Consider the following 110,228-nt stretch of genomic DNA (forward strand, 5'->3'; position numbering starts at 1 on the left):
AGTCTGTATATCTTTGTGGTGCTCTTCCTGGATCCTTCATCGGCTGACCATGTTTCAAATAAAAGTCGCATTATATCAGTTTCAGGTTTCACCCTGTTCTCAACAGTTGGTCTAATCACTTTTCAATTAGCATCAGTACCACAGAATATAACATCAGGTCGTCGATCTTATGACTTAGCTGGCTTTAAGCAACTATTGCTTCGTTCTTTTAAAACTGGATTTGCTTTGGGAAAAGATATAAATTTCACATGTATTTGCGTAATATTTCTATTCACCGGACTAAGTCAGAGCTTTATGACTGGAGTTTATAACACAAGTATTGCACACACTCTGGCTTTTAATGGCAATAAAGTTGACTCTAAAGCCATGGTGGGTCTTTCTGGCGTTGCTCTAGGATGCGGAGAAGTTTTATCTGGACTGTTTAAAGTGTTTCTTTTATCAAATAGCTCCAATATCTCCCGTAGAATGCGACTATGCGTGGCTGCGTTTATTACTTTCAATGTTTCGCATTTGTTAATTTTATTGAATCTTCCCGATGAAACTCCCTATCAAGATTCATACGGAGAAGGGTATATTGCTTCTTCGCCAAACCCTTATATAGCGGTCATATGTTCTTTTCTAATTGGTCTGGCTGACTTTGTATATCAGTCAGAATTGTTTGCAACTATTGGTGAAATCGGAGGCTCAAACGAGGCGATCACTGGAACGGCTACCGTGTTTTATAGTTTTCTTCAGGGTATAGGTGGCATGTCTGCTTTTCTGTATGCCGGATCCACTGGACTGCTTTTCCAAATCTCAATCTTAGCAGCTCTGAATTTCGTTAGTGTTTTAATATTTCTCTTCAGGGACAAGTCAAGTCAGTACCCAGATCAAGGTTCAACTTCTCAATTGCTCAGTGAATCTGAAAGTGAGCAGGAATAAATTAAAAACGCCAAAAATTTCAATTTCAAAAGCTATCATGGTGCTATATTAAAACTTTTAAATGTCAATGAACGTAATGAAGACTTCTATAGGCCGTGTTCATTTTTTTCAGGAAAAACCTCAAGAACTTGCGCAAATTTGACATTTGGTTGTATGAGTTTTGATTTTGTAAAAAATTTAGTTCAAATTCATTTGCTAAAAGGAAGGCAAATTGATTTTATTAGCTAGGACAGTGAAAATGAAGCGTAAAACGTGAATTTTAATTCTTCGCCGTTTGACTTTTGGTTTCTTTTCAAGCTCGGTTCATTTCCTTTGTTGAAAAGAAGACAAACTCCACTAATTAATTAAATTTAAAAAGTAGTGGCTTTCAGAAATTTATCTTAAAATTCGAAGAAATTTAAGGACATATATGTTCTTTGAAATTCGAAAGTTGAAGTTTTTGTTTCAAAAAGCAAGTCGAGTCTCTTTTTCTAGCGTTCATTGACACTTTTCCAACTCTATGTTGGCTATGTACTTTCAGAAGCAGTATAATCTTGCTAGTTAACTTGACGTTGTCCAGAAATAATTTTATATAAGTTTAAAATCGAGCTATATAACGGAAGATGATTTGTTTAAAGTTTTCTTTTGTATATTTTGTCTATTGGATGAGATTTTGCTAATAAAAGTCGCGTTGTTTAAAAATATATTTTAAGTAGTTTAAAATTCATGTCAAATCAATTAAGACAGTCAGAAACAGAATGTTGTGTACATATTTACATAACTTCAAATTTGGTCCAGAAAATTCGGGTTTTGTTTTCGGACTGAGGCAAGGCTTCGGTTGTTCCGACTATCCTTTAAATTGTTTTTTTTTAAATAATGTTTGGTTACAAGTTTCGATACATTATTTGAAAAATGAAAAAAGAAAAACGTTAATTTTGATGCTTTTAGCAATACTTCTTTTTCCATTTTCAGACCCCATAACTTCACGAAAAATAATCACAGGTGAAGTATATATTTTTTTGTATATATAGTCTCAGAAAAATGCTATCTTTTAAATGAACCAAAAAATTGAACCAGATTAAGTTAATTCGAAATTTTTTCAGAAATATTTCAATTCGAAAGTTAATTCGATAATGAAGAGTAAGTTAATTCGAAATTAACCACGCCGAGCTTTAATAGAAGTTGTCTTTGAAAGTCAGAACAGTAAAATTACTCGCTGTGTACTCCTAATTTTACTCACAATTTGAACTTTATAGAACTTTATACAATTGCAACCCATTCCGGCTACTCAAGAAAACGGCAAAAATGAAAAACCTGAAAATTTTTTTGACATTTGACCTTGGTTGGAGCATTATGTGCTATTGCACAGCTACTGATTTTTCCTGTTAGTTTTGTTTTCAGGTCAAAATGTTCGGAGGCAAAGTTCCTAAAAATACTTTCATAATATCCTTGGGTTTTTTCTTCATGTACAGTGCGTTTGACCCTATGTCAGATTTAGAAGAAAGTATTGTCGAAGGTTTCAAAAATGACGGAAACTCATTCTATGGATCGGGCTATCTTGTTTTATCCGTTTTCATGTTTTCGTTCGGCCTCTGTGCTATTTTCACGCCTATTTTGATGGATCTCCTAAGATTCAAAGGAGGTTTATTCTTTTGCTCAACAATATTTACGCTGTTCGTGGCTTCAAATTTCTACCCAATTCCAGTTGTTGTGTATTCATTAGCATTTTTACTGGGTGTATGCACCAGTTTATTGTGGTCAACAGGGTTTGCTCTTTTGTCGTTGTCATGTGAGCCAGATCATATAGCATTGAATGCAACAGTTTTCTGGCTGGCATCCCAAATGAGTTATGGCTTGGGCAGCCTTTATATTTTCATTGTACTTTCTGAAACGCCATCTTCAGCTGAGTATATTACGAGCAACAGTAGGATTATTTCAGTCGCAGGTTTGACTGTATTCTCAATTCTGGGTGTGATATCTTTTCAGTTAGTTTCAGTTCCAGTCGATAGTATGTCAACGTCAATTCAGAGCCACTCATTCGGTTTTCAATATTTAAAAGATAGTTTGAAGCGTTCTATCGGCACCGCTTTTGGTCTTGTAAAAGATGTAAACTTCTCATGTCTCTGCTTTATATTTCTATTCACGGGGTTAAGCCAAAGTTTTATGTCTGTTTATAACACGAGTATCGCGCATACATTGGCTTTCAACAATTACAAAGTTGACTCAAAGGCCATGGTAGGTCTATCTGGTCTCGCATTTGGCGCTGGCGAAGTTATATCCGGTTTATTTAAACTATTTCTTCTATCCAACGGCTCAAGCATGTCTCGCAGAATGCGATTATGTTTAGTTGCGTTTCTTTTATTCAATACTTCTCATTTTTTGATCATTCTGAATCTTCCAGATGCAACCCCTACGAGGATTCGTACAATCGGGGCTATATAAACACGTCTCCTAACCCCTACATAGCATTGACATGCTCGTTTCTTATTGGCGCTTCCGACTCTATTTATCAGTCGGAATTGTTCGCCATCATTGGCGAAATTGGTGGGTTAAATGAAAATATAACTGGAATGGCGACGGTGTTTTATAATTTTCTCCAGGGCATTGGGGGAATGGCAAACTATTTGTACGCCGGGTCAACAGGATTGCTGTTTCAATTATCTATTTTAGTAGCATTGAATTTTTTGAGCATATTGATATTTCTTTTTAGAAATAAATCTAGACAGGTTGATGAGAATTTGAACTCTCAAATTTTCATTGAGCCTGAAAACGAAACAGCATAATTATAATTCCTTTGTAAAAAACTTTTATTCTTATATAATATCAAGGTTTTTTTTAGTCATATCTTCAAGCTTTATGATTAAGCTCCTCCTTTGTAGTCCTAAAAATACATTCTTACAAAACTTTTGTGATTTTGTGATTTTTTTCGAGTTGGAATTGAATTATTATTTTTTTCTGAAATATTATATATTCGAATGCCTTTTCTCCTCATGCTAAACCAGATGTTGTTTGTTACACTTAAGTAGTTTTGTATCCCTTCGAGATTAACTTAAAACCGAAATATGGTATGTTGCTATAGCAGGCAAGGGGCCTAGGAAATTAGACGATAAGCATATTAGACGGATGCTACAAAAACGAAATTAGGTGGAATTTTTTTTACAGGTCTGGCAGTTTAGACGTCGCTGCTATAAAAAGGAAAGGGCCAACAAAATGTTTTTTTTTAAAGTCAAGTTTCACAAATACGAAAAAAATAAACTGATAATATTCTCCTCATAATTGTTTTTCAATCGCTGGATTTTGGCATTGAGCAAACGCCACTTTTTTTGTGGTGGTGGAGGTTCACCTTTCGAAATTTTTGAGTATACATTTTTTGTGATTTTTTCGTTTTTGTTCAATTCTTCCACAACTATTCATAAAGATGGGTGGTTTCTTCCAATTTGTCTGTTCCAGGAATCATGCCATGATTCGCAGGCGTTTGTTGTTCGGAGATTTTGTGGTCTATCATAAACGTTCCACATAAAAACTCCAGGATTAAAGTTTTTTCGACATAATTGACCAAATCTTCAATTTTTGGGAAGAAAATTTTCAGTCTTCGGCATAAGCCAGATTGTTTTAAATTGTCAAAATTTGTAATCACATGGTCGATTGGCAAAAATCCTAGGCTGAAAATTTTCCGACAAAGTAACTGAAATGGACGATTATTCCTGTAGGCAATAATAAGACCAATATTTTGAATTTTCCGGAAAACTGCTTGATTATAATGAAAATAACAGCCCAAATGATCGACTTGTGGCATCAATTTTTCACGGTGGCGATGAAACCCGTCTCGTAATCGGATATAACAATACTTGGTTCAAAATTTTACGACAAAAAATTTGACATTTTTCGTCAATTTTTTCCAACAAATTTTGATAAGCTTCCTCTGTTTTTTCGGACATCAGAGCCCAAAGTGAAGGAATTTTGCGATCGTGCACTACACTGAATATTGTGTAAATTTGACGAAACAGTTTTGGTGCAGTCTTGAAGGTTCCGTCAACAAAATTTTTCGGCTTTTTTGCAAAAATTGCAGGTTTTTTATCGAACAAAAAATCACTAATCCAACATCTTGATGCAACACAAAATCTTGATTGTCGCTCGTTTTACTCCTCATACCATCTATTTTCTCATTCTGTAAATTTATCGGATTTTTTTGGCAAAATTCGATTTCGTTTTTCTAGTATCCCGCTGCTAATTTTGTGATACTCCGGTGGATTTTCGATTTCCGAATTCAGTTTAACTTGCTCGTCGTAAATCATTTTGACCGGTTTTGTCGGATCATTTTGGATTTCAGTCAGAATTTTCTGGCGAAAATTTTCTTCCTCGTTGTACAAGGTCGGGTTCGTGGCTGTGGTTGCCTGATTTTCGAATAGTTTTTGTAATTTTCAAATTTGTCATTGTGAGATTGTAAACAATAAACCGCATGTACAAATCAAACCCACCAAGGTTCATGCAAAAAGCTATGCAGCTTATCGAGGCATGACCCTGAGAAAACCTATGACAGAAGTTGCGAGATAATATCCGACTTGATTATTTAAAAAAATAAATCTATAAGATCTCCATTGTATTTAAGAAACAATGAAGACAAGTTTTTTAAATACCCATTTAGTTGAAGCTCAGTTAATTGGTTTAGATTATCTGGTATCAGTTTGTTTGATTTCAAAAAATTATAACATTTAAGAGCCACATTTTTCCATGAACGCTGCATAATTTGAGTTCTAGTTTTCATGCTTGGCAAAGTTTTTCCCACAGAGGCCCGAGTAACCGGACGATTATTCAGAGATTCCAAATTAAAAGTTTCAAGGTGAGTTTTACCTTGAAGTTGATTAAAAGTTTCTTTGAATATTTGTCTGAAATATAAGTCAAAAACGGTTTCAATCTCAAACGAATGTAGGATATATGAGGCATGATCAAATTTTCTCTTGAAACAAATAGTTTTAAAAATACGTTTTTGCATCACAAATGTTTTTTCTAATAGGTTTTTTGATGTTGCACCAAATGCATTTAAACCGTACGAAATGATTGGCTTTGCATAGCAGTTAAAAAATTTAACTAGCACATTTTTCGAGAAATAGTTTCTACCCTTGAATAGTAAACCGTTAAATTTAACTAATTTACCACAAACATTATTAATATGACTTTCAAATTTGAATCTGTTGTCCACTTGAATTCCTAAATACCTAAAATCAGAAACCTCGGCGAGTACATTATTCCCAAAAGAAAATTTTTCGTTTAAGTTGTCCCGTCCAAACTTCATTATTTTGCACTTCTTTTGATTAATCAGCAGTTTGTTATTGTTGCACCAATTACAAATTTTACTTAATTCTGTCTGGAATTTCGTTTTAAATGAAAATTTTTGAGCATACACCACCGTTGTATCATCTGCAAATAAGGTTAAATTAACGTTGCTGGCCGACGGCTTATCATTTATGTATAAAAGGAACAGAAATGGCCTCAAAACTGAACCTTGAGGAACACCTTTTGTACATTCTCGCATATCCGATACCGATTGATTCGAATAAACATATTGATTTCTCCCTGTAAGATAGTTTGTCATTAACTTGTGAATTTTCCCTCTGAACCCATACTGATAAAGTTTGTCAAGCAAAGTTTTCCGATCAACTGTATCAAATGCTTTTTTCAAATCAATAAAGCAGGAGTAACCAAATTTTTTATTAACAATTGATTCGCAAAAAAAGTCAGTAATGGACGAAATGGCATAGTACAGGAATGATAGCTTCGAAAACCAAACTGATGCTTATCAATCAAGCTGTTTTTAGCGGCAAAATTGGATATGCGCTTGAAAATTAGTTTTTCAAAAAGTTTACTTGTACAAGAAGACAACAAACTAATTGGACGGTAGTTATCGGGTTCAGTTTTGTCGCCATTTTCATGCAACTGTAGAATTTTTGCACTTTTGAGAAAATTAGGAAAACACTCTTTTTTGAAGCAGATATTGAAAAAATGCGCTGAATGGTCAGCCAGCACAGTAGCGGAAAGTTTTACCATTTTACTACATATCCCATCATGACCAGTAGACTTTTTATTGTTCAAGTTTTTAATTTCCTTCAGTATCTCATATCGATTGGTATCATATATCATTGGTGTCATTAATCTTCAGAAGCAATTGGAGATAACTTAGCGATAATGACAACCAAATTTGGTTTTGCTATCTTTTTTAAAATCTATAACCTTCATCGGTAATAAGATTTTGTCCACCTCGATATTTCGACGGAACTATTTTGAAATTTTGCATTTTTGGCTACCGAAAATCAACTGTCTGCAAACGACATTATTTTTCTCACGCAGTTTGTCTGCAAACAATTTTAATCTCTCTCACTTTCGTCTATTTTCTCACAATTGCAGTTTTACGAAACCGTACAATTTCGTTTTAAGTGCCTCCGTCTAATTTGCTTGTCGTCTAATTTCTCAACCCCCAGCAGGCAAGCATACAGGCTCAAAAGATACCACACATCTCTCCTTGTCATTGAAACCTTTAAAAAATGCGAAATTGGAGCTAGGTGACATTGTGTAACGATGAGAGGAAACAAAATTGCTCGTTTTCTTCCTGTTTTTGACCCTAAGTTGTTTTTCGCAATCTACGCAGCATCTTTTATATCAGCTTAGCTGAAGCGTATTCAATGCATAAGTTAATTTCCTAGTAAAGCAAGCGTACAATTTTTATTCAATAAGCAATAATGCTATTCTGGTAAAAAGAATAGTGGCCTTGAATCACTTATTTTAAATTCCAGAGCCATCTCACAGTAGCCTAGCTTTTCAAGGTTTAAAAACCAGGTTTTTTCTGAAGGTTCTTGAATGGCGGATATTTTTGATGCAAATTCAAAAAAATTTTTTAAGAAGCTCAAAAGCTCGATAATTTCAAAAAGCTCTGTAAGAGGTTTCTGCAAATTTTGCTAGTTTTTTTTTCAGTTTTGGACCTCAAATTGTTTTTGTTTCTAAGCAGCAGCTGTTATATAGGTTTATCTGAAGTGCTTTAAAGAAAGCCTTAAATTATTTTACTAGTAAAGCTTGCGTAAAGTTGTTATTAAGTAAGAAATAATGCTATTCTGGTTAAAAAAAGAATAGTGTCCTTGAGTCACTTCATTCATATTGCACAGTCATATCACAGTAGCTTCGTTTTTCAAGATTTAAAAACTAGCTTGTTTTGCGGAAGGTTTTTGAATGGAGGAAAACTAGATGCAAGTTCAGAAGAAGTTCTTTGGTAGTTCAGCAACTCGATAATTCCATTAGACGTCGCTTTTCTGTGCTTTCATTTTTCTTGAGGTTAACAGCTTGTCTTACAGAATCACTGAGTCCTTTGATGTCACAATGAGTAGCTTATTCTGCGCATTTAGCGCAATGTTGATGCATATGCCTGGGTGTGATATAGTGTCCCTTCGGATGGCTGTGGACAGCTATATCGTCGTTTATTGATAATGTTGTAAGCTGTTCGAATATTAATTAGCGCTACTGGCTATCAATTGTTATTGATTGTTTCCATAATTTATATGTCTCGAGCGGTTAAGACTTATCTTGCTTTTAAGTACGCAGGATTCGGTTCTTAACTTCTGGAATATCGCTAGTCGATCGGCGCAAGTTAGAGCATGATTCTAATATTTTATTCTCTTCAAGTCTACCCAATTGATTAGTAGCTCGGTATAAATCTCCAATGATTGGTCTTAATTACCATCAATGTTTACATAGTTAAGTAAATATATGATGCAGCTCTATTTTAACATCAAGGTGAATTATGTAATCTATTAAGTTAGAATGGCTAATATAGAATGAATGACATCATGAAGGGATGTCACACTGGGTTTTAAAAGGTCAAGGGTTCGAACCCGACCAGGACCTGGTTTTACAAGCTTTGAATTTTCTGTTTGAAAAAAAAATTATAGTTTGCCTGCGTATCATCTGATAACTCATTTGCCCGCAAATGGTTTTTTATTGACCCAGCCTGGAAACTCTTATTCAAAATCGTTTGACAATTTCTGTAATAATGCAGGCAATTAAGTTATTGTGAAATTTGGTATTTTTTGAAAAAAAAAATTGACAAGATTTTCAGGTTTTGAAACTTAATTTTTTTTTTTCGTTGTCATCCTAATTAGAAGAAAACGTCTTAAATTTTTGAGTTTATGATTTTATCTGATGGCAAAATTTGAAAAAATCCGATATTTCCCATGTGAAAAAAAAGGATTACTTCGCCTGGTTTGATTTTGTCAAATGAGGATTTATCAACCATAATGTGTTGACGAATGGCTTAGTCTGCACTTGGAAAAGAATGGAAAAATTTTTTGAAAATAAATGAGCTATATCGCAGTTTGCCAATTCATTGCAAATTTTGCTAAACGGAATGCAAGTTTTGCTGTAATACTAGAAAAATAAGACACTAAAAAGACTTTCAACTTGTTTGCTCATTTTAAAATGCTTGAATTTAATATGTATAGTCTAGTGTTTTAATTGTAAATAATTTTTACCGAAAGTAGTTAGAAATCTCACAAATATAGATTATCAATATTTGTTTCAGCTGAATTGAATTCACAGTTTAAAATTTGCTGTTTTCCATATAGTTCAAGCTCTGCTATTGTGTTTTACAGTTTCTAATTAACTCCACTTTTTTTAACGGGGCGTATGGAACAAAAAGATGTCTTCTTGGATGGAAAAAGAAGGTCTCTTTAAACCGTGCTCTAATCTACCACTCTCTTTGTTACCATCAAATTGATGCCATCGGCCATGAAAGAGAGATTAAATTAAATTCGCCCCACAATGGAAACTTAAGTCAAAGCGAAAGAGACTTTCATTAGTGCTCCATGAATTGAGTGGTTACGCTTGACAGAAAGGATTGAGGGCAAAATTCTGGAAAAGCCCTTCAATTAAATTATCCAGTGCACTGTATTTCTGGCCCTCTTGGGGACATTTTGATAAAAATTTACCAAAATTTCCGGCGCTTTTTTCAGCGCATAAAGAGTTTATTGGTACCATTGGAAAACCGTAGATATATTGCAGCTTTTTATACAGATTATATCTTGAAAATATAATTCAACAGAAGTAGTTGCTTCAGAAGTATTTGCATCAGAAGTATTATTAAATAGACAAATTTGGAATGTCTTAAGGCCCTTCAAACGCGTTTTAATCATCCAACGACCTTCACATATAGAACTTACAAAATCACTGATAAAACTCGACCTTGGAGTACTGTCAGATTATCACTACATGGTCGATTTATAAGTCATACAGATACGGTGTTACTTACTGAGTTGACAATATCTCTCTAAAACCTTATTTGATTTTGACAATTTAAGCGCGATAACCACAAAAGTCTTCGTCAATGAACTAGATAAACTTACTGATTCACTTAAGAGCATTTAAGTTTATTCACGCCTGTCGACTGTTGTGTTCTGATACAAAAGAGTCGAAATTTGACGTTCAATTTCAGAGGTTCAAAATGTCGGCAAAAGCGATTTCCGAGGTAACTGGGAAGGACATTTTGGCGCGTAACATCCAAAGTGACACGCTACACAAGGGTGTCGCGGCGGCTGTCTACAAATCAACAGACCTCGATAGTTTGCCCATAGAACACCCGTGGCTGTTAACCGACCAGCTGGTTGTCAAACCAGATCAGCTGATCAAACGACGAGGAAAACTGGGTTTGCTACTCGTCAACAGAAATTATGGAGAAGTCAAAAAATGGATTTCAGAGAAACGAGGAAAAGCTGTGACTGCGGGAAAAACAACAGGAGTAATCACGAATTTTATAATAGAACCATTCTTGCCACATAAACAGGAGGAGGAGTTTTACCTGTGTATCCACTCGTCACGTGACAAAGACACCATTCTGTTTTTCCACGAGGGCGGAATAGATATCGGAGATGTCGACTCCAAAGCGCAGAAGCTGGATGTACACATCAGTTATCCAGAGTCTACGGTACCCGATGTGTCTAAACTAGTAGCAAAAGCACCTGCTAAAATACAATCCATTTTAACCCAGTTTATTTTGAATCTTTACGAAGTTTATCGAAAACTTTGCTTCACATATTTGGAAATCAACCCTTTAGTAATTACAAACGGAAACGTGTTTATTCTGGATCTTGCCGCGAAATTAGACCAAACCGCAGAGTTTTTGTGTAAAGTGCAATGGGGTGATGTTATTTTCCCGCCTCCTTTTGGCCGCGAAGCTTCTCCAGAAGAAAACTACATTGCAGAGTTGGACGCTAAAAGTGGAGCTTCTCTGAAACTGACAGTCCTAAATGAGAAGGGACGTATTTGGACTATGGTTGCGGGCGGCGGTGCTTCGGTCATTTATAGCGACACAATTTGTGATTTGGGCGGAGCTAGTGAACTTGCGAATTACGGAGAATACTCAGGAGCACCGACCGAAGGTCAGACTTACGAATATGCCAAAACGGTCTTGTCACTAATGACTAAACATCACCACGAAGAAGGAAAAGTGTTGATTATCGGAGGAGGAATTGCGAATTTCACCAACGTGGCGGCGACGTTCAAAGGAATCATTAAAGCGTTAACAGAGTACAAAGAAAAGCTAACAGAACATAAAATAGCCATTTTTGTCAGACGTGGGGGTCCGAATTACCAGGAAGGTCTGAGGGTGATGCGTGATGTTGGGAATGACCTTGGAATTGACATGCACGTGTTTGGAACTGAGACGCACATGACGGCTATTGTAGCGATGGCTCTGAAAAAGAAGCCGGTGCCTAAGAAGCCTACGCAGGACACGGCAACTGCCAGTTTCTTACTAGGTTCAGCGTCCCAGTCGGCCACCATGTCTAAGAAGAGAAGCAAAAGCGTCACCAGTGGAACCGGAAGTGCAAGTGAGTTCTGATAATTTCTGATGAATTCGTAAAAAATTTGTAAAATTAGTCAAAAAGAGTTCTAAAATAACTGAACTGAAAAAATGTAATTGAAGTCACTTTTTTTTTACAGTCAATTCAATTAGCATACAGAATATGAAGCAGAAGCTATATTTATTACTCGAATCAAGATCCGGCTCAAACAGCCATTTGATAAAAGCTCTCATTTTATCAATTAGTCACTTAGTTTAGACCCGTGACGCGTGTTCTACTAATTTACCCAAATTTTGGCAGAGATCAGTTTTAATTGTAACTTAACCAATTTGTAATTTCGTTTCCCTTCCTACTCAAGATGGACTACTTTTTTGTTTGTGCTGCCGAACTTCTTTTGCATTATCTACAGTTTGGCTTTGTTTCTGCGTTTTCTTAATTTGGATACTAATAGTTTCACAATAAAGAAAGATATTATAGAGGCGCTAACAGCCTTGAAGGGCGAAAACTAAATGGAAAAACTGTGGATACTTTATTTGAAAGTGAACGCGTATTTTAATCACAGTTGTTTAATACGCTGAAGAAAGTGTGGAGACAGTTATAGTAGTTGTGTCAGAAAATGTTGATGGGCTGAACCCTTCGTTCATACGGCCATGCTTGTTTTTTGTGTGGACCCATTTGTACCAAAGTGTGACACTTATTAGCCTTTTGTAGGGTCCCATCTGTCATACTTGTAGCAGAGTGTGACACTTATTAATCTCTGTATTGATTGTTATTTTCAAGGTGGATCAAGAAACAATAGCATCATTGGTAAGGAAACTCCACTCATAAACTTGCTGTTCTGTCTTATTGTCGTGTATCGATTCTTAACTGCAACATCAATCACAATTATCAGATTCAATATTCAAAGTTCTGTGTTGTCATACATTTTCGCAAATTGCCAATAATGTGCTCACTTGTGATGCTACTTTACCGGTTGGGTTTATAATCAGAGCCCTTCAATTGGGTTCCGAAAAATTAGGTTACCGTTTTTGAATATTTTTGTTGACTTTTATGTCCTCAAAGTTTATAATGGACTGTTTTTATTTCTCGTCAACTAAATCGTTTTAATTAAATGTTCGATCTGTGTGCGACATGACATGTATGGTTGATTTATTGTGTTGGCAGATGACACGCTTCTGGAGTCGAGACGTCGCGATGACATTCCAGCCCACACTCTGTTTGACGAAAAGAGCACCTCTATCATTTGGGGCATGCAGCCGAAGGCAGTGCAGGTAAGTCAGATCTATAGAGCGTTGTCAAAAATTCTAGCAGACAGAAATAATTAAAAAGAGAAATCTGCAAATTTTGAGCAATTTTCGGTCTTTAGGTGACTGTGAGACATTCTTTTTGTCTGAAAAATTAGTTTTTGCTAGCAAAAACTGTCAGAAAAAGGGCATTGCTCTTTTTAATTATATATGTCTGCCCGAACTTTTTGCTTGTAATTATATTCTATAATTAATGCAAAATTGTCAGCAAATTCCTCTCCGGTCTAGTAGTTTTCTTTGGTTTAGTCAAAATTGAGAAAGAAAATGTAGCTTATACTTGGTAAAGTGATTGGAATGAAAAGGGCGAAAAAGGCAATTGCTTTGCATTTTTTTCCTCCAGATGGTTTGAAGTCATCATCTACTTGTTATTATTGGCAAAAACTGTCAGATTGTAATTGGGCCTTTTCTAAATTTTATCAAAAAGTAGTTAAAAATCAGGCAGTTATTACACATGCGAGCGTAGTGATATACAACGAATCAAACTTTATTCTAACCCAACTGACATTTTAATGGCTAATTTAAACATTCCATGGCTCAGATTAGAGGACATGTGAATCTGAATCTCGAGGCTAGGGGTTTGATTCCGGCACATAACAGAAGTTTTATTTTACTAGGCTTTTTTACCTTTTTCTTTTCTTATTTCTTTATGTTACCTTTTTAGAGTTTACTTTTGTCGGTTATGTTTACGAAGTGCAGCTTGTACAGAATCAGAATATTTTTGTCCCTTAAAAAGCTTGTCTTACAAAAGCTTTTTCTCATTTTCTTGATGTTAGAAGCTCCTCTTTGTTTTTCCTTGTTTGTCTTTACTTCGTGCAGCTTTGGTATAAAGTTTTTTTGTGTCAAACATGCGAGTCAAATGTTTAGTTCCCGATTACAGGACACTTGCTTTTTAAGACATTTTTTTAAAATTGAATAGTTAATAGTTTGACTCATTTAAAAATTATTTTAAAAAGCAAGTGTCCTGTAATCGGGAACTAGAGTGTTTTTCCCCGTAATTTTTTTTAGAAATTGACTTGGCTTTACCTGTGAACCTATATTGATTCCAGTATCCTTTCCACTTGGTCTGGAGGTAATGCAGTTGCTTTGGCGTCTTATGGTCTGGGGTTCGAGTCCTGGCCGTAACTGGGGTTCAGTTCCCGGAAAAAATTGCATTGTCGGCATATTGGTTGCCTGCTTAATTTGTCGACTTATTTGACACATAACGGATATTTTTTGTGCTGAAAGCACTTTGCTCTGTAATTGCAACTATTGCTGAGTTTCTATTGCAATTAAAAAATTTACTAGCACTGTTTTTTTTGTTTTTTTTCTTCTACTTGAAAGTTTCATGCGTCCTTCATGGCTTTGGCGTAATGATGTTACGACTTAGTCAACTTATTTTGTTTCGGTTGTAGGGCAAAAATTATTTTTATTTCATTTAGGTCGGTTGTGGTGCAAAAAAATCTAAGTTGTTTATGACAATAACCTTCGTGTTTCGGCTTTTTTTTTATTCGACTCAGCGGTCGTCTACCCACTTTTTGACGGTATAGTGGCCGCTCGATAAATGGTAAAAGCGTATTAAATGCTGGTATTTGAGTTGCTGGCTGTTTTTGAAATTAATTTTTTCATTTTCAAAAAAAAAATTTTGTTTGGACAATTTTTTTTCGATCTTGTTGTTTCCGTTTCTGTTTGCTAGCATGCATTGCTATGCTTGCATTGTATCGAAATTGATGCGAATCTTCGCTTTGCCTCTGTGATAGATTTAAGTTTTCTCAAACGGTAGATAAAAAGAGCTTTAATTTGAATTAAAAACTTCTTGTTAGCGAAGCGAGCTTAGCTATTTCGTAAGCTTGTTTAATGTAATTTTATGTATCCAGCCATATAACCCAGCCCATGAAGTAATCTGGTAAGTGCTGATCAATAAGAAGTCAATTTTGTTAATTTCTAGAGTTTCACTTTCCCTCTCAATCACAAAAATATCTTCTATTCCGGCCGGTTGAAAATCTTTTTTCTTGAAAAAATTTAATTAGCTGATGAATCGTTTTTCCTCCTGAATTTAATTCTAAAGCATGGAATTAGCGTATGATTTTTAAAATAATTGTTTAGGTTTTGCTCGATAGATTTTATTCGAATACTACTATAACATTTGCAGTTGTGTTTCTTGAAATGTTCTTCATCAAATTGTGCTTCATTCGAGAAAAATAGCTTTTTATTTTCATTGTTTTTCGAAGTGGCTCTCGTCTAGCTGATTTTATTTTTGAGGTTGTGTAACACAACCTTAAAAATGAAATCAGCTAGACGAGAGCCACTTTGAAAAAAAAAAAATTTTTTTTTCTCGAATGAAGTTACAGTTTGATGGAACTAGCGCGCAGCTCCACTTCGTCCTTGTGTCTAGTTATTTGTTTGTGAGACCAGCGGAGCTGGTAACGTGATTTAATTCTACCGTTTTTCAATACAAATTTTTTTTTCTGTGTTAATTTACTGTTTTCAGTTACAAAGTAAAGAAGGTTACTTCATATTAATAACTTAGCTTATATGTTTCATTTTTGATAATTAGGTCTTCTGTCAATTATCATTTCAAGTGGACAACAGAGGTGTCAATTATATGCGGCGCATATTCCGCATATTCGATCATTTATTAATTTTCCCGCATTATTGAAATCATGTTTATCCAAGATATACACACAAAAAACGTATTTTATGTAATTTGACCTTTCTTGCATAAATCAGGATAATTTTATCGCCGCATGAAAATCATGTTTTTCCTGTATCTAATTGACAGCTCTAGTGGACAACATTTATTCTTTTATTCTTGTAACTTTTCATGTGATCAGGAGTGGCGAAAAAAGGCTATTGGTTTGAGAAGCGTTGTTTGCTTCTGCATTTTAATCATTATTTAAATAGCTTGTTTGTTCGTCAGGGAATGTTAGACTTCGACTACATCTGTTCGCGAAGCAGTGCCTCAGTGGCGGCGATGACCTACCCGTTCAGTGGAGACCACAAACAGAAGTTCTACTTTGGCCACGAGGAGATCCTCATGCCTCTGTACAAAAACATGGCAGATGCGATGAGGAAACACCCCGAGGCAGACACACTCATCAGCTTCGCCTCTCTTAGGTTACAAGCAAGAATTACACGTATTTTTTTGCCTATGTTTTTTTTAAATTGAACTGAACATCTTTTGTAGCTTTTAGTACACATGTTTACACATTCGAGGTAGCGAGCGTATTGTTATACTGAGCGTCATTTTTTTCCAGTGCAACTCGCAAATAAATGTGCTCATTTGGTGGATCTTTTGTTACATAGTATTGGCAATTTAAAAGTTTCTGCTTTATTGAGTTATCATTTGGGTGTCTACTGACTCTCAAGACCCCATTCAATAATTTACGGGGCTCTAGGAGACACAGTTAGTAGAAGCAGTAACCGCTATGTGAGCAAGTTCATGTTTTTGTAATGAAACCGATCAAAGGTGCCTACAACTAGCGGGTTTCGAAATTTTTTTTTCAGCAAAAGAAATAGTTTTTGTACATTGTAACTCCATTTTGTTATACTACAATAAAGCTAATGTCCTTCAAATCGAACCACCTATTGTTCAATAGGTGCTTAACTTGTTTAGATGTTGCCACATACACTTTTGGTGTATTTTTTTTGGCATTGGCAAGATTTTTTTCGTCAGCTGTTGCATTTAGGCTTGACTATTTATGTATCTAAGTGATCTTATCTGTTGTATCTAAATTGATTTCAAAGAAAATCAGGGCAGCAGTTGGAAAAGCTTATGAGTTCGTTAGCTGTTCGCTCTTTGTTACTGATGTATTTAGAGTTAATTTATCGGATTTTAAAAATAAGTTACATCGAGGAATTAATTCTTCTTCTTATTGGTGGATAGTGTTTGTCTATTGTGAATCGATTATAGTTAAGATGAGGACGCGCGACCACTGATAGTCTGCAGGTCGGCGGTGCGAATTCAGCTTAGTACAAAAGTTTTTTTTTACTTTTTCATGCCTTTTTTCACGTTTTTAAATTTTATGCTGTTAAGCTACTTTATACCGTTTTTTTGCTAATGTTTGAAAATTGCAGCTTCGCCTCTTTGTTGAAGTTGATGTTATAATTGATGATTGGTTTTTTGTTTATGTGCTCTGGTTTTCCTTCCGGTGAAATACACATGTTACACGTTTCATAAAAAATGCTGATTTTTTAACAATTTCTTATTTTTGGGAAAGTTTGTGTCTAACTAGGATAACAGTTTAGGTTTCTTCAATAAAAAAGACTTAAAGCAGGCTTCCATTTTTAAAAATCTATAGATAATGTAGATCTTTACCCTTGCAATAAGCAAGGGTATTGCAATCGGGTAGTAGACTTTTTTTCCCGTAAACAACTTTGTCCACTGGACTCATGGTACCTTGGTTCATTATGAATTCAAATTTCTTTTTGTCCCCAGCACACTTAGTCTGAAGGCAAGGAATACGCTTGGGACGCAAAAGGTCTCGAGTTTGAATCTGACTATGACCTGTTTTTTTTTTTTAAAAAAACGGTAAATGTTCCTGTTCAAAAAAAATTGGCCTATTATTTGTTGGCTTGTTTTGTCGGCTTAGTTGCCAGATTCAAGAATCGTTTTTTTTGCTCTAAAAAGTTTTCACTGTAATTGCCTTAAGTGTTTGTACCAACTCGATTTGTCAATTTTTTTTTTCATTGTCACTTTTATCGGGTTAATAAGTTTCGGCTTAATTTATATCGAGGTAGTGGCCTCTTATTGATTCGTTCGGGGATCGAAAAAAGTTTTGTGTGCGTGCATGTGCTCTGTGGGGAATAGGGACATACGGTTTTTTTATTAGTTAATTTTTTTTCGGCATGAAAGTTTTCTGCTCAGGTATTTTCGGGTTTGTTACCACATGGTAACTTTAAATTCAAAGTCAAGCCACCATCTGGTGCACTTGGGGGTAGAGGTGACACAACTGCTTAAGACCGATTTTTTTGACAATTTTTTTTATTTACAAAAACGATTTAGTTATTTTTAAAAAAATTCCCGCTTGATTTTAGTCAAATTTGTATAGCAAGTAGTGCGAAGCTCAGCTTCGCCTCTGTGTTTACGTTTCCTATTTTCAAAAGTTTTAGGTTTCATTCTAGATTTACTGGTGATGAAATTCACAAATTTCGTAAAATTAATATTTGCCTGCATCTTTTGTTCTATAAGTCTCTTTGGTAGTTTGCTATTGCTTTATATCGCATATGTGGAGACATTTGAGTTTCATTGCTTGATCTAAGATCAAATTTTTACGGAGAGATGTGTGCTTTGCCTTAAAGCATTATATGGCCTAAGTCTGCTGTTCTGAAATACCCTATAAGATCATTTTGGACAAACTGTGCATGCTTATCATTCAGATTTTGGTTATCTTTGGCATAAAGAAAGAAAGTTTAAACTGTTGCGGACCATAGTTTCATAACAGGTTTTAATGATCAAAAAGCTTTTTTTCTCGAATGTAGTTCGTGTTAGAGGGCTGATTCTCTTTTTTTAAGTTGATTTTTTGAGCTATGCTCTAAACCTTTCATGGAATGTTTCAAACCTTGAAAAGCTAGATTACGGGTTTTATTATTATTCTTTTAAAAATTGTAGGTCTGCGTACGACAGTGCAGTGGAGGCCATGAGTTTCCCCCAGATTAGGACAGTGGCCATCATCGCAGAGGGCATCCCGGAGAACCAGACGAGGAAACTGATCAAACTTGCCCAGCTCAAGGGAGTCCGCATCATCGGCCCAGCCACCGTCGGCGGAATCAAACCTGGATGCTTCAAGGTCAGTCCCGAATCCTTTTTAATAAAGTTTTTGTAAAGATAAACTGATGTTAAAACAAGCAAAGTACACTTATTTCTGTAGTATTCAATTTTTTTACACAGTAGCATAATAGGAGTGAACCAAATTCTTGATTTTTTTCACCGAAAATTGCCCAGTTTTGTCTAGTAAAATCATATATTTCAATGCACAGTGTGTGCGAAGTTTTTACGTTATATGAACAGCATGAGCTATAGCAATATCCACTTAATTAAAGCGCATTCACATTTTAAAGAAGTTGATTTTAAAGACCATTTCCTGATGTTTACCGATATAATGTATGAGCGTTATTAAGTTTATACAATTAGCACGAGTGAAAGTACTGTCAGTCGAGCTGTTTAGATTTTCGCGGTGAACCGCTATTGTACTCCCCCTTCTCTCTCTCTCTCTCTCTCTCTCTCTCTCTCTCTCTCTCTCTCTCCGTAGTCTTACCACAGGTAAGCCAACCACCATAGAAAAAAATATCAGCCACAATGTGAACGTAAAACAAACACTCAAAAAACCTTCCCTTCCTTAATTACAATATTTCACTTGACAGACGGGTATATATATTTTTATATAACACCAATGGGGTCTACGAGGGAGTGGCAATCGGAGGCGACAGGTGAGAGATACTATTCTTGAGAGGCCGTGGCCTAGTGGGTAAGGCGTGCGGCTCTTAATCTGGGGGTCGTGAGTTCGAATCCCATTTCGGTCACGGTCGGAGGGATCCTAAAAAAAGCTGTGTTTGAAAAGTTTTAAAGAGAATAGGCTTCATTTAAGCGTCGTGTTCGTTTAAGAGTTGAAAGAATCCAGTTTGACTTCATCATGATCTGGTCTGCCTTGTATTTTAGCTAAGCAGGTTGTTATCAATAAAGCACTTAAGTCAACAGTCCACGAAAAATTATTCTAAATTCAACCAATCATTTTGATTCAATTTAAGCATCTGGGTGATCACGAGAGCCTAGCATGGCAGGGTATGACAGCTCAAACCGGTCGATGACTCATTTTCTCACATAATAACAAGGGGTTTTTCTAATGGCCGAATAGTCGAAATTCTTACTAAATAACCTGCTTTAAATTTGAGAACAGTTACTGGTTTTCAAGCTAATTTCTGTTTTTGAATACAGAGTTCTGATTGGATGACGTAATCTTCGGGCATTTAGTCATGCATGAGGGATACCCCAATAACAGCACCAATGATTTTGAATCATATATAAGGTTTTATTTGTGTTGGGATTTGAAGATGAATTGTCTGTCCACTTCTACAGATTCGACCATATTTAACTGAAGATTAACACGATATTAAACATTTCTTAATCTATATCTGAGTTGATTGAAGTCTTAAAGCATTAAGCAATATGGTTCGATTTTCAAAATTACCGAAAATTGCCCAGTTTTGTCTAGTAAAATCATATATTTCAATGCACAGTGTGTGCGAAGTTTTTACGTTATATGAACAGCATGAGCTATAGCAATATCCACTTAATTAAAGCGCATTCACATTTTAAAGAAGTTGATTTTAAAGACCATTTCCTGATGTTTACCGATATAATGTATGAGCGTTATTAAGTTTATACAATTAGCACGAGTGAAAGTACTGTCAGTCGAGCTGTTTAGATTTTCGCGGTGAACCGCTATTGTACTCCCCCTTCTCTCTCTCTCTCTCTCTCTCTCTCTCTCTCTCTCTCTCTCTCTCTCTCTCTCTCTCTCCGTAGTCTTACCACAGGTAAGCCAACCACCATAGAAAAAAATATCAGCCACAATGTGAACGTAAAACAAACACTCAAAAAACCTTCCCTTCCTTAATTACAATATTTCACTTGACAGACGGGTATATATATTTTTATATAACACCAATGGGGTCTACGAGGGAGTGGCAATCGGAGGCGACAGGTGAGAGATACTATTCTTGAGAGGCCGTGGCCTAGTGGGTAAGGCGTGCGGCTCTTAATCTGGGGGTCGTGAGTTCGAATCCCATTTCGGTCACGGTCGGAGGGATCCTAAAAAAAGCTGTGTTTGAAAAGTTTTAAAGAGAATAGGCTTCATTTAAGCGTCGTGTTCGTTTAAGAGTTGAAAGAATCCAGTTTGACTTCATCATGATCTGGTCTGCCTTGTATTTTAGCTAAGCAGGTTGTTATCAATAAAGCACTTAAGTCAACAGTCCACGAAAAATTATTCTAAATTCAACCAATCATTTTGATTCAATTTAAGCATCTGGGTGATCACGAGAGCCTAGCATGGCAGGGTATGACAGCTCAAACCGGTCGATGACTCATTTTCTCACATAATAACAAGGGGTTTTTCTAATGGCCGAATAGTCGAAATTCTTACTAAATAACCTGCTTTAAATTTGAGAACAGTTACTGGTTTTCAAGCTAATTTCTGTTTTTGAATACAGAGTTCTGATTGGATGACGTAATCTTCGGGCATTTAGTCATGCATGAGGGATACCCCAATAACAGCACCAATGATTTTGAATCATATATAAGGTTTTATTTGTGTTGGGATTTGAAGATGAATTGTCTGTCCACTTCTACAGATTCGACCATATTTAACTGAAGATTAACACGATATTAAACATTTCTTAATCTATATCTGAGTTGATTGAAGTCTTAAAGCATTAAGCAATATGGTTCGATTTTCAAAATTACCGAAAATTGCCCAGTTTTGTCTAGTAAAATCATATATTTCAATGCACAGTGTGTGCGAAGTTTTTACGTTATATGAACAGCATGAGCTATAGCAATATCCACTTAATTAAAGCGCATTCACATTTTAAAGAAGTTGATTTTAAAGACCATTTCCTGATGTTTACCGATATAATGTATGAGCGTTATTAAGTTTATACAATTAGCACGAGTGAAAGTACTGTCAGTCGAGCTGTTTAGATTTTCGCGGTGAACCGCTATTGTACTCCCCCTTCTCTCTCTCTCTCTCTCTCTCTCTCTCTCTCTCTCTCTCTCTCTCTCTCTCTCTCTCTCTCTCTCTCTCCGTAGTCTTACCACAGGTAAGCCAACCACCATAGAAAAAAATATCAGCCACAATGTGAACGTAAAACAAACACTCAAAAAACCTTCCCTTCCTTAATTACAATATTTCACTTGACAGACGGGTATATATTTTTTGGCTATAACTCAAGCTCGTTGCAGTTGGGAAATCTGGGAATACTTTTTATCATAAAACCGAAACAATCTCGTTGTCGATGTTATATGAAGTTTCTAATAGACCAGTGACAATTAGAGGAATAAATTGTTGTTGAATATTATTAAGAGTCAATGAACGTAGTGAAGACTCTTAGATAGGTCGTGATGATTTTTTTTACGAAAAGTCATCAAATTTGTTCAGGCTCAAATTTTATTTCCTGCAGTTTAAATTTTGATTTCTTTTTAAGTTCACTTCATTTCCTCTGTTGAAAGGAAGGCAAACTCTACTATCGAACTGCAAAAGTGTAAAAGTCAAGAAAAAAAAAAGAAAAGTTAACAATGTTTTTCAGATTGGGCATACTGGAGGCATGATTGACAACGTGGTCGCCTCCAAACTCTACCGGGCAGGCAGTGTGGCTTACGTGTCTAGGAGTGGGGGCATGTCCAATGAGCTGAACAACATCATCTGCAAGAACACCAATGGGGTCTACGAGGGAGTGGCAATCGGAGGCGACAGGTGAGAGATACTATTCTTGAGAGGCCGTGGCCTAGTGGGTAAGGCGTGCGGCTCTTAATCTGGGGGTCGTGAGTTCGAATCCCATTTCGGTCACGGTCGGAGGGATCCTAAAAAAAGCTGTGTTTGAAAAGTTTTAAAGAGAATAGGCTTCATTTAAGCGTCGTGTTCGTTTAAGAGTTGAAAGAATCCAGTTTGACTTCATCATGATCTGGTCTGCCTTGTATTTTAGCTAAGCAGGTTGTTATCAATAAAGCACTTAAGTCAACAGTCCACGAAAAATTATTCTAAATTCAACCAATCATTTTGATTCAATTTAAGCATCTGGGTGATCACGAGAGCCTAGCATGGCAGGGTATGACAGCTCAAACCGGTGGATGACTCATTTTCTAACATAATAACAAGGGGCTTTTCTAATGGCCGAATAGCCGAATTACTTAATAAATAACCTGCTTTAAATTTGAGAACAGTTACTGGATTTCAAGCTAATTTCTGTTGAGTTTTTGAATAGTGAGTTCTGATTGGATGACGTAATCTTCGGGCATTTGGTCATGCATGAGGGATACCCCAATAACAGCACTTATGATTTTAAATCATACAAATGATTTTATTTGTATTGGGATTTGAAGATGAAGTGTCCACTTCTACAGATTTGACCAGTTCTGAAGGTTGACACGATATTAAACATTTCTTAATCTATATCTGAGTTGATTGAAGTCTTAAAGCATTAAGCAATATGGTTCGATTTTCAAAATTGCATCCTTGAAGGGGCTGTTTGTCTCAGATATATCGGTCAATGGACTGAAGGATCTGCGACAAAATACTTTCTGCTTAGAAGTCATAATACTCTAAATGTATTTAAACAGTTTGCCTGGCCTTTTAGTTTAGGGGTTTGATGATGCTGACCTTGACTTATACAAACCAAAAGGGCGAAGCTTGATGCTTCAAAGCCAAAGGAAAGTTTGTCATGTAATTTCACGAGAAATTGTTGAAAAATCAAATACCAGATGTATTTGGACGAAACATGAATTTTATGCTGACCGATATCTTCTTTGCTTATTTTTCATGCTTTTAAATTGTGATCTGAACTGTGGATGAATCAATTCGTCAGCGGGGTGTGCAATACGCACGATGATTTTAGCCAATAAAATGCTTTCGCGACCATCGTCTGATCGCTTGCAGTCTTGCATGCACTTCTCAATATGAAGTAAATGGTATTTTGAGAAGAAAAATTTATTGCAGTTTTCTGTTTGAGAATCCGTGTTTCTGTTTGAGAATCATCAACATTAAAACGAAAGAAAAAACTTCAGTTTAATTAGAACACATTTGAACAAGGCGCTTGCCGTTGAATTTTAAAATCTTATTCAAGTTTTTTTTAAGTTTGAGAACGAGCATCTCTTTAGCTGGTCTAAAACAACAATAGCATGGGATGAAAATTTATGATTTTATTATGAAAAAAATTAGTTTTAATAAATGGTTGCAAGTTGAGCCTCATTACGAACGCATTATGAACTCCCTTCAAATCATTAGGGTTTGTCAGATCGTACTAACATTTATTTGGCTATTTACTTTTTTCAGTTCCATTGTTAAATGCCAGTGAACGAGTGAAGTACCTGTTTAGGCTGTGTTGATGTTTTTTTCTGGGAAAAGCCATAAAATTTATCATAAAAAGTCGTGTCAATGAGGCTCAAAGTTGATATTTTTTTGTTTGACTTCTAATTTCTTTGTTAGGTTCAACTCAAATTTATTTGCTATGACAAAGAGGCAAATAACGCTCATTAATTACAAAAGTGCAAATGGCGAGAAGAAACGTGAATGACTTGTAGTTTCGAAAGTGGATTTAATTTCTATGTTTCCCCAGTGGAATAAAGTAAATAACCTTGATCCAGTTTGTTAAAATAGGGTTAGTTTATGACAAAAATGAATTATTCTTGAAGTTTAAAGAGCTTTAAGGCTTGTATTTTTCTCATTTCAGAATTCATTGCTATTTTTGCAACTGTTTATTAGATATTCACTGTATGTTGTTTCAGGTACCCTGGAACGACGTTTCTGGACCACATCTTGCGGTACGAGCAGAATCCAGACATCAAGATCATAGTGATGTTGGGAGAGGTGGGCGGTGTGGAGGAATACGTGGTGGGTAATTTGGTGAAGGAGGGGAAGATCTCGAAGCCAATTGTGGCCTGGTGTATTGGTACTTGTGCCTCCATGTTCAACTCAGATGTTCAGTTTGGACACGCAGGTTAGTTTCTTTGTTTCAGTGTCAAATTTAATGGGCGGACTATGTTTTATTAGTAAAAATATGTTTGCGTACTTTATTTTATTACGCGTATTAGTTTTTTTTTGTTAATTAAGGGCTTCAATTTTGAAATAAGGAAATCGGAAATGGTGCAAAAAATTATGTTTATTTAATGCAAAAGCCGAACTTAATTTTTATATCTCAAGCTGACAAAAAAAATTGGTTCGATTTTGTTTAACCAAAATTTTAACTCATTTCTTTAATTGATAAGTTTATTTGATTTAAAACCAATAGAGAATGGATTACCCTTGCGATAGCAACGGTATTGCAATCGGTTACTAGACTTTTTCGCGTAAACAACTTTGTCCACAGATTTCAGCATGCAGTATGTGTGTCGTATATTTGTGCTTATTAGTCTGTTACTGTCACTGTGCGTCCTTATTAGTGTTTTTCCAATAAATTCGCAGTTCAATTTTTTTACATGATATTTCTTAAGTATTTTTTGAATTTTCGATTTCATCGCTTGCGGTTTACTTTTTGTCGGCTTAGTTTTCGCTTTGTTTTTTTTTCATCCGGTTAAATCTGTTATTTGAATTATAGAATATATTTACAATATTATTGCTTTTAGTATTCTGATTTACCTCAGCTGTTTCTTTGTAATTTTTTAAACCTTGTCATCGTATATATTTCTTTTTCTTTTGTTTTTTATTAAAAACTTTGTTCTGCCCAAATGATTTCGGCCTATATTTTGTCGGCTTAGTGACGTAATTTCGAGTTGTTTCAGTGGAAACATATTTTTTATGCTCATCTGTGGATTGAACAAAATGGTACTAAACATAATAGAAACTATAATTCAAAATTTTGATAACAATTTTTTCATCGCTTTTTCTTTTTTTCGGCTAAATAGGTTTCGGCCTATAATATATCGGCCTCATATTGCATTCTTCGACGAGCGAAAAAAGTATGTGTGTCTGTGTGTTGAGGGCGAGGGGGGATTAATAACTTCTTATTAGTCTTTTTTTTTTTTAAATTTTTTTTCTTTTAGGCTTCGTAGGTTTCGGACTATATTATATCGACTTAGTTGTCTCATATTGTTTCATTTGAAGAGCAAATAATGTGTTTTGAGTGTTACGAGGGCGACGGGGACTTTTTATAAGTCTTAAATCTTGTTGATTTTTTTTCGGCTTTAAAGGTTTCTGCCAAGGTATTTGATACCGCTTGGTAAATTACCTTCTGATGCTAATTTCACATTCTTTTGTCTCGGCATGGTTTTGTTTCAAAACTTGGCTTATTCATTATGATAGATTTAGTTTTTTCGACATTTTTGATTATATAAGAGTTATGAACGTAGTGAAGACTCTTATATAGGTCTTGCTGATTTTTTTGTTTTTTTTTTCTCAGAAAAAGTTCTTGATGCACTTAGGTATATATGCACTTTAATATATAAGCTCCCATGTATGCACGTATATAAGCTTCCGTGGCTGAGTTTTGGTGTGCGAGTCTCTTAATCTCTAGGTCGCTGGTCTGAATCTCGGAGGGTGCGTATTTTTTTTTTACTTATTCGAGGCTTATTTCTAATTTTTATTATTGCACTTTATAGAGCTGTTTTTGTCGTGTTCTCGCAAGTGTTTGCGAAGCGAAGCTTCGGCTCTGTGTAAATGTTTCTATAACTGAAATCATAGAACATTTGATAACAAAATGCATTAATTAACTACTTTAAAGTGCAGCTCTGTTCATATCACCGGATCTTGTGTTGTTTTACGGCCTGTGAACGGAGCTTGGACAAATTTTCAACTACTTTTTAATGCTGTTTTGGCTAAATGCGTGCTTCTTTCTTGGAAAATATGAACAGCAAATGTGTGATGCAAAATCTCACTACAATAGAAATAGGTAAACTAGTTGTTCAAAGTTAAAATTTAATTATGGGGATGTTCAAATTGTTCCTCTTGTTGTTTTTTTCAGGCGCCTCTGCACACAATGACAGTGAGACGGCGATGGCCAAGAACAAGTTCTTGAAGGAGACTGGCTGTAGAGTACCCGATAGCTTCGACTCACTCGGAGATGAACTCAAGGCTGTCTATGACGAGTTTGTGGAAAGCGGCCAAATTAAGGTATGTCTTACTTGTCTTCGTAAGAGTAATCTTGTAATTTTTCCTTCACTTATTTCTGATAAATTAGGTCGGCTTCTATTTTTTATTGTTTTTATCATCACACTAGCGAGCTTGCTAGGGTTAGTGTATTAGTACAAACCTTCTTCTTTTCTAATCTAACTCGCACATAAAAAGTGTTCACTTATATGGAAATTTCACCGTACAATTGAAAATTACATAGCATCTGTTTTCTGCTTTATTTGTGGCCAGTCTGTGTCATTTATTAAGCGTCCGTGGCTGATTAGTTAGTTCGTGTGACTCATAATCTCTAGGTCGCAGTAGGTTTGAACCCGAAACCCCAGAATTGTTTTTTTTTACTAATTCGAGGCTTATTTCTACTTTCCCTCTTGTACGTTTCGTGATCTCGCTAGTGTTTGCGAAGCGCAAAATACCAATTGATGCATCTTTAGGAGGCATGTTTTGATAAGAACCGAAGAAAAAATGAAGTAAAATTTGATAAAATTGTCACTCAGAAAATCAATTCTGTGAAGCTGCTTTTAGATTTTCTTTCGCTTAGTTTAGACTCTGTGTTTACCTGAATTAAAGATTTCAATTTGCCGTGGTATTTTGTGCTTGTCTGTTGTCTTCCGTGCTTTAGTTTTTGCGTGCTTTGTAGGTGTTGCCCGAGATGCCTCCCCCGACAGTGCCGATGGACTACTCGTGGGCGAGGGAGTTGGGTCTGATCCGGAAGCCAGCCAGCTTCATGAGTTCCATCTGTGACGAGAGGGGAGACGAGCTCATGTACGCCGGAATGCCCATCAGGTAAGGAGATGATGTTCGTATCTATATGTAATCCCAAATTATTGGTTCTGTCTTTTTCGTTTAACCAATCTGAATCAAAGAATTTAACCGAAGACTGCTCGTCTTGACATGGGAAGTAAAGCTATTGGTACTCATCTTCACAAGTAAAACAGTGTGAAAGTGTCTAATTAATTTACAAAGAACTGTTTTTCGATCGAGTAAGTTGCTGAGGGTCACAGATATTGCCAATCATTAAAAGAAATTTGTATCATAGCGATTGATATCGATGATATCCTGGATTATGATGATAAACGCGGCTTTTGATGATAAAGAGATGATAAGTTCATTGAGAAATATATATTTATTCTGTATAGTATGAAACATGTTTTTGATATAGATCAGCCGTTTTCATAACCTGCATTATTTACCGTGGAATGTTTTGATTTAGTTCGATCATCGACGAGAACCTCGGTATCGGAGGTGTACTGGGACTCCTTTGGTTCCAGAGACGGCTGCCGGAATACGCTTTCAAGTACCTGGAAATATGTCTGATGGTGACTGCCGACCATGCAGTCTCTGGAGCTCATAACACTATTGTGTGTAGTAGAGCGGGAAAAGATCTGGTATCTTCTTTGACCAGTGGCTTGTTGACTATCGGAGAGAGATTCGGAGGTGCTCTGGATTTGGCTGCCAAGCAGTTCACAGAAGCTTATGACTCGGTACGCAGAATTTAATTGTTACGTCGCGTCGCGTCGCTTGCGATCGAGTTTAGCTGCCCGTGATTGATTTTAAAATTTTCTCTATTTTTTTTTCTTTCTTAGACCGGATGACTTTGTAATGCTCATAGATATTTTGAGCTTATAGTCATTTTTTTATTAACCCCCGAGCAGCTCCCACCTTTCAACCTTGGACCTTTCATATTCCAGGGGGGGTGTCATCCATTTTGCCGCAGCCGGTCCCACCTTGAGGAGGCGGATGACACTAAAACGCATCCAACCATGACCGAAGTGATTCGAACACACGATCTTTTTTGTAAAGGCCTCGCGTCTTACCCACCCGGCCGATCGATTTGAGATTTTAGAAATTCTGTGATCGATTTGAGATAATGGTAGTGCAAAAAAAATTCGATCTTTGGAAATTGAAATGGTTTTGTTTCAGGGTCAACACCCAAACGATTTTGTGAACAACATGCGAAAGAAAGGTCAGCTCATCATGGGCATAGGACACAGGGTCAAATCATTGAACAACCCTGACAAGAGAACTGAAATTATAAAAGAGTATGTCAAGGCTCATTTCCCCTCTACGCCTCTGTTGGAGTACGCTCTGAAGGTGGAAAAAATCACGACTTCCAAGAAACCGAACTTGATTTTGAACGTGGATGGGGTCATAGCAGTGACCTTTGTTGACCTGATGCGATTCTGTGGCTGTTTCACGAGGGAAGAAGCTCAGGAGTTCATTGATATTGGAGTGTTAAATGGGCTTTTTGTTTTGGGCCGAAGTGTGGGCTTCATCGGACACTTCCTAGACCAGAAGAGGCTGAAGCAAGGGTTGTACAGACACCCTTGGGACGATATCACTTATGTATTACCAGAACACACAGAATATGAAGAACGATGAAGACACTGAAAAGAACATTCCACACTTTGTGACTGACTTGATTTGATTGGCGCCTCAGTTTTGTAACTCAATGTGATATATTTTCATGTCTCAAAAGAAGTGTTTGATATTTGAAGGGTCATTTGTAGTCTCATTTTGGTATAAAAGCCACTTCATTTGGCAAATTTGGAGTTTTCTGAGCACTTTGGAATTATGGATTGGAAATTTCATCAAGTTTGAAGGTGTCGTTAGTAATTTTGAGGTAATGTGAATTGTATTCTAGTGCGAAAAAGTTCAATTATGTAAATCGTTTTTCCAGGAGCAATAAAATTGATTTAAGCTATTCAGTGATGGCAATTCACCTTCGGTTTAGATCACTAAAAATTTTATCAAAAGGTATTTTCTGAAGTATTTGTATTTCTGTATGACACAAAATTGTTGACAAAATGTATGGTTGTAAATTATCCACAATTTATTATTTCCCAGTATCTTTTGATTAAGTTCGATTGATTTATTACACCTCCCAAATTTGAAAACAGCCGAAGATTTTAGAAAAAATGGTTCAATCGAATGATTACATACTCAGTATTTTCAATGATTCAGTAGCAAAGAGAGAAGTCCCTTTTGAAGCGATAGAAACTTTAAAAAGCAAAATCTTACAAGTTGAAGATAGGTCAAATCTAAGTCAAGCAGCGGAATATATTTGCAACGAGATGCTTCAAGATCTAGTCGAAACAAAATGTTATTTTCTCACTTTCCATTGGCTGAAGTTCCTCTATGAAACTTTCGGAGATGTGATTTCAAAAATGAACCTAAAAAAGGCGCTGAATAGATTGTTGTTGGTGCACCGAACACTGTTCGCCGGCGATGAGTTGATGAAAAAATTGGCCTTCGACTTGTGGAGTATTGTCATTGATATCGTGCATCGGTTTCCAGGAACGAGTTAGTATTTTGAACTGCATTTTTTTTCCGTATTTAATAATGAACACAAAGGTTTTTGTTTATAATTAATGCTCGTTGTAAAAAATTGATCAAGCGAGCCTCGTTTCCAAGAAAAGCCAGAACTTCGAGGGTCTGTTTTGCATTCTGTTTGAAACTAATTTTCTTTTCATAGTAATCGAGGATAATATGATCCAATTTCTAAAATATGAATTCACTTTTTGCCTATAGAAAAGACTTTTGACCAGAATTTCTGTTTCTCACATAACACTAAACCCAAGTAGTGAAAATCAAATTTGGTTTTTCAAATTTCCTGTTTTTCATGTAACTTGATACCTGAAGCCTTTTTGAATCGATGAACATAACCAATGTAAAACGTATCACGCTCAAATTGAAATTTTGAAAATGTGCTTTGTGTCGAGAAAAACCAGTTTGAATTTTTAATTTAAAATAATTCGAGCTTATAAGGTGAGCGTGCAGGCTCACAATAGCTTATTTACGCTTAAATTAAGTCGTGAAAACTTAGTTTTACTCGAGTAAAATTAGTGTTTGGAGTATTTTAGCGACATTTTGCCAAGCAGAAATTCAATAAATGTCTACAAAAATACTATTTACAAAGTGTTTCGAAGATTTTTAAATTTGTTTTAATGATTTTTCTCTGGCCATTTTTCTTCAAAACTGTTTTCCAATTCGCTTAGTTCACTATGACTGTCGGATTTGTCTAATTTCTATTTTTTAGTTTTCAGATTTTTTTATCACACCACTGAAAAAAAAAACACATTTATTTGAAAAAATTTTTGAACATTTTTTAAGACTACGGTCAGAACACTCTCTGCTACTTGCACAGCAACAGGCTATCCTTGTTTTACCTCGTGTGTTTTGTTCGACCCGCAAACGAAAAGGAATTCCGGTGTGTTTAGTTTTCTTATAGTTTTTTCACAAAAAATCTGGTAGCATAAATCAACCTAGTGCCGGTCGCTTGATATATCTTTGAAAGCTCCCTGATGTGTTTCGATCGTTATTAAAAAAACTATTTAGTGTCCAGAAAAATTGCTTGGAAAGTTTTGCTTCGTAGAGGATATTACAGAAACTTGATATTGATCCATTCAATTCCAAAGTTTTTTTCATCATTGTTTATTCGTTCTCGAAACCGTAGTCCGTATTTTCTGATCTAGAACAATAACGAAACGGAAATAAGCCAAATGGAGCTGTAATTAGAACCGTCTGTTCCTAACGCTACCTCCAGGGGATTTTCTTTGTTTTTTGTATAGACTCTCCAATTGATTTCACACCGAATATTTGATTTTTCGTGACCTGACTTTCGGTTTGTTTTCAAGTCCAATTTGAATTCATATGCTAATTGAATATCTTACTACGCTCTTCATTAACAAAAATGCAAAAAGAAGAGAAAAAATCGTTCAAATTAACTTTTATTGTGTAGATTTTTCAGCAAAATGGAAGTGTTCTAGGTTTTTTAATTTCAATCAAAAATGGCTATATTTATCAGTAATGAGTAAATCATAGAAGATAATTGAAATCTAACAATTCTTAGAGGATTTTGTTTTGTTCGACAAAATTTTTTTAGTTTTCCTAACTCACACTTTTCAAGAGTCTATGAACCCAGTTCAGACTCTTATATAGGTCTTGATGATTTTTTTCTCAGGAAGAAGTTTCAGATTTACAACAGCAAAGTAAAAAAAATTCGATTGAGACTATTTTTTAAAATTGGTTTAATTTTTATCAGAAAAAGGTCAAAAAGGAATTGTTCTTGTACTTCGACGAGCTGTAAGGCTATGTATTTTTTTTGATATTTGAACTTGAACATTATACAAAAAAATGAAGAGCTTTTCTAATTCCTAGCGTTTATGATTTTTTGTCGACTTTTTGTCTTCTATATTTCAATTGTCTGCCATCCTTTTTTCGTTTTCTGTCACTATCTGCCAAAATTTGAGAAAATTTACTTCGATACATTTTAAAAACTTGAGAAAAATCAACAGTAAATTTGAATTCAAACACGTGTACCCGTCGGTGCATGCTAACGGATTGTGTAGTTTAGGGTTATGATTCACACGCCAAAATTCACCGTACAGAGGCCCGTAGTTTAGTAGATATGGAAAATTATACGAATCTTTCGAACAGTTTTTAAAAACATAGAAAAAAAATCAAACCTATTTTTTATTACAATTTAGGATGAAAATTTTGTACCCGGGTGTGAATGGGGTTTGAAGTTAAGGCTGTAATTCCAACGCCAGAATTCCACCTTTCAGAAGCTGAAAGTTGAGAAGATATAAGTTGAGAAGTATAGACGATGTTTTGAACTTTGCATATTATTCTTAAACTCAAAATTATTTTTAAGTCAGTTTTGTGGCCGTACTTGCATGCTAGCCTAGTTGTAATTTCGACTTGCAATTTTTATGATTCAACTTGGCCTTTCTGAAGCTTTTACTTTAGGGGACTTAGACCATTTATGAATTTTTCAAAAAATTTTTTAATAAAATGAAAAACAAAAATTCGTAGCCGTGGTTGAATGCGACGGGGATGTAGTGATTGGTTGTGAATAATGCCAAAACTTCACTCAAATTTTAGAAGATATGATAAACTTTAAGAATATTAGAAAAAAATTTAAAAGCAGAAAAAAAAACGCCAACCGATTCACTCTGTGAAAAGAATTGAAATTATTTGAAGTTTCATCGCTTGAATACTTAGCTCAGAATAAACTTAGTTTCTTGCGAACGAATTCGTTTTTTGTAATAATTCAAACTTTATTGGCTTGAACAGTTTGCTTACAAAATTAATTTTTTTGCATACCAACTCGCTCTATAGAATTACTTGAAAAGTTTCAAAAAACACATCGCTTTAATAATTTGAATGAAAAATTTCATGTTTCTGCAAATGAATTCGTTCTATGAAAGGGCCTGAACTATTTCAAAGTTTTTTCACTTGAATAGCTAATTAAAACATTTTTGCAAACCGACTCCCACTATGACATATTCTAAAATCTTCAAAGTTTCATCGATTGAATATCTTGTTTAGAAAATTTTTAGTGTTTTCAAACCGATTTGCTTAATGATATAACACGAAATAATTTGAGGTTGAATAAGTAACATGAAATATTTTGAGGTTGAACCAATTGAATAGCTTGCTTTGGAAAACTTGCTTTGAATAGCTTGCATTGAAAAACTTTTTTGAGAACCGATTCTGCATTGAAATGACGGGAAAGCTTTCAGTTTATTTGTTTGAATAACTTGCTGAAACAAATCAACTTCTCACGAATCGGTGTGCTCTTAGAAAAAGCTTGACCCATATCAACGCTGCATTGCTTCATTAGGTTGTTTTAGAAAATCTAAAAACTTGATTTAAGTTGAAGTTCAGTTTCACTGCTTGATTAGCTTGCTTAGGAAAAACCTTAACTTTTGGCGAATCGATTTAGTCTATGGAAATATTTGAAATTTTTTACTGCTTCAATGCTTGCTGATAAAAAACCATAATTTGCGATTGGAACTAAAATGTTAAACAACAAACGGTGTTTCTTCGCTTGACTGCTTGTGTCTGAAAAACTATTGCGAACCAGTTTAAGTTATTCAATTGTTTCAATTTCTAAAAGCTTGTCTGAAATCATTTTATTAGTGGCGCTCATGCTAGTATTATTTAACGAAGTTGGTTGAAGTTTATAAAAGTTCATAAAGGTCACTTTTTTAATAGGTTTTGAAAACTGCTAATAAAGTATCGCAAAGCTAAACTGTCACAATTCATGAATGTATCAAGTTAACACATTACTCTGTCTTAAATAGTTAAAAACTTTTAGAACCCTAGCTGAAAGCGATCATTGTTTAGATTTATGCTCTCAGTTCGTAAACGCAATTATTCCCTGGCTCCTGGTACAATTGGCAGATTTAACTTGTGATTCGGTGCTTCTGTCACGAGGCAGTTTATGCGTTTTTTTTTCAAAATTCAACCTGTCACATATCAACAAACCGAGTTATCTACAAGCTAAAAGAAATCAACGTCATAAGTGTTATTCTTGACAGAGATGCGTCAATTAAAATGGAGAAGTCCATTCTGTAGTTCGTGCTGATTTTTTTTTGTTTTTAATTCAGAAAAAAGACATATAAAGCTCCTATAAGTACAGATGTGGCAATAACTCATTATCAGGCATTTATGACTGCAACTATTCCGATATCGACAAATTAAGTTCAGCTTGAATTCATTTGCTAATAGCAAGGCAGTTTACTCGCTTTCCTATGAAAAAGGAAACGGAGCGATAAAACTACTTCTAGCTTCGAAAAAGGATTTTTATTTTCAGAATTCACAGCATAATATAAAACTATCCATCGATTCGGTTCTCTCTAATTAGGATAGTTTCATGAAATGAGTGCCAATTTTAGAAAGAGTCTGGTTTGTTGACCTAACTCTTTTCCTTCATTTGTGCTTAATTTCTATCGGTGTTTTTATTGTAGAGTACAACTTGGAAGAGAGGTTGAATTACTTAAATTGTGTTGGTTGGTTGCTCGTGGTCATCTTCAGAATCGTCTTTCCCATCGCTGTGATGCTCATTTTCTGTGTGATGTTTTCGGCTGCGCTCTCTTTTCAACAAGGTTGTCAGTTTTTAAAAAAAAAGGATGATAATACGACTTACTAGTTCAAAGTATGAAACAGTGTTTTTTGGAGCTCTGCTGAAAATCCAGAATAACCATAATATTGGCAAAAATTATGACGATTTTTTTGTAAATAATCACGGTTTAGAGCTCTTTGTTTGCGTCCAAGGCGCCTTTTTTGAGAATCTATTCTGCTTTGAAATGACGGGAAAGCTTTCAGTTTATTTGTTTGAATAACTTGCTGAAACAAATCAACTTTTTACGAATCGGTGTGCTCTTAGAAAAAGACCCATATCAACGCTTCATTGCTTCAGTAGCTTGTTTTAAAAAATCTAAATTTTCGCGAACGTTTTTGCTCCTTCAAAAATTTGATTTAAGTTCAGTTTCATTGCTTGATTAGCTTGCTTAGGAAAAACCTTAACTTTTGGCGAATCGATTTGGTCTATGGATTTTTTTGACTTTTTTTTTGTTTCCTTGCTTGCTGATAAAAAACAATAATTTGCCGTTGAAACTAAAATGTTAAACAAGAAACGGTGTTTCTTCGCTTGACTGCTTGCGTCTAAAAAATTATTGCGAACCAGTTTAAGTTATTCAATTGTTTCATTTTCTAATAGCTTGTCTGAAATCATTTTATTAGGGGCGCTCTTGCTAGTATTGTTTAACGAATTTGGTTGAAATTTTTAAAAATTCATAGAGGTCCCTTTTTTTAAATAGGTTTTGAAAAACTGCTAATAAAGTATCGCAAAGCTAAACTGTCACAATTCATGAATGTATCAAGGTAACACATTATTCTGTTTTAAATAGTTTAAAAGTTTTAGAACCCTAGCTGAAAGCGATCATTGTTTAGATGTATGCTCTCAATTCGTAAACGCAATTATTTCTTGGCTCCTGGTACGATTGGCTGAGTTAATTTGTGATTCGGTGCTTCTATCACGAAGCAGTTAAAGCGTTTTTTTTTTCAAAATTCAACCAGTCACCATATCAACAAACCGAGTTATCTACAAGCTAAAAGAAATCAACGTCATAAGTGTTATTCTTGATAGAGGTGCGTCAATTAAAATACAGAAGTCCATTCTGTTTTTCGTGCTGATTTTTTTTGTTTTTCGTTCAGAAAAAAGACATAATAAGCTCCTATAAGTACAGATGTGGCAATAACTCATTATAATGCATTTATGACTGCAACTATTCCGATATCGAAAATTTAAGTTCTGTTCGAATTCATTTGCTAATAGCAAGGCAATTTACGCGCTTTCCTATGAAAAAGGAAACGGAGCGATAAAACTACTTCTAGCTTCGAAAAGGGATTTTTATTTTTTAGAATTCACAGCATAATAAAAAACTACCCATCGATTCGGTTTTCTCTAATTAGGATAGTTTCATGAAATGAGTGCCAATTTTAGATGGCTTGTTGACGTATCTCTTTTCCTTCATTTGTGCTTAATTTCTATCGGTGTTTTTATTGTAGAGTACAACTCGGAAGAGAGGTCGAATTACTTAAACTATGTTGGTTGGTTGCTCGTGGTCATCTTCAGAACCGTCCTTTCCATCGCTGTGATGCTCATTTTCTTTGTGATGTTTTCGACTGCGCTCTCTTTTCAACAAGGTTGTCAGTTTTTCAAAAAACAGGATGATAATACGACTTACTAGTTCAAAGTATGAAACTGTGTTTTTTCGAGCTCTGCTGAAAATCCAGAATAACCATAATATTGGCAAAAATTATGGCGATTTTTTTTTGTAATTAATCGCGTTTTAGAGCTCTTTTTAGGGTTTTGTGTCCAAGGCGCCTCTAGAATAATGTCAAGTTTGGCCGCGGTCTCAAAAAATGTCTATATTTTTTCAAACCCATTTTGGTTTTTTGAGCACTGCTGAATTTGTAGAATGATCTTATTTTGCTGTAAGTTTCTGCGTCTTTTTTGCATTTGTATGTATTTTATGTTTCGATTATTCAAATTGACCACGCCTGTGCCTTTTGCGTTTCTTCCTTTTCAGGCTCCCGACTTTTTTGACTGGGATCCGGACCTTGAGCCCCTGTGAGTGCCCCCCGAGGTGGAGGTGCGGTCCCTCCCCTCTCCCCGGTTGCCACTGGTGCTGCGTCTGCTCTCCCCGCCACTCGTCTGCCCCCCACCCGAACCCTTGGTACAAAAAAGTTGTTTTTAAGTGAGGTAGTTATACTGTTGTTTTTAAAAACCGTTGTTTTTAAAAACCGTTGTTTTTAAAAACCGTTGTTTTTAAAAACCGTTGTTTTTAAGTGAGGTAATTATACAAACTTCGATTCTTTGAAAAACTGAAGTTTAACTTTTGCGTTGAAAATTTCATTTAAAAACATCATTGTATATAAAATGCATAATTTTTCTTGCCTGTTAAAAAGTTAGGATAACACTCGTAGTTGATTAAGAGTGGTAACTTAAACTAAGACTAGATTAAGACTAAGGTTGGTTAAGATTCCTACGATAAGACTAAATAAAAGACGGGGATGCTATCTAAAGTAAGAGAGGTTAAAAAGATTAAATTGGTTTCGGTTGATTTGTTGCATATCACTAAAGATAGTGCGCAAATTCCAAGTCTACCAAAAGCCGTTGCGCTTTTGGCAGGTGTATATAAATTAACAACGTAAAGGTCAACGATCAGTATAGAGGTTAAATGATCAAACATTAATACATTTTACATTCCCCGCGAAAATTTATCTAAACCCTATTACTTTCGCCTCGCAAAAAAAAGGAAGTATTTAAGCGCTAGGATGAATGAACAAGTGGGCTCGTTGGCCAAGACCCCCAAAAGTGGATCTGAATTGCTAGAGACATAATCTTGATAAAGCACCGAGGGCCAAGAAAGCGTATTTCATACTAAACAAAAATTTAATGCACGGTTACCAGGTCGAAGGAACGGGTGTACGGTTCGGGAAGGACCGTGCGAACGGGCCCGATGGGCCGGAAGACGTTTTCTTCAAGTAATAACACAAAAGAACAAAAACAAAGCACCTTAGATCAAATAGCATGTTTTCGTCAAGTGAAATTAAATGTAGACCAGTTACTATGGACGAGCAAGGAACTGGAATAGCACTGGGGTGATTGAGGCAGTAAGGTAGGCAGGGAGATATCCCCGAAGGCAGGCCAAAATAAGAGGGCGGTACTAAGATGGATAGATCTAATGGTTATCCAGTGGTAGCACCCAATGGGTGAAAGAGAACTTTAACGACATTCAAGCGAGGTTATGGGGCTCAAATAAAGCTTTAAGTGTTACCAAAAGTAATCTAAATTTTTGGCGTATTATGCCAGCACTGGAAGTTTATATGACTCTAAAGGCGATGGAATGTTAAATAGCATTCAACAATAAACAGGGTACTAGAGTACTAAGAGTTTTTAATGGAGTTTTTGAGAGATTATGAAAGTTTATGATAGCATCTAGACTGAAACTCCTACTTCTAATTCGTTTCCCGATTTGCCGCTTTGTTAATTGTCCATCTCCTTAACTCCTCCAGCGTCATTGGCCGTCCTAGGAGTTCTATCGCCGAAATGATAGAGGAAGTGTTCAGCCAGTCTGGGTCAGGTACAATGGGAGCAGATGTTGAAGATGAGGTTTCGGAGGGTAGGCCCGATGGGTTGAATTGAGTGGTACAGACCTCAGGACTAAATTTGACCTTCTTGCGAGGAGTATGTTGGTCATCTGCTACCGAGGGCTTTGGATCACTTGGGTACGCAGAGCTTTCTTCCCGCAAGTGAACTATAGTTGGACGCGAAGATGAGGGTGGTGTTAAGGTTGTCAGGTCTACTAAGTCGACTTGGTGGCTTTCCATTTCTACGGTAGTTGCTTCTATCGTTGTGTGAGCTGGGGCAGAACTAGGTGAAATAAATGATGGGCCGTCCTGATCTTCATTTGTTAAACCAACTACACTGGTAAACACTCTCTCACCTAGCATCTTGGGAGGCTGTCTAATTCGCATAGGTCTGGTGTTCTGTCGTGTAAAGATTTCTGACAATTTCTTCGAGGGTGGTGATTTCATTGGAGATGACGCTTTCCTCTTAGCGGTACCGGACAGTTTCGGTTTTTTAGTGGCAAGGCAGAGTATAGTTGATTATATTCCGCCTCCGCCATGGCGATTGGTTCTACACTAATCTTGGTAAATTCCCCTCCAGGATTCTCCGGAAGAAACGGCTTTTCTTGAATCGGTTGATTGGCCTCCTCAATAGTGTCCAAGAGAACCAACTGTGGGGTCACTTGTAGGTCCCTTTCATTATCACCAGAATCCAAGTCGATCAGGGGAATCTTATCTAACTCGACCTTCTGTTCAACATGGTCCGGTATTTCTGGCTTACGATCTGTTCGATCGGAGATAAGGTGTTCATCCGATTTTGTAGCTTCGAGTAATGTTTTATCCTTGAGGTCTTTTAGCGAAATTAGGTCTGAAATTATCGTCTGAAATCTCTTCATGTGGTTCGATCATCAATCCAGGTTCATTTACGCAACTTTTTCGAAGGTCGGGTTTACCCGACGGGCTTGATTCTTGGTCACTTTCAAGGCCTATTGGGATTCTCAATCTCTTCCTCTGTTCTTCTTCCTCTCTGAGAAGAGTTTCTCTAAAGCTGTTCATGGCCGCGTTTCGCCTCGCGATATCACGCTCTTCGAATTTCCACTGGAGGTTTCTTTTCTTTTGCGTCGTTCTTGAGCTTTTAAATCCGACATTTCTCGGAGGTTTTGCCGTTTTCCTCAGTCCTTTACTCGCATAGAACCTAACTAGTTGATCTCGTTTTCTCGGGCTGGGTTTCTTCTGGGTGCATTGTCTTTTAATGGCTAAATCAGATTTACGTATTATTTTACCATTTTTAAGGTAACTGTGTGGTCTGACTCCCTTACAATTTCATCCTTGAGTACTCTATAGAATGGTTCACTTTTCGATCTATCTTGGACTTTTCGATAAATAGTGGTCTTACCCGGCGGGTTATTCAGTATTGAGTCCTTTATGCCCAAGGCATCTCTCTTTTCTGCCCGAAAAAGCACTTTTACTGGGGATTCAGTACTGGTTGGTACGTATCTCACTGCATTTGAGATATCCTCCGAGGACGTTGAGTTTTCGTCAACATCTCCATCTTCTATATCATCGGGGGCGTCCCAGTCGTGTCTTCGCTCTCGGCTCATTAGTTTTTTGCCCTTATCTACGCATAACAAAGTTTTATTCCAATCAAGGTTATTTGAAGAGGGTGATTTGACCAAATTATGCCAGATGGTGTTTGGGGATCTACCAAAATGTGCTTCGAAGGGAGAGCAGTTAAGCGACTGTTGAGTTACCGTTCTTAAACATTTTATTATTTTCAAAAGTGCAGATTCTAGCGAAGGTTTTGGACGTTCTTGTGCCATAACCAAGAGTCTTTCCTTAATGGTTCTGATTAGACGTTCCACTAGTCCGGTAGCTCTATGATCACCCACTGGGCTAAATATCACCTTTATATTGTGATCGTGGCAGAATTCTCTGACTTCCTTGGAGATAAAACCAGATCATTGATCTGTTCTAATGGTTCTAGGTATCCCGTGTAAAGCAATGTATTTACTAAGGAAGTTTATGATAGATTTTGCCGATGTGCTGGATGTTATTTGAGCTGATGGGAATTTTGAAAATCTGTCCACACACACTAATATGTATTTTTTTGTTCCCCATACTAAAGGTAACGAAACGGCGAAATCTAATTCCATTTCATGGTTTGGCTCTTCGACCGTTGGGAGTTTCCCTAGAGTATTGTGTTTTATAAGAGGTTTCAAGTTTTTACCTGCTTTCACGCACTCAATACAGTTTTCGCCGTGGACTTGGATTTCGCGGTAAATTTTCGGCCACCAGATGTATTGAGTTGCCAGACTTTTCATTGCGAACTGGCCAGGGTGAGCTTCGTGTAGTCGGTTGAGCATTGTCGATCTTAGGCATGCTGGAATAACTAACCGATTGTCCAGATAAAGACATCCTCCGCTGACATGTAAATTATTTAGGTACGATTTATAGTAGTTTCCCAGTTGTAGAATATCTTGTTTGCGGTCTTCCTCAATTGCTTTAATTATCTTTTTCAGAACTAGATCTTGTTTTGATAAGAGGGACATAAATTTTGAATCAAATATTTCTGGCCAAGAAAAAGGGAATATGTTGACTGTTTTCTTTTTACTAGGTGATCTTTTCACGGGGTTATCCGACGGGTTACTGGTACTTGCTGTTAAAGAGTCCATGTTTTCATTAGTAGTAAGTTCTTTCTGTTGGTTAAATTCAATTTGTTCTGCCTTTTCTTTCAGGATGTTAAAATTCGTAAAAAAGTCGTTTATTTTGCAAGATGAGTCACACTGTTCTGTACGCGAGTGAGAATTTTGGCACACTGAAATGTTGGAATAGTTAGCTATCGCTTGGAACGTTTCAGCGGCATTAGCAATTCGTTTCTCACGTTCTATTTCTTGACTGGTCATATGATCTGTTGACTGGCCAATCGTGTTGCAGGAAGTGACGTCATGTGCTAAGAAATGTTGAGAGAATTTATTTCTTATTTGCGACCACGAGTTTTTCGGCATTAGATGATCAAAACCTAGGAGCGTACTAATCTGATTTACTGAAGCGATAACAAATTTTTCGTCATCCAGAGAAACTGGTACGGGTTCACCCGATGGGTGTCGGGATATATAATCAACGAATCCCATATCTTTACCGGGTAAATGTTCGACGGTAAAGTCGAACGGTAGTATTTTGTCCGCCCAACGGGTGAGACGTGATTGAGCCGTTTTAGTATATTTATCGTCTTTCAGTGCTCCTATTAAGGCTTTGTGGTCTGTTAAAATTGAGAATTGTTTGCCCAGTAGGTAATTTTTGAAATGGTCTAGTGCCCACACTAATCCCAGTAGTTCGAGTTCATTAGTGCTGTATTTTAATTCGGCAATATTCAAAAATCTGCTAGCGAACGCTACGGTCTTTCAATTCCCCCGATGGTCCTGTTCGATGGACGCGCCCAATCCTAAATGTGAAGCATCGCATTTCACTCGAGTGTTCAGTTTTACATCGAAATGATGGTTCGTCACCGTATTGCAAATTTCTTTCTTGATTTTTTCAAACGCTTCCGTGTGTACTGTGGACCACTTAAATAGTTTATTTTTTTTTGCATAAGTTCTCTAAACGGTGTTGATAGGGACGGTAAGTTTGGTATGAATTTATTAAATTGATTAATCGATCCCATTAATGATCTGATATTTTTGATACAGTTTGGTTCTTTCAGATTTCTGATTGCGTCAAATTTATGTATTAGTGGTGTCGTCCCTTTTGCGTCAATTTTAAATCCCAACCATTCTATGTTGTGAATTGAGAATGTGCATTTTTCCCATTTTATGGCTAGTCCCTCGTCATCTAGTGTTTTTAACACGTTAATGACTAGCTTTTTATGTTCCTCCTCGCTACCGACGGTGGCGATTAGGATGTCGTCGAGATAACAATGGGTATTTGGTAATTTTTCCGTCAAACGGTTCATTATGCGTTGAAATTCATTAGGCATATCGCCTAGTCCGTAAAATCCGGTTTTAAAACGGTAGGAACCCGTTACTTCTCCCCCACGATGTTAAAATTACACTGATTACTTGCCTTTTTAGAAAGCGGTATTTGACTGTAGGCGTATTTTAGATGAATCGATGAAAACCAGATGTTTCTATCATCGTGGCCGCTAATCGTAACTGCTACGTTGTCAATTAGTTCGAATAGGTTCGGCATTTGATATCTATTACGAAATATCTGTTTGTTTAATATTTTTGAGTTCAATGCTAGTTTGATTGATCCGTCCCTTTTTGCTGTAATCACGACGGGGGAGATAAAACAATCTTCAGAGCATCTAGATAATTTTTCGATGTGTCCGTCTCTTAGTAATTGGTCAATACATAATTTGACTTTAGGGAGAAGATGGACCGGGATACGTTTCCCTTTCACCTGTATCGGTTTTAACGGTTCGTTAAAATAAGTATTAACTACGTAGTTCTTTGATCTACCAGTTCTTTTTATGAGACCTGAAAAGTGTTTTGATATGTATGTTTTAAACTCACTTTGAGATGGTGTCTCTTGGCTTTGATCCTGTTTGTTATCCGATGCGAATTTTATTTGGTTGACGTTTGTCCCAATGGGTGATACTTTCTGGTCTTTCCATGACTTTGGCCCATTGGGTGGGGGTTGTTTCTGAAATACTACGATTCCCAGATTCGGTAAGATGTCGTTTCCCAGTAGATATCTTTCAGCCCCTTCGGTGATGAAAAGTTTTTGGTCGTTAGCCTCCCATCCCTTCGATCGGATTCTCACTCGAACTCTTCCAATAATGTTGATTGTACTCCCGAAGCCCTGGTATGCTTTCTTTGTTATTTCGTCCACAGGTTCTAGCTTTAAAAATCTATCTCGTATCTTCAATTCTTGTAGTAGATCTTTTTTCATGAAAGAAACTGGACTTGCTGAGTCAATTTGAATTTCGGTAAAGTAAGGGTTGAAATTTCCCAGAGATACCTTTAGTGTCTTTTTCAGTTCTAGTCCTTCGTGATTGAATACTGTTCTCACTCCGCGCTCTATTTTCTCTTCTACAGCATTTATTTGGCTATCTGTGTCTACAGCTAGAACTAAGAAATCGTCTAAGTTGACCTCAAATTCGGGATTTTCCTGCGGGTTGGCCCGGATATTTTCGTTTTCTTGAGGTACTCGATTCTGTTCGACGATGTTTGTTTGTGTTCTTGCTGAACTCCTGCAATGTTTAGCAAAATGTCCTTTGCGTCCGCACGTATTGCAGTTTCTATCTCTGGCAGGGCATGTGGTTAAATGTCCTTTCTTGAATTGCTGACCACAGTTGCGGCATTTGTTATTTTCAACGATTTTTAGGGTTGGTTCATTCTTTACGTATTGTGGTCTTGGTACTGCGTTATAAGTTGGGAATTTTAGGTACTGTTGATGGATTTTAGTACCTTTTTCGTGAACTAATACGTAAGATAGTACGTTTTCTGGGGTCAAGTATTCTATACATAGTTTCTTTTGGATCTCGACATTTCTCATGTTTGTGATGAAAATGTCTCTTACTAATTCTGACTCGAGTTCCCCCAGTTTACAATTTTTTGCTAGCTCAGAAAGTATTTCGTGGAATTTTTCTAAGGACTCATGTTCTTTCTGTCTTCGGCCAAAAAATTTAAATCTTTCGTATGTTAAGTTTGTAGTGATCGTGAAGGTAGTTTTTAGTAGTTCCCAAAATTCTGCGAAATTGATATCCAGAATTCTTTTACCAGGATTTTTATGAGAGAAGCATTTCTGTCCTTTTTTTCCGAGTGCTAGGTATAACTGTGATTTTAGCTTCTTGTCAATATCTCCGATTTGGAGTCCGTTAATTTTTGCGTTATCTTCCGCCCTTCTCCTTCTCACTTCTTTGTTATAATTTTGTACTGCTATTCTGTGGTGTTCTTCTTTTTCGGCCCGACGGGCTTGATCATCGGACGGGTCCGGTGGTTCTGCCGTAGGGTAAGTTAGTTCGTTTCTTATCGGTGGGTTAATTACATCTTCGATGTCTACGGAGTCTTTCGCGATAATTGTCAATTGAAACTTTTCCGACCACCTTTCCCAGTCGTGTTGATTTTCGTTTGATGAGTTGTTCCAAAAAAACTCGTAGATAGTGCTCGTAGATTCGATTCGTTAGACTGCGCCATGTTAAAAAACTAGGATAACACTCGTAGTTGATTAAGAGTGGTAACTTAAACTAAAACTAGATTAAGACTAAGGTTGGTTAAGATTCCTACGATAAAATGTAGGCTTTTATTTAAGATTAAATAAAAGACGGGGATGCTATCTAAAGTAAGAGAGGTTAAAAAGATTAAATTGGTTTCAGTTGATTTGTTGCATATCATTAAAGATAGTGCGCAAATTCCAAGTCTACCAAAAGCCGTTGCGCTTTTGGCAGGTGTATATAAATTAACAACGTAAAGGTCAACGATCAGTATAGAGGTTAAATGATCAAACATTAATACATTTTACATTGCCCTTACCTGATTGCCTCCACTTGAGTGGTGACCTCCTCCTTTGTTCGATTGACCCTGAGAGTTCTGACCTCCCCCTCCCGACTTCCCTTTATGGTCATTCCCGTGTCCCCCACCCTTGTGACCCTTGTCGTGACCTAAACTGCCCCTGTGGGGCTTCTGTTTCTCACTTTCTTTTGCCTTCTCAATCACTTCTTCATATTTGCTCTGGTTAATATCCATTAGAGCTTTCATAACTTGAGTTATAAGTTTAGCAATTTGAGGATTCCAATGATTTTTTGAAGCGTGATACAACGGCACTGCCACAATTTCCATCAAATCGTTGCTGTTTTGCTCAAAAAAGTGAATAAAAACTTCATTATTCCACAAAATCAGAGCTTTTTCCGCCACCTGAAAATTAGTACTGCAGCAACTTCTGGCCATCTGCTGAAAAAGAGGTTTCATGATCTTTTTGAAGATCTCTTGGCGTTGCTGTTCGTTCTCGAAATCGCGGACTCCTAGCTTTTCAATTAGTTCTTCCATTTCACTGAGCATAGACACTTCTTTCTGACTATTGATCTTTGGCCAGATGTGAATGAGACCTTTGACAATGTCAGGGGTGAGTTCGGGGTCTTTTTCGATGTACTGTTCGATGCATGTGGTGAGGTTGTCCAGGTAGAGATTGAGGTAGAAACTGCGATGTAAGGGAATCAGGACTCGTTTCAAGAAATCAACGTGTTCCTAGGGGGGCTCTTTTTTACCAGAATTTGAGCGAGCATAATTTTAATGATAACATAAATAACAATTTAAGACAGGGGCGGATCTAGGATTTTCTCGAGGGGGGGGGGGGGGCGGATTTTCGAAAATTTTTCGAAAACTGACGATTTTTTTTGGTCGACCAAATTGATTTTACGAGCTCTCCTAACGCACTTAAAGGACGCTTATTTTGGGCACAGTTTCTGCGCCGCAGGCAAGTTTTTGAAAAAAAAAAACAGGTCAAAACAGGTTTTTTGGCGCGCGCTCCCCCTCAAAGTATATATTGGCGCCCAAGGTGCCTTTAGAAACATTTTAGGGTCGGTCGGCCAAAAATGGATTTCTTAATAAGTACCGAAAGGGGACCATTTGGGTCGGCAGGGGGTCGAACCCCTGATCCCTGAAGAGGAACGTCCGCACCCCCCCCCCCTCTTCCCAAAATCCGCCACTGATTTAAGATACATAGTCGTAATTTCTTTATAATTCAACGGAAAAAAAAATCGGCTTTTTTCCAGTCCCCCCTTTGATTTTTTACTGAAATCCATGATGTGAAAATCTAGTTAAAATGGCTTTTCATGTTATAAACTGCATTAAAACGTGGCAGCGTGAACAGGTGAACAAATTGCTACAAAATTTCTAATATGCAATATGCCATGTGAAAAATTTTTGAACTGTTTTGTTTTGTAATTTTACGAGAGAGGTGGGAAACTGGAAAAGAGCCAAAAACTCAAGAAATTTTTTTTAACCATTTGTTTAAATCGAAAAGAAAGTATGTCCAAAAAATTTTTTAGTTTCAATGCTGAAACATTCAAAAAATTATTGCAGTTTTTTCATATGATAACCAAAGTTAGCTGGTAAAAATGATCCATTCCTGTTTCAATGGCAGAGCGAATCCGTTGATGATGCTGCTGAGAATCTCGAGGAGTTCCGAGATCCCGCGGTAGATGAGGTTTTCGAATGTGAATGCAAGAAAAGTATGGGCTATGGCTTTTCGAATGAAGGCACGGTGTCCCAGGAATCTTCCGTAGATTCGATGAAGGATAGTCTTGATGATTTCACGTTCGCGGGCGTCTGTGGAATTCAGAACTCGAAGTAGTTCCTGAAATAAACTTGGTTCAAATAATGCATACAGATATCCAATATTTTGATATGCAAACAATCCCATTTCAAATTTCTGTTTTTATACACTAGCGGACAAAATTCAGCGCTAATTCAGGATTTTCCGCTCTAAATTGCCTGTTTTAAATGTCCATTTTAGAGAAAACTTTCTTCGAAGTTCAGTAAATTTTTTACATAGACCAAGAGCAAATGATCAGAATTGCCCTCTATGAATTTATCAATATGTGACTTCAATGAATTACTAATGTAATCTGGGTCTGAAGATGCCAGATTTACTTATCTACACTAATTTTTTGACTTCGCGTGAAAAGTTCAGGCACAACCGAGTTTAAAAAAGTTTTATCACTGATTATTTCATTTTTCTTGGATCTGGAAATTTCAGACCCGGATTACATTATTAAGTCATTGAAACCAAATGTTGGTTCATAGAGAGTAGTTTTGATCATTTGCTCTCGCTTGGTCTATATAAAAATTCTACTGAATTTCGAAAGAATTTTTGTCCAAAATGGACATTGAAAACAGTCATTTTAGGGATTAAAACCTTGAACTTGTGCTCAGTTTTGTCCACTTAAGTAGTTGTTTCATCTGCTACACTAGTTAACAAAATTGAGCGCTAACTCAGGTTCTTGTTTTCCAAAATGACTGTAGTTAAGGATGATTTTGGACAGCGTAAACTTGGAATTCCAACTGAAATTTTACAAGGAGCCAGAGCAAATAATCAGGGCAACCCGCAAGGAAATTATAAAAATTGGGTTTCAAGGACATGCCAGTTTTTTTGTTCGTATCTGCATAAGTTTTGAAAACGCGTGAAATTTTTATGAAACAGAGTGAAATTTTAGGAAAATTTAAGAGCTTAGTAAAGTTGTCACACTGAACAATTCTTTTTTTTCTCGCTTAGAATGTATTCTTGACATGAATTGTCTCACATGAATTAAAGAAAAATGCGGTAAAATCTTTTAATAATAGCATGATTTGTTCCGAATTAATGAGTAATAAATTTGACTTCAACAAAGTGACCTTTAAGACATGTTCATCAAATTGTCTTAAGTATCTGGCGACCACAGAGGGACTGTTGATAAAGGAGGAGCTTAGCTTTTTCTAGGTCTTCCATAGTGGTAGAACGTTTACCGTTTCCCTTAAGTGTATCGACAAAAACTATAACCCGAGCTGTGACCCGAACTAATCGAAACCAATCTGAAAACCTGGAAGAATCGATTAAGGGTGTAGTTGAGGGGCTAACCGTTGTAGGATTACTTTGTTCCATTATTTCGTTGGTCCCCCAATTAGGCTCATTGTTGAGTAGAATTTGTGGTGCATCCAACCAGAGCTTTGCTACGTCTTTATGTTCAATTCCGCGTGTAGCACTGTCTGCTGGGTTGAGTCTAACAGGGATGTGTTTCCATTGGTCGGCTTTGCATAAAGTAAGTATTTCACCAACTCTGTTTGCGCAGTAAGTTTTCAGTTTACCAGGTGAAGCGATCCAGGACAAAACAGTAGTGCTATCCGTCCAAAAGTGAGTGGAGTGGGGCTTTAATCGCATTTCATCAGAAGCGAACTTGCATAGCCGAGCACCCATAAGGGCGGCTTGTAATTCCAGTTTAGGAATGCTCTCTTGGTTCAGTGGTGCTACCTTTGTTCTGCCAATCAAGAAAGTAGCGTGTATGCCAGAGCTACAAGCAGTTCGGAAGTAGATGCACGTAGCCATTGCGTCTTGCGACGCGTCGCAGAAAACATGAAGCTGTATATCACGCAGGAAGAACACTGCGTGCTGCACGATCTCGATTATGCTACACTCAAAGATTTGACGCAGTACCTCATTAACTACTCGCGAGCATGCGAGAACCTGGACATAGAGCCGTCGACTCCACACCAAGCGGGACGAAATCGCCAACCTATGAAGCAACAACAACCCGACAGCCGACCCAACCAACTTACTTCTATGTCCAGGCAAAACTACGACAAATCTTCAGGCATATCAGCAAGACCAACAACTTTAACATGTCCAATAGATAACCAAGTTCACTACGTTGGAAAATGTCCGGACTTTTTGAAACTTCCCGTAGATCAACGGGCAGAGCTGGTGAAGCAACATAAGCTGTGCTTCAACTGCTTAGGCCAAAACAGATTTAGTGAATGCACATCGTCTAAGCGATGTTTCATCAACAACTGCGGAGGGAAACACCATTCAACTCTACACATCGACAAAAAACCGTTTCAAACGGACAACTAAAAATCAAATAACATGCAGCTTGGCACTACAGTAACCAAGCCCTCGGAACAAGCTGAGGATCCAATCCAAAATATGAACAACATCAGAAATCAGTTACAATTTATGCCGGTAACACTGTTTAACAATGGCATCAAACTAGATTGCTACGCCATACTCGACAACTGCAGCAGCTGCTCATATATCCTCAGCAAAACAGCTGAAACACTTCAGTGCAAACCAAGCCAACAACTACAGCTTAGCGTACGAGGTGCTTTCAGTATGGACAAAGTGTCTTCCTCGCTGGTCCGGCTTAGTATCGGACCACATAACGCTACAAAACCTACTTTCACCCTACAATCAGTCTATTCAATTGAAGCTCTGAGTTTTGACGCTATCGACGCAAACAACCTTAACAAAACGTGCTCACTCTACAATCATCTTCGACATGTCAACTTTCCTGAACTAGGCGACAACACAGTTCAAGTTTTGCTTGGCGTAGATGATTTCTGGAATATTGCGGAGCGCGATATTAGAAAAATTCCTACATGCACCCCCTACGCTGTAAAAAACCTACTAGGTTGGACGATCACTGGCCCACTCAACCAGAAATCTAATAATTCCGGATCAAATTCACACTCAACTAACTTCATTGACTTAAATGATCAAGAAGACGCTAATCTCACTGAATTAGTGGAAAGTTTCTGGAAAGTAGAAGGATCAGGCATCCAGGAACATAACAAAGCTACATACTCTGATAAAAGCAAACGACAACTAAGATTTATGGAAAAAAGTATTGAGCACGATGGAGATCGCTACAAAATAAATCTACTCTGGAAAAACGAAATAAAATTGCCAAACAATTATCCGGTAGCTAAAGCTCAACTGCTATCGCTACAAAAGCGGCTCAGAAACGACCCTGAAACCATACAACTCTATGAGAAATCGCTTACTACCGACCTGGAAAATAACTACGTCAAGCCCGTTACTTTCCAATACCCACAACCTGAATTACTTTGGTACCTCCCACATCACCCTGTAACTAATCCAAATAAGATCTCCCTCCCCCGAGGATATTCATGACATGAATTGTCTCACATGAATTAAAGAAAAATGCGGTAAAATCTTTTAATAATAGCATTTGTTCCGAACTAATGAGTAATAAATTTGACTTCAACAAAGTGACCTTTAAGACATGTTCATCAAATTGTCTTAAATAGAATGTTTCAATTCACTTGAAGAAAATGCGTTCTCTGCTTATTTGAGAGAGATTTCACTCCGATTTAAAATTTGAGGTCGTTAGTAAAAACGGGCGTTTTTAGACCCGGAAAAACTGGTAAAACCTTGAAACCAGTTTTAAATTGTTTCATAGAGGGTAGCCCTGAGCAGCTGCTCTTGCTCAATGTAAATTTTTGCTTTGAGTTTCCAGTGAATGTCTGAAATCATTCTTAAAAACAGAAATTTTAGACAAAAAACTGAATTTGCTCTTAAATTTGTCTACTAGTGTATTATGGCTAAACGCGTTGTAAAGTATAAATAGCAATTCAGTTCATAATAACTTTTTTTATTCATCATTCAAAATTCCATTTGTATGAACCCGTAAATTGATTTCAAACTGGAAATTTAAAGAAGAAAAACCAAAAAAACTCGCCTCTAGTTTTTTCGATTTTTCGGAACACCCCAAAAGCTATTTATCTTTTGGATGCCTTTTTGTTCCTTAAAGGTTTTTGATCCTTACATTTTAAAATCACGCATTAGCAAACCAACTGAGAAAATTGAAAACTTGAAATTTGACAATGAAATTGGAAAAGAGCCAATTTTTAATGCCCCGTTAATGACCTGGCGCAGTTTTCAGTTCTCATCGGGTTTAACAAGGGATGATGGTGCTGTAGACACCTCTCACAGCCGGTTGGTTTTCGTGGACCGTGCGGTTGTTTTTAAATTATTCTTAGTCAACCCTGAATAACTTGATGCTCCTTGACTACCACTGTAATTGCGATTGGAAATTCCAAAAAATCTGTGTTGATGAAACTCATTGCAGATTTAAATTTGTTCTTTCTAAACTTTGATTTCCGGTTCAGTAGCTGAATTGGACAAAGCAATCACTAGAATTGGAAGAAGCCACCTTATGACCGTCAATTGCCAAAACCAAGAGCGATTTTTTTCTTTATTTATAAGTTGATGGCCGATTTTCCTTAAACTGGCCCTGTCTTATGTTTTTTGAACTTATCTTGCTCAATCAATCTTCAAAGCTTAAAAGAATAACAATTTTTTTCTCTTTTTCGCAATAAAAGTCAGCCTATACGTTAAAATTTCGTCCATTTTCCATATGAATAGTGTTCAAAAACGCATTCGCCTTGCTTGCGATTTTTCATGTTTGTGGTACGGCGTAGTTTAGAGATCATTATGTTATTATAATTGTGCTAGCTATCCGTGCTAAACTCGCCTTTGTCTATCAAGGTCGTGACCGACCTGCCAATCCGTTCTAGCTTTAACACATGTGTTCTCATTCACTCTGCTGCAACTTATGAAAGATTTGAGTTGTGTTTAATTCGTTGTCATGACATTATCTAAATACTAAACTGTCTATATTATTTACACTATTATAAACATAAGCAAGGAGAATTAATTCTTGTTTTACAACTGTCTTTTATCACTTCACATGGCGCAGCCAGCAGTTTCGACCTCAGAGGATCGAACTGACCTGTTAGGCGTAACCGTATTCTGGCATAAACCAACTGCGGACCCACCCTGTAGCTGGGATTTGTGAATAGGACAATTCAATTTGGCAATCACTCTGAGAGAGAGATGTGATCCACGCGAATTATTAAAACCTCCGGGTGTAGTACATGACGATCCTGTTCCAAAACCAGAAGTTGTGGGGGTGGACGAAGATGCTGCAGCAATCGCAAATCGTATTGCACGAAAAGACGCGGCGGTCCGAAGAGTCACGGAAATGAATGAAGAGCACCGGGCGAAAGGTCCCAGAGTTGCACCAGGAGTGTATTATTACGAGGTTGAACAACGTGTTAAACCTCGTTTATTTTTCTCGCTCGGCTCAGAAGGGAGGAAAAGATTCCTCCAAAGTTATCCACATGCGGATCTGAGCGCATTATCATTTCGGGATTTCCACGAATTCTGTGTTCTATTGTTCAGAAAGGAGAAAAATTACATCATCGAACGTATGCAAATATACAACGCGGTACATTCAGACCGAGAAAGTTTGGAGTCATTTTATTTAAGTTTGACGGGACAAGCCGCCCTGTGTGGGTGGACAATCGACCAGGAAAAAGAAGTCGTAAGAGATATCTTCATTGCCAAGATGAGATATAAGGATATTCAGAGAGAATTATGTATTCATCCAGGTGCTACTCCAGAGGACTCTCTGAAATCAGCGTTACTTCAAGAAAAAGGAGCACAAACGGCCACCGATTTGCAAAGGCAACTTGGGAGTTCGTCTTCGATGGGCAATTCCTCCCAGTCAGGTGCCACCTTGGGTCAAAATTCCCGGATAAAACAGGAACCTACCTTCTCTGTCCAGGGTAAGAAACTTTCTGACAGGATTAGTCGGGCACAGAATAGTAAGCAAAAGGGGATCAACGAGAAATCGAGGTCGTGTTATTTTTGTGGTAACAGGTTTTCAGCAAATCACAAGCAGAGTTGTCCAGCCAGAAATGTAATTTGCAGGAACTGTAACAAAAAGGGCCACTTTGCCAAGTGCTGTAATTCTAAGAACGTAGCGAACGTAGAAGCTGAGTCAGATGAGACAGTGGAAGAAAATTGCAATTTCATCACGTCCGATAGTGAGTCGGAATTCGCTGTTTTATCTGTAGCAGCAGGGAAACCAAGTCTTCCAATTAGGTCAGTGAAAAAGTTGGAGGTGGTTAATGCCGCCACGGGCAAGTTACGTTCCATCCAGATCACACTACGTTGTGGAAAGACGTTCTTCAAGGCAACAGTGGATACAGGGAGCCCAGCTTCTTTCGTGAATGAGAAGACGGCAGACTATATCCTGAAAACTGTCCCTTCAGTCAAGATCCTTACAGTCCAAGAAAGTCCAATCGATACAGTATACGTTGACTAAAATAGGAAGAGAATTGAATTGATGGGTACGTTAATTATGGATGTATCATCTTTGGGCTGGCATATCAAGTCTGCGAAATTCCTTATTTCAGAAAACCGTACACGTTGTTTACTGGGTTTAGATTTGCAACCCCATTTGGGGGTAAGAACAACGCAAGTTAGACCAGATCGACCTTTGGTGGGAGAAGTCACCCAATCAAACCTGAATGTAACGTCTGATTCCTGGAAATCTCACTTCCACCAAAAATTTCATCGTGTATTTAATAGAGTAGGCACAGCCAAAAATCACAAAGTATTCTCTACATTCAAGTCTCCACTCGTTCCAATTCAAGAAAAGGGAAGGAGAGTACCGGTGCACATTCAAGATAAAGTTGGTCAGGAAATCCAAAAACTAATTCACGAAGGACACGTGGTTAGACTTAATAAATGTACAAGCGAGCATTTCATCTCTCCGATCGTTATTACGGCTAAGAAAGATGGCTCTGTGAAATTAGCTATGGATGCTAAACCTATGAATGATCAAATTCATAAGAATCATTACCAAATGCCGAATTTGTTGGAACTGTTGGACTCGGCAGCCCAGATAATCACATCGGACACTCCTGGTGATGTTTGGTTTACGTCATTAGATTTAAAATACGTTTTCAGTCAGATTCCGCTCAGTGAGGAAGTTAGTCGTCATTGCAATTTTAATATCGTCTGTGGAGAACAAACTGGCACGTATCGGTTCAAAACGGGGTTTTATTGATTAACGGACATGCCAAAAGAATTCCCAAAAGCGATGGACAATACCCTCCAGGGTTTGTCAGGAGTATTTTGTTTCCTGGACGATATTCTGATAGTATCGAAGGGTTCAGTCGTGGATCACAACATTCTTGTAGATAAGGTGATAAACCGTCTGGATGAAGAAGGTTTCGCTCTGAAACTTTCGAAATGCGACTTTTCTCTGAATCAATTATCTTGGCTAGGTTATGATATCGATTCAGAAGGATACAGACCGAAACGTTCTAAGATAGAGGCAGTACTAGCTCTGGAACCACCAAGGACGCTTAAGCAACTCCGTTCGTTCATGGGCATACTCAACCACCTACAACGATTTTTGCCGAATCTTCAGGTATATTCAGACCAATTACGCCCGTCCTTGAAAGCAAGTAATAAAAGTAAATTCGTGTGGGGGGAATGCCAACAAACCGCGTTTAGTAACATCTTACAATTGATAGCGAATATTAGAAAAATGTATAATTATGACCAAAGTCGGAACTCGCGGGTGAAATGTGATGCTAGTCATAGTGTTCTGGGTGCTGGATTAGAACAGAAAATCGAAAAGGATGTTTGGGTCCCAATTGCTTTTGCGTCACGCTTTCTAAATGATCAGGAGAAGAAATACAGTACTAATGAATTAGAACTGCTAGCAATTGTATGGTCGTGTGAACATTTTCGAACTTATTTGCTGGGAAATCATTTTGTGATTTTAACTGACCACAAAGCAATTATATCCGCGCTAAAGACTAACCGAGGTAATAAAACTCATCAATCGCGCTTAACCAGATGGGTTGATAGGTTATTACCTTTCGATTTTGATATCTTCCATATCTCCGGTGGTAAATTAGGAATAGTGGATTATTTATCCCGTTGCCCAACATTTGAAGCACCGCGGCCAAGTAATTTTGACGAACAATATGTGGTCAAATGTATTAGTCGATTTTTTGATGCGTGCGATTTCTTGGACGAGTGGGCCAAATCTCATTCTTCAACAAAAGAATTACCTAATATCACGAAAATCAGCCAAAATTCTGTCGTATCCGACAAAATTAATCTAATTGAGTCATTGGATATCAGTCAGTCTCGGGTCAATCGTACCGAGTTAGACAATTCAATTGTCGCATATAACAAGTTTGGAAACCTATCGGCAGAGGGCGCCTTAACCCAAAACACTCCATCTACTTCGCAAAGAATCAAATCGATAGAGGGCGACAAAATTTCAGACAGTAAACAAATTGAATTATCTTATCAATTAAATAATTCAATCCTTTATCCACTAGAGGGCGTCCAAATTGTTGGTTCAAATTCTAGCCAATCAGCGTTGAGAGAAATCATGCTGGCTTTTGGCACTTTCTCAGCATGGTTTACATTTTATCTGCCAGTTCTAATTTCCTTGTGGATTTTTACTTTGGCCGTTAGTAATTGTGATCTGTTGTCGCCACTAATAGATTATTTCGCCTTGGTTTCACCGTATAGGATTTGTTGGATGGATTGCAACTGGATTATTGGGTGCTTTTCTTTTTCAGACTGCGATGAATCCTAACACTAGTACCAACAACTCGAATGACAGCTTCGAGCAGTTGCTAAATCAGTATCTACCAGTCCATCAACATTGGTTCTCTTCCGATAGAGCTCGGCCGCGGTTTCGCGCGGGGGCTGTACGTCCCAGAAGGTCGTCAACTGTTCAACGAGGAGTGGAGTTGAGGAGCCAATATGCCCGTATTTTAGCAAACTTCAGAACCAAAAGGGCCAGGAAAACTACAATAACAAAACATCAAAATCAGTCAGTACATAGTCTAGAAATCCTAAAGGCACCAGTGGTCGCTAAGGACCAGAAATCGATAACCGGGTTGGTGGGCATTCTGGATTCCGATGTACTATCGGAACTCACGGACGACGATGCCAGTCTATACCTCATGAAACGAGCAATAGTTAATCGGGACTACGAAGGATTCTGCCGTATCGATCCCTATATCAAATCCTTTTGGCATTGTGCAGCGGTGGTTGATGGCTGTGTTGTTGTGGATAATAGGATCGCTATACCCATGTGTTTACAAAAACCATTATTGTCTCGACTCCATCGGTCACATGCGGGCCAGTTAGCCATGGTTGATGCGGCGCAATACATCTGGTGGCCCCAAATGCATCGCGATATCGTCTAACTTTGCAAAGATTGTCCCCAGTGTACAAAGTTTGGTAAGAATTTGAAAGCGAACGCTTCATTTAACTCTTCCAAACCTTTACCCCTTTTATCTGGTCCTAACGAAGAGCTGCAGCTCGATTATGCAGGCCCCCTACTTGATTCGTTTGGTAACAGTATTTATATCTTGGTCGCGATCGACCGTTACTCAAAATATCCGTCGGCTATGATCACGCGTTCCACGGGAGGACGGAAGATTATTAAATTTCTTAAGTCGTATATCCAACAACATAGTATCCCCAAGTCTATCAAAACAGACCAGTGTTCTGGTTTTAAGAACAAATTAGTGCAACAATTTTGTCTAGAGATAAAAATATTGCTCAATATTTTTGTCCTGTGGGGGACCATCGTGGTTGCGGTTTAGTAGAAAGGTCGATCCAAACGATTAAACGTCGTTTGGGCGCCTCACGGTTGAGTTCGGATTCTTCAAATGTTCAAGATACTCTTAGAAATATTATTGAAGACATCCGGGTTACAAAAAATTCTGTTACTGGGGTTTCGCCGTTTGAACTTCATTTTGGCCGTCCCCCGAATACGGAGCTATCTATTGCGGCTGAGCGCTTATCTTCGGGAGTTCATTTAGATAACTAACAATTGGAAAGGGACTTACTAACACCTGAACAGCGTCGGGAGCAGTGCGATAGCCGACCAAGAATCAAAGTTGTAAGGAAGGGGCAGTCAAGCCCGACGGTGTCTCCACATTTTGGTGGACCTACGGATTCAGTCGCAGATACACCTCACTACCGCGCACTGGAGAGCTTGGCACATTCAGCCAATCAGTGGCTAACATTTAAAAGGTCATTATCACATCAGGAGGGAGTCAAAGCACTGAAGACCTTGACGGAGAGAAATCAAGTCCTCGCAGCCACTCTTCGATCAAATTTGTCGGCTGGTACCCTCAGATTCAGGAACCAAATGCAAACGGATCAGATTCGCCCGTCGGTGCCAAAACGTATATTGGATTACTTAGTATTGAATGAACCAAATAAAGTCGAAATATTTAAGAAATTTCTAAATAGGAAGTCCGGCAGAGAACTTTTCAAACCTTTTAAGGGCACAATCGTGCGGGTTACTGGGCCTCCATATATTTCCGATAAAGGAAAAGTGATCAGAAGAATTCATTTGGCAGTACGTTTTAAGTCAACCAATCTAAGTTTTTCAGGAAAACAACTAACTCCTGTCAAGAAGGGGCAAAAACGCCCGATTGTGTCATCGTCACCATCATCATCTGAAGATAATAGGCCGCTCAAACAGTCAAGTTCCCGACAGCGCATTACAGCGAAAACAGTACACGTGCCTACTCATTTGAAATTCCCATCTTTGACAATTTCACATACCCCACCGCGTGGCCAAATGGTGCGACCAGGGTCAACTAGGCCAAGAGAAGATGCAATCTCGGAGGCTCCAGGTGTGCGGAACATTCCTCTCCCACAACACTCTACCCCAGTGGTAGACTTAACGGCTTCCTCTTCCACGTCTGGCAATCAAGGAACGGAGGTTCCTATCAGCATCAAACCCAAGTCGCAAACTCCAGTAAAGATCCCAGTATGTACAGATCTTATCCCTATCTCCTCAGACGATGAATCGTCAATTCCAAAATCCCAAGAAGGAATTCAAACAAAACCAGCAGCATCGGGTCTTCACGCCCAAGATGGTCCCGCCATACTGACCGAACCGGATGGAAATGTATCATCCTCATCAAATTCGTCGCGGGCCTCCTCAAGACGGAAAAAGCAGACTATGTTTTATGGTAGTCCCATCAGACATTCCGTGAATGTCATTGAATCTCAGTCAGTATCTACACCTCCGTCAACACCTGCTTCGCCGGACAAGAAAGTCCACTTTGTGGTGACTACTTCAGATCGATCGAGTCAAGCAGGGCAGTCTAGGGCAGATCTTCCCGATAATTCAGAGATATCATATAGGCGATTCACTCGCTTCCCAACAAAGAGCCACTCCGACCATCCTTTGCGTCGGGCCGACAAATAAAGTGTTCACGCCTTCAGCCTAGTAAACTTTAAAACTTTCTCTAGCCTATCGACAATGTCACATCAGTCAAACTCATAAAACTCCCAGGGTTTACCTGTTATATTAAGCATTGTTATCGTATGTAAGAAGCATATTTAGATTTTCTTTGTTACAGTAAAGAAATTCAAACGTTGTTCGAATTTTTCCCGAGAGGGGGAAATGTGGTACGGCGTAGTTTAGAGATCATTATGTTATTATAATTGTGCTAGCTATCCGTGCTAAACTCGCCTTTGTCTATCAAGGTCGTGACCGACCTGCCAATCCGTTCTAGCTTTAACACATGTGTTCTCATTCACTCTGCTGCAACTTATGAAAGATTTGAGTTGTGTTTAATTCATTGTCATGACATTATCTAAATACTAAACTGTCTATATTATTTACACTATTATAAACATAAGCAAGGAGAATTGATTTTTGTATTACAACTGTCTTTTATCACTTCACAATGTTGCATTCAAAGCAAGATCACGTATTTTTAACTGGAAGTCTAGGACTCTGTGTCTCATGGCTACAACAAAAACTTGGTATTTTGGTTTTTCCATCCCCCACACATTTGAACTTCATGCAATAAAAAAGTGTCAAAAAGTGATGACAGTTTAAAGGGTGAGCGAACAAACAACTACTGAGCTATTCTATATACCTTAAATCATAAGATAAGACATTTAGCCATTGTAGCGCGTAAAATAACTAAGAAAACAGAAAAATCCAAATGTCTGAGGAAGGTGGAAATGAGCCGGTTTTGTTAGCGTGTTGCTGTTTGCTAATAAGTTATTTTGCCAATAGGAGATTTTGCCAATAATTTTTATTTGGACTATACTTATCGGGAAGTTTTGATACATATCAGCTAAACGAACGATTCCCCATTTGATTTTAATGGGGTCTTCATAAAAATTTAAAAGCCCCTAATTTCAATCTCAGTTTGTTTGATTGTTTCATTTTCTCTATATCTTCACCATGAGCGAGTGGGTTTGTACACTTCGTTTTGATTTTTTACTTTTATGTTCATTGTCTTATATTTTAAATGAAAGTCCGAATGCGCTAATGACGCTATTTTTAACTGAATTAACGATGTAATTTTGTCGAACGGAATGCATAAAAAAGTTCTATGGGTCAACGCTTAAGAGAATCCCTAGAATGTTCTAAGAATTTTAAGTTTCATTGCTTCAATGCCTAGCTTGAATAACTTGAAGTATTTTGCTAAGCAATCCAAGCTTTGAAAACTTTTAGAAATGTTTCAAATTTTCATTGCTTTTATAACTCGCTTAGAAAATATTATTTTTTTTGGAGCCGATTCTTTTTATGAAATAACTGAAACTGTTCATATTTTTTTGCTTGAACACCTTGCTAAGAAACACTTGATTTTTTGCCTAAGGAATGTATCTGTGAAAACCTTAAAAAATTTCGAAGCTTCATAGCTTTGATCTTTTGCATAGAAAAATTTGATTTTTAAAAGCCAGTTCGGCTCTTTTCCAGTTCCCCCCTTTCAAAATAACGAGTTTTATATTTGTTTTACGTGTTATTACGGCTAAATGCGTGATGTTACGCTGTAAAGTATGAAGAACAAATCTGTTCAAAATTGTCGATTTGTTCACCACGCTGAATTTCATTGCATTGTGACAAAGTTAAATAGACTCTTCAAAATTGAATTTGAAAGGGGGGGGGAACTGGAAAAGAGCCGCCAGTTCAAGTTTCGTTCGAAGAAAAAACGTAGAAAGTTTCATTACTTCGTTAGCTTTCTTGAAACAATTTAGCTTCAGTTTTTTTTGTCATTTTTTTCTTGAATAAACTTAACATTTTTTTAGTCGAAGTGTTTAATTTTTTTATTGCTTCCAAGGTTTGCTAAGAAAAATGTTTGCTTCTCGGTATTCGACGTTCTCCATGAAATAGTTTGAAATATTTCGAAGCTTCATTGCTTCAATAGCTTGATTAGAAAACTTTGTTTTTGCAGGAGCCGATTCTCTTTATGAAATAACTGAAAGTGATTATAGTTTCATCGCTTGAACCCCTTGCTAAGAAACACTTGAACTGTTCGCCTACCAATTTTGGTTTTTAAAAAAACCTGAAATTATTCAAATTTGAATGAGTTCATTAGCTTTTCTAAATAATTTAAATTCTTTTTTTTGCGGAGCAATCCAAGCTATGAAAAAATCAAATTTTGAAGCTTTATTAATCTGCTTAGAACAATTTTTCTACTTTAAGCGAGCTGATTTGCTGAGAAAAATTTAATCAAATTTTTCAATTTTTAATCGCTTCATTAGTTTTCATGAGTAATGGAACCTGATCTAAACTACATTTTATGATTGGATAAATTAGATATTTTACCAATGTAAAGTATTTAATATTAACCAATCATGATCCATCTAACTAACAATCCACTTATTTGTAAGTGCTGAAATTACTTGTAATTTCAGCACCAGAGAGATTTGAATTTAACTTAGAAATTAGTTGAACTCTCCCGAGTACTTCAGCAGCCGCAATAAACCAGTATACCCTAGATCTATTGAGCCTAGCAGAGACTAGTTAAACAACCTGAGACTAGATAGTATAAGAGTAAGATTAGGATCGGTATTAGACTAAGAAGTTGCACGAATCTATCCGGCCGAAAATAAGATAGCGTGACGAGCAGACGGTGTACCCTATCCGAAATTATTCTATGAGTTATACACTTCGGTCCTAACTCATCTGGTGCGACCATAAGTCTCGAACAAGACCTTAATAGCTTAGCATTAACCAATAATAGATTAGAAATTAGACAAAACATTTACAAAATGTTATACGACAATAATTTAATCGAAATGTCTCTACGACTCAATAGATCAGAGCCAATATTCCGAACGATAACAGAACTACCCGGAATTGGAAGAAGACCTCGAACCAGAGACGACATACGACAAAGCAGAAACTTACCATATAGTTATATGATAGTTCGGCAAAAGCCAGAACAAACTTTTGTATTTAGAATACTACTAGCAATGAATTTAGATTTTCATTTGCAAACATAAAATTTTGAAGTCAATCTTCAAAATCATTTCAGGCGCTAAACAAAATTATTAATATACAATAACGATTGATAAAAAGATCTCAGATCGTTTTCCAAAATTCTGCAGTAATATACAAAACATGTTTGAAAAATATTTATTGAAAAATCAAAATAAAAATTAGTAGCATGACAATAAATGATTAGTAATTATAAATCATCCTGTTGTTCCAGCTTCATCGCCTAAACATAACAGCAATCATAAGCTCACTAATATCATAAAAATACTAAATCTATTCTTTACACAAATTTAAACCATTTTAAACTTAAATTCACTTAATTTTAAAATCAGATCATCAAGGCTTATCCTTGGATCTTAAATCATTTTCTATTTAATTAAATTTAAAACTTGATCATCAAGGCCTATCCTTGGATCAAAAAGAACAACTTTGTTCTCCCCCACCCACTTAAACGAGTGTCTAACGACCTCAAACGTCGATTCACTATCCAACCCTTTCTAAAAAACCCAGGACTAATAGAAATTTTTGAACAAAACTAATCATTCAAATTAGGATAAACAGTGAAGAACTTCGGTTATTCATCCTTCACTTGATCCTCCCTCTTACCAGACCCAGGATAAATCTTAGACTTAGTAAGTTTAAAATAGTATCTAACGAACTACTCGCGTTCTAATTATACCTGAACCCTGTGGATCGATTTACTATTCTCCAACCCTGAACACAATCACTACCCTTAAGTAAGATTAAGTAAGTTAACACCTTAGCTTATACTAGCCACGAGAAAGTATAAAATCATTCTTCGGAATTGATATACTTTCCTCCCCAACCCTGAACAAATAGACCCAGGTTAGGCTAACAAAAAAATCGTAAGGACTAACAGTTTAAGCAAATAGAAATCATTTAACAACCTTTTGCATCCGTCATCCTAAACCTTATGTCATTTAAAAACCTAGGAAATAAACAAACAATCGTTTTACACAATTGTGAAATAAATAACAAAAAATACGACCTTGTAATCACACCTCATACACAAACAGTTGGATACATTAGAACAAAACGACAAACATTAAAGAGAAAAATACTAACTAAACAAAGACAAATAACACGAAAAAGATTTTCAAAAAATCGAAACGCATTTTCAGAATCAGAAACCAACAGTTTAGACGAACTTTATAAACTAAAAGAATCAATAGATAAAAATTGCCCAATTCACGATCAATTATATTTCTCTGACTCAGAAACAACTTCAAATTCATCAAAAAGAGGAAAAAGAAGAATAAAAAAGCAGTATAAACACAAACTAGTACATTTATACAATTGGAATCAACCAATTAGACACATTGATAATTACATATTAACAGTCATCGAACGAAAAAATGAGCTCAACGCACACCCCAGGTGAAGAAAGTCCAGATGATGATGATATTTTCCCCTTTATCGTAGACGCAACCACTGATAGAGGACAGCATATATTCTGCAAAAATTTACTCTTAAATTTGTTTGAACCCGGAATCAGTCCATGTAAAACATAGTTCCCAGATGTAAAAAACAAAAGACAAATTATCGATCACTATCTAAAAGATATATGTAACCTAACACAACAATACGGAATCTACTCCATAGAATTCAGCTCACCAAACCAGAATCACAGTAAATATATAATTCAAACAGACGACCTTGATTTAGAATTCTTAAAAATATTCTCAGAATATATAAAAAGCATCCAATATAATAACTCACAAAGAGCAAACTCCATATTCACCAATGAAGTTTTTGCGATAATTTATAGTTACATCTCGATATTAGAAAACGAAATCCAGATACCAAATGTCTCACCAACAGAAACATCTAAACATATAAGAGTACGACATGAAATCACACTACTCTCTAGTTTTCTAAATATAATTAAAGAAAATTTCACGAAAGATGAAGTTTCACAACATACAAAACACGACTTACAAAAAATCTTGGCATGGTTCATAATAGATTATTTCACACATAATATTGATTTAATTTCACAAGCAAGAAAAAACTTTAGACCCCAAAACTCAAACGATGATACTGCCATCACAGAACAATCAGACTATGTTTGGGACCCCGAATGGTCTCATCCCGCATTCATAAACTTCCCACAATCAATCTCAAGTCAAGCAATAAGTACGATATCTTATGTAAGAGATTATGTACGAGTAATACCATTAACCATTGATGCAACACCATTAAACTATAATACATTTTTACCCGATATGCAAAATAATAGTTTAAACTCTACAGTCATACACAATGAAAACCTCAATGGAACTAGGAATCTTACTCAACAAGATATCCAGACACCATCACACTTCATAAATGAAGAAATCGTACACACAACAACTACACAACAAAGTATTTCACCAATACGTCCAAACTTAACAACACCAAGAAATACAAATTCTTCACAAACACAGGTAACATTACAATCAACCGTTAAACCTTCGGTTGCCCCAAAATATTCACACATGGATTACCAAACATACAGACCCATGACAATACCGCCAAAAACACGCAAAACGTTCACTAGAAACAACTTTGCAGACCATAATTATAATTACACACATCCATCAAAAACAAGTTATCAACCACGAAAAAATTTTAGTAATTATACAAGATCTCGAAACTGGGATAAACCAATGGCACCACCTAATTCAGTAAATATCCAAACAAATTTACATCCTCCACAGGATCGTAGTGAAAACTATCCATTTTTTCAACAAAATAAAAATAAAAAACAAACATCTTATCAAATGGATTACTTATCCTCAGATGATGATTTCTTACAACCAGATATATTTACACCCTATAATCAAGAATATCGTGGACAAGGAATACAGAAACCACATAAATATCATAGAATTTTTTCTCCACAACCAATAGATACACAAATTCAACAACCAATTCAACAACAAAACCCAATTAATAAATCTTTTCAACCAATTCAGCAACAAAACCCAATGATTGCAAACTCATACCAACCAGCACAAATGCAAAATGAAATACCACTCCCATATTATCTTCAACAACACGAAATAACAAGAAATCAACTTTCAAATTTTTCTCAAATGCCAAATGCAGCAGAATCATTACAAATGACGATGAATCCATACCTTATGGGTGGATCATCAATAACATCAAATAAACCTTTAATGGTATTCACAGGAACAGACCCTGAATATTCTGTAGAAGACTATTTAAATGCAGTCACAGCAAATTTGATTTTAAATATAGGACCTGAACCAATTAATACGCCATTACATCAAAACTGGATACATCGACGCACAGCGTTAATACAAACAACTCTAGATGGCGCAGCCCAAAAATGGTTTTCAGTATTGCCTATAGAAATAAAATCAAATTGGAAAAGATTTACACAAGAATTTTCAAAAATGTTTGACTCCGAAAGAAACAAACAACAACAAAGAGTTTTATGTAATGAAATTCGCAGATTACCAAACGAAACCATCAAGCAATTAGCAGTACGAATCGAAACACTAGTTCGAAAAGCATATTCATTAAATACACATGACTATAAAAACACAAAGATGACAGAAATCTTAATGATGACCTTAACACCACAATTAAGGAAAATAGCAATAAAAAAGAGAGCATCCCATCCTTCGTCAATTCGAGAACCCGATTTAGATTTTCGAAAACTAGTAGACAAACTAGAACAAGCAGAAATCACAATGAAACTCGAAGAAACGGAAAATCTGAAATTGCAATACGTTAACAGAATTGAAACAGCTTCCACAAATATAAACAATATACAAGAATCAGATACAGATCTCGTTGAAAAAATTACTGAAATACTCAATATTTACGAAAAACACCCAAACTTTAAAGGCAAACCATCTTTCAAAAAATGGTGTAATTATTGCCGACGATACGGACATAGTATTTCTGAATGTAGACAAAAACAGCAAGACAATCAAAATAAACCTCAAAAATATAAAGAACCAAATAAATCATTCTATCAATACATGAAAAAAGATCAAAATCTACCGAACAAAACAGTCTACAGCAACAACAGTTCAGGAAAACCACTCCCGAACAATACAAATTATACAAGAAATCAATCACCATATAACTCAAGTTATAGAGGAAGATCACCAGAACGAAGAAACACGCATAATTCATCACAAAATCACTACAATAGACCAAATAGTCGAAATAACTACTCCAGATCACATTCAAATCCACAACGATTTGTTTCTAGATCTAATTCCCAATCAAGAAATAGTTATTATCCAAACAATCAATCACGAAATTCATCATACAATAGGAATAGAAACTACTCAAATAATCGGAATAGAAGTTATTCAAACAACCGAAACCAGAATTACCCGAACAATCAATCAAGGAATAACTCATATAATAGATCGAACTATAACAGACCAAACAATAATTACCAAAACAGATCGCAAAATATTTCACAAAATCGACACTCAAGTTATAATAATCGTTATAGAAATTATTCCCAATCACCACACCGGAACAATAATAACTATAATAATTCTAATAATCGCCACAGAAGTAGTACACCTAAACATCAAAGACATATTAATCAAGTACAATCTAATCCAGAAACAACATCAGACCCTCCAGGTATTGATGACACAGTAACTGATACGTTACAACTCAACCAAATAAACTGTGAATCATCAGATTCAGAAAGCGATGCAGAAAACACTCTCTCCATCAACATGATAAAAGTCGAAAATGACTATGAACCTGTTATATATGAAGAATCTTTTTCATCACACATATATGAGAATCAATCAGAACTCCTTCACAATTATTATATTGAACCCGTCCATTCCACACCGACGACACAAAAAACTAATGAAATTAACACTACAAACCAAACCAATGAGAAAGAAAAAACAAAATGTTTGAATACAAATCACATTTATCAAAACATACAAAAAGAACAACCCAAAGAAAAAATTTGGACAATACCATTTCTTTTGGAAAGCCCAAAAAGCAAAGAATTTCAACCACCAGATCTTGAAATTGATTTTTTAATTGATTCAGGAGCAGAATCAAATATAATAAACATTCCCACATGGAATGAAATAAAAACCTTACACCCAAAGCTAACACCTCTTGAAACCTCCAGCAAACTAGCAACAGCACAAGGATCAACATTAATAAATTACGGAAAAATTCAATTATTTCTTCTCCCCACAAGAACAATGGAGCAAAACAAAATTTTAACCAAACCATTTAAACAAATATTCCATATCACTGATATTAAACATAATATCATTGGAATACCATTTATCTCTAAATATATACCAACAATCAACATCTTGAATAGTAAAATATTAATCAAAGATAAATATACAAAAACAAAAGACACATCCCTAACATTTTTTCAAAGATTAAATAAACAACCACCATTTTTTTCAAAATTTTACCCAATATATAACCAGCAAAGAAAACACTTGAAACCACTATCAGGAAACATCTATAATTTTTCAATCAAACAAGTTCACCAATATGATAAAAAACAAAACAAACAAAAATTTTATATGTCAGATTTTGAATTCAAACCTATTCATAAGTTTTTCAAAATCACAATCTCATCAATAAAATATTTGAAAAACTCGAATTCAGATATTATTTCCTTACATGTATACAACAATACACCTTACCAAGTAACATTACCTTTAGGACTTTTAGGCTATTGCGAAACCAACGCTACAATATTACCAATACACGAAAAAGCATATCGTGTAAAAAATATACTCCAATTACTAGATATTTGCCAATCCACAATCCTTAATGAAGATTTATCTATAAATAATATAATAAGTAACGAAAACAGAAATACGGATTATTTCACAAAAACCCCATATTTCAAACCTACATTCAACATAAGTAACTACGCAGAGAATCAACAGAAATTTTTAACAATGTTTAATTTCCAACATTCACAAATAACACAAGACGAATTTGAAAAACTAGCAAAACAGCTAATTAAATATTCATCAGTCTATGCAACATCCAAATTTGATGTTGGCAAAATCAGCTCATCACTACATCTCCCATTAAAACCAGACGCAGTTTTCAAAAAACAAAGAGCAAGTAAAGTACCAATTCACTTACACGATAAAGTGAACAGATTACTCGACATTTTAGAACAATACAACATTATATCACCAGTAAACAAAGAGGAACAACCAAAAGGCAACACATTTATCAACCCTGTTATCATTCTAGCCAAAGGAGAATCATTAAAAATTGTTCTCGATGCTAGATACCTCAATTCACTCATAGATGAATCAAAGTGTAATTGGCCCATTGAACCAATACAAGTTATTTTAACAAAAATAAACGGAAAATACTTTACCACCGCCGATATGAATAGTGCATATAATCAAATGCCATTAGATGAACAATCACGACGCTTAACACAATTTGTTATTGGAAATCAACAATACGAATTCAACCGCTTATTCTATGGAATATCCATAGGACCAGCAGCATTTTCAGCTTTTATGAGCAAAATTTTTCGACCACTAATACTCAAGAAAAACGCAATCACCTATTTAGACGATGTTTTTATGCAATCACAAACAAAAGAGGAAATGTTCAATGTTTTAGAACAATATCACCAAATACTTCAGAACAAAAATCTGCAGGCCGCCCCCGATAAATCACACTTCTTTTTGACAAAAGTTAAATTCTTAGGGCATAATATAGAAAGAAAAACAATCACTCCATTGAAATCACGTATAGACGCTATTCAAAAACTCCAACCACCAACAAATAAAAAGAAAATCCAAGAATTCCTTGGAATGTTAAACTTTTTAAGCAAATATGTTTATAAAATGCAATTATATCTACGACCATTCTATAACATACTTAGACAACAAAATAATTTTGAATGGAATATAGAACATCAAGCACGATTTGAAGAAATTAAAAAACTTCTAACTGAACAAATTTTAAACACAATTCCAGATTCAAATCAACCATTTTATGCAATGTGCGATGCTTCGAACTTTGGCATCGGCGCAGCATTATTACAATCACATAATAGTACAAATAAAATGAACCTCATATCAGCAAATTCCCGATTATTCACTCAAGCAGAACTAAGACTCTCAACTCTAATGAGAGAATGTACAGCCATAATATATACACTAACAGAATATGAATTTCTGATACTTGGATCAAAACATCCCACAGTTCTATTCACAGACCATAAACCAATCATCTTTCTTTTTACACAAAAGTCTAATCCAAACCACCGAGTTTATAGATTTCAACTCATTTTAATGAAATTCCCAAACTTACATATAGTTTGGACCGCAGGAAAAAATCTTGCATTACCAGACACTTTAAGTCGAAATACGCCACCTGAATTACTTACACGAAAAACCACAGTTGAAATACCCAAAAACATAAAATTCTACCTTGCAGAAAATGAAACATCACCCCGATTGGAATGCAAATATGCAGTAAAAACTGACGTTGAACAATCACAAATAAATAATTTACAACATTTCCCACTTTATTTAGATTGTCAAAATAATCACTATGAAGTTGATCTACTTGGAACATCAACTTTTAAACCAATCCCATATTCACAATGGATAAAAAACAACACCCAACAAAAAAGAATAAAACAACACCCGCCTGAAAAAGACCATTTTCCACTAATTGAAAAAGAAAATCTGACTGATAAAATAAACTTATCAGGACCACAAACAAACGATTCAAAATACACAATAAATCAAGTTTTTGACCTCCATGACCCACTTGACACAATACCCTTATCTAAATTAGAAATCGAAAACATTTTTCTCCCCCCCACAGAAACAATTACAATTTCAACACTGAAACAATATCAAAACCTTGACCCAGTAATTCGACAACTGAAATCATGGCACAAATATAAAACTAAACCTATCAAAGCAGATTCAACTATTCTAGGAAACAAAACACTCCTCAGATATTTTCGAAAATTCAACAATACAACAATTAACGAAAACACAGACCTTCTAGAATACAAACTAAATGAATCTACAGTTCCCTGTCTCCCTTTAAGTATGATTCTTATAGCTTTTAATATTTCACATACACAAAATATTAAAGGACACTCTGGATCAGAAAAAACATATTCAAATTTTATACAAAACTTTTATTTCCCAAATGCACCAATTTGGATAAAAGTACTATGCAATGACTGTATAGTATGTCAACTAAATAAACCTTACCCAAATCAAAAACAAATAGCACAAAAACAAGATTTTAAAGGACAAAGCTTGTACTTTAATCATCGTATCTCATTTGATACCAAAGGACCAATTTCACCCTCATCCGAAGGAAACTCCTACATTATGGTAATTGTTGACGCATTTACACATTATGTAGCACTTAACCCAGTACCACATTGTAACGCTTATTACGCTTACACAACACTTTATGAACACTGGATAGCAAAATTCGGACTACCAGAAATTTTAGTTACAGACAACGGTACAGAATTCATAAATAATGAAATCATCACACTATGTCATTTATATAACATTAAACACAAACCACGTACATCTCACGCACCTTGGACAAACGGCTTAGTCGAAGGTATGAACCGTTCATTACAAGAATATCTCAGATGTATCATCAATGGAAATGATACAAGATATACCGAATGGTCAGCAGATGTAAAACTATTTCCCTTAGCATATAATTCACAAATCACGACAACTTTAGGAATGTCACCATATGAAATGGTTTTTAACCAAAAGCCACGCAAACCAATAATGTTTACAGCAAACTCTCATAAAAACGCACAAGGTTATTGTCAACCAAATAAAGACTCAATTTGTTATAACCTACCATTACATACACACGATGAAGATCATTTTCATCACCCACAAATTCTTAAATTAGCCTCCGGTACACACACCGAATGGATTTTAAACAGAGATAAAAAACACAATGAAATTTACCAAAAGGTAACAAAAAAGTTGTTACAAAGGCAAAATATTAATGAACAGATAAATTCACGCTTTACACAAGCCTCCGATTTAAAAATTGGAACATTTGTTTTAATACCCAATTTTAATACTCAAAAATGAATTTCAAAAAAGTTACAACCCCTTCGTAAAGGACCATACCAAATAATTGCAAAACCCACTGATGTTACATATAAAATCACCGACTCAGATAAAAAAGAAATCGTTCAACACCGAAATAACCTATTACCTTATTATCCAAAAGAATACGCACTCCGCGAACTAACTCAATTATATTCTTTTACAGGTTTAAAAGTTATTCAAAATAACCTACATACGGACACCATAACAAAGGAACAAAATGATATTCACCTCGGAAATCAAAATACAAAATCAAACACCACAAAAAACAATACAAAAAATCTCGATCAAAATACATCTCAAAAAGAAAGAAAAAATAGAAAAATGACAGAACAAATAATACCCCAAAAACAAATCGACAAATCAGAACATAGAGAGTCTTCACGACTTAGAAATCAACCACGTAAAAATTATAAAGTATTCATCCCACAATCTAAAATATTAAAGAAAGTTGAATTTCAAAAACAACCTTAAATTCTACATTTAAAAATCTTTGCACCTCTGAAACATTTCACACTTTCATTTTTCAAGATAACATGCTGATAAACACGCAGCGATTCTAGTTCAAAATTAGCCAATAGGATTCATCCAATCCGTCACCTTCTATAACTTTAACACAAACCAACTAGACGAAAAATATTAAACTCCAGGCATATCTATAACTACAACTCTACGACCTCCAGGTCAAAAATAAGCAAACAACTCCAACTTGACAACTAAAATAAATATCACCATAATATCATAACCCTCCCTTATCTAATAAACCAAAGATCAACAATATTTCCCCAACTCAGCCCTCAAATACCCCCCAAACAAATATGTTAAATTAGCCTAAAGTAAAAGAACGACCATTTTATTTAGCCTAAAGTATGAAAATCTCAAAAATACCCCAGATCATTTGACAAATGAAAATAAAGACAAAGAAGACCTCCCGATCACCATAAAAATTGCCCCCAACAATTTTTTACGAAACTCAACCCACTTGTCAAAAAACTAATAAATAATCCGACCACACTTGAAAATTGCCCCAAACAACAAAAAATATTCGATCACGAAGCCATTTCTTAAATGCTCTTCTATCAAACAGTCACTAAAATTATCACAAACCTCAAACAATTTTTTACGATACTTGAAACTTTCATAATATTTCTTTTTGATATCCTTGAATCTTTTCTAATACTCTTAATCATTTTTTGTAATATTTTTTTAATTTTCTACACTATATTCGAACTATTTCTCCAACTTTCAAAAACCCTTGATTATATACACAGGTACGATTTATAAAATTGTCTAAATGATACGAACTATTTTCAGTAGAACTGATATTTTTCTACTATTTGTAATTTTCATAACATTTCTATCATCCCTCATTTTGACTATATGCAAATGTATAAAGAAAGCAATCATCACATTCGCTCTAGCAACAATCCTCCTAATTCTTTTCTTAGAAGAATACTTTAATAAACATTAACTTTTTCAATAAAAGAATAGACCAAAAAGCTATCAAAAATTGCTACCCAAAAGTCACCAAGTCAGTCTTCACCGACATCATCCCAAGATAACCCAACAACACCTTCAACTACCAATAATCCTCAAACATCTACACGAATTTCCTTTCAAGATAACCCATACACTTTTGAAGAACGACACGCTCGTTTATCAGAACCACTAGAACCAGCTCAACGACAAGCACCTCTAAGCGAACCAACATATAACTTATACCCAACACTACCACAAGAATTAAGTAGATTAAGAAATCCTAGTCAAAACCAAAATACAGTCGAAATAAATAGACAAATTATACATCCTCGACGGAACAAGAATTTTCTAACTCCCCGAGTTCATTTTGATATACATCAATCCCCATCACAAAACACTCCAGAAAACCCCATTGGTATATTACCAGAAACCCCTACGCTTCTTTCACAACGTAGCACCTCAAGCCTACCATCAGATTACTTAGGTTCAACACCAACATCTGAACAAATACGTGAAAATCCCTTTAACCCCCCAAACCAGGCATCACGACTACCATATTGGACAACACATTCATTTACACAAGGTGAATTAAATTTAGTCAATGATCCAATAGATATTTCTACGGATACAACAACATCCTCATCACTACCAGAAACATTATCACTACCATCAACACCATCAATAAGCCAGATTTCACCACCACCTTTTAACTTAAATTTTCCAAATAATCTCGACGCCAGATATCGAGAACAATCATCAACAAATATCCCTTTAAGACTAGATTGGAATACATTTACAGCCCCTCCACCATTATTTGGACAACATCTAGAAAGTAATCGCCTCCACAACTGGGCACTTAATAGATTACAATACCGACAAGACATTCACGACGATATCCGTGATCCCAATATCCAAATACTCCAACAAAACAGTTTACAACTAAAATTTGAAATTACAGTTAAATTAAACAACATTACTCAACATCCCTACCCATTAAACCCACCAAACATAACAGCTCAATCACTACCACCACCATTTATAACCACTGAAGTAATATATAAATACGACAGATATACCAAAAACACAATTGGTTACATCACATTTTATAACCCATACTCAGGATTATCATACACATGTATATTCTAAAAATATTAATTTTTCTCCAACTCCTTTTTCTAGTAATCTCAAACCAAAACATAAACCCTTCTCCCCGCACAGGACCCCAAGATTTATTAGTAACACATTACGATTGTGAAGAAAACGAACAAAAAACACTACACAAGTATGCAATAAATCAAGTATCACAGTGCGAAACAGAACCCCAAGCCATAGAAACTACAAATGTCATAGCAACACTTTATTCAAAAGCCCGAGCAACTACAGTTATAGGATATAAATTCACAGCAACATTTTCTGAAAAGAAAGTACATTGTTCACAAGTCTCAAACGGAAATAAAAACCGACTTGACCATGAATCATTCTACCAGAGTAATATAGAACGACTTTTACATCTCAATCCCGAAGATTGTAAAAACGAGTTACTCCGACTAAACATCACCAAAAATAAAAACACAGATAGAAATTTAGTATATTTCCAATTTTTTTCAGATTCTGTACATCAAGCAGAACTTGAAAGATATCAAGGACATATAAAATTAGATGAAAAATACCCATACAACGGCGCACACGGACGATTAACCTATGACATACACGATAAACACTGGATACCACACATTGGTATAAACGACCCATCAAACTGCAAAGCAGACACAAAAAATAAAGGATACCAAGAAATAATGCTTTTCGATTGGAAAATACAACTCGAAAAAATACAACTCACACGAGATTTGTCAGACAACACAATGATTTATCAAGGAATTAGATTACCTTGTAAAAACGACCAAGGTTATTGCGACCCTACAACCAGAACACAAGCAACAATTGTTTGGTTACCCGAAGACACATGTACAACATTTCAAGTAGCAAAAATACACGCTCGTATGATAAAATTTCACGAAAAATATTTTATACAATCAATACCATATGAACATGTAAATCCATTACGCAAAATAAGTTCAAATTTTCGAAACATTCATAATATAGAAAATAAATTAACACGTTTTCAAATATATCAAGAAACAGAACTTGCATGTAAATACAGAAACCCACTTCACAAAACACAATACTCTGAAATATTAGTTGAATACGAAAATGGATTCGACATGACCACTGGAAAAATAAAAGTCGACCCATACGCCACAAGCCATCCCCTAAACGAAGGAACATCGTATATACCAGTTAATTTTCAAAAGAATACAGGTCAACCTGGTGGACATTTAAAACCCCAAAACGATCAAAGCACACGTTTACAAGAACTATCACTAATGAACAATACATATTTTGGTAATATCCACTATGATATTCACTTAGATATGAAACTAGACTACACGATTAGCCGAATTTTTCAAGAAATGTCACTCTCCGAATTAGAAACATTACACCAACTATGCGAATTAGAGAAAACACAAATATTACAATCACTTGCACTAGCAGTATTAAAAATACCCTACGCAGGATATTTACTATCAGGAAATAGATCAAATTTTTTAGACTATGAAGGAAACATCTTATGGTTTTATACTTGTACTAAAAAAGTATCACCACTATACGTTTTTGAAGATAAACGATGTTATAAAAGAATCCCTATCTTTTATAAGAATAAAGTACATTTCGTTGACACACTTTCACGAAGAACCTATTTCTGGGATACCGCAGTTCCATGTGGATCAGAAAATAGCCACAACGTAGTACAACTAAACCCTGATGAAGATAAATATTACCTTCTCACCCCATATCCCACATTAATGCAATCACTCAAAAAATTTTCACCAGAAAGCATTCGCGCTATCGCTCGAAACCCAAATATAGACTTACAATCAATAGGAATATACTCAAAATCAGATATTCAACATCACATTAGAACACAACAATTCCAGGAATTATTAACACAAATGGACACAATACAAAGACAATCAATTGACCAAAACTTACGCAAACTTGCCGAAACCGCAGGATTTGCAGACATCTATACGCAAGACTATAGCGGATATTTTAAAGACATTAAAGATTATATATATCTAAACGGTGAAAAATACCGTCCCCAAGATATATCACCTATCAATATTTTTAGCTTTGTTACACTCAAGAATGAAATTCTTGATTTTCTAGGATGGCCCTACTACATCTTAGAAAAACTAACTATTTTATACGCAATGTTTAACTTTATTGGATTTCTTTTTTCACTCTTAAAAGGAATCTATAACACATGTGCTATACACACACAAGTCAATCGACAAGCAAGTGTAGCACGCATACTATTTGCAGGATTTTTTGGAATATTTTCTACATCTATAAACAAAATTCTTTTAGACGCACAAATAAAAGAATATAACACAAAAATAGCAACAAGACAGAACACATACGACGAAGAACATAACAATGCAGACACAACACCAACAGCACCACAGTTACCACCCCTACCACATAACCATCCATTATCCCTAGTCCCACGTAATTTTCGAAATTTAGCCATAACACATAATAATTTTAGACCAACCATATCACAAAGTCCCATCCAACATATAATGCCACACCACTCACAAGATGAAAATACTTATGAACAAATTATAGAACAACCCCATACCACCGCTTTTCAGTCTCAAAATAATAATTTTTTTAGCCCACGATGAGCCGACAACTTGGATCCCTACACCGATCAAATTCCCACCCAACCAACCTCACCACTCCAATCCCAATAATACCACTTTTTGCTTTTCCGCCACCCGATTTCCCATCCAGTAATGTAACATCCGGCATGAATTCCGATACTAACTCACACATCTCAGTTTTATACTCTATCTCACAACTCAATAACCCGAATATTGAAACCCCCGATGAATTTGCCGACTCCGAACCATCTCCATCAAATAATTTCCACACCAATCCCTTAAATTTTTCCCAACCCCCTTTTCAACCCATACTACCAAATAACCCTGACCCAACCAATTCTACACCCTCTTATGCTTCCCAAGTCACTCCAACCTACTCCTCACTTCACTCAAACCAATCATCTCATTCTTCAGACACCCCCCGAATCTCCCCAGAACTAGATAATTTCATTACCTTACAACAACAATCCTATCACCTTGACACCCCAACCATAAACCAAATCTCATCCACAATAGATTCATCCAACCCTCCTACCCCTACACCCTCTTCAATTTATACTGATTCATTAGCACCATCATCCACAACTACTGTATCTTCACTCAGCACTAATAGAGCTTACCGCACTTTTAAAAGGAAGTTCCCCAACCATCCTTTCCCAGCGAAACCAGGAACAGCCCGTGAATACATCAACCATCCACAACACACTAACACAAACGAATTTTTAGTTATCACCTTACCCTCATTTCCACAATACACCTTAAACACCCCTCATGACACTAACGAGACACGTAACTTTGTAGACGAATACGTTTTAATGCCTACCCTTCCTTGGACCTCATATTATCATTTTACAAATCCCCTTTGCTTACCTTTATCTAACACTCATATCGATATAGAACGAAATATGGACATGCTATATCGACTCACTACACCACTAACACCTAGACAATTTACTTACATTGGATACAAAAAATCACTAAAAACACACACTGCACCCCGAGCTAATGAATATACACTAGAATATTACGACCATAACATCATCAGAACTAACCAAGATCAATTCTTAGACGACGATCGCTTCGCTAACCCACAAATCACCGAGAAATTTTTCATCAAAACACCATATGTATTTACACTAAATATCTTCGATCGCAAGTTTGACCACATTGTCTCAGAAGCACTAACAGACACGCAAGCCTACGAAAGTTTTAAAGAACGCTTCCAAATATTTTCACTAACCTTTCATTTCCTTGCACCACATGAAAGAGATTTGCACTGCTCACACGATATTATGTTGCGCACTAAACAAACACACACATATACTTATTATCGTTTCATCCAAAATCACTTTGACCTACACACTCCCTCCAGACAACCACACCATCGTTTTCAATTCATCAATTCCAAATACACCTCACCATTCTTTCTTAACTTCACATATTGCATTAAAGATACTAACCTTCATGGTATTCTTCGAAATTATGATCCCATAACTCAAATGTATATCTTTTGTCCCATCACCAAGACCTTCAACGCAGAAGAATCCCGACCCTTCCTCATCCCACACGAGTTTGTACAACCTATAGAAATCCCCATTTTAGAATTCATCCATAACACTAAATTCAACCACAAATTATATAATCTAATCCAAAACACATCTTATGAATTTGCAGTTGGCACTGAAGAACTAACCACAATTAAGGCACTTCAATTGCTTTGGCCACTGCTTCAAACTAAAAATATCATCCGCATATTAGCCAAACTACTAACAACTTCAGATCTCATTCACCACATTTTCCCCCACGGTTTCTTCCCCGACGACTAACAGGTAAGTATGAATTATACATATTACTAATTAATTCAAACATTAGAAACTCACCATTCTTTATCCATGTTTTCTTTAGAATTTTAGCCTTCATCCAACGATCATCTGAAAAATTCACAAAAGAAAAATAAAAAATAGCAAACTTCTTCAAAACTGTTTAAAACCCTATTAACTTTTTGCACCAACAATTAAATAAATATAATACCAATGCAGTAAATTAATTTATAAATTTTTCCCCCACCAGCAGTAAATCTAATAATGATAAAAGTTTGTAACTTAATTTCCCCCAACAACTAGCAGTAAAATTAAAATTCTATGTAGTAAATTCATAAGAAGCAAAAGCAGTACTAACCTTTTGATATTTTCATTCACTCGCATAAGAATTCTATCCACACTCGCACAGCTCGCCCACGAAGAATTGTTTAAAATAATGAATTTCAGTTTCAAGCTTTCACACTCGATAACTCTAACACAAGATAACACGTTTCAAACTTTCCTTTAACCCGGTTGGAAAGGAATTATATACTAAACAAAACTAACCAATGCAGCTTACTAAACACCACAACACATAGCATAACAGCATGACTAAGAAAAGGAAACCAACGGTACCCAAACCGGATTAACCCAGTTTAAAACTGGATAAATTATTCTTTTGAAGACTATTATAAAGTCTAAGAAAGAAATAATAAAACACAAAAAAGTCGAAAGACAAACCCATACCACAAACAATTTGATTTTTGAAAAAAGGACACAACCAACAAAACATAAGAAAAACCACAACAAACCCAACATAAAACGTTGTCACATAACAGGACCTCTCACAAAAACCGCATGCAATCATACTCCCACTCCTGGCCTAACCCACCAGGAAGGACGTCCTGAGCATGCTCTATAGCCGGCCTAACCCACCGTGCTACATCCACGCTTTGTGACCACACTCCTATTTTTAATAAGAGCTACTCAAGGGTGAGTAACTCTTCAAAATAACTGAACTAAAACAAAAAGCTTTTGTGAAAACAACTAACTAAAATCATAATTAAAAAATATTAAACTAATAAAAGTTTTATAAAATGTAAATTACATTATGCAATACATAGATCAAAATACAACACCAAGGACGAACATCCAAAGACAAAACGACCCTACTACACTCGAGAAAAAATGGCCAACTACAATCAATATGCCGCCCACAATCACAACTCAAAGGATTTAGAGTACGACTTGACTTCGCAGAAAAGGACTTCATTGAACTAGACCAATGACCACCTCGATGTTCAAGTATACGTACAGATCCGAGTAACCAGGCATCCCCACCACGCACAATCTCCACGCCATTCCCAGACAAGGTCAAACACAAAGAAGTTCTCACCAATGAAACAGAAAAACCTGACATAGCCAACCATTCTGAAATCAGATTTGAGTTTGTTGCGAAAACCCAGTCGTTGTCTTGAGAAGACACAATGATTGAATCTGGGACTTCTCTAATAAGAAAACCCAGAAGAAATAAGATGTTCGCCAAATACCAACGTCCATCATCCATCTTTCGAATTGCAGAAAAACTATTCTAAAAAACTCTGTAAAACCCGGATGGGTGGAACCTGATCTAAACTACATTTTATGATTGGATAAATTAGATATTTTACCAATGTAAAGTATTTAATATTAACCAATCATGATCCATCTAACTAACAATCCACTTATTTGTAAGTGCTGAAATTACTTGTAATTTCAGCACCAGAGAGATTTGAATTTAACTTAGAAATTAGTTGAACTCTCCCGAGTACTTCAGCAGCCGCAATAAACCAGTATACCCTAGATCTATTGAGCCTAGCAGAGACTAGTTAAACAACCTGAGACTAGATAGTATAAGAGTAAGATTAGGATCGGTATTAGACTAAGAAGTTGCACGAATCTATCCGGCCGAAAATAAGATAGCGTGACGAGCAGACGGTGTACCCTATCCGAAATTACTCTATGAGTTATACACTTCGGTCCTAACTCAGTAATTTTTATTATTTTTGAAGCAATACAAGCTATCGAAACAGCTTCAAAATAAATGAAATTTTTGCTCATTTGAAAGCGTTCCTCGAAGAAGTGTTTGTGAGCTTTTTCGCTTTTTGAAAGAATTGAAGTTTTTCAAAATTTCATCGCCTGAACACTTCCCTTAAAACATTTGAATTTTTTTGCCTGCCGGTTCTGTCTATGAAAGAATAAGAAACTTTTCCAATCCTCATCGCTTTTATAGATTCATGTAAATCACCTGAACGATTTGCTCAGAAAAGATTTGAGACCTGGTATTATCGCAAATCGTTTTACGGAACTAATATTTCGCAAATCATTTTACGATATGAAATAAATCAAACCAATCAAGTTCTGTTGCTTGAATAATTTGCTGCTTGCTCAATACAGCTAAATTTTTGCGAGCCGATTGAAAAACGGGGGGCGGGGACTTGCTAGTTCTTGTTTAAATGCTCGACTTTTTTGTGGGAATCCCTCATGCGCGAGAGACTGATAGATTGCGCAAAGATTTTAACCAATCGAAGCTCAGTAATCAAACCTTTGAAAGAAATAGACGATAGTTTCAGTCGTTTTTGGACTTTTAAAAAGCGTGAAAATAGTTCCCTTTGCGCATGAAAAAAAGCCTCCGACCTTTTTGACGACTAAGTAAGGGTCTTTTCCAGTTTCCCCAACGCCTTTGATTTTTTTTTGAATTTCAAAATATTAAAGTTGATTTAAAATGACTTCTTATGCTATAAGCTGCAATTAAAATTGTCAGTTTTAACGGAAATTAACCAATTTTTACAATTTTTCTCACATTCAAAATGCCGTGTGAAAATAGTTTGAGTTGCTTTATTTTCAGTTTTTACGAGGGGGTTGGGAAACTGTATTTCCATTGTGAAGAAATTAACTATTGTGAACACATTTTTTCTTCATTCAATCATAATAACACGTAAGGCTCTAAGAGCGTTGAAAAATTGAAATTTGGGGGGAAAGTGGAAAAGAGCCTTGCTTTGCATTATTTGACCGTCAGTGTAGCTATATGTTTGTTAGCTCATTACCTCACAATTTATCGTAGAAATTCATAGACTTGAAACACTGAACATGGTACTTCTATCTATTTATTTGGCTCTTTCCGTTGGAATTCCCTTTCCCAGACTAGGAGAAAAAATACAGTCCTCTTTATGATATTTGTTTAATGGGCTAAAGGTCTGGGCGATAATGCAAACTAGTGTTTTTTAACCTGTATGAATGACTGGTCGATGAATTTTTTTGCCACTTTTGGCTCAAACTCCGGATGTTCGATTAGCTTCAGAAGCATGTCGTAGACCGAACTCAAATGGGGCCACGACTCCTCCAAAATTGGCTCATCTTCGTCCATAAAATCCAACTCACTGTCTTGGCCTGGGTTCATATCTCGGAAAATATTAATTCTAGAGCAATCGACCACCTCCCTAATTACACGCTCAGTCACAACTCGAGATTTCTGAGTCAAAAGATAATCCACAATGTCGTAAAGAGCGCTTCGCTTTATCTCTTTATTCCGAACGTCTAGTGTCGCATCCGAGAAGTCAAACACCCGCTTGCACTGCTGCACCTTCGCGATGAGCGCATCTTCGCGGCGGCTTTCATCTTCCTGCATAAGCGGCTTGAGGGGGACTAGGTCTTCTTTTTTCTCTCGGTTATAGGAACTGCTCGACTGTTTTTTCACTTTTTTGCTGCGTTTGTTCAAGCCGTCAATGTCCGCCTGTTCACGTCGCCCCGCCCCGCCCTTGCGCATATTTGTTTTTGTTTGCGACGTTTTTCCTTTTTAAGGCTCCTTTTCTTTGTTTTCTATTTTTAAAAATTAGTTCAACGTAAATTGTTGTAATAATAAAGTTATGTGAAATATCTGAGAAACTCTGTTGTTTTATCAATCTAAAATGATAATTTCTGTTGAATTCAAATTTTGTATAGCCACCCAGCAACTTAAAACGCAACGGTTATTGTGTAGTACGATTTTAAAATTACAAAAAAGGGCTCTTTTTCCTTTTCCCCCCACCTGCAAAGTTTTCAATTTGAAATTACTGCTCACTTTGTCCGATTGTCATGAAAATTGACATGCAGACTAATTAGGCTATAACAAACATATTTGGTCTTCATAATTTACCTTGTAAAACCACTGGTTAGACCATAAAATTCATGTTTGTGTGAGAGGTGGGGGGGAGGAAAAAGAGCCCAAAAAAGAAAGGGTAAAATGAAAAATGACTCAAATTGTGGGCTCTTTTTCATCCCTCCCCCAGTTTTCCAACCCTCAGTTTTCATAACATCCGAACAATGTGAACAAAATTTTCTTGTAAAATTTTGCAGGTGAGGGGGAGGAAAAAGAACCAAATTGTGTTTTGATTGGTTCTGTTCAAAAGTACAATTTGGTCGGTCAGCTCTTTTTCCGCAGCCCCCCTTCCCCCTCAATTAAGCATAGCATCAATTTGAGAAACGGGGTGTAATAGGGTGTTTACAAAAAATGGCTCTTTTTCCTTCCCCCCCCCCCCTCACCTGCAAAATTTTACATGTAAATTTGTTGACCACATTGTCCGATTCTTATGAAAACTTACATATAGACTAATAAGGCCACGACAAACATATTTGGTCTTCATACTCAACCTCGTAAAACTACTCGTTACACTAATATATTGAAGCTCGTGTGAGGTGGGGGGGGGGAAGGAAAAAGAGCCCAAAAAATAAGTAAGAGGACAAAATATGTTTGTCACACTCTAATTAGTCCGCATGCCAATTTTTGTATTAATCGGACAATGTGGACAAAAGTTACTAGTAAAAATTTGCGGGTGGGGGGAGGAGGGGATGGGAAGAAAAAAGAGCCGGTCGGTCTTAGTGTATAAAAGTTAAAAAAGAAAAAGAGCGGCCCGCCTGAAGCTTTAGAATCGGCCGTTTTGGCTGATTGAATAGACTTGGTCTATTTGGTTGCGAGGCAAAATAACTCAATCATTGGTTGGCATCAATCTTGTTTCGAACAACTTTTGTTTAAGCCTTGTCACAATTTTTAGGCACGTGCGTGTTAGTTTTTTAATTATTATGAGCGTTAATATATCATGAAGTGCTGGAAAATGTGCTGAAAAATTGTTCTGAGTAAACTTTTTTGGTAAACAATCGTAAACAATAGGTAAATATGGAAAACAACATTTTGTAGTCGCAAAAATGTAAATGACAGTTAAATTTTAATCTAAAGTGAGAGTAGTACAATAACAGGTTATTAGGCTAACAGTCATCCCTTGACCCAGGCGCGGATCTAGTAAATTCTCGAGGGGAAAGGCGGATTTTCAAAAAAACTTTGGCTCTTTTTCCTGTTCCCCCCCCCCACCTGCAATTTTTCATAAATAAAATTAGTGTTTGCATTGTCCTATTGTCGTGAAAATTGACATGCAGACTAATTAGGCCATGACAAACATATTTGGTCTTCATAATTAACCTTGTAAAACCACTCGTTAGATAATAAAATTGATGCTCGCGTAAGGTGGGGGGTACAAGGAAAAAGAGCCAAAATTTTGTTTTGGTCGACCAAATTGATTGTCTGAGTTCTCTCAAAGCACTATAAAGACCCTTATTTGATCAAATTTTCTCGGCCGCAGGCAAAATTTTGGAAAGACAGGTCGGCTCTTTTTCCTTTTCCCCCCACCTGCAAATTTTTACATGTAAATTTGTTGACCACTTTGTCGGATTGTTATGAAAATTTACATACGGACTAATAAGGCCACGACAAACATATTTGGTTTTCATACTCAACCTCGTAAAACCACTTGTTACACTAAAAAAAGAAGCTCGAGTGAGGTTGGGGGTGGGGAAAGGAAAAAGAACCGACAGGCCAAAAAAGGCGTTTTTAGGCAATTTTCGGAAAAAATGTTGACCAAAAAATCGCGTTTTTTCGGCGCGCGCTCTCCCCTTAAAATTAGTATATATTGGCGCCTTTAGAAAAATTTCAAGATCAGTCAGTCAAAAATGGATATCTCAAATTAGTACAAAGGGAGATCGAATCCCTAGGGGGGGGGGCGTCCGAACGCCACGCCCCCCTAAATCCGCTACTGCCGTGACCTCTAGCTCCAGGTATACAATAGTATGAATATATTCAGCTGCTATAGAGGTACCGCACAAATTAAGAACAATCTTGAGTAGCAAAAAAAATTCGATTAGAAGAAAACTCGGCTCTTTCTCCTAACCCCACCTCACACAAGCATCTATTTTATGGTGTAACGAGTCATTTTGCAAGGTTATTTAATATGAAAACCAAATATGTTTATAACGGCCTAATTAGTCCGCATGTCAAATAAATTGGATAACGCGAAAAATAATTTTCGTTGGTAAAAGTCGCACATGGGTGAAAAGGAATGGCTCTTTTCCAGTTTCCCCCCACCCCTTTTCAAATTCAATTTTGAAAAGTCTTTTTAACGTTGTCACAATGCAATGAAATTTGGCGTGGTGATCAAATCGACAATTCTGAACAGATTTGTTCTTCATACTTTACAGCGTAACATCACGCATTTAACCATAATAACACGTAAAACAAATATAAAACTCGGTATTTTGAAAGGGGGGAACTGGAAAAGAGCCAAAGGAATAAGAGCCTTTTTTCGCTTTTCGCGGATAGTGTTCACTGCAAAGAAAGGGGAAATTAATGCAGTATTGAAGACATTAGATTTTAACTGTGGAGGTCGGAGATCGAAACCATGTTCCGAACTATCATAGCTAATTTACATAGTTTATTGTTTTGCATTTTCTCGTAGTTGTAAACATCCCAAGTTTAGGCATAATTAATCGATTATAACGGATGATTATGTTAATCTTTAACAATTTTAATAGCTCATAATTACCAAAATAAGGTGTTTAAAAGATGTATAATCGATTATCATCGTGATAATTCCCCAGAGATAATAATCTCCTACAATCAATTATAATTACTTCATACAGAAATTTTTAATTTAAAAATCAGTTCTAATGTATTATAATCTCTTATTTTGCAAACATTTTGTCAGACCAACCGACAAAACATTTTAATTATGACCTATGGGTTATCATTTTTCTGTCAATATTAAAATCTCTAAAAATTAGTTATGTCACACTTTGGTTCAACGGAACACAAAGTGTTACAACGAAACAAAATTTTCACCGTGATTTTTTCGTGTCAGTTAAAAGGTTTCCGTGGTAGATCAAAACTAGATTTTCCAAAAAAATTACAAAACAAAAGCAATGTGCCAATATTTTGGCGGTTAAAAAAACTTGAAATGTGCATCATGAAACAACTCTAATAGAAAAATGAAAAAACAAAATTGTTATAAATTTGAATTCATTTGAAAAACCTTTTGTACAGATTTTTTTGTTTTTCACATAAACCAAGGTCTACAAAAAAAATAAATTAAAACCAAATCAAATGCATGCAAGGTCGAAGGCAAAGTTGGCAAGCAAAAGGGACTATCATCGGTTATAATAGTTTTTTTGTGCAAAATGTATAAACTAGAAACACGGATTAAAATAATCAATTACAATCAAATATTATCGATTATAATTGTGTCGAAAAATAAAGGGATTAACAATTGATTTTTTTCGATAAAAATGTTTTATAAATGTTTTTACTTTGGTTTCAAAAAATAAAATTATAATCAACTTTGAAATGATTAAATTTATTTTTTCGCAATTTTTGTACTAAAGTCATAAATTAATCGGTTTTAACGCTAGAAACTGGATGTGTCTCACTTGCTTTTTTTTGTTTTTTTTTAAAATAATTTTCAGATTAGTGTGAAGTTTTTTCTTATACCTTTTTTCATTTTCCGGGCAGCTATAATTTCATGTGTACTAATAAATCAAAAGATAACTTATAAGCGGCAGCGGTTGGTTTGACTTGCTCTGAAATTGTCTCTATAGTTTATTTTAGATAGTGACCTTATGATGTTTTTTTAATTTTGTTTTCCATTGGCATCAGTTTTTGTGCGTTTAAAAAGCAGTGGATGTACAGCAAAATCTGCACTGAAACCTTGTAATTGAATAAATTGGCATCGATTAATCAAGCTCTGATTAGTACCACTTAATCGATGACTAAAAATTGCTGAACAATACTTATCCAGTGCAGATTCAGCGTCTTTCTTCAGCGTCTGATTCAGCGTCTTGCGCTAAAATAGTGATTCATCAGCTACTTGATTGTTGCTTTGAGCAAAAACATCTACTAGAAAAGTTATGGAATTTTTTTTTTGATAAACCTTATTTGTCGGTTCAATTCTTTTAGCTTATTTTTTGGAAATTTAAGCATATTTAAGCTTATTTTCTCTCTCTTGGTTATGTTCATCATCATCATCATCATCACAATGCATCATTTGAAAAGCATCATTTCCAATTTATTTGCTGCATTTTTCAAACTGAGTATGAACGCAAAAATTGACTAACATTGTATTTCCCAGCACTGAGTCATCGACGAAATTTTGCTGATTTATCGCTGAAAAACTTATACATGAAACAACCGTATCGCTGAAATTTTTATTCAGACTACTTTAATAATGCTTCAGCATGCAGAAACTCAATACGGCTCGGTTGTAATGCCGACTGTCACATAGTCGGGAGCGCTCAAGAGGGCCGAAAAAAAATTGCAAAAAATTCCAGAATGAGCTTTTTTTTGTTTTTTTTTCTAGTTTTTCAACGGGTTTTACTTTAATTCTGTTTCACATTTAATGAATGAAGTGAGAAAAAACGTTCTTTATTGATGTAATAGTTTTTTAACAAAACTGTTTCAATTCGCATTTAGAAGAGTAGTTATTTGATTTGATTGATGAAATTAGAAGGATCCTTTAACAATCTCTCCCCCTATGGTATCCGCTAAAACATCTCCCCCCTATGGTACCTACTTAATAATAGCCACCTCGGTAATTAAACACAGTAAATTAGCAATAGAGCTTTGTATAGTGAATTCTTATTTTGCTGCACTCTGGTTGGTCGATTTTTTTGCTGAATAGTTATAGAAGTTTTCGCGCTTTTCAATGCCTGTGACTTAGTGTTTTCAGTTTTTCTTGTCTTTAGTCCAAGTGTAATGCTGTTTTCAAGTTTACTTATAGCACTCTTGGCCTTTTTTTTGGTTTCGATTCCTTTGTATTTCGATGCAGTTTTATAAATAGACTTTGACAAAAACGGATTAGGATTGAATTTACTAAAAAAAGTATGTAGATTCAATTTAAATCAATTTTAGAATGAAAGAAAAACGAAGATTAAAAAGCAAGATTAAGATTGATTTGGATCAATTTAAAATTGATTCAAATTTGTTTTAAATTCCAGCTCAAAAAATTGATCCAAATCGTTGTTAAATCGAAATAAATCCGTTTTTAAGTCCTAATTTGTTTTCATTTTTAGGGGAAACTTAAACGAATTTTAATCAATTTTTTTCTTGCCAATTTCGTCAGTTTCGAGTTTCTGTTGCACTTATGCAATGTCCACCTTTTTAAATTTTACAACCATAGCGTATAGTAGCATAATAAAAAAGACCAAAAAAATTTTCAAAATACTGATACTATTAATGGATTTTGGTCAGTGCGGGTAGGCACACTGCTTGCATTTAAATCTGAAATTTATTTTTTTCAAATATAGAAAAATCGTTTTTTTTGTCTTTTATGTTTGATTGTTTTTCAACTTTTGGTGCCTGCTAATTAATTGTAAGTTTCTTACAAAAAAAAATCGGATCAAGCAACCCCCCCCCCACTCCCCAATACCCGAGGGTAAGACCTTCTGCCGCATTTATTAATTGAGTTAAATTGCTTAGCGCTACTTGTAGCCTACTCGATTCTGATTGGCTGAAAATTCCAAATTAGAAAAAAAATAGCTAAGACGCTTTAACAAGGGAAATGATAATTAATTGGTCCAGAAAGACTATAAAAGAACGGCTTTTCAACATCTGGGCTACCAATCTAAACTGAATATTGCTTTTTATTTTTCAAGGGTCGACTTGTTCTTGACATTTGTTTGGAGAATTCTCACCATTTTTTTTGCCACTGACTTTATTGAGCCAGTTTCTGTTATTGAGTTGCAGGTTAGCAACTGTGAGATCTTTTTAATGTCGCAAGTTATGTTTTGACTTATCTAAGACAATGCTTTGCTAGGTAATCATGTGATCAGCAGCATAAAAGAAATTTTCAATGGGCCAGAATGATGTGTTTGTCGCTATGGTCATTTTTGTTCGACCATGGAAAATGGGAAGGAACTTTGTATTCGGGCGTTTTTGTTTTTTTTTCCACGCAAAATCAATTACCGCAAATAGTCATTGGCCCGGTAGTTAAATGTCATATTGAAGCCCATTCATTCGTTGTTTAAACGACATTTAAAAAGTTCCAAATTCCCAGTGTCGAAAAAAATCGATTGAAAATTTTTGGTTTTCTTTTGAGTTTTTTCTTTTGAAATTTTCTTTTGAGTTTTTTTTTCAATTTTCGTTTTTGTTCTTTTTTTTATAGAAAATTTTTGTCGAATATGCGTAAATTACTACTTTGTTACGCGTGTGTATAGTTTTATCATCATAGGAAATTTGAAGAACATTTATTTGTAGTTTTTATGAATATGGTCGGAACAATCTATGCTAATTGCACAGCAACCGGCTATCTTTGTTTCGAATTTTTCTATGGCAGATAAACGCTAAGTAGGCTATACAAGCCTGTGAAGGACGTTCAGCGGACCCTTTAAAATTTTTGAAGACATTTTACAGACAGAAACTCAGTATGTTTTCGCGCGCAAGCGACATAGCAAGTGCAATTTCCTGATCTGATTCAAATTAACCGTTATGTCTGATTACGAATATTTGCAATCAAAAATCTCCATACAATTTTTTCGGAACTAAAAATAAATTACCATTTTTGACGACAAAAAACTGCCAGGGATTCGATTCGCTGATAAGCCAAAATTCCCAGCACCCCTGAACATCAGTTTTAGAAACATTTTGTAAAACCGTCCCCTCAAGAAAATTTCCCCTGGTACCTAGTAAGCACTTTTTACGGCCTTTCTTGGGAGGCAAATTTTTGGGAGGGTGATAGTTACAAATATTAGAGGGCTGTTGTTATAATGTGGGAAGGGAATATGTAACAAGTTCTGTGCAGTATTGTTTTTTGTCAATTTAGCCACATAAACCTTCTTTTTGAGCCAAAAATGTTTTTTGAGCCTATCAATAGGTTGAAAAATTAAACAATTTTGGTATGTTACCACTTTTTTGATGATTATTCAAACTATTTTTTGACGTTTCTTCGTTTCTCGCCTTTTCAATGTCGCTTCTCAACAAATGTACTTTTCTTTATAAATAAAGCAAAAAAAATCTTAAAGTATAGCTGCGCTAGTCTGAGATCTATTCAACAATCTCCACTCCTTTCAAGAAAAGGGGAGATTGTTAAGTAGATCAAAATGGTCGATTTTTGACCAATCAGAATGCAGCAAAGTTAGAATTATCAATAGGAAGCTCTAGTGCTTATTTACTGTGTTTATTTACAGGGGTGAAGATTCTTAAATAATTACCATAGGAGGGGGGGGGGGGGGGGGAGAGATTGTTGAGTTGATTCCTAGTCTGACCTGAAATCTCTTTCAGGCGATGTGGCAATGTCGACTAAGATCAGCCTTCTGATGAGTCCCCTCTTAAACAGCTCTGATGACCTTGTGATGAGTCATCCATCTCTAGAGGTCAGACGAGTTCGCTGTTGGTGGAAGTTGATCACACTTTACGCTCATGACATTGGTCACTACTTCGAAAAGGTCTGATTTTTCAATTCAAGTTTTCAATCTATTTAGAAAATTTTATCATATTTAGAAATCTAAAACACTGAACGCTGCAGATTTTGAGAATTTTAGCAAATTTAGAATAAAACTCATATCTTTTTTTACTCGGGTTGATTTTTGATAACAGTGGCGTTCGCAGAAAATTTTCTGGGGAGGGGGCGGTGTTTCGAAAAAAATTTGAAAATTTATTCGACCTTTTGATTTTCCGGGCTCTCCGAAAATAATATAAGGATCCTATTTTGTCAAATATTTTCTGCGCCGAATGCAAAATTTAAAAAAAAAGGGGTAAAATAACGTTATGAGCAATTATAAAAATTTGTGACCAAAAAGTTGCCTTTTTTGGGCGCGCTCCCTCTTCAAATGCAATTATATTGGCGCCAAAAGTGCCTTTAGAAAATTTTTGATGTTGTCCAGCCAAAGATAGATCTCGTAAAATTATACCAAAAGGAAGACCCTGTGCAAAAATTTGACAATCAGACGTGAGGAAGAGATTCCCTCGCCACGCTACTGTTTGATGAAAAAGGTTAGTTTGATGAAAAAGTTGTGAGTTATTGTGAGTTTGCATTTTTTCAAGATGACTCAATTCTGGCGATATAACTTATATATGAGAGTAGAAAAGAACATTTGTTCAATTTTTACGCTTTCAAAATTTGAGCTACATTAAATATCCATTTAGATTTTAAAGGATTATCGAAAAGACCCCTGCCCTGTTTTGTCGTGAATATTTGACCGCGCTTTTTGCTTTCCCCATTAAAATATATATTTCAGATAGTGTCCCCATTTCTGAAGTACACTCTCTCTTGCTCGGTGGGTCGCGAAACTCAAGAAGGTTCAACTGAAATGCCGGACCATTGCCAAGCCAACAAGTGTAGGATAGATTTTCGTTCAAAGTCAAAGCTAGACGCCATTTCCAATCAAATGGAGGATTTTCAGAAAATTGAAAAAATTCAGAAATAAAACGCTCTTTTGGGCAGTCGAATTTTGGTCAAATGTCTTATCGCTATTCGTATCTTGAGGGATTGAGGACGATATTGTTAACCATGCGATTTCAATTGAATTCCCAATTAGTTCTGATTGTCATTTTGAAGAGACGAGATTTTTGATTCCCTTTTTAAAAGTTAAATGCAAGAACTTTGAGGCACCAAAGTTAAACGGATCTACTTAGCAATCTCCCCTAAGTAATCTCCCCTCAACAAGGGAGTGCAGATTGTTAAGTAGATGTAGTTGTCAAATTTTCGACCAATCAGAATGCAGCAAAATTCGAATTCTCAATACAAGATCTAGTGCTAATTTGCTGTAATTTTTCATAGGGATGGAGATTCTTTAGTTGATACCATAGGGGGAGATTGTTAAGTAGATCCAATTAGGCTTTGAGGCACAAGAAATCTTGTTAACGTGGAATTATTTCAGGTGGGTGTCCTTCTAGTGAGTTTGCACCAGAAGAAAGATTAAGTCTTGAATCTGCAAACAGTCTTGACAATTCCTTGACTTCTTCCCAACTTCAGACAGCGGGTGCTAACTGTGTTTTAGCCTTATTCGGTCTGAAACCGTTTGTCGTGGACTTTGATTCTGACTATGCAACAGGTAAGATTTTGACGTGAGTTTTGCCTGGAAAATTATATTGGCCTAAAAATATATGGACCTGTTTATCATTATGATCAATGTTGGAAGGCTGTTGTCTCAATCAAGTGTTAAAAAGTTCAAAAAAATTAAAAATTACTCTGTGGACAAATGAATTTTAAGGTGTATTTTTTGATCCGGCTATTAAGATTGCCTTGGCTGACAACATATGTTTTAGTCGCAGAGGGTTTCAAAATTGGACTTGCAACAACTGTGTTGTTGGTGAGAACCTTCAGCCAAGATCTATTGTCCGCCTGTCATCATGTACTGATCAACTCCAACTCATCTGGTATGATGTAATTAGTTAGTTTTCATATTTCGGTTTACTCTTTTACCCCCCCCCCCTCCCCCTTATTTGTATTCCCGCTTTTTTTCAAAGTCAATTTTTTAAAATATTATTTAAGCATTTGATTTGATTTGTTAGTGGATTTGATGATGGTTTTAGCAACTAAGAGAGATGAAGTTTGTGGTCTCTTTCATCGACTCTTGTTGTGCCGCGTCAACATTGACAACGTCAAGGTCACACCTCTGTGGGCACAACAACAACAAAATTCGACCCCTCAGCTGACAAATAAGGAGACCAAATCACAACTTGTCAATTGCATTCTACAATGGATAGAGATGGCTATAATTTCCCCCCTTGTTTTACTGCAGTCGCTTCAGCCGTTTAAATTTTCGATCCAGTTTTTTGCAACTCGGGTGAAAATTGAAGAGCGAGATACGAACTTAGCAGAAGAGTTAGTCAGAGTCATTTCGAAAAGGTGAACATTCATTTATAGATTTGTCATCGCAGCAGAAGAACGTTTCTCATAAATTGGAATTCTGTTTTAGCCCAGAAAATGCAGATTCGATCGGCTGTTTGGATTTGATCAAAAGTACAACTCAACAGCAGCTGAAAGAGGTAAGAATTAATTTTAAATAAATCTACTCCCTCTTTTTTAGTTCTAAACTTAATTCTGAAACGGAAACTTTTGGTTTCAATTGGGCCTGATAATTGTCTGCTTATGTTTTGTCGGCTTAGGTGCCCCATGTAAGAATCGTTTGTTTTTGCTGTAGACAAATTTCATTGCAGGTCCTTCTAGTGTTTTACCATTAAAAAGATCCGGCCGAATCGAAGTTTGATTTTAAGATATGTTACAATTTTACCAACTTGATTTGTTTGTTATTTTTTCGTTGTTTTTGTTCCGATTGTTGAAAATGGGAAGGAACTTTGTATTCGGTTGTTTTAGTTGTTTCTTTTTTTCTTTTTTTTTCCAGGCAAAATTAGCTACCACAAAAAAATCATCGGAGAGAATTGTGCGATAAATCATATTAAAGCCTTTTCAGTCGTGATTCAAAAGACATGAAAACAATTTTAAAAAGTATCCCTAGTGTCGAGAAAAGTCAGCTTGAAATTTTTGATTTTTCGTCTTTATTCCAGCAAATATAGCAAATAAATTTCGTCTTTTTTTCATAGTTTTACTGGACTAATGTTAGTTTTTCATTAGTTTTTAGCGCTTTTTTGATATTAAAAATTTCAAAAATCAAAAAACTGCAAAAATAGTTGAAAAAAAGGGGTTTTTTAAATTTTTTTTGCGTTTTTCTTGTCATTTTTCAACGAAAAATGTTTTTTTTTCACTTTTGTACTTTACTTTCTTTGTCAAATATTACTAGTCTCCTTTTTTTTTGTTCAGATCGTTTTAGCGCACCGATAGCGTTTTAGATCGTTGAAGCAACACTAATTTGAAAAAAAAAATTGTTTTCTTACGATTATGTTATGAACATTCTGTGCTACTCCCGCAGTAACCGGCTGTTCCTGTTTTAAATTTCGTTTTTTTAGGCCTAATCGTGTTTGTTTTTTCTAAAGCGACTTAGTTGTCTCCTCTGACTTCTCTTGAGGACTGAAAAAAAATTGTATGCGAATGTGTTCTGAAGGGAAAGGGGATTCAAAAATGTGTTTAGTTTGAATTTTTTTCATCTTTAAGTGTGACCTCAGGTGTTTTTGGTTAAAACACATGCTTGAAACCACAAAACCCTTGAATTCGATTCCAGTCGAGACCTGTTTTTTTACAAACTGAAAACTTTTGGCTAACTTAGATTATTGTTTTTCTGCTAATTTTTGTCGGCTCAAATCCGCTGAAAGGACTTGTTTGAATATTCGGTAAGTTTCCATAATTCCGAAAGCTCCTTGCTTACTTTTTAATGGTATAAATATATATTTGTTTGGTTTACTTGGGCTTTCCTTGCAATGTTTAATATCAAAAACATTTTTTTGATTTTTTTTGCAATTTATTTTTTTTTTTCGTTAAATTTTAATCATAGTTATTCTTTTTTGTATCGCAAGTGGTACGAAGCTCAGTTTTTCGTCTGTTTTTTTTCATTTTTTTTCTTGAAAATTAAGCGCCACAAACAATTACGACTTACGCCACTTATATTGTATTATTCAAACTTAGCTCATAAAGCCCAAGTAATACATTGAAAAATAGGTTGATAAACCTTTGAAAAGTTGGTTGATTTTTTTATATAATTTGTTTTTGGAAATGCAAACTTTTTGAGCTGTGCAGAGAAACTAGCTGCTCTAGTTGGTTTTCAAAAATCATACCACAATTTTTCAGATGTGGACTCCTGTCGAACCAGATGCTACTGGACTTCAGAAACCTCAACAGACGGAGAAAAAACAATCGAAACCTGCAAAAGAAGTAATTCCTGCAAAACTAGACAAGATGTCAAAACAAGCTACAAAAAAGATGGAAAAAGAAGTAATATCTCAGCTGTTTCTGAACCTGTTTTTTTTTCAATCAAACCAAAAATTTCAGATCTCAAAATCATCGATCATTGTTGAAAAACTCAATTAATGATGACTAAAATAAGTTTAAAAAACTCAAAATAGTTAGTGAGTTGCATGTCATAAGAAATTTGACTCCCTTACCGCTTAAAGGGTCCATTTTGTGTTTTTTCTTGTGATATTCATTGAATTTTCTTCTTCTAAACTCATTTTGACGGAGAGTGCAAAAAGGGCCTCAAAGCTGCATTAAGAACAAGAAGTATCAAAAATTTCCTTCTGCTGTCTCAAGAAAGCTCTGTAAATCAATTGTAATGACCTAAGCAAACTTATTGATAAATTGTCAAGCAGTTTTTTCAAAATCCGCGTTTTCTCACCAAAATTTTAATTGAACGAATTTCTTCATCGTTTTCAGTTGCGTCGAAGAGCTGGTCTGAAGATGAACAAGTCCCGAATTGGTAAGTTTAGTGGCAATTCCAAACCTTGGGACCCAAAGAATCGAGGGGGACGACCTACGAAATTCCTGGTAAAACCACAGACGACCACTCGAGCTAGTAGGACTATCAAACTTCTAAGCAGAATGGTAAGAATGAAGAAATTAAACAGCCCCCCAGACCAGTAGCGCATTTAAGGGTGGAACCCCTATTTCAGAAAACTGACCCCAACGCAGGCCATATCGTCTCTCTTTTGGTTTTTTTGCTGTGAAAAATATCAAAGGGCTGGCCTCTTCGTAGAGATATCAAACAAATATTTTGAGGTGTCAAAAATTTTGAGGTGTTAAAATGATTCAAGCTCTGAATCTTCAAACTTCGAAGAACCTGCTTAAGTTTCGAAGCAGATACTCGGAAATGGCAATGAATTTGCAGACTCAATTTCGTATAAATTTTTATAAAAAATCAGCTGAATTTAAAATCAATTTTGCAGGTTTTTTTTGCCATAGTTCAGCCCTCTACTCTCCGGAAAACTTCCAGATTTGCTTATGCTCCAAACTTTTCATGATCAGTGTGTTTGTTTTGTTTGAAGTGAAACATTTTTTTTTTGATTTCTGAAAGGTTGTGTGCGTTTGTAAATGTGCGTGTGCGTGCCCGCATTGGCAAAACTAAGATTGCAATCGATTATAATCGATTTTCATACAGACTTTCTACTGGTAAAAAATATATTGTATGCAACCCAATTAGACACCAAAATGGATATAATAGGGATTTTATACAGTTCAGAAAAACCGATTATACAGTCTAGAAAAAGGATTTTTTTGCAGTATAAAATCTGTATAAAATCTGTAACAAATCGATTATAATCGATTGTCATGCATTTTCTAAGGATCCGAAAAATCAATAATTTTGTCTGAAAAATGGATTATTTTGTCTGAAAATAGACTTTTCTACTCTTAGAAGCATGCTATTTGAAATCTTAAAACAAAAAGTTGAATTCGAAGTGAACGACATTTATCATGTAAATTATCAATAAAAGCAAGATTTTGGGCACCAAAATATACAATAAAATCCTGATCGTCATTCAAATAAACAAAATTTTGGGCACGAAAGTAACAATAAAACCATGAAAATGATCAATTTGAACAAGATTTTGGGCACAGAAACAGGCAATCAAATCATGAAAATCACCAATATAAACAAAGTTTTGAGCACAAAAAAAATCAATTATTTCATGAAAATGATTAATGAAATCAAGATTTCGGGCACAATTTTACTCAATAGTCTCATAAAAGTTATCAACATAGTATGCATTAAAATCATGAAAATCATCCGAAATAAACAAAAGTTTGAGCAAAAAATATGCCAAAAAGCATGAAACTAATGAAGGAAAGGCATGAAAAAATCAATATTTACGAGATGGTAGGCCCCAAAATATGCAGAAGAATTTTTGCTCAACAAAATGCAAACAAGATATTGAGCATAGCTAGATTTTTGGTCAGCCGCTAATTTCATATTGTTATGCTTGTTATTACTATTGTTTCTATCAAATGAAAAATGAAGGATTTTTGAAGTCCGATGTGTCTTAGTTTTTTTATTTTTTTTGTTTTCCAAAATCAGAACCACAAATTTTTTTATCAAAATGGGTCTTGTGATAAATCAGATCAAAGCTTTTCTCGCCGTCATTCGAAAAATATCAAATGATTCTAAAAAAATCTCAGTGTCGAGAAAAACCGCTTTGAAGTTTTGATTTTTTGGTCTAACTTCGAACGTGCAGGATTACATTAGCTTTTTTAGGCTTAAATAGAGCCGTGAAAGCTTAGTTTTACTGGAGTAAAAATAGATTTTGAAGTTTGTTTGCGAATTTGGAAGACAAAAATTACAAAATTTCAAAAAATTTCGGCAAAATTATATAGAAAAAATGTTGAACATTTTTTCAAATGGTTTTACCGCTTTTTTTCCCGTTTATACAGCCGTTTTTCTTAAAACTTTTTTTCAATTAGCTTTTTTAACTATGACTGTCGCATTTGCTTAATTTTCAAATTTTCTTCAGATCCCCAAATGGCTTAAACTAAACTAATTTGAAGAAAAAAAAGTTAAGACTGGTCGGAACATTCTGTTTTGCTTGCACAGCAACCGGATATCCTTGTTTTTATGATTAATACTATAACTTTTATTACAAAACTGAAATGATTGCAAGACAAATTTTTTTTTTGCTCAATCGGAAATAGGAACATGTTGTTGGATTCCGAAGTCAACTCTTTGTGTTATTTGAAGTCAACTCTTCGTGATATTTTTGATATTCTTCAAGGTATTCGATTCGATCTTCGTGAATTTTTAGACAACCCTTTCTCAACTTGATCAATCTGAAATATAAATATCATATTGCGCGGTCCTATTCAGCTACAGAGATGCCAATTAACCACACAGAAGAATAATCAAAATCATCAGATTTCAATTCTTGTGTACTGGTGGGGGGGGGGGGATCGAATTATGCAACTTCAAAAAAATTCTTGTCTAAGGCCAAAAAACATGATTTGCAATCAAAGCTGATGCGATCACTACTTTTTTGCAATTTCATATCAAAAACTCGTCTGAGGAAATCTATTTTGACCTGAAAAAATTATGAAAAATTAAAAAGTTAGGTTGTTTCTGGGGTTTTACATTTTCGGAAAAAAAATCTTTTCAATTTTCTTTAATTTCAGCTCCCCACTACACACATATACTCAGCCAATATCAAAGTCATTTTCATCAAAACACGACATGTAACTAAATTTTCTCGCCAGTTCGAATTTTTTATATAAAGAATAAATGAAAAATTTATGTATTTTTTAGTGTATATAATCTGTGCAAAATGTGTATATATTATGTATAAAAATTGTATACTATAAAATCTGCAAAAAAATTAAAAAGTTGGTAACTATCGAATCGTTTAAAATGATTATCAATTGCAATCGATTGTAATCGATTTGATAGTAAAAAATCCATGATTTAGAGCATAAAAAGACTAGATGGCCTAACTGTAGATTGTACTTGCAATAATCGATTGCATTCTTAGTATTTGGGAGATTGTGAAATTGTTCTTGTCTGCCAGTTCAAAAAATGCTATGAGCTAGGTGCTTTTTCAAATTTCGTCTAAATTCTCTGAAAAAGGTGCAAATGGAGTAATTGACTTTTTTCTGTTCAGTTCAAATCAGTTAGATTGTTCAAATTAAACACGTCCTATGTTTTGACTAATTTAACTCGTTTATTTTAAACACTCCCTTTTTGTATAGTCAATGTTAACAAAACTTTCTGAAAGACTGAAATTGGATTTAAAAAGATTGGTTAAAAGAAATTGATGAATAAGTAGTAAATTCGGATAATTATATTGCAAGAGCAAGTGCAGTTTTTTTGCGCCCCTGTGTAGATCTATAATATTTCGTGATAGATTTCTATTATAAGCAATTAATGTTTTGATCAATTTTTTGTATTCTATCAAAAAGAACATAATAAATTCATAACTTTGCTGTGAAACTAGCAATTTTCAAATTTCATTTAAGTTTGGGAAATTTTCGAAAATGTTAGTGGGTGAAAACTTAGTTAGTGGGAAAAAGTTCTCTCCTATGCTTATTTTTCTGATTTTTCAGACAGCTGCGGAGCAAAAGAAGTGTGTGACGTCATCAGGTGGAGAGATGAGGAGAAGCGAAGTGCGGCAGCAGATCATGTGGCAGATGAAGGGAAATGGTGAGAGATTTTAAATCAATTTGTTAAAGTGGTGATTAGTAAAGAGACGAAGTGCTTCTTGATCTAGAGGTTAGCTGTTCGAATCCGGGAGTGTGCTGGTTCTTTTTATTTATCTATTTATTTTAAGTTTATTTAAGAGTAGTTTATTGCTGTTTTTCGCTTCTTTATGCTAATGCAAAGTAATATATTAGTAACTAATATGTTTTTTTAAAAACTAATATATTTTTGGGTGGTCAAAATAAGGGTTTGTGATTTCAGCTGATGACATAGTTGTGAGCATAGCTCCTGTGTGCATGAAGACCAAATTGAAGTTCTTCTACGACAGGGAAGAGTTCTGGAGGAATAGGAAAAACAAAAATAACAACAACAACAATACCCCTGCAGACATGATTGATCTCAACAACAACTTTCTTCTACCAGCAAGGTTTTTATTTTTGGTCGATATATTTAATGTTTGAAAAATCAGCAAAATGGTATGAATTTAGTAATGGTAAAAGTTTTGGGATACATTTTTTGTCATTTGAGCTTAAGTCCGTGTGAAACATTTAATGAGGTTAACCCGAGCATACCTAACTAAAAGTTTTTTGTGCGATTTTATTGTTTTTGCACAACTTAATTTGACCAATTCGAAATGATATAGGGTTAAAAGTTTGTGTGAAAACGTTTGCAGGCCGTACATATTTTTGCCGGTCTCAGTTTTTTTTTCTGTTTCAGTGCTGAAGACGCAGTTGTCCAGCAGAGGTTTCGGGTGGCTCCTCCGACATACTTCACCTGTCCAATCTGTTCACACCTTCTGCGCATCCCGGTCACTGCATTATGCTGCAAGGCCAACTTCTGCTTCCAATGTGAGGAATGGTACAAGTATGATAGTTGGGTCCCTAGATCTTAACAGGTGCACAGACAGGGGGTGGGGGCGGTTCATATCCTCAGTCTTGAATAAACAATCGTTCTTATTCATTTTCTTTCAGGCATCCAGGATAAACTGAAGTTTCACGAGGAGTGTTTCAAGTGTGCAGCTCCCCTGAAGCAGTCGGAACTGTTCCAGAACCCCCACCTGCGCAACTCCATCCAGCACTGGGCCGACCACCACGTGATCGACAGCCATTGAGCACGTGCTCAGAGCCAGGGATTGGAAGAGTTATCACGATATCAGAAATGAATAACACATTTAGAAACTGAAACTTTATGTACCTGAAGTTTTCGTCAATTTTGTAGAATTAGCAATAGCACTGCCTCTAAAGTTTACAAAACGCCGTGGAAGTTACTTGTTTTAAGTTTAGGCAACTTGATCATGCTTGTTTGTTTTGTTTTCAAGATCGCTTTTCTTATAAAGTTATCAATCTCCAAATTTGATTTGTCATGAAAAACATTTGAAAACAGCGTTTAAATTGTTTAGAATTTTTGTTTCAAATTGTGATTTAATTTGATGAATTGAAAAGTTTTTTTTTATCATGATTTCCATATTTAGAACGAGTAAAGAAGTATGTTGTTTTTTTTCTTTCCTGTGCTCAATAAACTTTTTATTGGATTTGTGACTATGTTTTGCTCCTATTTCATCGTTGTTGCTATTTGGGACTTAAAAAACGACGCGTTCTTTCCACACTCACAAAAAGAGAGCTGTGTTTAGAATCAAGTGTGCTGTTTGTGTCTGATTCTGGCTTTCCAAAATTTTTTAATGCTACGCCATAAACTTCAAACTATTTTCATATTTTTAGAAAAAAAAAATTCTTAAGTTTTTTCGGATAGCTTTAAGTTCCACGGTATGTGTAAAATTATCCCTTTTTCTCAGGGATTCGTCCTCCTGGCCGCGCAAAAAATTAGTCAAAATAAGGTCTTTAAAAGTGATTTGGGAGAAGTCGAAAAATCAATGATAACCGAAAAGAAAACTCGATTCAACGCAGCAAGTGCAGTGTCACTTTGAAAAATCTTTAAAATGATTTGAGTCATATATCATAAAATCACTTTCATTCAAAAGTGGAAAAAATTGGGTTAAATTTTTTTGTCTAAAATGGCTTTTTAGTCTAATTTTGAACAAACATAGTGGGCAAGAGAGGTATTAAACGTAATTATAAGTTAATTTAAACGTTATTATTTGAAGTAACCTTTAAAATTCTGATTTTTTTTCTGGTTTTCACCTAATTCAGTCAGATATTTGAACAAAATTAATAAAAAAAAACTCGGGTAAAAAATAAAACAAGTGTTTTTTCACGCAAAATGCCGCTTAATATTTCTTGCAGAAACTTTCTCAAACAGAAACTTTCTTAGTGTTGAGAAAAACCTCTTGAGCTTCTTAGACTTTGAAGCTAATTGGAGCGAAAAAAAGCAAGCAAAAAGGCTGATAACATACTTTTTGTAATTGACCTACATCATTCCAAACATTCAAACTCAACTTTGTGAAATTCAAATTTGACAAACTGTTAATCAGAACAAAACAGAAAATCAAATTTGACGCAAGAATTTCAAATACGACTGGGGCAAAATTTATCTTTATAATTTTATAAGAGCATGAAAGTAAAAAATTTAATCCCACATGAGAAAGTTGTGTCTGTCAGGATGGACACATTTGGCTGTTGTAAAGGTTCGAAGAACTATTTGTCGAAGAGCTTCGAAGAGTAATTACATCAGTCAAACTTGCATCCTGCTCTAAATTCTGTGTATCTTACTTAGATTTAAACAATTTTTTTGTTTTGTTTTTATGCTCAATTGAAGTTGTACAGTTAGAATATGCCTCCGTTGTTTTTGATTTTGAACTTGATTGTGTTGAACTTGATTCCGTCCTTGAACTTGATTCCGGTGAATTTGAACTTCTCTTGGTCGTATTTAATTTACAAAAAACGTAATTAGAAAAACTTTAATTGAAACGCAAAACAAAGTGTTTTTATTACAATCTAGTTTTCGAAGACTTGAGCGCCTTTTTTGGATTAAAAAGTTCAAAAATGAAAAAAAATTGAAAATAATACAAATTTTGAAATTTTTATTTTCCCCTTGCAATTAGCAAGAGTTATCAAATCAGAATACAGATTTTTTGGGTTTATAACTTGTTTAACAAAGTCAGTTGAATCCATTTTGATGCTGTTAGGCTGCTGACAAGCTCAATTTTATGACAATTCAAGTTTAACTACGGGGTATTAGTTACTACTTATGCTCTATTTAGAACTCAGACCATTATACGTATCATTATTGAGTTTAGATGCTTATTTTTCTCTGTTTTTTCGGCTTTTTGGTTATCGACTTAAGTTCTCTCGCTTTATTATCCAAACGATGTAGTCCATTTTCCAGATGCTACTTATTAAGCTATTGTGAATTCTATGTCGGCTTGACATGAAATTTTTAGTTCCAAATATTTGGAAATTTTTGATTTTCATTTCATTTTCCAGCAATCAGGCTCACAACAGCTTTTTCATGCTGATTTAACGTAGTTTCAAGCATGCATAATTCAATTTTTCTAGTTTTCATCGCATTTTGAATCAAAAACTTTGGAAAAAATCAAACTTTTTCCGCAAAAAAAAATTAACATTTGAAATTTAAAAAAAAAATTTCAGATTTTTATGGTTTTTCTGGTCATTCTTTTACAGCATTTTTCGTTCAATTTGCTTATTTCACTATGATTATCAAAAAAACCTCAATTAAAGTTTTACATTAGTTCGTTTATCCCACTACGAAGAAAAAACTGCACTAAAATGAAAAAAATTTGTAATTTTTAAAAGATTATGGTCGGAACATTCTGTGCTAGTTGCACAACAACCGGCTATCCTTGTTCCTAGATAATTTCCTTTAATTTATTTCTTTATTGGCTGAATTTCAGTTTATTGGATGTCTGTTTTCCTTTTATTGGCTTAGTTGCCGATTTGTTTTCTTGAAATGTCCGGTAAAATGTAAAATGTTTGCAAATGGTTTGCAAATATGCAATTGATGTATCGCAAAGTTAAAGGACTCCCGTTCAGAATCTTTCCTCGCCCCAACCAAAAATATCGACACAGCTATTCAAAAAAGCATGAAAAAGAGCTTGTATATTTTTTAATTTGTCGGTGATAATGATTGCTGAACCATTAGTCTTTTGAGCTTTCAATCGCATGGTTTCTCATATTTAGTTCCCAACTTTATCTTACAGTCAAATGTTCACATAGAGTATTCACACTTAATTTAAGATATCAAAAAGTCACAAATCGACCTTAAGGATATGATTGTTAATGATCATTAACATCCTCGGGGGAGCCCTTAGTGTTTTCCCTAGGTGTTATCAAAGCTAATTTTACGGCGGGTCGAGTTTTTTTCCCTAGCGCTGTTTTTATCACGAACGAACGCGCTAGGCCGTCAAGCTCGGTGAAAATCTCGATGATTCGTCCAAGTGGCCAGATGCCACGCGGGGTGAAGTCCTTCAGTATCCATACAGGGTCTCCAGTTTTGATGATATCCTCTGGCTGTGACCATTTCGTGCATATTCTTTGAGCAGTCGGCGCCAAAAGCAATCCTTTTTCTCCTGCACCAATCTCCAACACTTCGCGGACAGCTTACTGGTTGGCTGGTCACTGAAGGCCGCTGAGTTTGTGTACACAAAAGGTCTGCCAAGAAGAAAATGGTTTGGAGTCAACGGAAGGTCGTCCTCGATCACTGTTCACCTGCGTCAATGGTCGTCCATTCAAAAGTCTTCAAAAGTCCTTCGATTTCAGGGACGATTGTGATGAAGAGATCTCGAGAGAGGCGTGCAGATTCAAGATTCAGAAGGAAAACTCGTTTAATCATCTGAACGAGTCTCTCCCATACACCACCAAAGTGAGGAGCAGAAGGAGGGTTCATTTTCCAGCTGATATTTTGATCATATAAATAGCTTGCTATCTCTGTATCGAATGACAGCGGCTCTGTACGCAACTGCTTTTTCGCTCCGATCAAGTATGTCACGTTGTCCGAGAGTATTCGTTGTGATGAGCCTCGGCGTGCTATGAACCTGCGAAGAGCTTTCACGCAACTGTCCGTTGTGGGGCTTTCTGTCGATTCTAAATGCATAGCACGAGTAGCCAATCACGTGAACAAGCAGATATATTGCTTCGTCGTTGTTGAATTTTCGGCAATATGAAATGGTCCAATGTAGTCTATACCGACAGTTTTGAATGGGCAAGGGTTTTCATTTGGATCCTGGAAGCGAGTGGCGGGAAGATCCGACATGAGGACGCTGAGCCCTTTTCCTTGGAATCACCGACAGAAGAAACAGCGATGGCGAATTTGTTTCAAAGCTTGGCGCAAACTAATGATAAGAAATATTTGGTGACGGTTATTGAGGACATATTCTGTGCCCAAATGCATGCATGGGCAATGGGCGTGTTCGACTAAAAGTCGCGCTGCTGGTTCCTCAGCATTCAGAATAATGGGGTATTTGGCGGTTTCGGGAAGTGGTGAATGTCGAAGGCGTCCCCTAGCTTTCAGAGTATTATCACCGATGAAAGGGGAAAATGCTAACAGAACGTGTTTGTTGTCAAATTTTTTCCCTTGTTGTAGTTTTTTGATGGTTACTGGGAAAAAAATTTTTGAGATTTTTTTAAAAATAATGGATTTTGCTGAATCCCGGTAATATGCGTACGGCAACTTTTTTTCCTTTGTTCCTTAACGAACTAATAAACATTAGAACCATCGTAGTCACTTTGAGTAACTTGAGTCAATCAGAGAAACGTGAAAATCGATTAGTGGCTCAACTTCTCCTAGTCTTGCGCTGAAGAATGTAACTTCCCTATGTGGAGGCTTAAACCACTCCGATTCCGGTGTCATCAGGAAGTCAGGAGGCTGGAACCAGAGTTTCTCCACATCGGAAAGGGGTATTCCTCTTGTGGCAGGATCAGCTGGATTGCCATTCCCTGAAATAAGATTCCATTGTGACTCTTTGGAAGTGGAAAGTATTTCAGTGACCCTATTGCTCCAAAAATATTTGTGCCTAGGCAGATTTTTAAGCCAAGCCAGAACTGCGACTGGCTGTTCCCGAAAACGAAGTAACAATCCAAACATGTTGTTGAGAAGATCAGGCCCTGCTTCTAAACAGTAGTTCAAAGAGATACCTTGAAACATTGAAGCAGCATTTGCGTCTCATCTAATTTTTCCAGGTTTACTTGGATTTACAACCGGGTGGTGAAGTAAATACCAGACGTTAGTTGGCTGAGGATTTATGAAATCAACTGGTTTTACATAACCTTTCTCAATGTCCACAGCAGGAGACTTATTATATGAATCCAAAATGTGAATCCAAAGTGGTGAATGTCGAAGGCGTCCCCTAGCTTTCAGAGTATTATCACCGATGAAAGGGGAAAATGCTAACAGAACGTGTTTGTTGTCAAATTTTTTCCCTTGTTGTAGTTTTTTGATGGTTACTGGGAAAAAAATTTTTGAGATTTTTTTAAAAATAATGGATTTTGCTGAATCCCGGTAATATGCGTACGGCAACTTTTTTTCCTTTGTTCCTTAACGAACTAATAAACATTAGAACCATCGTAGTCACTTTGAGTAACTTGAGTCAATCAGAGAAACGTGAAAATCGATTAGTGGCTCAACTTCTCCTAGTCTTGCGCTGAAGAATGTAACTTCCCTATGTGGAGGCTTAAACCACTCCGATTCCGGTGTCATCAGGAAGTCAGGAGGCTGGAATCAGAGTTTCTCCACATCGGAAAGGGGTATTCCTCTTGTGGCAGGATCAGCTGGATTGCCATTCCCTGAAATAAGATTCCATTGTGACTCTTTGGAAGTGGAAAGTATTTCAGTGACCCTATTGCTCCAAAAATATTTGTGCCTAGGCAGATTTTTAAGCCAAGCCAGAACTGCGACTGGCTGTTCCCGAAAACGAAGTAACAATCCAAACATGTTGTTGAGAAGATCAGGCCCTGCTTCTAAACAGTAGTTCAAAGAGATACCTTGAAACATTGAAGCAGCATTTGCGTCTCATCTAATTTTTCCAGGTTTACTTGGATTTACAACCGGGTGGTGAAGTAAATACCAGACGTTAGTTGGCTGAGGATTTATGAAATCAACTGGTTTTACATAACCTTTCTCAATGTCCACAGCAGGAGACTTATTATATGAATCCAAAATGTATCGGTCTTTAGTTAAGCGTTTTTGAAGTGAGCCTTATTGAGCTTCGGCAATTGCGAAGTTATTTGGTAGCTTCACATTCTGGTTCCACGGTAAGTTCATGTTTTACTTTTTCCATCGTGGCAAATACTGTCTTTTTCGACAAGTTTGTTTAGTGTTGGCTGCTCTCTGTTGCGAACATCAATGTAATTCGTTCGTTGTTCTCGTGGCTCTTTGTCCAGTTACTTGGAGCTCAGAGGACCAGTGATGGTCCATCCAAGCAAGTTTTTGATTGCAAATGGGCTTCCAACAGGAACCCTCTTGATGTCTCTTTCAGCAATGAACCAGAAAGCATCGACACCAAGGAGAATACGGACATGGTTATCGTCAAGATCAGGGTAATTGATGTGGCTGAGATGATTGAATTTGGAACACTGTTCAATTCTTCCGCTGTAGCTTTGCATATATAAGAGCAACTGCTGCAGTTGCTCAACATTGCATAACACTGAATTGAGGTTTTGCTATTAATCAAGCTTACCGGCATATACTGTAACTGATTTCTAGTGACCGCAAGTGAATCCAGATTGATGCTATCTTCGGCATCTCGCGAATTGAGAATTCGTTGTTCAACTTCGACGTTGTTAGACTTCTGAGATTGATTTTTGCTATCAATTTCAGATTTTTCTCTGTGCAAACTTGACTGATGCTTCTGACCGCAGTTATCTTGCATACATCAATTTTCTGACCTGCAATTGTTCAAGTTTTGTTTAAAAAGACAAGTAAAACATATTGAGTGTTTCTTAACGATCTCCGAACGCTTATCGAGTGGAATTTTTTTGAATTCGGGGCAACGTCCCAAATACTGATTGCTCTGATCAATAGGACAGATAATACTCAATGGCGTTGTGGAACTGCGATAAGTAGAATTAGGATTATTTGGATCACTTGCGCTATGGTATTTTTTGAGGAAAGACGAATTCTTGTTGTCATGCTTCTGATAGTATTTAGTCTTGACAGGTGGCGATTTTCCGATCTGTTAATCCAAACTTTTGCAGGCTTTCGAATAATTGTTAGGCCCATTTGAAAAATCGATTAAGGTAGCATATTCCAAACCGTGGAGTACACAAAACTCCTCACATTTCATCAAAACAGCAAGAGGAAGCTTGCTGCGCGCAATTCTGGATAAGTTTGTTGATCCTAGATCGGAAGTATGACCGTTAGCTTCAAAGTTATGAACGAGCTTGCGGAGGAAAGTCGAATACCTCACAAGTGACAAAAGGTCGCGTAGATGTGGACGCTCGAAGTCTTCGAGTTGGTTTCTGTAGGCAGCCACAATGAATTTTGGATTACCAAACCTACGAATGAGTTCATCTATGGCCTGGTCATACTAGCTAGAGTTTGTGCCATATCTCTTATTAAACTTTTTGCGCTGCCTGTACATAGTGTTTGAAGATATGTAATTTTCTCCACAGGACGTATACGAGGATTCTTTCCAATAGCTGTTTGATATAGTTCAAATCAATTGTTCCACTCAAGAGCATTTCCATCGAATTTCGATAGACGTATATCGGGAAGTTTGAAACCTTTCAAGCTATAAGCAGATGAGGTGTCTTGTGGATTAGACGAACTAGTCAACATAGGCTGCGAACTTTGGTTGATGTTCATTTCGTCAGTTGAGGTCCATCGATGACCATATCGTGTGTCTGACCGAAGAGGGTTACTAGTTGTAGTAGTTGGTAACGGCCTGTCGAAGGTTTGAGTCTGACCATGAAAAAGTCCATTGTTCAAACTTGAATTATACAAGCCTTCAATGTGCTGTGGAGGCTCAGTTGATGTTCTAGTGAAATGGTTAAAATCTCGCGTCATCTCTTTTGCTATTGGAGCCTCTTCTCCATAGGGAGAGCTGAGAAAGATGCTTGAATCATGTGGAGTTTTAAGTAGGTTCTCATCTACAGAAGAGTTGCAATCTTGAAATGTCACGCGACTTGAAAGACCTTGGTCCAAAATGGAGTACCTCTGTTCGTTACGAGACATTCCGACACTGGTTGTTTCAGTTGTAAATGAGAACCGGCTTGCGGTTATTGTTGTTGTAGCAACTGAGTTAACGTTGGAACTACACACTGGTGCAAAAGAAGCTATGGGGTTGTTTTCAGCTGGAGCAACTAAGCTACAATTGAATGATGTATCGTCTCCGATGCAAGTCTTCTCATACTTTTTCACTTGCTTAATTGCTTTGCATTTTCTCTTGCGCAATTTAGAAGTACGTTCTAAGCAGTTGTTGACTTCGTCAGCAGAAAAGGAAGCTATATCATCAGCAATACTTTCAATTTCTGTTACCAGAGTAAAAAATTCCTCGAGTTAAAGCTTAACATCGTCGAAGCAATTTCGGACGTCAGTTGATGTTCAAGTTCTTCTAATGAACGATATCGACAGTGCCATTGGTTCATAAGTTTGTTAACTTTGGGAGCCATTTGGTAGCCGATCAACAGAACAAAGCAGATAAAGGGATAAAAGACTAGTAAGAACTAGTCAAGTACTGTCCTAGGGCAAGCAAGAGAAAACCAGTGGCGACTGGTTATTTTGAAGAGAGCTTTGCTGTAAAAAACCCAAGCACGAGTACTGTTGAGAAGCAAAGTTTGCTCTGACGAGCAAACGGTAAGAATTAGGGACAATTAGCAAAGCGGGGGAAGGAGCTGGTTTTACCCAACTTTGAAAAAGTTTGTTCTGACGAGCGAACAAAAATGCTAAAAACACTAGCGAAGCGACGGGGAAGCTGGGTTGACCCAATTTTAAGGAGAACGGTTTGTTCTGCCGGACAAACGAAAGATAGTGGATATACTAGCGAAGGGACGAAGAAGCTGGGTTTAATCAACTTTAATGGAAAGGTTTTCTATGTCGAGCAAACGAGAAAAACTAGAGATGACTGGCAAGCGAGACAAAAGCTGGACGGAACCAACTTTCAGGAGAAGTGTTTGCACTCACGACTAAACGGAAAATAGTAGGACTACTAGCAAAGCGACGAGAAAGCTGGGTTTAACGAACTTTTAGGAGAAAATTTTGCTCTGTCGAGCAAAATAGAAAAACTAGAGATGACTAGCAAGCGAGACAAAAGCTGGGCTGAACCAACTTTCAGAAGAAAAGTTCGCCCATACGGACAAACGGAAAATGATAGAGACTACTAGCGAAGGGACAAAGAAGCTGGAGTTAACCAACTTTCAGGAGAAAGGTTTGTTCTGACGAACAAAAAAAGTGCTAATTACACTGGCGAAGCGACAAGAAAGTTGGGTTTAACCAACTTCAAGGAGAAATGTTTGCTCTGTCGAGCAAACGAGAAAAGCTAGAGATGACTAGCAAGTGAGACAAAAGCTGGACGGAACCAACTTTTAGGAGAAGTGTTTGCACTCAAGACTAAACGGAAAATAGTAGGACTACTAGCAAAGCGACGAGAAAGCTGGTTTTAACCAACTTTCAGGAGAAAGGTTTGTTCTGACGAACAAACAAAAAGTGCTAGTTACACTCGCGAAGCGACAAGAAAGTTGGGTTTAACCAACTTCAAGGAGAAATGTTTGCTCTGTCGAGCAAACGAGAAAAGCTAGAGATGACTAGCAAGCGAGACAAAGGCTGGACGGAACCAACTTTCAGGAGAAGTGTTTGCACTCACGACTAAACGGAAAAAAGTAGGACTACTAGCAAAGCGACGAGAAAGCTGGGTTTAACGAACTTTTAGGAGAAAAGTTTGCTCTGTCGAGCAAACGAGAAAAACTAGAGATGACTAGCAAGCGAGACAAAAGCTGACGGAACCAACTTTCAGGAGAAGTGTTTGCACTCACGACTAAACGGAAAATAGTAGGACTACTAGCAAAGCGACGAGAAAGCTGGGTTTAACGAATTTTTAGGCGAAAAGTTTGCTCTGTCGAGCAAACGAGAAAAACTAGAGATGACTAGCAAGCGAGACAAAAGCTGGACGGAACCAACTTTCAGGAGAAGTGTTTGCACTCACGACTAAACGGAAAATAGTAGGACTACTAGCAAAGCGACGAGAAAGCTGGTTTTAACCAACTTTCAGGAGAAAGGTTTGTTCTGACGAACAAACAAAAAGTGCTAGTTACACTCGCGAAGCGACAAGAAAGTTGGGTTTAACCAACTTCAAGGAGAAATGTTTGCTCTGTCGAGCAAACGAGAAAAGCTAGAGATGACTAGCAAGCGAGACAAAAGCTGGGCGGAACCAATTTTGAAGACGTACATTTGCTCTGACGAACAAACTAGTAAGGCTGGAAGGCGACCAGCGTAAAGCTAGAAACAAGCCTCGAAATAAATTTGTAAGGTAAGAAAAGCATCGACAAATTAAAAAACATCTAAGAGAAGTGGATGTTGTAAGTCGTTGTAGTCTTCGTCGTCTTCGTCGTAGAATGCCGCAGCATCGCACTGTTCCTGACGACAGCCCGCGTTTCTTTTATAAACAATGTCGTGCGTGATATTGTCCAAAAAAGTTTTTTTAGTCTATATGAGTTAAAGCAATTATTTCTCAAATTTTGAATTCGATAGCAACTTTTTTTTATTATGAAGTCAATGGAAAAATTCATTTATCTTCGAAATATTTATTACATTGATTTAGAAACCTTAAAACGCGTACTGTTTATTTCTATTCCTTTTTGAAAATTTAAAGAACTTTTAACAACCTTGTTTTTGTTTGTTATATTTAGATGAGTTATGAACTCGACAGCGCTTTTTTCATATAATGAAAACTTAGTTAATGTTGGGTCAGGAACACAAAGCTCAAAATTGCAAAAAAAAATGCTTCTTTTTTCATTTTTTCAAAATCTATCTTTTGAGTTTTTCAATATTTTAAATTAGTGCAGCAAAGAACGTATCTGAAAATTTTAATGAAAAGCATTCTGACGTATGAAATAAAACTGTATGACGTATGAAATGATGAAGCAACGCATGAAATCGCAATTTATGTACATTTGTTTAAATCACAACTTTTGAGACAAAAAACTGGCTTCGGTCCTCTGAGTAAAAAATTGCCTAACTCACAATTTTGAGTACAATATCAAATCAAACTCGTATTTGCAACCAATACAACAATGAAACGCAGTCGTAACTAATTGTTTTTTTTGTATGCATATTGTATGAAGGCTAGTACAAGTTTTGGAAAGATCTTGCCTGGTCCTGATCCCTTTTGAAAACCTGGATGAAAATGATTTGGAGTACTGGTAGAGGCGTCCAGATCCCTTGTCAAGCGGGAAGCATTGTGCACATCAGAAGATTTTAGTCCCTTTGTGGTCGCCATGATAATGATTGCCGAACCATTAGTCTTTTGAGCTTTCAATTGAATGGTTTCTCATATATAGTTCCCAACTTTATCTTCCAGTCAAATATTAAAGAGTGTTCACTTTTACATTTAAGATATCAAGAAGTCACAAATCGACATTAATGATATGATTGTAATGATCATTAACAGTCGGAACTTTTTGTGCTACTCTCATAGCACAAAAACACAGAACACTGCAACTAAAAAAAACATTTGAGCGAAAAAGTTTAGTGCACGAGACGCAATTTTAGGAATAAATCCTATTTCAAACTACAAAATGTACGAACTTTTAAGCAGCAAAAAAATGAAGTATTTTTATGAAACAGCATATATCAATTAAGCCTCGCTTAAACCAATTGCATTGAACCGTAATCAACCATAGCTTACTTTTTTGTTAACTTCTGCTAATCATAGCTTCTAATAAAATCAAGTAAGGCAGGTTGCTTCACTCAAGTAAAAATGCCGTGCGTTTAAATAAGTTTTTGTCTGAAGCACTTTTGGTTTTTGACCAAA

At 36.1% G+C, this 110,228-nt stretch overlaps 3 protein-coding genes across 4 annotated transcripts in view; all 3 read left to right on the forward strand.

Moving 5' to 3' along the window:
• The window catches only part of LOC134851487 (UNC93-like protein MFSD11), a 1,470-nt gene extending 457 nt beyond the window's left edge, over positions 1-1,013 (forward strand). Inside the window, exon 1 of the mRNA XM_063867602.1 lies at positions 1-1,013. This exon is cut by the window's left edge and continues 457 nt beyond it. Coding sequence (XP_063723672.1) covers positions 1-921 — 921 coding nt within the window. The 3' untranslated portion in view covers positions 922-1,013.
• Positions 1,014-9,762: 8,749 nt separating this feature from the next.
• LOC134852129 (ATP-citrate synthase-like) lies at positions 9,763-29,244 on the forward strand. Of its 2 annotated transcripts, XM_063868418.1 has the most exons (11): positions 9,763-11,765; positions 12,519-12,545; positions 12,903-13,009; positions 15,939-16,135; positions 18,630-18,807; positions 22,319-22,485; positions 24,513-24,724; positions 26,684-26,832; positions 27,488-27,633; positions 28,061-28,331; positions 28,771-29,244. In XM_063868418.1, the coding sequence occupies exons 1-11, from the start codon at positions 10,382-10,384 to the stop codon at positions 29,227-29,229; spliced, it is 3,297 nt and encodes a 1,098-aa protein (XP_063724488.1). In that variant the 5' UTR covers positions 9,763-10,381; the 3' UTR covers positions 29,230-29,244. The 2 variants fall into 2 exon arrangements, with proteins under 2 accessions (XP_063724488.1, XP_063724490.1); XM_063868420.1 differs by lacking the exon at positions 12,519-12,545 and having other exon boundaries at positions 9,765-11,765.
• A 521-nt stretch (positions 29,245-29,765) lies between these two features.
• On the forward strand, positions 29,766-98,074 carry LOC134852077 (uncharacterized). The gene is made up of 12 exons (XM_063868356.1): positions 29,766-30,150; positions 88,629-88,792; positions 89,585-89,684; positions 90,227-90,400; positions 90,615-90,725; positions 90,882-91,197; positions 91,268-91,337; positions 93,031-93,174; positions 93,613-93,780; positions 97,258-97,354; positions 97,613-97,773; positions 98,069-98,074. Exons 1-12 carry the CDS (start codon positions 29,766-29,768, stop codon positions 98,072-98,074), a joined length of 1,896 nt encoding a protein of 631 aa, XP_063724426.1.
• Positions 98,075-110,228: the final 12,154 nt, after the last annotated feature.

This window comes from Symsagittifera roscoffensis, chromosome 7 (assembly GCF_963678635.1).
Source record: "Symsagittifera roscoffensis chromosome 7, txSymRosc1.1, whole genome shotgun sequence".
NCBI classification, from domain to species: Eukaryota; Metazoa; Xenacoelomorpha; order Acoela; family Convolutidae; genus Symsagittifera; species Symsagittifera roscoffensis.

Coding starts and splice junctions, on each gene's coding strand:
- LOC134852129 (XM_063868418.1), top strand. CDS start 10,382: ATGTCGGCAAAAGCGATTTCCGAGGTAACTGGGAAGGACATTTTGGCG. Junction 22,486..24,512: donor GTGGCAATCGGAGGCGACAG/GTGAGAGATACT, acceptor ATGTTGTTTCAG/GTACCCTGGAACGACGTTTC. Junction 26,833..27,487: donor TGGAAAGCGGCCAAATTAAG/GTATGTCTTACT, acceptor CGTGCTTTGTAG/GTGTTGCCCGAGATGCCTCC.
- LOC134852077 (XM_063868356.1), top strand. CDS start 29,766: ATGGTTCAATCGAATGATTACATACTCAGTATTTTCAATGATTCAGTA. Junction 89,685..90,226: donor CCATTGCCAAGCCAACAAGT/GTAGGATAGATT, acceptor GAATTATTTCAG/GTGGGTGTCCTTCTAGTGAG. Junction 90,726..90,881: donor GATCAACTCCAACTCATCTG/GTATGATGTAAT, acceptor TGATGGTTTTAG/CAACTAAGAGAGATGAAGTT.